This window comes from Macaca mulatta, chromosome 5, assembly GCF_049350105.2.
Source record: "Macaca mulatta isolate MMU2019108-1 chromosome 5, T2T-MMU8v2.0, whole genome shotgun sequence".
Classification (NCBI taxonomy): Eukaryota; Metazoa; Chordata; class Mammalia; order Primates; family Cercopithecidae; genus Macaca; species Macaca mulatta.
In genome coordinates, this window is record NC_133410.1 from 155,989,935 (window position 1) to 156,134,113 (window position 144,179).

General features: G+C 39.2%; 1 protein-coding gene and 1 pseudogene across 1 annotated transcript; both read left to right on the plus strand.

Annotated features, from left to right (window-relative positions):
- Positions 1-55,602: 55,602 nt before the first annotated feature.
- On the plus strand, positions 55,603-119,244 carry EDNRA (endothelin receptor type A). Its single transcript, NM_001261492.1, is given in 8 exon segments — positions 55,603-56,043; positions 60,346-60,836; positions 94,580-94,707; positions 106,887-107,085; positions 110,315-110,467; positions 114,211-114,344; positions 114,770-114,878; positions 116,877-119,244. Coding segments are annotated over 7 exon segments (1,284 nt in total). The 5' UTR covers positions 55,603-56,043; positions 60,346-60,416; the 3' UTR covers positions 117,018-119,244.
- LOC144341037 (general transcription factor IIF subunit 2 pseudogene) lies at positions 69,157-81,495 on the plus strand (annotated as a pseudogene).
- Positions 119,245-144,179: the final 24,935 nt, after the last annotated feature.

The following is a 144,179-nucleotide window of genomic DNA, read 5'->3' on the forward strand; positions in this document are numbered from 1 at the left end:
GTATTCAGTCCAGAACATGGACTAAGACAGATTACTTTTTAAATGAGCAGAAATAAATTTTTTAGGAAAAAGCCTCTGAGATGAGAGGGGCCATATTAATAAAGATGATACAACCATTCTCCTAAGACACTGACTTGTAGCCCCTATAAGAAAGATCCAAGCACTGGGACTATTTGAAATAAAATACATGTTTCAGAAGGAGATGCATTTATTAAACAGATTTTAACTCCTGTCTGAGGCCAATCTAGGAACAAACATCTAAGTGTCGATGGCTCACTTATCACAATTTTACATAGGTAGGAGAGCAGCACCTGGCTGACTCCAGAATCTGTCAATAATTTAGTTTTCTCAAATGCAGCAAGATATAAAGTGCAAAGGTGCAAGCACTGCCTTTGGAACTGAAGAAGCATGGTTTACCTTTTCTTCACCCACTAACTGCCAGCTTCTTAGAATCTCAGGATTTGCTGTGTGTGTGTGTGTGTGTGTGTGTGTGTGTGTGTTTTAATTTGTGATATAACAATAACTCTTACTTCACATAGGGCAAGTGAAGATTACAGCTGATCTTCATCTTTCATGAATTCCATATTTATGGATTTGCCTACTTGCTAAAATGTATTTGTAACCCCTCAAATCAATAATCCCTGTACTTTCATGGTCATTCAGAAAAATGTGTGAGGCCCCACCTCCACATTCCCAGCTAAGGTTGAACAAGGCAACCCTCTGACTTCTCATGTCAGCTCTCATACTGTAAACAAGTGTCCTTTCACCATCTATTTAGTGCCATATTTTTCATATTTTTATACTCCTTGTTGGTGTTTTGCTATGTGAAATGGCCCCCTTCCTAGTGCTGAAGTTCCGTCTAGTGTTCCTCTGTCCAAGAAGGCTGTGAGGTGGCTTACAGAGAATATCCGTGTGTCAGATAAGCTTCACTTAGGCACAAATTATAGTGTTATTGGCCATTAATTCAATGTTAATAAATTAACAATAATAGACAGATATACACATAAAACAAGGTTATGCATTAATTGATGGATGAAAATGCTGTGACCAGAGGCTCACAGGAACCTAACTTTGTACTTCCCCTAAGAGCAATGGTTCACTATTCAATAATTCACTCCTCTCAGCAACTTTATAGACCAAAAGTACCATGACTAATGAGAATTAACTGTATGTACAATTCATTCATTCTTTTCACAAATCCAATCATGTGTGACATATCAATGTTTTAGTCAACAGTGGACTGCATATACAATTGTAGTCCTATAAGATTATGATAGAGCTGAAAAATTCCTATTGCCTAGTGATGTTGTAGCCATAATCATACTGTAGTGCAACGAATTACTCATGTGTTTGTGGTGATGCTGGGGTAAACAAACCTACCATGCTGCCAGTCAGATGAAAGTATAGCACATACATTTATGTACAGTGCATAATACTTCATAATAAACAACTATGTTACTGGTTTCTGTATTTGCTAAACTACACTTTTTACCATCATTTTAGGGTGTACTCCTTCTACTTATTATCACAGGAGATGACAGCTCCATGCCTGGCCTATGGTAATTTTTTTTACTTTCTAAACTTTTTAATGTTCTAAAACATTTTGACTCTTTTGTAATAATAGTTTAAAACACAAACACATTTTGCAGCTGTACAAAAATATTTTCATTCTTTATATCCTTATTCTGTATTTGTTTTCTATTTCAAAAATTCTTTAGTTTTTTTTTTTTTTTTTACTTTTTAATTCTTTCTTTTTACTTTTTAATCTTTTTTGTTAAAAGCTATGACATAAACACACTCATTGGCCTCCGTTTACACAGGGTCAGGATCATCAATATCACTGTCTTTCACTGCCACATCTTGTCTCAGGGGAAGGTCTTCAGGGCGATAACACACATGGAGCTGTCATCTCCTTAACCTTGTACTCTAGCATAAATGCTAGAGTTTCTGTGGGTTTATACAGAGGCATGCAATTCCTTAGTCAAAGGATATGCACTTCTACAACTTATTAGATAACACCAAGTAGTTCTGCAAAATTGTTACACGAATTTACATTCCCACTAACAGATTTTTTTAACTTTTAAGTTCAGTGGTATATGTGGAGCTTTGTTACATGGGTAAACATGTGTCATGGGGGTTTATTGTACAGATTATTTTATCACTCATGTATTAAGCCTAGTACCCATTAGTTATTTTTCCTGATCCTCTCTCTCCTCCTACCCTCTACCCTCCAAGAGACCCCAGTGTGTGTGCTTCCCCTCTACGTCTCCGTATGTTCTCATCATTTAGCTCCCACTTATAAGTGAGAACATGCAGTATTCAGTTTTCTGTCCTATGTTAGTTTGCTAAGGATAATGGCTTCTAGTTCCACCCATGTCCCTGCAAAGGACATAATCTCATGATCTCATTCTTTTTTATGGCTGTATAGTATTCCATGGTGTATATGTACCATATTTTCTTTATCTAGTCTATCATTGATGGACATTTAGGTTGATTGCACGTCTTTGCTATTGTGAATAGTACTGCAATGAACATTTGCATGCAAGTGTCTTTATAATAGAATAATTTATATTCCTTTGGGTATATACCTAGTAATGGGATTGCTGTGTCAAATGGTATGTCTGTCTTTAGGTTTCTGAGGAATTGCCATACTGTCTCCTACAATAGTTAAAGTAATTTACACTTCCACCAACAGTGCAAAAGCATTCCTTTTTCTCCACAACCTCACTAGCATCTGTTATTTTTTCACTTTTTAATAATCGCCATTCTGACTGGTGTAAGATGGTATCTCATTGTGGTTTGGATTTGCTTCTCTAGTGATCAGTGACACTGAGCTTTACATCTTTTAAAATATAAACGTGATCATGTCACACCTCTGCTCAGAATTCTCCAATGGCTTTCTATCATACTCAGAGTAAAGGCCAAATATCTTACCATGACCTGTAAGGTTCTGTGTGATCCATCCCCTCACAACCTCTGTTGTCATCTTTCATTACTGCCTCCTTTATTTATCCTGCTGCAGCTGCGCTGGCCTCCTTGCTGTTCCCACAGTACAGCCAGTGTGCAATCACCTCAGGGTCTTTGCTCTTCCTGTTTTCTCTGCCTAGATGCTCTACCCTCAGCTATCTGCATGGCTTGTTTCCTCTCTTCATTCAGGTGTCTGCCCAAATGTCACCTCCTCCAAGAAGCTTTCCCCGGCTGGCCTAGGATAGTCCTCCCTTCATTCTCTCTCTAACACGTACATTGCTTTATTTTTCTTCATGGGTCTTCCACTATGACATGTTATTTTTTTCTCTTCTCTATTTGTTAATTGACTGATCGCCTTCTTTAGAATATAAACCCCATGAAGATGGGATTTTGTTGTATTCAGTGCAGTATCTCCAACATATTGAACAATGCCAGAGACAAAGTAAGCACATACTAAATATTTGCTGATTAGAAGAAACATTTGACACATATAAGACAGGCCAAAGGTTAATACTGTATCTCTAATAGAAAGAGATGTTCCAATAAATAAGAACAGTATTTCTTTTGTTGTTGTTTTGAGACAGGGTCTTACTCCATTGCCCAGGCTGGAGTGAAGTGGCATGATTACTGCTCACTGCAGCCTCCATGTGCCAGACTCAAGTGATCCTCCCACTTCAACCTCTTGAGTAGCTGAGACTACAGATATGCACCACCACACTCATGTAATTTTTAATTGTTTTTTGAGATGTGGGGTCTCACTGTGTTGTCCAGGCTGGTCTCAAACTCCTGATCTCAAGCAATCCTCCTACCTCAGTCTCCCAAAGTGCTGGGACTACAGGCGTGAGCCACCTCATTTGGCCAAGAATACTATTTCATTCCCATAGAAAAAACTGGCACACCTAGTGCCCATATCTTGGCTTTTCAATGTCACTCTCCGGTAAAAGGAACCAGAGTTGCTTGGAGAAATGGCTGATTCCAGGGCTGGGGAACAAAAAAAAAAAAAAAAAAAAAAAAAGATGAACCTGGATCATCTCATAGCACCATAAAATAAGAAAGTCCTCAAAAAACTAAAGGATGGAAACATTTCAAAGAGGCATAAGCCATTCTAAAAGAATTCCCAATGGCCAAGCTGGAAGAATTTGACCAACTAAGTTATTGACATGATATTAGATATAATCCAAAGTATACAATAAACATGATTCCATACTGATGTAAATAATGGTTGAATATAAAAATAAATGGCAGGAAAGAGACAAATCTTCTGTGCAGAAAAATTTCAAATAATATATATAGATACTCTCTCTGTTAATGAGTTGAATTGTGTCTGCTGAAAATTCATATGCTGAAGCTGTAACCCCCAATACTTCAAAATGTATCTGTATTTGGAAATAGTACCTTTAAAGAGGTATTTAAATTAAAATTGAGTTGTTAAGATGGACCCTAATCCAATCTGACCAGTGTTCTTATAAACACAGACAGAAAATGACACCAGACAGGTACACACCAGAGAGAGAGGCCTCAGATGAAACCAACCCTGCTGACACTTTGATCTCAGACTTCCAGCCTCCAGAACTGTAGGAAAATAAATTCCTGTTGCTTAAGTCTCCTAGTCTGTGATATTTTATTATGGCAGCCTTCACAAACTAATACATTTCTCTTTGCAGAGGTGGAGCTTAAACTCCCAGACTCCCATCTTGAGTGTGGGCTAAACTTAGTGACTTGCTTTCAAAGAATAATTCCAAAGGATAAAGTATAGAAAGTGAAACATAATGGCTTTACAGTGGAAAAAAACTGACAACCACTACCAAAACAAAGTGACCAAGTATAATTCCACCAGTGACAAGTCATGTTGACAGCATGTGACTGCTGATATGACGTGATAAAAGGGGCATTTCACCTTTGTGGTATTCTTCCCAAAGACTCATAATCCCAGTCAAATCATGAGAAAACATTAGACAAACTTATATTGAGGGACATTCTATAGAATATCTGACCAGTACTCTTCAAAATTATCACCATCACGAAAAGCAAAGAAAGACTGAAAAAACTGTCACACACCACAGGAGACTAAGGAATTGTAAAATTAAATGCAATGTGGTACCCTGGATCAGACCCTGGCACAGAAAAAGTATATTTGTGAAAATACTAGTAAAATCTAAAGTGCAGAGTTTAGTTAACAGTAATGCACCAATGTTGGTTTTTCAGCGATGACAAATGTACCATGGCAACATAAGATGTTATAGGGGATATAAAGGAACTTTCTGTATTATCTTTGCAATTTTTCTGTAAATCTAAAACTATTCAAAAATTAAAAGCTTTTTTAAGAAATGGGCAAAAAGCATGAATAGGCAGTTCACTAAAGCAATGCATATAGTCATAAATCCATCGAAATTGTGTACAAAGACATGAGTAATCAAAAAATATATAAATTATAATGAGTTGTTTTTATTCATCCATGTGACAATAATTTTCAAAAGTGATAATACCCAATGTTTTTAAAAAGATGTGTGAAAATATGTAATTTGCCAATGGTATCTAATGCCTTTATCAAGTACATATCTCAATACATTTCCCAAGAGTATAATCAAGCCAGTACTCAATATAACTAAGTTTTATTGAACCCTTACTATGTTCCAAGCACTGTGAGAAACAGTACACATACATTGGGTCATTTAATTTTATGAAGTAGATAATTCTATGAAGTAGATACTGTCATTATCATCTCTATTTTAATTACAATTTTTATACTGACTAGAATATATTATTACATAATGATCTCCTCCAATGAAACATGCCTCCTTGTATCTACGCCCTTGCTTAGTTCCCTCCCACATTGACTCTGGGTTTTCCCATGTCACTTGTTTTGGTCAACAAGATGCAAGTAAATGTCACAAATAGAGGATTTCCTCTTCTCTTTCTACTTTTGAAATCTTGCCACCATGTTAAGAAACCCTAGCTAGCCTACTGAAGACTCATGGTCAGTCGACAACCAGCACCAAGCACCAGACATGTGAGGGAGGCCAATTCAGACAACCCAGCTACTGTTGCATGCCTAGATGATTGCAGCCCCATGAGTGATCCCAGGTGAGAGAAGCAGAAGAATCACCGAGCTGAGCCTTGCCCAAAATGGTGGCTCACAGAATCATGAGCAAATAAAATGATTTTAACGATTAAGTTTTGTTTTACAACAACAGATAATAAACAGCCTTATGAGAATTTTCTTATATCTAATTTATACATGAGAAATATAAGACTTAGTTAAGTACTTTGTCTAGTAAGTGGCAGAGCCAGAATTCATAGGGACATAGCTAGTAATTTTAACAGCCAGCATTCTGAAACTCTGAACTACCTTACTCATCATCCATCTTAGGAAAATCTAAAACTGAGAAATTACAAACAACTGAAAATTACCAACCTCAAAGGGGGATTGTTTCAGTAAATTCTAATACAAGCAAATACAAACTCTATGATACAACAGAATACCCCTAATGACAAAATAAAATACAATTATACTCCCAGCAATATATATCTATTATCAATATGAGAAGATAATAAAAGTTCACTTTTATGGAGTGTTACTATCTGCCAGGCACTGTTCTGGGTGTTTTACAAGCTTTACTTCTTTTGCTGTTCACAACTCTGTGAATAGATTATAAATCATTCCCATTTATTATTATTCCCAATTTTCCCCATTCCTCTGTATTACAAATTAGAAACAAGAGTCCATAGTAAGTAAACAACTTTCTCAAGGTCACATAGATAATAAGTGGTAAAGCTTAGATGCCAACCTAGGGAGTTCAACTTCCAAGACCATGTTCCTAACTAAAATATTACACTGCTTTTCCCACAATATATTTTTAGTTTAGAAAGATTAGGTTACAAAAACAATATGTGATTCCATTCTGGTACCAGGAAAGAACATATGAATAGTTGTATGACATGTGCTATGTAGCCACAGAAAATACTAACGGACTGCTACACACACAAGTGTCAAGAGCAGTGACTTTTGAGTGATAGAATCATAAGTGACATTTATTTTCTTCTCTATATGTTTCTGCATTTTCTGAATTTTTGGCAATGAAAATTTACTACTTTGATCATCAAAAATATTAGGACTGTTCTGGGGGAAAAAACTTCAACACTCCAATATTTTTTAAATGATAAAATAAATTTTACAGAATAAATGTAAAGTTTCACATGACCACAAACACACTGAAACAACTCATTAAAATAATTAATTAGTTAAAACAATTAGTTGATCTCATCAAATGGGCATCATTTAAATGTTAATTCTCAGAGCTTGCTGGGATCCTAAGAGACACATCCTAAGAGCAGTAGTTACTGCTACTGGGAACATAAGTGACACAGACTCTCTGGAATTGAATTTAGCAATATGTTTCAAGAAAGAATTCACACCATATGAAACAGTAGCAATGAAGTGCTCTTTATAACGTCAACAAATTTTTAAAACCCAAAGTCAAACAATAAGAGAATGGTTAAATAGATAACACAACACCCACGTAACAGAAAAGAATATCACCGTTAAACATCAAGTTCTTGGAAAATATTTAATAATATGAATTTTCCCCCATGACATGTGATTTCTTATATTGTTTAGGTTTTGTTTGTTTTTTTAGAAATGAGGTCTCACTCTGTCACTAAGGCTGGAGTGCAGTGGCATCATGATCACGACCCATTGCAGCCTCAACCTCCCAGGCTCAAACAAGTCTCCCACCTCAGACTGTTAAGAAGCTGAGATCACAGGTGCGTGCCACCATGCCTAATTAAAAAAAAAAAAAATTGTAGAGATAAGGACTCACTATGTTGTCTAGGTTGGTCTCAAATTCCTGGGTTCGAGCAATCCTTCTGCCTCAGCCTCTCAAAGTGCTGGGATTACAGGCATATGCCACAGCACCTGGCTTGATTTTTCATATTGTTTAAAGAGCAGAATATGAAATGGTTAGAACCAATCTAATTCATGTGCAAGTAAATATGTATATATGTACATGTAAATGTTCCCTCATTTAAAAAAAAAAACCCTGAAATTAAATACATAAAAATCTAAACTATTATTGCTGCGTAGTGGCATTTCAGATAACTTCAATTTTCTGCTGAATATTTTCAAGCACCTGGGACAATTCCCACTGAAATCAGGTGATGCTAAGAGCCATCAAGGGATAGCAGGAGTTCAAAGTCAGGATCTCTGGACCAATTCTTGATCTGCGCAGCCACTGTGCATTTGCATCATAGCACACTGAAGGCCAATGGAGATACAGCTGCCGAGGGAAGTTTTGCTAAGTATGATCAGAACCACAGTAGAGCGGAAGGACTTGTACCCCTAAAATTCTCTAGAAAAGGATCTCATGAAGGTGTAGAGACTTCAGGGAAGTCAGATACACACTGAGTCCCCAGTCAGAGCACATGGAAGTCTTTTTCAGCTTCTTCGGCATGTAGGCTCTTTTGGAATTGGACCTATTAAAGAACATCAACCACAGCATCTGCAACCAATATGTGTTTATATAAAACATCTGGGGTCAGCTCTCCCCAAAATCATAACACCACACCTTGAATGTGGCTTCAGTAATAAAAATTTTATATTCCAGATACTTCTAATCTGCCAAGGCCATCTCCTGAAAAGAGCATAGAAAACCTCAGTTGCTTTCTGAGAGAGTTAGAGCTACATCTGGGGTAAGTATTGTTATCGCCTCTATACGAATAAGTGAACCAGCCGGGACTTAAATCCATCAAACCAAAAACCCAGGCTAAATTTTAAACTGTAATCTGTGACCTCTGAATGTGAAGAATTCTGCCTTCTCCCTCTCTACTCCCTGTTGAGAATATGAAGGAAAACATTGTACTAATATTTGTATATAATGTGTGTTTAACTAAGTATCGGAATGGATGGACCTTGGAGCTTAGATCTGATAGCAATTCCTAATTTTGATTGAAACTGAGTAAATTCTTTTTGATTTTTTTTTTTTTTTTTTTTTTTTTTGAGACAGGGTCCCTGTCACCCAGGCTGGAGCACAGTGATGCAATCATAGCTCACTGTAACCTCAAATTCCTGAACTCACAGAATCCTCCTGTCTCAGTCTCCCAAGTGTCTGGGACTACCGGTATGTGCCACCATGCCCAGCTAATTTTTTTGTTTGTTTGTTTATAGAGACGGAGTCCGGTGATGTGGCCCAGGCTGATCTCAAACTCCTGGGCTCAAGCAATCCTTCTGCCTCGGGCTCCCAAAGAGCTGAGATTACAGGAATGAGCCACTGCACTTGGCCTAAATCCATATTTTTGGTGCAAACTATTATTTTTAAATGTATAGCCCCACTTCATTACCACAAAGTATCCTGTATAAAGTGTAGCAACAAAATGTGAACTAGACGTAGTTCAAAAAGAAAAGTGGACCAGGCACAGTGGCTCATGCCAGTAATCCCAGCACACTGTGAGGCTAAGGCAGGAGGATTACTGAAGGCCAAGAATTCAAAACATGCCTGGGCAACATAGTGGGACCCCATCTCTACCAAACAAATATAAAAAAAGTTAGCTAGGCACGGTGGTGTGCACCTGTAGTCCTAGCTACTTGGAAGGCTGCGACAGGATTGCTTAAGTCAGAGAGTTCAACGTTGTAGTGAGCTATGATTGAGCCACTGTACTGCAGCCTGGGTGACAGAGGAAGACAAGAAAGAAAGAAAGAAAAGAAAGAAAGAAAGAAAGAAAGAAAGAAAGAAAGAAAGAAAGAAAGAAAGAAAGAAAGAAAGAAAGAAAGAAAGAAAGAAAGAAAGAAAGAAAGAAAGAAAGAAAGGAGAAAGAAAGAGAAAGGAAGGAAAGGAGGGAAGGAAAGAAAGGAAAGAAAGGAGTGAACAGAATGGTAGAGACACAAAAAGGTGCTAGGATAGAGGCTAACACAAAATTACATACCATGACATCCTTCTACGCACTTTCTATTCATTCTTTTACCGATTTCCATAGCATTTCAGAGTTGTTTCAATAAAACTGCAAGTGAATATGATCTACTGCCTATTATGTGGTTATGCCCTAAAAGGCTAGGATGACTTTGCTATAAGTTGATTTATATGACGCCCACCATAGTGTCAGAAAAATTTAGAAGTTCAGAAATGATTTTGGAAACTAATGAATGTGTCTGTAGATTGTGGACTAGTAAGCCACCTCCAGTCTCTATTACACACTGCAGTGTTCACTCCCCAAAATAATGACAGAACAGTGTCAGGTATGTGGGAGTCACAAATATATATAACACTGAACATTGATTATATTTAATGTTATCAATAAGTTAGAATTGATTTGATAATAAATAGAAAACCAGTGAAGATGTTCATGTGTACTCTGGAAAATGATTTTATAAATGAACCACATCACATATATCACACAGCACAACTGGCTGCTTATTCAGGAGCAGTGATTTTTCACTGTAAGAAATCCTAAGATTCAAACATTCTGCCCTATTTTTTTTAACAAGAAAAAAATATCACAAGTTTGTGAACAGATGCAACATTTTGAAAAACCAAAAGCATGCATAGAGAGATTCTAACACTTGCCCTAAAAAGGTCATGCCAGGACCAGGGTTGTACCCCTTTGCCCATATACGGGGGCTACACAGAAGAAGCCATGCAAACAATTCAGAAAAAATCCTCACTGCTTTTCCCCCACCTCTGTGTGTCAACTAAGAGTCTTTGTATGGATGGTTTATATCAGTAATTCTCAGACTTTAATGAGCACATAAACCAAGGATCTTGTTAAAATGCAAATTCTGATTCAGTAGGTTTAGAGTAGTACCTGAGATTCTACATGTGTAAGAAACTCATAGAGGTGGTTGATGGGGCTGGTCCAAGGACCTCATTTATGAGTAGTCAAGATTTACATTTTTTAGCATTAAGTCACTGTATGAAAAGAGACTTGCTTTTACTTCTTAAAAATAAACTGGAGCAGGGCGTGGTGGCTTATGCCTGTAATCCAAGCATTTTGGGAGGCCGAGGGGAGTGGATAACCTGAGGTCAGGAGTTCAAGGCCAGCCTGGTCAACAGGGTGAAACCCCATCTCTACTAAAATTACAAAAAAATTAGCCGGGCATGGTGGCACATGCCTGTAATCCCAGCTACTTGGGAGACTGAGGTAGGAGAATCACTTGAACCCAGGAGGCAGAGGTTGCAGTGAGCTGAGATGGCGCCACTGCCCTCCAGCCTGGGCAACAAGAGCGAAACTCCATCTTAAATAAATAAACAAACAAACAAAAGCTGGAAACTGATGTTTGGAGACTCACTTGGATTTGTGCTGTGCAACATAACTTCTAGCCTTATGTGGCTATTTAAATTTAAATGACTTAAAATCAAATAAAATTTAAAATTCAGTTGCTCAGTTACATTAGCCACATTTTAAGAGCTCGATAGCCACATGTGCCTAGCACATGAGACAGCATGGAAGAACATTTTCATTATCATAGAAGGTTCTATTGAACAGTGCTAAACTGAAGATGATTTGGTTATCAAACAAAACTTTAAAGAATATAAGGTTTATTCCACTTTGAAACAAATCAAAAAGTAAAAACTTGAACCAGCATCTGTAAAATTCTAGCCATTTTTCCTCAGAAAGAAAAAAAAAAGCAAGGAAAGGTCAGGACAACATGAAACCCATTAATAAAAGCAGCTTACATTCCTTCTTCCCAGCAAAGTGCAGCACAGCTCAACCTCAAATGAAACGTGACATTAATAGGCTAAAAGGAAAGATGGGGAACAGAGAGTCCCTGAAGCTAAACAGAACCAGCACCGTGCTCTGCACACTTCATGCCAAAGCCATTTCATTTCCCTTTACTCTTATCAGTCAGTCTGTTGACCTGATGCAGATAGGAACACCGATGAGAAAAAAGTACAGGCAACATGGTGCACACTTGGGTTCTCCAAAGAAACAGAATCAATAGAATATATCTATACAAAGAACAATATTTATTTTAAGGAACTGACTCACATGATTGTGGGGGCTGGCAAGTCTGAATGCCCAGGACAGGCCAGCAGGATGGTGACTCAGGGAAGAGTTGATATTGTAGTCTTGAGTCTGAAGGTAATACAGAGGTAAAATTCTTTCACTCTCAGAGGTCCTCCATCTTTTTTTTTTTCTCTTAAGGCCTTTAACTGATTGGATGAGGCCCACTCACATTATGGAGGGTAATCTGCTTTACTCAAAGTCTACTGATTTAAATGTTAACCATAACTAAAAATTACTTTCACAGCAACATCTAGAGTGCTGTCTCAACAAACAACTGGGTGCCATACCCTAGTTAAGTGAACACATGTAATTAACCATTGCAGAGGGATAAAGGTTCCAGGCCCCTAGTATTTGGGGCCTCCCTTCCAGTTCCCTTTCTTGCTACTGTCCTTAAACCTCAGTAGCAACACCAGTGGAGACTAATGGTAGTGATGGCTGTAATCATAGCAAATTTAGTCCGAGTGGCTGCCTGCCACCTGTCACATTTAGAAGTTTGTTGATAGTCACGCAGTCTCCATGAGCTTTCAGAATTGGATGCCTGATGTCAACACTAAGATTGTTCTGGGACAAGGGGACAGTAGAGAACATTGGTCTCTCTGTTTTCCCCAAACTCCCTCTCCCAAAGCCTGCCGAAGACACTGCAAACTAGAAATGCTTCTTACCGATCCTGTGACCACTTAGAAAATTTGGAAAAGTAAATGAGATCTTTGTTAAGTACCTAAGCATCTCAAAAAAAAAAAAAAAAAAAGTGCCACTGGTGCAGGGAGGGTATTCATTAAAATAGTCCTTCTAGGCTTTTAAAACCAATTAGAATTTTATCTGGGTTCATTATACAGAAGGAGAAGGAAATGTGTTCACCTTCTAGAAAAATAATTCTTTCAGACTCTTGTCTTTATGGTTTATGAAAGAGACATTTTTTCCAGCTTTATTGAGGCATAATTGGCAAATAAAAATATACATATTTAATGTATGCATTGTGATTTTTTGATGCACATTGCAAAATAATTGCCACAATCAAGTTAATTAACACATCTAGAATTTCATGTAGTTACCATTTTCTGTGTGTCTTTGCGGTGAGAATGCTTAGGATCTATTTTCAGAGAACCAACTTTCAGTTAACAAAACAAATAAATCCTGAGGATCTAATGTACAGCATGGTGACTATAGCTCATAATACTGTATTGTATACTTGAAATTTCCTGAAAGATAGAAGTTTATACTTGCACTAGAAAGTTCCTTCTGCCTTTAGTTGTTCCTAATTAGACATTCAAAACTGATTAATATATAGCTTACAGTGGCACCATCTGAGCAAGAAGAAATCAGGTTATTTATCCTTCCTCTGAAGTCTCCACAATTATATTAAATTTTCAGGTAGCAGGTTTCTGGATTGATTTTCTTCTCTCACCACTTATTTCAAAGTCTAACTATAAACTTTATGACTCAGGCACTAATATCTCACTTGCAATCCAACTGCAGTTTTTCCTTCACCTCAACATAGTCCTTGGGGCACTTTTTAAAAGCCTTTAGTCTGAGACATAGGCCCATTTGTAAGAGTATATACCACATTATCTGTATCTGTTCATTTCACAAGGTAAATTTGATGATCACCAGCTATTCTTAGCTCTTGACAATATAGGAAAAAGATAATCAAAAGTGCAATTATTTAAATTCATAAAGGAATTGATTTCTTTTCACTTGATGCAGATGTCAAAAGATTCCATGGATCAAATATCATCATAACCAGATATAACATGAAGCATAAGAATTATATATAATTGAAGTAGTTTAATTTCCAATACTCAGTATAAATTCAGGAAATAAAACTAGTAAATTCATTCACATGGGCTGAAGAAAACAGAATGCAATATGCCCTTTCTACAGTTGGGCCCCTCTCTACTGTTCTACACTCTAGATTTCTCTCCTGCCACCCTCACCTACCCTGTCTTGCATTCTACCTTCTCAAATTTGCCCCTCCCCTTCAATTAATCTCATCCATTCCTATTTAAAGGGATACCTCATTTTATTGTGCTTTGCATTTTTGTGCTTCACAGAGAATGCCTTTTTTTTTTTTTAAACAAATTGAAGGTTTGTGGCAACCCTGTACCAAGCAAGTCCATATGCACCATTTTTCCAACAGCATGTTTGCTTCATGTTTCTGTGCCACATTTTGGAAATTTTCACAATATCTTTTAAATTTTTCTTTTTTAAGGCAATTTTTATAACTTTTTTGGATGTATTTGATGATCAGCAATTAGTTCTCATCCACATTGACTGTCTGCAGATTTTTGAAAGTGGTAACAGGTACATAAGTAACCAAAGGATAGAGCTTATTTGGTGAATCTTTATCCTCATTGCGTTTTCTGGACAAGCACACGTGGATATGATATGGGACATTCCTTATTCCTTTGGCCCAGACAGCTTTGTTGAGCCTGGTATCAATGCACATATCTGGAGTTCCCATCTCCTTCATGGAAAATTTCTGAATCTCTTTGAGTGCCTGAGGGGCACGCTTCTTGAAGCCAACTCATGGATGCACTTGTGAATGTTGATGTATTCTTGGGTCACCACCTCGTTGATAGCAGAATGGCCCTTTTTCTTCTCACCACCTTAAATTTTGCTTATTATTATCCCTGTTAGGGTGATTTGTGATCAGTGATCTTTAGCGTTACTCTTTTCATTGTTTGGGGGAACCACAAACTGTGCCCATAGAAGACAGTAAACGTAATTGATAAATACTATGTGTTCTGACTGCTTCACCAACCTGCTGTTCTTCCATCTCTCTCCCTCTCCTTGGGCCTCCCTATTCCCTGAGGCACATCAACACTTAAATTAGGCCAATTAATTACCTTACAATGGCCTCTAAGTGTTTCAGTGAAAGAAGAGTCACACTTCTGTCACTTTAAATCAAAAGCAGAAATGATTGAGCTTAGTGAGAAAGACATTTCAAAGGCTGAGATAGACCAAAACTTTAGGCCTCCTGTGCCAAACGGTTGGCCAAGCTGTAAATGCAAAGGAGAAGTTCTTGAAGGAAATTAAAAGTGCTACTCCAGTGAACACATGAATGAGAAGAAAGCAATACAGCCTTATTGCTGATATAGAGAAAGTTTGAGTGGTCTGGATAGAAGATCAAACCAACCATAATAGTTCCTTAAGCCAAAGCCTAAGCCAGAGCAAGACCCTAACTCTCTTCAATTCTATGAAGGCTGAGAGAGGTAAGGAAGCTTCAGAAGAAAAGTTTGAAGCTAGCAGAGGTTGGTTCTTGAGGTTAAAGGAAAGAACACATCTGCATAACATAAAAGTATGAGGTAAAGCAGCAACTACTAAGAGAAAAGCTTCAAGTACCCAGAAGATTAGTGAAGACCATTAATGAAGGTGGCTACAGTAAACAACAGATTTTCAATGTGGACAAAACAGTCTTCTATTGGAAGAAGATGCCATCTAGGAATTTTATAGAGAGAAGTCAATGCCTGGTTTCAAAGTTTCAAAGGACAGGCTGACCCTTTTATTAGGGGCAAATGCCTCTAGTGACCTTAAGTTGAAGCCAGGTGCTCATTTACCATTCTGAAAATCCTAGGGCCCCTAAGAATTATGTTATATCTACTCTGCCTGTGCTCTATAAACAAAACAACAAAGTGTGGATGACAGCCACATCTGTTTATAGCATGGTTTATTGAATATTTTAATCCCACCATTGAGACCTACTGCATAGAAAGAAAAAGATATCTTTCAAAATATTCTTGCTCATTAACAGCGCACCTAGTCACTCAAGAGCTTTGGTGGAGATGTACAAGGAGACCTGTGTTGTTTTCATGCCTGTTAACACCCGTTCTTCAACTTATGGATCAAGGAGTAATTTTTACTCTCAAGTCTTATTATTTAAGAAATACATTTTGTAAGGCTATAGCTGCCATAGTTGGTGATTCCTCTAATGGATCTGGGCAAAGTAAATTGAAAACTTTCTGGAAAGGATTCACCATTCTAAATATCATTAAGAACAATTGTGATTCATGGGAGGAGGTCAAAATAGCAACATTAGTAGGAGTTAGGAAAAAGTTGAATCTAATCCTTATTAATGACTTTGAGGGGTTTAAGGTGTCAGTGGAGGAAGTAACTGCAAATGTGGTGAAAATAGCAAGAGAACTAGAATTAGAAGTGGAGCCTAAAGATGTGACTGAATTGCTACAACTTCATGATAAAACTTAGACAAGGAGTTACTTCCCATGGATGACCAAAGAAAGTGCTTTCTTAAGATGGATCTACTGCTGGGGAAGGTGCTCTGACCACTGTTGAAATGACAGCCAAGGCTTTAAAACATTACAAAAGTTGATAAAGCAGTAGCAGAGTTTGAGAGGATCTATCCCAATTTTGAAGAATTTTGAAAGAAGTTATCCTCTGGGTAAAATGCTATCAAACAGCATCTGATGCCACAGAGAAATCTTTCGTGAAAGCAAGAGTCAATCAATGCAGCAAACCTCATTTTTGTATTATATTAAGAAAATGCCACAGCACCTGAACCACCACCACCCTGCTCAGTCAGCAGCCGTCAACATTGACAGAAGAGTCTCCACCGGCAAAAAGATTATGACTCACTGAAAGTTCGGATGATCCTTAGCATTTTTTAGCAATAAAGTATTTTTTAATGAAGGTATATATACTTTTTTACATATAATGCTATTGCACACAATATACTACAGTACAGCGTAAACATAACTTCTAAAAGCACTGGGAAACCAAATCATTTGTATGACTCACTTTATTGCAATATTTGCTTTATTACAATGGTGTGTAACTAAACCCACAATAGCATCAAGGTATGCCTGTATAGATACAACTAAAGCCCTAGCTGCTAGGTATTTACAACTCAAATCCCATATATTCCAAAGCCTTTCTAGAGTTAACCACTAAGAATTAATCTCTCCTCTTTTGCACCTTCAAAATGAATTGTCCATACCACAATTAGAGGTTTTATCACATTATCAGGGTGTGGTTAGTTATATATCATTCTCATTATTTGTGACTCTGATCCAAAAATTTACTGTCATTTTTCTTTCTCTCCTAGCACCTAACATACCACATGCCCAAATAAATGTTCAAAATGAGATGGGACGTAGCTTCCAAGAGGGGCAGTTCTACAGGCCCAGGTTAAACTATTAATAACACAGCTTTTCCAAAGGCTAGTGTCCTATCCACAACATAGTACAATGTCTCAAGCCCACAGAACCCCAAAAATGGGGAGAAACTGTCCCTAGAGAAATGAAATAGAGGAGTAGAAAAGGATGTGGGATCCAGTTAAGGGACACTTTAGCAAGAACAAGGAAGTACTCACTCTCCCAGAATTCCCTCAAATACCCCATTCTTGAGTAAAGAATCTACAACTCTGCCACTGTAGCTGCCCTAGTTGAATGTAAAGTGGTAAACCATGATTATCCCCCACCACATATACTATAATAAAAGTGTAAGTCATGTTCAAAGCTCTTCCATATATATTACCACATTTCATTCTTAGGTACACTGTTAGGCACGGTAGGGTTTTGTTTTGTTTTTTTAATTTTATAGATGGAGAAAGACAGTCACAGAGATTAATTTTCCTAAGGCCACATAGGCTTATAGTTTATGGCAAAGCTGAAACTGTAATTCAGGTCTCTTTAACTCCTATTTCAAAATTGGAGGTGTCGACTACACTGCCACTGTGGTAGGAGTGAGACTTCCAAGCCATGTCTACCATTTACCATTTACTGGAGTAGTACCATTATTCCTACTCCAGTTTGGGCTGGGATGGGGAGGGCAGCAAGGAGCTCCTGATGTGGAAGCAGGGAAAGTTCAGGTGAGGCAAGGAGAGGGAGGAGGCAGCAAAGGGACGAGCCCTGGGTGTTGGATTTATTGTGACTAGCAAATTCATATTCCCGTAGAAGCACAGACTCTTTTCCTCTAGAAGCAGAAACTTTGCTCTTTTAAGACAAACCTTCAAAGATCACCAATAATGAGAACTAGTCAAGTCAAGTAAAAGCGAAGGAGTCTATGCTGGAGTGCAGGAATGAGAGAGCTCCTGGAACCCATTCAGAGGTCACTGTTTCAGTGAGGGTGGAGAAGAACTGTCCATTTCTCAGAAAGAAAGAAAGTCAGGGTCCTTTGAGGTCTCAAAATATGTAACCTCCAGACATTTATCCTTGAGAGAAAGTGCTATCTCTTGACTAAAATCCAGGATGTCCAGCCACAGACAGCAACGACTTTTTATGAACAAGGCTTGCTGACAAGTATGCTTAATTCAATGTTGTGACACGTTATGGGAATTGCCCAACTCCTGTGGTGATATTATGGTAGGCTGGATAAGAAGGATGTTCCAAAATAGAAGGCCAGGCTGCTCATAAAAACTTTTTGACTCTTTGGCATTTGGTATGAAAAGGCAGGTGTAGTGGGAGGAGTATGTATACTAGGCCAACATGTAACAGATGTAAATAATACATTTGAAAATGAGAGAGAAAATACTGATTTGTACATAAAATTTACTAAATGCTAAATAAGTCATCAAAGTGAGCAGGTAAAGAAAAAGTCAAAAACTAAAAAAACTCAAAGAAGAGTCAAAGAAATCTATAGTTTGAGGGAAAAATTAAAAAGTAAAACAAAATGATGTCAAGAGATGAATGAATATTGAGAGGGGAGGAAAAACAACAAGGCTCTGCTAATAAATACCTGCTCATCATAGAAATATCTTTACTGTTTAACCTTAGTTGTAAGAGTACTGCTATGGTCTAAATGCATCCCCCACCAAATTCATGTTAAAACATAATCTGAAATATAGTGATTTAAAAGGTGGGGTTTGGGGGAGATGATGATGTATCCGGAATTGGTGGGTTCTTGGTCTGGCTGACTTCAAGAATGAAGCCGCGTACCCTCGCAGTGAGTGTTACAGTTCTTAAAGATGGTGTGTCCGGAGTTTTTCCCTTCTGGTGTTCGGATGTGTTCTGAGTTTCTTCCTTCTGGTGTGTTTGTGGTCTCGCTGGCTTCAGGAGTGAAGCTGCAGACCTTCACCGTGGGTGTTACAGTTCTTAAGGCGGTATGTCTGGAGTTGTTCATTCCTCCCTATAGGTTCGTGGTCTCGCTGGCCTCAGGAGTGAAGCTACGGGCCTTCGCAGTGAGTATTACAGCTCATACACATGGCATAGACGCAAAGAGTGTGCAGCAGTGAAAGAACAAAGCTTCCACAGCTGGAAGAGAACCCAAGCAGGTTGTCACTGGCTGGCTCTGGCAGCCTGCTTTTATTCCTTTATCTGGCCCCACCCACATCCTGCCAATTGGTCCATTTTACAGAGAACTGATTGGTCCATTTTACAAAGAGCTGATTAGTCCTTTTTTTTTTTTTTTTTTTTTTTTTGAGACAGAGTGTCACTCTGTCGCCCAGGCTGGAGTGCAGTGGCCCTTTCTCAGCTCACTGCAAGCTCCGCCTCCCAGGTTCACGCCATTCTCCTGCCTCAGCCTCCCAGTAGCTGGAGCTGCAGGCACCCGCCACCTTGCCCGGCTAGTTTTTTTTGTATTTTTTAGTAGAGACGGGGTTTCATCGTGTTAGCCAGGATGGTCTCGATCTCCTGACCTCCTGATCCACCCATCTCGGCCTCCCAAAGTGCTGGGATTACAGGCTTGAGCCACTGCGCCTGGCCGGGTCCATTTTACAGGGTGCTGATTGGTGCATTTTCAATCCCTGAGCTAGACACAGAGTGCTAGACAGAAAAGTTCTCCAATTCCCCACTAGGTTAGCTAGATACAGAGTACGGATTGGTGTATTTACATACCTTGAGCTAGACAGAGTGCTGATTGGTGCCTTTACAATCCCTTAGCTAAACACAAAGATTCTCCAAGTCCCCACTAGCCTCAGGAGCCCAGCTGGCTTCACCTAGTGGATCCCGCACCAGGGCTGCAGGCAGAGCTGCCCAGAGCTACCTGCCAGTCCTGAGCCGCACCTTCACTCCTCAGCCCTTGTGCGGTCGATGGGACCAGGCGCCACGGAACAGAGGGTGGCGCCCGTTGGGGAGGCTCCAGCTGCACTGGAGCCCACCGCCGAGGGCGGGGCTCCGACATGGCGGGCTGCAGGTCGGGAGCCCCGCCCCACGGGCGGCTGAGGCCCAGCGAGAATTTGAGCGCAGTGCATGTGGGCAGGCAGTGCTGGGGGGCCCAGCGCAACCTCCGCAGCTGCTGGCCCCGGTGCTAAGCCCCTCACTGCTCTGGGCCGGCATGCCGCTCACTCCCAGTGCGGGGACCGCGGAGCCCGTGCCCGCTGGAACTCGCGGGGTCCTGTGAGCGCTGCGCCCAGCCCCGGTTCCACCTGCGCCTCTCCCTCCACACCTCCCGGCAGGCAGAGGGAGCCGGCTCCGGCCTCGTCCAGCCCAGGGAGGGGCTCCCACAGTGTAGTGGCGGGCTGAAGGGCTCCTCAAGCGCCGCCAGAGTGGACGTCGAGGCCGAGGAGGCGCCGAGAGTGAGGGCTGCTAGCACATTGTCGCCTCTCAATGAGATCATAAGGGCTCCACCTTCATAGACAGAATCAGTGCCCTTATAAAAGCAGCCTGAAGAAGCTTGTTCATCCCTTCTACCCTGTGAGGACACATAGAAGGTGCTGTCTGTGAGGAATGGGTCCTCACCAGACACCAAATCTCCTGGCACTTTGATCTTGGTCTTCCCAGCCCCTAGGATCATCAGCAACAAATTTCTGTTTTTTTATAAATTACCTAGTGTAAAGTATTTTGTTTGTTAATAGCAACCGGAACTAATGAAGACAAATACCATTTCATAATTTTAACTATTATTCCCTTTTGCTTCGGTGGGTTTAAAATGCAGGCCGAGTGCAGATGCTCACACCTGTAATCCCAACACTTTGGGAGGCTAAGGTAGGAGGATTGCTTGAGCCCAGGAGTTCAAGATCAGCCTAGGCAACATAGTGAGACCTCATCTCTACAAAAAATAAAAAATTAGGCATGGTAACACATACCTGTAGTCCCAGCTCCTCAGGATTGTGGGAGCCTGGGGAGGCTGCAGTGAGCCATGATCATGCCACTGCACTCAGAGTGGGCAACAAAATGAGACTCTGTATCAAAAAAAAAAAAAAAAGTACAAAAAAGTATGGCTTTTGCAATAGGAAATCTTAATAAAATATGTAATTTATTGGAATGTTGGGACTATAGATAATTTTTAAGATTAAATTGTTCTAATATTGTTTGGGATATTTGTGTGTGAATATATTTACCTGTGTGTGTCTATATATATTTATGTAATACACATATATTTATATGTAAGTATATATAATATACATTTTACTATTTAATTGTATTGTGTATATTTAAGGTATACAACATGATGTTATGAGATACATAGAGTAAAATGCGTACTATAGCAAAACAAATTCGCATATTTATCTTCTCAAATAGTTACCCATTCTCCCCCACTGTGGCAAGAGCACCAATATTCTACTCATTTAGAAAAAATCCTGACTACAATACACTATTAGTAACTGTAATGCTCATGTTGTGCTTTAGACGTCATACCTGTTCATCCTATATATCTGCTCCTATGTATCCTTTGACCTACATTTTCCCATTTGCTCTTCCCAACCCCAACCCTGGTAACCACTGTTTTATTCTGTATCTGTATATTTGACCTTTTTTGTTTTAGATTCCACATTGAAGTAAGATCATGCAATATTTTTCTTTTTGCATCTGGTTTATTTCCCTTAGCATAATGTCCTTCAGGTCCATCTATGTTGTGGCAAATGGAAAAATCTCCTTCTTTTTTTAGGCTGAATAATATTCCATTGCATATACATACCACAGTTTCTTTATTCATCTGTTCATTAATGGACACCTAGGTTTTTTCCATAGATTGGGTATTGTGAATAATGCTGCAATGAAGATGAAACTGCACATATCTTTATGAGGTGCTGATTTCATTTCCTTTGGATACATACCCAGAAAAGGAATTACTAAGTCATATGGTCATTCTATATTTAATTTACTTAGGAACCTCCATACTGTTTTCCATAATGACTGCACCAGTCTGCATTCCCACCAACAGTGTACAAGGGTTCCCTTTTCTCCACACCCTCACCAACATTTGTCTCTTGTCCTTTTTATAATAGCTATTGTCATGGGTTTGAGGCAGTATCTCACAGTGGTTTGCATTTGCATTTCTCTCATAATTAATGATATTTAGAACCTTTTCATATACCTGCTTACCATTTTTGTGTTGTCTTTTGGAGAAATATCTATTCAATATATAACAGGTTATATGTTTTATCTACATAAACAGGTTATATATTTTCTTGCTATTGGGTTGTGTGAGTCCTTTTTTTTTTTCAATATTAACCCCTTATCAGAGATACGGTTTTCAAATATTTTTCTCCAATCCATAGGTTGCCTTTTCACTTTGTCAATTGTTTCCTTGGCTGGGCAGAAGCTTTTTAGTTTAATGTAGTCCCAATTTTTTATTTTTGCTTTTGTGGACTGGGCTTTCAGTTTGATACCCAATAAATCATTGCCAAGGCCAGTGTCAAGGATCTTTTCCCCTATATTTTCTTCTAGAAGTTTTATGGCTTCAAATCTTGAATGTAGGTCTTTTACCTATATTGAGTTTATTTTTGTGTAAGATAAGGGTCCAATTTCATTCTTTTGCAGGTGGAAATCCAGTTTTCCTAGCATTATTTATTGAAGATACTATCTTTTCCCCATTGTGGACACTTTCTTCTTGTCAATACATAAATATATTCACACATACATGTTATTAAAAATATTACAACTGTTGAATCTTAAAAATTATAGTCCCACCATTTCAATAAATTACAAATATTAATACTTCCTATTTCAAAACTTAGTTGATCACATGTGTTCAGATTTACTTTTGGGTTCTTTTTTCTGTTCCACTGATGTATGTGTCTATTTTTATGCCAGTACCATACTGTTCTGATTACTATAGCTTTGTAATATAATTTCGTCAGGAAATGTGATGCCTCCAACTTTGTTTTTATTTCTTAGAATTACTTTGACTGATTGTTTGAGGTATTTTGTGGTTTTATAAGAATTTTAAAGCCAGGTATGGTAGCACATGCCTGTAGTCCCAGCTACTCGGGAGGCTGGAGTAGAAAGATCGATCACCTGAGCACAGGAGTTAAAGGTTGCAGTGAGCTATAATCATGCCACTGCACTTCCAGCCTGGGTGACAGAGCAAGACCCTATCTCTATTAATAATAATAATAATAATAATAATAATAAAGAAAAAAGAATGTTAGGATTATTTTTTCTATTTCTGTGAAGAATGCCAGTGGAATTTTCATAGGGATGGATTGAATTTGTATATTGCTTTGGGTAATGTGAACATTTTAACAATATTAATTATTCCAATCCATGAACATAGAATATCTTTCCATTTATTTGTATCCTCTTCAATTTCTTTGATCAATGTTTGATAGTATTCAGTGCACAGGTCTTTCACCTCATGGGCAAAATTTATTTCCAAGGTTTTTTTTACATATCCTAAATGGGATTATTTTCTTGATTTCTTCTTCAGGTAGGTTATAATTTATGTAGAAATGCCATGAATTTTTATATGTTGATTCTGTATCCTGTAGCTTTACTGAATGCGTTTATTAGTTCTAACAGGTTTGTTTGGTGAAGTTTTTGAGGTTTTCTATATATAGGATCATTTCATCTGCAAATTGAGATAGTTTTACTTCTTCCTTTCCAATCTGGATACCTTTTATTTCTCTTTCTTGTCTGGTTGCTCCTGATAGTAATTCCACCACCATGTTGAATAGAAGTGGTAAGGGTAGGCAGCCTTGCCTTTTACCAAATCACAAAGGAAAATCCCATTAATTATTATTTCAGCTGTGGATTTTTCATAAATGGCCTTTATATATAATTATATTCATATATTATGTATAATGTAATTATAATATGTGTAAAAGTATATACACATATACTTTTCTTTAAGAGTACTGGCAGAGACCTAGAGATCTTAAATTAAGCAGGTTGTGAACTTTAGGTTCACTAAGCTAAACAGAATAATAATTTAGCTAAAGAAATAAATTGTTGGGAAGGATAATTGACTGGGTCACTGTAAGGATTATCTCCTGACTGGTCAAAAAAAACAGATGCAGGGAACTATTAAAAGTGGCACCTTGTCTTCACCCACCCCCATCCCTGCCACCCTCAGATGTTAGTCATTGGGAAGTAAAGTAAGAAGGAGCCAAGCCAAGCCCTTCAATTCTGAAGAGGAGCATTTGGAAAGTCACAGGCCATAACTAATTAAAACAACCCAATAGAAAAACCACCACCTCCTTTCTGATAAAGGGGAAGAAATTAAAGACTTACATACAGGGTCTATTATGTATTGAGTATGTGTGCACATGTATGTGTTTTAATGCAAAGTTAAATTAAGTTCTAAGCCAGACAAGTAGAACCTAGAAGCAAATTTGTGACCGAAAAGAAGTCAAAATGAATTGTATTTTATCCAGAGAAGTAAATCTATTTTTATTTATTATTACTTCTTGACTCTTTAAAAAAGAAAAAAAAATTGTTATAGCTTTCTGTTAAAATCAGGCATAAAATAATAATGTTGAAATAGAAATTAAAACCAGAAAAGAAGAAAGAAACAAATATTCTGACCACAAAGGATAATTGAGTTACCGTGATTGAGCTCTACGCATGGCCCCAAGCTTCTTGGCAGTCAAGAGCAAAAGGAAAACACAGCAAGTTATATAATATCAGTGAAAGAAAGCACACAAATTCTTCAAAGGAGAAAACCTTTGTTTCTGGTAATAAATTTTCCAAAAAGCATTGACTGCCAAACTAAACAATAACTGATAACAGTTGAGGTCTTATGGAAGGAGTTGCTTGTATTTGTATTTCTTAAAGATTACTATATTTTATCTTGACTGAAATTTATTATTCAGCTCTAACTTATGAGAGGCCAATATGTATGCTAGTAATGGTATAATTGTATTGCTGTGGAAAAATGTATAAGAACATGGACAATATGTTTAAGTCTTACTTTCTCCCAGTTATTTATAAGCAAACTTTACATTTTAATTGAAGTCAGATGCCAGTCCTTGGTGGCATCCAATAAAATTGTTTTTCACCTTCAAACCTACCAAGGAATATAAGGAACTGCTACTATCTTCATAAGTAAGTGAGCATTCAAAAAGAATCATCGTGACAATGGGATTTTAATGTAGCTTTGATATTTTACTATAGTCCAAAGCCATGGGAGGGTATTGTTTCCATTTTAATGCCAAATGTAGGGGAATGGGTTTATTCTTGTTTCATAGAATGATAGAGAGAAATGTCTCTGCAAAAGTGAACATTGGTACATGGGGAAAGATTATAGAAAAGATTAAGGAGTGAAAGATAAAGGCTTTTACCAAAAGACAAAACAAGAACATGCAGATATCAACAAAAGGCTGCCAACAGACACTTAGGAAGGATGCAGGAAAGAGGTAACAGCAGATTTTCAAGGAAAAGATGAATTTTAGAAAGAAATGATGAAAATTGCTGAAAATCCTGCTTTAAAAGCAGTACTAAAGAACAAACAGGAAAACAACTTACAGAGACTACAGGAATTCTGGGAGAGTCAAGGGGTTACTTAGGGCTTAAGGAAAGGTGCATAATGGTAGAATATATATCATGTTTATATTATGTGAGAACAGGAGTAGTTACATCCACATGAGGAAGCCTTGTGAGTATTGCTGCCACAGTCAAATAAAGTAGGAACAAAAGGAATCCTGTAGGTAATTCAGTACAGGAATAAGGAAAGATAAGACAGAGATGGTGAAAAACAGCACCATGGATAGAATGAGCATGAATTTGGAGTTAGACTCACTTGGATGTGAATCCCTTTTTTGCCACTCACTAGTTCTGTAATAGGAGACAAGTTATAAGACTTCCAGCCTCAGTTTCCAGAATTATGAGGAAAGTGAAAAGGAACAGTGTGAAAAATACCTAACAGTGCATTCCATAAGAAAGATTACTGATGCATTTATAGAGCACTGAAGGCAGGGTGGGAGAGAGAGGAAGCAAGAGAAGAAAAGGAAAAGGATCCCTGGAATCTCTACTTAGGGAGCCTATAAAGAAATATAGAGCCCGGGAGGCCCAGCCTGCAGTAAGCCATGATAGCACCACTGCACTCAGCCTGAGCAATAGCGTGAGACCCTGTTTGAACAAAATAAGAATAAGAAAAAGAAAAAGTATAGACAGCCAAATGAGATAGAGGAGAAAGCCCATGCTCTTATATACCATTAGAAGTCTTAGAGTGGAAATGACCCTAAGAGATTATTGAATTCAATTCCCATTTTGAAGATAATTAAACTGAAGCTCGAAGTGGCACTAGCTCAAGTTCACACTGCAAGTTTTCAGTAGATCTCTTCTCTGGAAAAAACCTATCATCATTATTTTAGCAAACAAAATTAGTATTAGGCAAGGTTGGGTGGTTTATCTGTGGCCATAGATAAGGGATGAGTGTTAGCCCTGGATGGTCTAAATTTTCAAAACTTGTTATCTGAATTTTTTACCTTCTTTTGGCCTAGTCACTTAAAGACTATCTCCTAAATTTAATGGATAGTTTCATATTCTAATTAAATGTAAATACAAATCTGAAGGATCTATTGAACATTTTGTTCATTGTAAGACTCCCAAGACTGGGCATGTAGCTCTTTGGAGTAAGTGATTATTACCCCCTTTGTTATTTTAGCCGCTGCCTCTGAAAACAATTTAGCCCAGACTTGTCAATTAATACCGGAATCATTAGTTCTTGGCAGCTATGGCTTCTTGATACCTTTTCCTCTATTCTAGCCAAATCCTAGCAGCTATAATCACAGAGATTCTTTTCAATGTTCTGTAACTGGGTTGTCATTTTTAAATTGTAGCCAGAAAGAGTATTTCTCAAAGGAAAAAATAAAAGCTTTTTTTTAATGAGGAAAATAAATCATGTTCCAGCCAATGAGACATATTGTTGAATGTGTTTCTTTGTAGAGAGTGTAAGAATTTGTTTCAGTTCTTTCTTTTATTGTTGCAAACTTCAAATCACTAAAAAAAAAAAAAGTACTTGGAATGTGATTTTAGTTTTTGTTTATTTTTTCATCAGCATATGCAACTGATATACTCAGGTTGATTTCATCTTAGGATAATGTCAAAGGTACTTGGTTTTACTTTTTAACCACATTTCTCACTAACTAGATGTTTTTAGTCCCTTTCCATCTTTGCAGAGAAGTGTCAGATTCCCCTAGCTTCACCAGGAAGTTCAACATCTAAAGAAGGAGATAATACTTAAATAGTTTGAGGTAATTACTAACACAAGAAAAGGTATCATTCCGTCTTATTTAATGAGTAAATTATTAAGAAATTTAGTCAGTAAATGCTGAAATAAGAAGAGGGATGTAAGATGATAAAGGAAGACTTACACCACCACCATCAGCAGCAGCAGCAGCAGCCCCAGCATGACCATCACCTTCACAGGCTACCTTAAACACTTCACATACAGTAACTCATTTAATTTTTACAACAACCTGTGAGATAGGTCATATTATCCTCACCTACAGATTAGGCAATTAGAGCTCAGAAAGGTTAAGTGACTTGTCCAGGGTCACACAACTAGTAAATGGCAAATTAGAGATTTGAATCGAGACATAGCTTCAGAGTCTAAATCCAAAGGAGGCTCAAGAAAAACAAGTTTGATCTGAGTCTTAAAGGATGAATAAGATTTCACTAAATGCAAAGGAGATTGGTGGCAAAAGGTATGAAGCAAAAATAAAAAGGTAAAGAGTCTACTCCAGTCTGCCTGGAGTAGAAAAAATATAAGATTGGAAAGATAAGCTGGTACCTCTTACTGGTAACCAAAACAAACAAACAAAAAAACACTGAAATTCTTCAGCAAAAAATAGACAAGTCAAAATGACATTTTTTCTGTTCTATGCTGTTTATTTGTAAATATCAGTTTTTGTTATAAAGTTAACACCTGCTCATTTAAAATATCCCAACAATATAGAAGAACATATGATAGAAAACAAAGTTTTAAAAAGATGAATCTGGCAAGAATGTGCAAGATAGATCAAATGACTAGAGGACTAGGCAGCAGATCTTCATGATAAGCCAGATTTGTAGATATAAAGGCTTGAACAAGTGGTAATGAGAAGAAAATGATAAATGGGAAATAGTAAAAGAGAAGTGTCAGATCTCGTCCATTGAATGAACCTGAGGGATCAGAAAAAAGAAGATTTACATATGGCTTTGAATTAAACCTGGAAAGATTGGAATATGATGTTACTCTTGCCAGAAATTGGAAAGCTGATTCTGCAAAGACAATGTTAAATTTAGTTAATCATTTCCCTGAAGTCATTGGTTCTCCTACACAAATGACTCTTCGTTGTATAACGTCAGTCTCCAACAATCCAAGTTGGTGTTTCTCAAAGCTTAGTCCTTGACCCTCTTTTCTTTTCTAACCTTTACCCTGCAGACAATGGATCATTCTTGTAGCTTCAATGTTCACTTCTGTGTTCATAATTCCTTAATTCTATAGCTATATCCAACCTTAGCCTATCTTCATAGTCATTATCTACTCTGGTGTGCTAAGGCTGCCACTTGAAGACACATCCGCCATTTTATATTAACATATTCTCAAATAAGTGAAGTAATGGCACACCAAGTGAGGAAGACTACAAGGCACTTTACTGCTAACCCATATGCTCAGTAGATCTTGATCATAGCAATACATTAGAAAAAACTATAAGGCATTTAAAATTCACGCATGCCCAGCCATACTCCAGAATCTCTAGCAGAAGGTTATGAATGTATATGTTTAAAAACCTTCGTGAGTCTTTCTATTGTAAAATGAGGGTTGAAAATCACTGACCTGTGATGAGATGATCAATAGAGCTACAGCTCAAAGTCAGGAAAAACCAAATAGAACAATCAGAAGTTGGAGTGAGGTTGCAGAACAGAGCTCAGCTCTTGGATGAATCAACCTCAGGAAATATGTAAAGGAAACAAAAGATTAGATATGGGTTGCCCAGTCAAATGCAGGGATTTTGGACAATCATAAGAAATATAGGAGGTGTTATAGCTTAGAACAACAGTTTTGCAAGTGCGATCCCTAAACTAGCAGTTTCAGCATCACCTGGAAATTTAGAAATGTAAAAGTCCTGGACCGTACCTGGCCTATGAATCCAAAACTCTGGTGGTGAGGCCCAGCAATATGTGTTTTAACAAGTGTTCCAGGTGGTGGTGATGCATGCTAATATTAAAGAACCATTGGCCTAGAATCCCTGAGCATGGACAGAAGGAAAGGACCTAAGTAGAGAGTAGGAGATCTGAAGAGCTGAAGTTGTTTCCAGGATTACAGGGAATTCTTTTTTTTTTTTTTTTTTTTTTTGACAAGGAGTCTCGCTCTGTTGCCCAGGCTGGAGTGCGGTGGCATGATCTCGGCTCACTGAAAGCTCCACCTCCCGGGTTCATGCCATTCTCCTGCCTCAGCCTCCCAAGTAGCTGGGACTACAGGCACTCACCACCATGCCTGGCTAATTTTTTTGTATTTTTAGTAGAGACGGGGTTTCACCGTGTTAGCCAGGATGGTCTCAATCTCCTGACCTCATGATCCACCCACCTCAGCCTCCCAAAGTGATCACAGAGAATTCTTACCAATTAACCATGTTCTATGCCTCAAAGGAACTTTCATCTAACACTAAAGAATTGATATCATACAGATGCTATTCCTGACAGCAATGCAATGAAGTTAGAAATCAATAACAAAAATATGTAAAAAATAAAATTAGAAACTAAAAATCATGATTTTAAATAATTCATCAAGGAGATAAAAATCATACTAGAAATTATAAAATACTTAGAACTGAATGTTGACAAAAATACTACATATCACATTTGCACAACATAAAAAAATGATGCTTAAAGGGGCAATTATAATCTTAAATATGTACATTAGAAAGGATCAGAAAATGAATGGATTAAGATTGCAAACACAGATGAAATCTGCCGTTTTCTAAATCTATAAAAATTAACTCAAGAAGAAATACTAAACCTGAATTGATGTATAAATATAGTTCTGAAAGATGGATCCAGACCAGAGACAGTAATACCTGGGAACTTGTTAGAAATGCACCTTCTCAGAGCCCACCCATACCTTCTAAACTAGAAACTTGGGGTGGCATCCAGCAACCTGTGTTTTAACAAGTCCTCCAGGTAATTCTGGTGCAGTTAAAACTATAAAGTCCACACTACAAAGGAAGCTACTAAAATCATTTCATCTCAATTTTCATCTCTGATTAACACCAGAGATCTTGCTTATAATCATTATGCATGTTTGAATGGGTTTTCATAGATGATGTTAGTGATAGTCATGATAATGTATATTGGCCAAAATATTTTGCCCCCACTTTGCATGAAGATGCTGTAAAACTCTGGCATGCCCTGTAGCCTGCACACTTCACAGTGGCACCCCAGCACCTCGAATTGCTCCTGTGTCCAGCTTTGAATTCAAGGACTGTGCCTCTAAAATATTGTCATGTTAGCCTTAGTGACATTTTCAAACAAGTTATGGCCAGAACACCTAAAACACAAAGATTTGAGATTTTTATAACTTTTTGGTGCCTGCTTTCTGTAAATAAAAGTTGTATATATTTAAGAATTTGCTCTGAAACTTGCTTTTATTATAACCTGGTAGTGAGGTGGTCAACGAATGGCAAGCCTCCATGTGCTTCTCTTCACGGCTTAGAACCTAAGAGTCATACATGACCAAGTTCACATTAAGTGGATTGGAAGAGAGAATGGGGAAAGAAAAATTGGACACAATGAGAACAGACAATTCTTTTAAGGGATTCTATAAAGGAGACCAGAGAAATAGGGCTTTAGCTGAAGGGGAAAACAAAGTCAAGAAAGATTATTGCACTCTTTCCAAGTACTCGATAAGTAATCCTCCTATCTTTTTTCTTTTTAAATAAATATTCAGCCAGCCATGGTGGCTCACGCCTATAATCCCAGCTTTGGGAAGTCAAGGTGGGAAGATCTCTCGAGCCAGCCCAGGAGTTCAAGACCAGCCTAGGCAATATAGGGAGACCTCATCTTTACAAAAAATGTAAAAATTAGCCAAGAGTGGTATGCACACCTGTAGTCTCAGCTACTCAGGAGGCTGACACAGGACAGGAGGGTTGCTTGAGCCTGGGAGGTTGAGTACTGCAGTGAGCTGTTATCACCACTGCACTCCAGCCTGGGCACCAGAGCAAGACTCTGTCTCAAAAAAAAAATTAAAAATAAAAAAAAATTTTTTTAAAAAGCTCTCCCCAGTACATTGCAAGTACAGTCATCCTCCAGTAACTGCGGAGGATTGGTTCTAGGACCTCTATTTGGATACAAAAATCCATGCTTATTCAAGTCCCAAAGTCAGTTTTCACATCCTGTGTATTCTATTTTTAAGCTGCATTTGGTTGCAAATGTGGAACCTGCAGATAGGGAGGGCCTACTGTACTGACCATATTTATTGAAAAAATCCCTGCCTAACTGGACCAGCATGCTTCAACTGTATTACCAAAAAAAAAAAGAAAGAGGGAAAGAGAGAGCTTATGATGCTCAAAAACATTAGGATGTTTTAAATTAATTCACATTCTTATTCTGCTATGTTCTACATTTGAATGTGCACATATGCAATCTATTTATCATCCAAACGGTTTGGTAAATTAGGAAGTATATTTAGACCAATATAATCAGTTTTTAAATGTCTAGAGTTTTAGCCACTGGAAAACAGGGCCATCTTAGGCATTCTATTCCCATCTGTTATTCTGTTCCACTTCTACGGAATGTGATTCCCCTTCAACCACCACAAACAAACTTTCAACAGGTTTTGTTCTGCCGAGTATTCTGTTTCCACAACTTCAGGTCACAAGAAGGTTGGATAGGAGAGAGGGATTGTTTTGATAATGAGTCCTTCTCTTTTCCCAAAGACTTAATCCTGATTAGAATGCTTAATTTTCTTCTGCAATAAATATGCCCCAAGGTTATTTTCCCTGGCAAATTAACCAGGCACAATTTTTTTCATGGTCTGACTTCAAAAATTTTTCTTTTACAATTCCCTGCCTGGCAGAATTCTCAAGTTGAAGACTGACTTGCACACTCAAATCAGACTTCCTGATTTGGCATTCTGATGAAAAAAAGCTAGTCTCTTCAGGTAATACTAGTTATAAGGAACTAACCAAGGGAAGGTGACTACTAAATATCTAGAATTCTAGGGGAAAAGGCTTACCAAGTCAAAATAAATTAAGTATACTTAGACAAACACATTCTAAGCATTTCTAACCCACCATCGAGATGTTTCTGTGAAAACATCTCCAAATTATTTCCTTTTGGGAACCATAATTTTGAAACATTAATGCAAACAAACTCTACTTTTCATCAGATTTAATGAATTGCTCTACTTCATTAAACAAATAACCTCTTATTCTGCATTTGTCATTTCCCATACATTAAAGCCTCATTTTTAACAATAAAAACAATAAATATTTGAATCCAAGGAGTCATTTCCAAGGAGGTCAAAAATTCTATTGATTTTAAAAATATGGATCTTTGTTGGAAGATAATCATTGATAAGGCATGAGAATACTTAATACTAACTTACATTTACCTAACTTTTGTTTCTTAAAGGCCCTTCACGTTCATTATGATATCTGATTGTCACAAGAAATGTAGGAGACAGGGAAAGGCAGGTATAATCATTACCATTTTGCAGATGAAGAAACTGAGTTCAGAAATTTAAAGGACTTGCTCAAGTTCCTGAAGCCAATGAGTGCCCAAGGCAAAACCCAATTACTGGACTCCAAACTCCAAACCCAATGGTCCTTTCATGACACCACTTAATGTCCCATTTGAGTAAGCAGAAGACAGTAGATCTCCCAATACTGTCCCTTTCTGAGGGTTTACATACCAATCCTTTGCCGATTGATTTAGTGACTGAATTCCAGACTGGCCTTACTGAGTGGGCTATCATAACGACCACAGCTTTTTTCTTTTTCTTTTTTCTTTTTTTTCTTTTTTTTCTTTTTTTTTGAGACAGAGTTTCGCTCTTGTCAACCAGGCTGGAGTGCAATGGAGCAATCTCAGCTCACTACAACCTCTGCCTGCTGGGTTCAAGCAATTCTCCTGCCTCAGCCTCCTGAGTAGCTGGGATTACAGGTGCCCACCACCATGCCCAGCTAATTTTTGTATTTTTAGCAGAGATGGGGTTTCACCATCTTGGCCAGGCTAAGTTAATGGTTCTAACGTAATAAAGACTCAAAAGATTTACCAGTGATTAAAAGAAATATTTCTAGTCAATACCACAATGTTAAAAATTTTTTTTAATCTCTAATATTAATTCATCAACAATAGAAAAAAAAAAAGCATATGTTTGGTAGGAAAGAGACCATGCAAGAGTCTAATAAAATAATAGCATTTGCTATACAGAGCTTACAAAGCTTTCAGTCTAAGGTGACAGACTAAACACACATGTTTACTTCTTATTCCTTCCCAAACCCCATTTGAAAATATGAAACGATATGTCTTAAAGAATAAATCTCTAACAGCACTGGAAACAAGGAAAAGTATAACCAGTAGACCAGAAATCTTGAGGAAATAAAAAGCAGATGGTATCAAACTGATGGAAAATTCAAGGCAGAGAAAACTACAACACACAATAGGTGTGGGAATGACGTCTATGAATGAGACTCAGCTAGAGAGAAACTGCAAACTCTAAATACACAAATATGGGCAGGGCAAAGTGGATGATGAAATAATCAGAAAAACAAAGAAATACCTATAGAACAATCAAGCCAGCTGTGTCCCTGTCTATGGATATCTTTTGGCTAGACTATTCACTCTAGAGACTCTAGCTGGGCGGGACTGCTAAAATAAGGGAAGAAACAGAAGCACAGCAGACTCTGAGGTAACTCCAGACATCCACAATTGGCACATGCACACACACACACACTTTGTCTCTCTCTTTCTCTCCGTCACACACAAACACCCTGTCTCTCTCTCACACACACACACAAACACACACACAAGGAGCAGAGTTCTAGTAGAAGATACTCAATTTACAATTATTAGAGCTAATGAGAGAGTGTCCTAAGGGGTCAAGATCCAAGGTAAGTATACCAAAATAATGCCATTACTATAAAACAACAATAACCCATTAAATGTCATAAAATTGCGTATTTATAATAACAATTAAAATTTATATATAATGTATTTAAGAATAATCAAATGAGAGATGTAAGAAAATTATTAAATATTTTTGAAAACTTTTTGTTAAAAAATCCTAATAAACATCAAAATACATTATTCCTTTGAGTATAGGAAGATTCCATTGGTAAAGATATTGATTGACCAAATTGATATCTATAAATTCAATGCAATTCAGATGAAAATCCAAACCATTTTCAAAGGAACTTGAAAAGTTGATTCTAAAGTTTACTTGCAATAGTAAATCTGACCCCCAAAAGAAGTGCTTAAAAATAAAAACAAATGAGAAATTTGCCCTAACAAATATTAAAACAAACTCTAATGCCATGCTAATTAAAACACAGAATCCATGTTAAAATATAGCTATATAGATGTAAACATGGATATAGATACAGATATACATACACACAAACACACACGCCCCTCCAGGATATGTCCAGTGTCAGCAATGGTGAAGGAAATCTATGAAACAGGACATAAATAAAGCCTTCTTTACCCTTGCACCTCAGTGCATCAGGATCAGCCAGAGTAATCCCTAGAGCCTGGAAGCTGATGAGACTGTGCAATTTAAGAACAATTTTAAATACACTGTGGAGAATCCATAAAGATCAAATGCCTGTAACCTCTGAGTAATATTACGTGCAAATCTAATAGTAACAATGTGGTTAAGGGTGAACATCTAGTTATTTCTAATGAGGTGACACACTGTGCTTTCTTCAGGCACACATGAATTTTGACCTCGTATCAGGACCTAAGAAAACACTTGCCTTAACACTACTGAACTTGAGAGCATCTAATTTTTAGTTGTGTGAGATTGCCCTGTGCATTGTGGGATGGTTAGCAACATCCCTGGCCTCGTTTTTATAAACAAATCAGATTACCTCTTTCTCTTATTCGAAACTCTTCAATGATAGCTTCTCGGCCTTTCGGCTAAGATCAAGCATAGTATCAAAACCCTTCAATGACTTTCTGTGAATTTACAATAAATCTAAACTCTCTACTGGTGCTGTGGCTGCCACCCAAATCTTCAACTCCTAATATGAGTAGAACTGCCCTCCCCACTTCATAGCTGTGACAACCAAAATGTCCCCTTGGCATAAAATTGCCTGCAGTTGGGAACCACTGCTATGAAAGATAAAGTACATTCAACGGTGCACATTGCCACATTGCAATATTGGTAACACAAATCTGAGATGGGCCCTCTATATTGCCTGACATGCTTACTTTATACACTAGTCAATCTCTCCTGGAGTCTAGGACTAGTGATAATTATTTCACCCCTTCTTTTTCTCAAACTTCCATCAATTCCTCCTCAATCCTCATTTTCAACTAGTGACTTTCCCTCCTATTTCACTATGAAAACAGAAGTGATCTGAAAATAACTTCCTCATTGTTCTACCACATAATCCACCAGCATTTGTGCCAGTACGTCTACATTCAACTTTTCCTCCTGTTACAATGACCAATCCCTCCCTATTCCTATGTAAGGCCAGATCATTCACTGGGGCTATGAATTCAGCCCTTTTCCAGAAGCCGGCTGAAAGGTTAGTTCCTGCAAGTATAGCCCCTTGCTCTGCATCTTCAATTTCTGTCTCTCTCTCCTCTGAATCATTCCCATCAAAATACAAACATGCTGTGATACAACTCCCTTCTCTGCTCCCTTTATTGCAGTTCCTTCCAGAGGACTCTCTCCATTCACTGTCTGCATTTGATCAATACCCATCCTCTGAGCCATCTGCTTTTTTTCCTGCTAATGAACCCACTCGCGTCAAAGTCATCAAGACCCTCATCTTGCCTAACTGCCGAGAGTCCCCACCAATTTCTCAGCAGCATATGCCAAAATTGGTCATTTTTTTCATTAAACACTATCTTCCCATGTTTTCTGGGACACTACATCCTCCAGTTCTCTCACATCAGTAGCTATTTCTTTGATGTTTCCTTTCCCATCTCTTCCTCTTTTAGACCTCTTTCTGACCTCCAAGAGCTAGTGGCCCAGGCTCTGTCCTCACCTTCCTGTCCTCACTACCACACTCTTTCTAGATGACCTCATTCAGTTTCATGGCTTTAAATAACACAGATGATCTCCCTTCCACCAAAAAAAAAAAAAAGATATCTCTATCCAGGACAATTCCTCTGCTATTCAGAACCCATATGTCCAATTACCAACCACATATCTCCATTTAGATGTCTGAATTTGAAATCAGTATTTCAAACTTAGCATACATAAAGCTGAACCCTTGATGTAGCTCCTCCCTCCCCTAGTGCTCTACGTCTCAGTGAGTGAGAATATATACCTACTTGCTCCATCTCAAGACTTAGAAGCCATCCCTAACTCTTCACTACCTACATTCAATCCATTGGCGGCTCCTTAGCTCTCCCTCTAAATTCATCCATGATCTTACCACATCTCATAATCTCTGTTGCTACTCTCCTAGTCAGAGTGCTTATCTTTCCATTTGAAGTCCTGCAATGAGTCAGAGTGACATTTTTATACATATTAGATTATAGTTTCCTCTTATTCAAAACTCTCCAATGCTTCCCTCCAATTTAGAATAAATTCCAAATTCTTTACCACACTGTGGCTGCCACAGAACACACCGACTACAGGGAGCATGATTGACCAAAGGTCCCTGCCTCTCAGGACATTCTGATTCATTACTGTGTTTGCACCAAAGCCACATTTTCCACCAACTGCTCCCAGCCAGTGAATAATACTAAATCAAACTAATTCCTGGGAATCACAATACTCTTCTGATGGCCAACCAGAACTCAAGGAAGCATCAATGATCTTGCAGCACCTTCCTCACACTGCTCGGCAGTCCACACACTTCCACCCAATCTTCCTCTCTCCTCTGCCCAGGGCAGACTTACATTCCAGTATCACAGTCTCATGGCTCTCTTAGCCTTCACTAGATTCTCCCTATTTTCTGTCACCCACGTATTCACTTCATAAAATCCTACCACCGTTTTTTTTTGTTGTTGTTGTTGTTTTTGACGGAGTCTCGCTCTGTTGCCAGGCTGGAGTGCAGTGGTGCAATCTTGAATCACTGTAACCTCTGCCTCCCAGGTTCAAGCGATTCTCCTGCCTCATCCTCCTGCATAGCTTCCACTTTTAATCTCATCTTCACAGCTGATGTTTGGATAGCCGAGACCAACATGCACATCCACAAGGCTCTGTTTGATCTTCTTCCTGACCGCCTTGTCCATCTTGCCTTTATTTCTCTCTTCCTTACAAATACTATTCTATCGGCACTGCCCTTCATTTATCCCTTGCCAAGTGGTTTTGCCCAGGCCTTTTGTGCATGCTGATTTCTCTCCTGGATTGCTCTACTCTCAACCTTCGAATGGTTTACTCCCTCTTTCAGTCAGTTATCTGCTCCAATGCCACACTCCAGCAAGACATTTCTAGATCATTCTTTTAAAAGAGCCCCCATCCCATCAGAATCTTTACCTACCCCGATTTACATTTCTTATTACATTTATCACTAAAATTTTGTTTCATATGTATATTTTGTCCAGTTGTCAATCATCTGACTCCTACTCTAGAATATAAGCTCCATAAAGGCAAATATACTCTTCTTGCCTGTAGGCCACTGCTGGCCTATAGAAGTTCAATAAAATAAAATTAAGCTTGTGAAATCAGTGATTTTGATGCTATATTCATGCAATTATAATTAACACATGGATGAAGCTGGAAACCATCATTCTCAGCAAACTAACACAGGAACAGAAAACCAAACACTGCATGTTCTCACTCATAAGTGGGAGTTGAACACTGAGAACATATGGACCCAGGGAGGGGAAGGTCAAACACTGGGGTCTGTTGGGGGTGGGGACAAGGGGAGGGAGAGCATTAGGACAAATACTTAATCACACCATGCTTAAAACCTAGATGATGGGTCGATAGGTGCAGCAAACCACCATGGCACATGTATACCCATGCAACAAACCTGCACGTTCTGCACATGTATCCCAGACCTTAAAGTAAAATTTTAAAAAATAAAATAAATAATTTTTTAAAGTCTATATTCTTTTTTTTAGTGCAGGAAAGGGCTGTAACTTTATTTGTATTTCCTCTTACACAAAACCATCAAAACAAGAACAGAGAAGGGCTGAAAATCTGTTCAAACCCCATGTTCTCAGGGATATTCCAGGGAGCTCTTGAGGCTGAGTTATTCCAGGGAGCTCTTGAGGTTCAGTGTGTAGCTTCAAATCCAGCACTAGTTCCTCAACCCCGGGCCTGAGGTCTTCACAGATTGGTGGCTTGAGCCCTGCAATTAATTCTAATCCCTTGCCCACCTTGATATAAGGCAGGAAAGCAGATTGAAATGCTCCTGTGTGATGGGCAAGGGGAATCACAGCCCATAGATGTACTGCATCTTCTGTGCTACAGGAGCAGAACCTGAAGCTGCTTCTAAGGCTCTAGACACTTGCACACAGGGCTAGAGGCCAATGGTATATAAGCGGCCTGTGGGGTTGTGAATAGCAGAACAGACTGGTGCTGTCACAGCCCATGGATACCACACCTTCTTGGAATTGCTGCATCACCAGAAATGCACACAGATATCTGGCCTTCACGCACCATTATGGGCTGCTTAATAGGGAAGAGGATGGGAAACCATGAGAACATCCCAGGAGAGTGAGTCTCTGGACAGATACTCAGAGTGATGTCCTGATAAAGCACAGTCTCAACATAGCCTGCAAAGCCATGCAGCACTGTATTCACCTCCATGGGAAACTCCAAGGTCCAGTAGCAGTTCTTGTCAATCGTAGGATCTCTGTTGGGATGGCTGAAGGTGAAACAGGGCTGGGATGCAGACAGCTGGTGGAAGTTGTGCAGTCGTACCATGTAAGGCACCTCAAACTGGGACTCGGGGTCATGATCCTTCTCCCTACAGGCTCAGACCTCATTGTACAGCTTGGAGGAGGAGATGGGAGCCAGGAAAGAAGCGTACTCCCCCGGGGATGCACACACCTTTATGTTTCAGTAGGTGCTGGGCTCCATCCAGGCACTCGGGGACAATTCACTGTCAGCAAACAAGCGAATAAAGTCTATAGTCTTAAATTAAGACAGTACCTTATTCCAATTGTAGCACTATTATAATAATGTTTCATTTTAAAGCTCTGGTCTTATACTCTAGTAATGCAACTTATAGTTTATCATTGAGTGTGAGGAATTCTGATATCTGGTATCTGTCAACAAAGTGTCTGGAGGTCCAGTATCTTTGAAGGATGGGAATCTTCCATCTGTCTACTATTAAGCAACTACATTTGTAACTCCGAATGAATTGAGCATGCTGGAGAGGATAAAGGTAACACTCTGGGTTGGTCCTTTATTTTAAAGAACACAGTCAGTGAGAAGAAGTATGTGAAAGCATTTTGTAAGGTTTGTCATTGGGCACCTACTATGTTGTTTTAGAATAGCTCTAAGGTAAGCGGGAGCTTTTCCTAAAGTACATAGCCCTCAAATTTAACATTGGCCCTTTGGGGAAAGTAGGATCTCCTTACAATGATTCACCTTATGATGCACTTTTCAGAGAAACTGGTAAGGAAATGAGATATGCCTATACCTGTCCTACCTTTCTCACAGAAATAGTATGAAACTTTAAAAGTGTTGGCTATAATTGCATTTTGAAAAAATTAAGTGAACTAGATGCAAACTGCTATCAAAAAATTCAGTTCATATCCTGGAATATTCCATCCTAAGGTGGCCAGCATGCTATACATGGCTTTTAAAATTTGTGGGACCAAAGATTATACCTACAATATATGTTTCCATTATAAAATCCAAATAAGGAAAACAAAAAAGAACATAATTTAACAATCATTTCAGTAATCTAGCAGAGAGAGAATGGATATAGTCTAACCCCTAGACAGATGAGGTTAAGTGGACTCAGCTGGCCAAATCTGAAGATAGCCCACTAGTGAGGTGAGTCAGGTTGTGATAAAAGAATGAGAGTGTTTCTTAAACGGAATTGGGAGGGTATTCTGGTCAGAGCTAGTGGAATACGTGAAGGCTTGGAGGGAAGAGAGGGTGAAACTTGCATGAAAGTTATCAAATATATTTTTCTGACTCAACTCAAAGAGCATGCAGGCTCAAGGATAAGACTTACCTATGTCAACTAATAAATACAAACAAGTAGAATTTTACTTTGCAATGCTGATGGAGAGATGAGACCACCAGAAGTTTTAGTTTAATGTAGTTCAGGGTAGAAGAAAGTTAATGTCCTTGCAGGGTTCTGGAATGGAGATGTAGATACAAGCCATTACAGCTGAATGTTGGTGTTTCCCCAGAATTCATATGTTGAAATTCTAACCCCAAGGTAATGGTATTAGGAGTGGCAGGGGGGCCTTTTGGGAGGTGATTAGGTCATGAGATGGACTGCTCACGAATGGGATTAGCACCCTTATAAAAGAGACCTGAGGGAGCTTGGCTCTCCCTTCCACCATGTGAGGACACAGAGAGAAGGTGCCATCTGTGAACCAGGAACCAAACACCTCACCAGACACCAAATCTGCCAGTGCCTTCATCATGAACTTCCCAGCCTCTAGAACTATGAAAAATAAATTTCTGTTTTTACAAGCCACGCAGTTTACCGTACTTTGTGAGAGCAACCCAAATGGACTAAGAAGCTAACAACATAACGGCTCTATGAATCCTGGAACTGGCTTTGAATAAAGATAGAAAGAGGGAATGGGAATGGAGTCTTTCATATGAACTCTCAAGTTAATTCCTATGAGGTATTAAGGCTAAAGAAAATATTCTTGAGAACACTACCACAGCCAAAAAAAAAAAAAAATCTCCAATGAATAAAGCAGGTTTGGGTTTCAAATAAAAGAGTTTAGAATTTTGTTTAAAACAATGTGTAAAACTTTAGTATCTTCAAGAATTTGCTTTAAACAACGTCTAACACTTTAGTATTTTCAAGATATGATACTTCTTTAGTATCTCCAAGGCATGATTTTTTTAAGTCTCATGCAGACAGAAATTACAAACTGTAGCATGAGTAAACCTTGCCTGTAGTGACTAACATCAACATAGTATCACTAAAATGATGAGTAATAAAGCATAACCACATCCTCAAGACTCACCTATATCAGCATTTCCTAATGTGATTTAACTACAGAATGCTTTAGGAATTATAAAATGTTGATAAAACACCAACTAGAAGATATTTTGCACACTTTATTAAGAAAGAGCAAAAAATAAATGCTTCAAGAAAATATCAAAATCGAATCCATAGGTTTGAGAAGAAATAAACATTGAATAGATTCACAAATAAATTAAGTAGGAAAATGTTCTTATATTTTAGAGATACATAATGAAGTACTTGGGGTGAATGTCATGATGTCTATAATTTTCACAGTACTTCCACAGAAATATATACCTTTATGAAGCATATAAAGCAAACTGTGAACATTTTTTAATTCTTTCAAGCCCAAAGAGCAATTCATGAGGCAGTAAGTTGGAACAAAGCTACAGGGTCCAGAGTACAGCGGTATGTACAAAAATGTCTGCAAAATGTCATTTCAAGCCATAGAGAGCAAGTGTAGATGTTATTAAGGGCTGACTTATATCCCCCAAAATTTATATATTATATTCCTAACCCCCAGGACCTCAGAATGTGACAATACTTGGAAATAGGGCCTTTAAAGAGGTAACTGAGGTAAAATGAGTCTGTAAGCAGGCCCCATCCAGTAGGACTGGTGTCCTTCAAAGAAGAGGAGGTTAGGACACAGACACTCACAGGATAGATATGCATGCTTACAGAAAAAAGACCATATGAGGACACAGGAAGAAGATAACCATCTCCTAGGCACAGAGCAAGATCTCAGAAAAAACAAACTTGCTGACACCTTGGTCTCGGACTTCCAGCCTTCAGAACTGTGAGACAAGCAATTTCTGTTGTTTAAGCCATCCAGTCTTTGGTATTTTGTTACAGCAGCCTTTGCATACTAACACAGACACCCTCCTAAATATATTCAGTCAGAAAGCTGTAGACAAACATCCTTGGAATACCATCTAATCTATCCATCATCCTCTACCTCTTAGTCTTCCAACTGAAGGACAAAAAGAATGCCTGAGAAGAATACTGGATATCCATGGAAGATGGCTGAGTTGCTGGAGATGGTACAATAAGAACACAATTCTGAAATCTTGATTCAAAATTCTCTACAGCACAAAACCCATCTATTTCAGAACTGTAGTCTTAAAGCCTTGGTTGACAATTAATGATGAAAAACATTGTAAGTCTTTGCTACAGAACACACTCTGCATTAGACATTATTTAAACTTATTTACTGAAAATTACATTAAGAGCTGAAAGTCTCAATTATTGCCTTTCTAAAAGGTTTTTTAAAATTTTTATTTTTTGAGACAGGGTCTTGCTCTGTTACCCAGGCTTGAGTGCTGTAGTGCAGTCATGGCTCACCACAGCCCCGCACTCCTAAGCTTAAACAATCCTCCCTCCTCAGCCTCCCAAGTAGCTGGGACCACAGGTGCACGCCACCACACCCAGCTAATTTTTTAAATTTTTTATAGAGATAGGGTCTCCTTATGTTTGCCAGGCTAGTCTCCAACTCCTGGGCTCAAGAGATTCTCCCACCTTGGCCTCTCAAAGACCTCTCACGTCTGGAATTCCAGGCGTGAGCCACCAGGCTTGCCAATTATTGCTTTTTAAACTCAGAATTCAGCTAAGGTAATGAAGAATATCTTCAAATTTTAAAAATATAAATTAGAAATTAGAAAAAAAAACAGCACTGCTTCAAGCTTTATCTCACAACTTTACTGCTTTCTTTTTCACCTCCATATAAAAATATAATTAGAATTGCTTCCTAAGACAATTTCTTTTCCAGAAGTTACCAAAAAGTCTTGAAAAAGCCTAATGTAGCACATGCTAACAATAGATGGTGTTGATTTTTCTTCCACAAATAGAAAAACTAAAAATAGAATTACCGTATGACCCAGCAATCCCTACTTCTGAGTATTTACCCAAAGATTTGAAATCAGTTCGTCAGAGAGATGTCTGCATTCCCATGTTTATTGCAGCACTATTCATAATAGCCAAGAAATGGAACCAACTGAAGTGTCCATCAACACATAAATAAATAAAAGAAGATGTGGTATATAAACATAAAGAAATATTATTCAGCTTTTACAAAGAAAATAGTCAGGCACAGTGGCTTACATCTGTAATCCCAGCACTTTGGGAGGCTGAGACAGGCAGATCGCTCGAGGTCACGAGTTCAAGACCAGCCTGGCCAACATGGTGAAACCCCATCTCTACTAAAAATTACAAAAATTAGCCAGGGATGGTGGTGGGCACCTGCAATCCCAGCTACTTGGGAGGCTGAGGCACAAGAATCACTTGAATCTGGGAGGCGGAGGTTGTAATGAGCTGAGATCATCCCACTGCACTCCAGCCTTGGCGACAGAGCAAGACTCTGTCAAACAAAAAAAAAAAAAAAAAAAAAAAGAAAGGAAGGAAGGAAGGAAGGAAGAAATTTTATCACTTGCAACAAAATGGATGGAATGAGAACATTATGCTAAGTAAAATAAGCCAAGCACAGAAAGACAACTACCTAACATTGTTACTTATATGTAGAATCTAAAACAATCAAAGCAGAGAGTAGAATGGTGGTTACATAGGCTAGGGCCTGGTGGGGAATGGAATGATGATAGTCAATGTGTACAAAGTCTCAGGTAAACAGGACGAATATGGAGATTTTTTTTTTTTAGTTCTATTGAACAGCATAGTGAATATAGTTAATAATAGAGTATTGTATATTTCAAAATTGCTAAGAGACTACATTTCAAATGATCTCATCATAAAAATGGTAAGTACTTGAGGTGATAGATATACTAACTGGCTTGATTTAATTCTTTCACATTGCATTCATAAATGATAATATCACCTCGTATCCCATAAATTTATACAACTATAAATTGTCCATTTATTATACAATAAGTAAAAAATTTTAGCAAAAAGAGTTATTCTCACTGCTAAGCAATATTTCTGTATGTCTTTTGCACTGTTTCTAATTACTAAGTTGTCTTCAATGCATGTCAGGAAGAAGAATTTTCCTAAAGGCAAGGCTTGACACCCTTAGAACAATACCCCTCATCATCCCTCCATGGCCTGTCCTCACTCTTCGTGACCTCTGCCCTCTCCTGGCCACCCATTCATTCCTGAGACTCTCCTCTTTATTAGTGCTGCAGACACTGCCCTTCCCTGACTCTCTCCCTGACGTTTCTCTCTCTTTTTGATAAGCTTCTAGTCAGTGCTTATCCTAACTGCATGCCTTGTATGAGATTTGTCCTGGTCTCTTTGACCTTTTCTTTTTCAGATTCTGTCTCTAAATCAAATGCACCCAACTCTTGGCTGCAGTTACTAATTACTACACTCTCATATTTCAAACCTGAAGTCCTCACCTAGACCAAGGCCTACAGCGCCATATGCCATCAGATATCAGCGATCTCCACTGGAATGTTTTCAAGCTGCTTCAAAATTGAATTGCTCTCCTTCCCACATAAACTCCTTTTGCAGTCCTTCCAAATCTGGCTTCCTTTCAAACTTTCTTTGCTGTCCATTTCTCTTACCCAACCACTTTTTTACATATTGTCTATGGCTCCTTTTGTGCTATAACACCAGAGTACAGTGGTTTTGACAAAGACTGGATGATGTACAAAGACAAAAATGTTTACTAGACAGTCCTTTACAGAAAGTATTTTCTCACCTCCTATCTAGCAGACAACTCTATGCTAACAGTTAGTAATTTGTTTTTAAGCAGTTCACACATCTTTTCCCCATTAGACTCTACGCTTCTTTAGAATAGGGTCAAGTCTTACTCTTTTTTTTTTTTATTTCTATACCTAGCACAGCACCTGGTACACAGTATTTACTCAAGGAATTTTGAACTATTTTGAACTCCCTGTAGGAAATTTTAGAATCATCTTTTGACTCTTCTCACTATATCCTCTAGATTCAATCTGCCCCCCTAAAAAAATTATTTGTTGCATTAGATCATTTGCAAAAATGGCTGTCCTAATTCCGTCTCTTTCCATGTCCTTGGTTAGTGCCCTCCAGTACTGTCTTTGGACTTGAACATGCTGCTTGCTTTGGTCAATGGAGTAATGGCACATATGATGCAATCAGACATTTGAAGGGTATGCGAACACTGGAACTTGACCTCTCTTGCTGCATGTGGAACTCTGATGCCACCAGGTGAAAGAGCCAAGCTAGCGTGCTGGATGATGAAAGATACACGGCCCAGTTACTCCCTACTCCAGCCAAGAGCCAGAGAGATGAGTGAAGCCATCAAATGCTAGCTGATTGCAGGTACATAAGGAAACCTCACTGCATGAATGAGCCCAGCCAAGACCAGCAAAAAAACACCTAGCTGAACCTAGCCCAAATCATTCACCCATAAAATCATGAGCTAATAAACCATTGCGGTTTTAAGCCAATATTTGCAGGTGGGGAGGGGTAGGGGGTTGTTATACAGCATAAGCTAGCCACTACATTGATCTTCTTCATTATAAACATCTTTAGGATTTGTGCCTTAAACTTTACCCCAAACCAACAGAGCAGTATGCATCATCACATTATCCTCAACCCCTCATGCTCCATACTAGAATAACTCACCAACTTGTCTTTTTACCTCTAATTTCTATTCATGCATATAAAACACTTCTGCCAAATTAATCTTCCTAAAACTTTTCTTTCACCACATCCTGATCAATGATAAGTAATGGCATTTTATTTTCTAAATATAAAGTCATTTTTTATCCTAAATGCCTATTTTTATATTCAAAACATTTACTTTGATCTTAAAACAATTATAAGAGAACTTCCATGAGAAATAAACTGTAAAATTACAAATCATGAAAATGCTTTTAGTTCATTTAATCTTACAACTTCCCCTTACATGTGATGAAACTGAGACTCAAAAAGTCAAAGGAACTTGCCAGAGATTATACAGGTACTTAACATTAGGAGTGAACTAGAATTTTAATTCCCCAATTTTCATTCTAGTTCTCTTTTAATTGTGATATGCTATAAAAACTTATAAAAAATCTTTTTCTTATTGAATGAATTCCTACATTAGAAGACCAGATTCTCCATTACTTTAAAAGTTATAGTTTGCTAAGAATGGTGGTTTCCAGCTGCATCCATGTCCCTACAAAGGACGCAAACTCATCCTTTTTGATGGCTGCATAGTATTCCATGGTGTATATGTGCCACATTTTCTTAATCCAATCTGTCAGAACAGAAAACCAAACACCGCATGTTCTCACTCATAGGTGGGAACTGAACAATGAGATCACTTGGACTCAGGAAGGGGAACATCACACACAGGGGCCTATCATGGGGAGGGGGGAGGGGGAGGGATTGCATTGGGAGTTATACCTGATGTAAATGATGAGTTGATGGGTGCAGCACACCAACATGGCACAAGTATACATATGTAACAAACCTGCACATTATGCACATGTACCCTACAACTTAAAGTATAATAATAATAAATAAATTAAAAAAAAAAAAAAAGTTATAGCCACAGACAGTGTTCATTTGGAATAGGGGCTTCTCACCATGATGGTGGGAAGTTTTATGCTCAGTCTCACCTCCGAATCCTGTCAGCTGTCACCTCATATTTAGAGCTTACCATTTTCTAAGGTGAATCAATCATTCCTTCTTTGATGACAGCAACTGCCACTCAAAACCACCAATCCTAGAGGAATAACCTACACATAATATAAAACATACCGCTGTATATTCTTTCACAGTAGAAAATATACAGAGTTGTTCATTACAACCCTGTTTATCAAAGGAAAATATTGTAAAGAACCTAAACATTCATGAGCAGGGCACAGATTAAACAAATTATGGTACATCTATAATATGAAGTACTGTTTAATAGAATTATGTATCTGTGAAATAAAAAAATTGCTAAGATATATAGTTATATAGAAAAGCAATTCACATACTGCATTACATAAGATATAATATTATCCCATTTATGTAAAATAAGCAAACAAAAAAGTGAAAAAGTATATGTGTACATGTGTGTAGATGTAAAGATGTATGCATGTATGTTTCTAAATTAGCAGAAGAAGGATTGGAAGAATAAGCACTAAATGGTTAAAAGCGACAACCTGAAGAGAGGGAAGTGAAATCAAAGAATATGATGGGGGAGTCCTTTTATGTTTTACTTTATATATTTCTGTATTTTTTAGGCTTTTTAAGAGACAATATCTTTATATACTTCTGTATTGTTTGAAGTGACAATATATCTGTGCACTACCTGTATAATTTTTTTGGTGAGACAAGAATTCACTACTGCTACCACCACCACCATCACCCAAGAGGAAGCATAAAGAACATTATAAATGGCTTTTTGTTTTTCTTAGTGATGGTCATCTATCTGCAAGCTAGCCTACTAATATTTGATCCTCTCTATTAGGGGTTGTCAAACTACAGTACATGAATCACACTCAGCCAGTCATCTGTTTTTTATAAATAAAGTGTTATTGAAACACAGCATGGTCATTTGTTTACATATTTTCTATTGCTGCTTTTGAGTTACAAAGGCAACGTTGGATCATTGCAACTGAGACCATATGACCCTCAAAGTCAAAAATACTTAACATCCAGTCCTTTACAAAAAAAGTTGGCAATCTCACTCCAGAACAATGACAAGGACAAGTTCAATAGGCTCTCCAGGGCTCAGACTCATGAATGACCCCACTCTGGTCATGCTCTAATCAATTTAACTGCCACAGACACTATCAATAACAGCAAAATACACATCAAAGAATTGGATTTTTTTTTTTTGCCTGGAGACTTCTTTCCCTTCACTTACATTTATTTTTTGTGTCAACATAATTTTCTTAATGTACAGTGTTTTAGTTGGATTTCATTTTCTCTGTGTCTAGACAAAACCTCTCTTATCTTTTCTATTAATTGAAATGAAGCAATTAATTTTATAATAAAGCCTTTCTGCCAGCCACAGATACTGCTTTATGGTTTGTTTCCAAAGAAAAAGAATGTAGGTTGTCTGTAGATTTTTAAGTTGCTTGCTGCTCAAAGATTTACTGCCATCATAGCAGGAAGATTTTGAAGCTTCAAAAGAGCATTGAATTACTATATATGCCTACAAAATGAAGGAATATGAGATTCCCACTCTTTGGTTAACATGGAGTAATGCAGTTGGAATTAACAGATGAAGTTTCCTGGGAGCATAGTAAAAGATGGCAAAGAGGCAGCAGTAAGTGCCATGGTAAAAGAGACTAATGGCAAATGTAGATAGGAGTCAATTAAACATGATACGATGGAAAATTTACTGCAACTGGAGGCAAAACAATAACTTTCCATGATGTTTTGTTAATGTACTATTAGAGTACTTGCCAGATATTAGCAACCATAATTACTAAGCAACCATTGCCACCACTGGGAAACTTAATCCATTTACACTCTGTCCCTCTCCATAAAATGAGGGAGTAGATATAGATGATTGCTAAGGTTCATTCCAGCCCCAAAAAAATCATTTCCACCTGTCTGCTACTTATTAAATGTCTTAGTCTATGTGCCTGCTATAACAAAATATGTGAGACTAGATAATTCATAAAGAACTGAAATTTACTTCTCACAGTTCTGGAGGCTGAGAAATCCAAGACCAAGGGACCAGCAGGTTCCATGTCAGGGGAGGGTTTGCTCTCTGTGTCCAAGACGACGCCTTGTTGCTGCATCTTCCTGGAGGAGAAGAATGCTCTGTCCTCACATGGCAGAAGGGATGGAGGGGCTAAAAGGGGTTGTGGCTAGTTCACTCTGACCTCTTTTAGAAGAATACTAATCCATTCATTAAAGTAGAGCCCTCATGACCAAATCACTTCCCAAAATACCTCACCTTTTAATACCATCATAATGGGGATTAAGTTTCAACATGAATTTTGGAGGGGACACATTCAAACCACAGCTCTAAGTTTATAACCTTGGGCAAGTCAATTAACCTTTTTAGCCTTCAGTTCTCTTTTTTGTAAACTAGGAGTCAAAACAGTAATTTGTAGTGCTGTTGTAGTAATTACATGAGATCACACATACAAAGCACTCAACACCATGTTTGCATGTGGTAAATGGAAAAACAGTGTTCGTTATTATTATTTTAAAGGGATCATTCTACTGCCATTGTTATATTTTGGCAAATATCCAGATTAGGAAAAGCCACTCTAACTAAAGGTAATACTATCTGTAGAAGAAATACAGCCAAGGGCCAGGAGCAGTGGCTCACGCCTGTAATCCCAGCACTTTGGGAGGCCGAGGCAGGTGGATCACCTGAGGTCAGGAGTTCGAGACCGGCCTGACCAACATGGAGAAACCTCATCTCTACTAAAAATACAAAATTAGCCAGGCGTGGTGGCACATGCCTGTAATCCCAGCTGCTCGGGAGGCGGAGGCAGGAGAATCGCTTGAACCTGGGAGGCAGAGGTTGCTGTGAGCCGAGATCACACCATTGCACTCCAGCCTGGGCAACAAGAGTGAAACTCCATCTCAAAAAAAAAAAAAAAAAATTGAAAAGAAAAAAAAGAAATATGACCATGGGGAACATTCCCACTAAAAGTTCAAAAGAAAATTCAATAAACCCACATGCATATAAGCAATCAGAAACATTGAAATAAATTTACGAATAGCAAAATTAGCGTCTTAGTCAGTTGCCATAACAATATACCTTATACCGGGCAATTTAAACAACAGAAGTTTATTTTCTCACAATTCTGGAGTCTGGAGGCCCAAGATCAAGGTGCCAGCAAGGTCTGGTTCTGTTCAGGCCTCTCTTCCTGATTTGCAGATAGCTACCTTCTCACTGGATCCTCACATAGCAGAGAAAGAGAAAGCAAGCTTTCTGGTGTCTCTTCCAATGAGGGCACTAATCCCACCATGATGGCACCACTCTCACGCCCTCATCCAATGCTAATTACCTTCAAAAGGCTCTATTTCCAAACAGCATCACAATGGAGGTTAGGGCTTCAACATATGAATTTGGGAGGATACAAAAAATAACATTCTGCCCCTGGCCCCTCACAATTCATGTCCTCCTCACCTGCAAAATGCATTCATTCCACCCCAACGGCCCCAAAGTTTTAACTCATTTCAGCATCAACTCTACAGTGGAAGGTCCAAAGTCATTTAAAAATCATCTGAATCACATATGGGTGAGATTCAAGGTATAATTCATGCTGAAGCAAAATTTCTCTCTCGCTGTGTGCCTATGAAACCACACAATTACCTACTTCCAAAATACAATGGTGGACAGGCTGAGGATAGACATTCTCATTCCAAAAGGGAGAAACCAGATGATAGGAAGGAGTGATAGCTCCCAAGCAAATTCAAAACCTAGCAGGGACTATCCCACCAGATCTTAAGGCTGGAGAATAAGCCTCTTTAGTTCCATACTCTGCCCTTCAGGCATGTTGGGGTGAAAGTGTCACCCTGTTGCTCTGTGGGGCGACCCTGCCCCTGAGGCACTGGGAGGTGCCATCCTGGCTTGCTGAAACTAAGAGGCAATCCCACTCTTTGAAAGTGAGAATGGAAACAGCCTTGATCCCGGGCCCATGGCTGGAGTGGCAGCTCCAATGATCTCTGAATCACCTTTGGGGCCATTCTTCCCTTTCCTTGAAGAATAACCCATGCATGTTTGCAGCTGAATAGCTCTATGGTCCTGCCTATGTCTCCCTTTGGAGTGAGAATGTCTGTTTTATGCCTGCCCACCACTGTATTTCATTGTACTTTTCAGGTTTTTTTAACTCATGTCACTTTTGTTTGTGTCTTGGTAGTTAAAAGTAAGTTATATCTCCCCCTAAAAGAATCTCTAAAATATAAGACCATTCTTCTATATATCCAAAATAATATTTTCACATTTAATACAATTAATAAATCCTTAATAGCATCCAGTACATAGTCTAAATGCAAATATTCTCAGCTGCCCCCCTCAAAAAACTGAGCTTTATAGTTGTTTTAGCCAAACCAGGATCCAATCCAGAACAGCGCAACTGAATGTTGTGTTCCTTTAAATCTCTTTTAATCTAGAAAAAGATAATCATCTTTTCATTGCTTGACTTGTTGGAGAGACAGGCTACTTGCCCTGTAAAATGTTGTAACTTCCAGATTTGTTTACTTGCATCCTCATGGTATTTGTTTACCTTGTTCATCTATTCCCTATCTTTGTTGGTAACTGGAAGTCACAGCTGAAGACCTGATTATATTCAACTGAAACATTTTTAAATGAATGGAATACATGATCAGTGGACACTTAATATCTGGTTACCCTATCATTAGTAATACTAAGATTGATTGATTTCTCAGCTCTCCAATGGGGCCACCAGCAATTAAAAAAAACTTTGGGCTACATGATATATTAAACATATTTTAATGGAATAACCTAGTCTAAACCACCATGTGCAATATTGTTGCAATTCGTAAACACTTTAGAATCTCCAGCAGCTCATCTACAGACTAATTTTAGAGTACAGTCATGTGTCTTAATGATGGGGATATGTTTTGAGAAATGTGGTTTCATTGTTGTGTGAATATAATAGAGTGTACTTATACAAACCTAGATGATAGAGCCTGCTACACATCTAAACTATATGGTACAGCCTATTACTTATAGGCTATAAACCTGTACAGCAAGTTACTGTACTAAATACTGTAGGCAGTTGTAACACAATGGTACTTGTGTATCCAAACATATCTAAACATAGAAAAGGTATGGTAAAAAAAAAAAATGCAGTATTATAATCTTGTTTTCTTCTTTTTTTAAAAGCATATTTCTCAAATCTCTTGTAAATTAGGTATTATAATCCTATGGGACCACGTGTGTTCTACCATTGACCAAAATGTAATGTGGCACATGACTGTGCTTATTTCAAAAACAAATTGCCTGTAGTCAGTTTTAATTAAAAATGGATCTTCAACTAATAGGGCTTGTCTTTTCATCTCCAGGCAGGTGTTGTTTGCTGCCAATAGTCTTGGCCACAGCACTAACCAATGAGAGCGCTGTAGTGACAGTTTCAGATCTCTGACATACATTTCCCCAATTTCTCTGCCTTTACTCTCACAACCAGTCTTTGTCGTTCTTCTGTGAAACCTTCATGTTTCATTTCTTCCAGAGAGCTTAACCATGATGAACACAACATCTCTAGCAAACACCGTAAGACTCAAAACCACTACTGCATTTCAAGTTTGAGAATCTTGGGAGTTAGCAACTATAAAATGGATTTGTAAATTTAAATCAAGAAACTTAAATTCAGAAGAACATTTGCCCCAAGGACACATGAAAAAAAATGGTTTTTTAAGTGCTATATTGAGTACTTCTTAATCTTCAGCAATTTTTGTTCATGAAATCAATACAATACTAACATGATGCCAAGATAACTTCATTACAGTAATCATCCACTTAGTGAGCTGCTCGAACCAGAAGTCAAGTGTGAATAGGATAGTTTCCCCAAAACCCAGAAAACCTGCAAATCTGCATCCAACTCACTTTCCAAGGGAAAGAAATAACCTTTGGAAGTCAAGTTAAAAAGCTTAGTCAAATATATTAGTTATATGTTCTTTGAAAGTACAAAGCATGGAATATAGATTGGGGCAAGTATATAGAGTATTATCTATGGGGTGAAGGGTAACTGGAGGTAAAGTTAACTTGACTAAAAACTGGTTCGAGTCCCCTGAAGTCATTTTCCCCAAATAAAGCTGAGAAAATGAGGATATAAATCTCCAACAGCTAAAGAACATTCATGTTGTTCTCATCTAGAATGAGGCAATCCTATTCTCTTACAAAGGCAGGTCTGTGCTGATGATTCACATAAGTACACTTATTTATATTTAAAGATCTTAAAAGAGACGGTAAACTCATTTTATGAATTTAGAGGGCAGATCAACAGGTAATGTATAGAGGCAGATTTCGTTTTGATGTCAGGAAGAATTTATTTTGGTAAAAGATACAGAACATAAATTTACCATTTTAACCATTTCAAAGTGTACAGTTCATTCGTGTTAAGTACATTCACATTGTTGTGCAATCATCGTCACCATCCATCACTGGAACTCTTTCATCATCCCAAACTAAATATCTGAACCATGTGAAACAGGAAGTTCCCATTCTCCCCTCAGCACTTCCAGGCCCCTGGTAATCACTATTCTACCTTCTGTATCTATGGATTTAACTATTCTAGGTACCTCATCTAAGTGGGATCATAAAATATCTATCTTTCCTTTTGTGTCTGGCTTATTTCACTTAACATAGTATCTTCAACATTCATCCATGTGGTAGCATGTATCATTCTTTTTTAAAGCTGAATAATGTTCTGTGTTATGTACATGCATTTATATACATATACATACATGTATATACCACATTTTGTTTATCCATTCTTCCACTGATGGATATTTGGATTGTTTCCATCTTTTGGTTAGTTTTTACCTTTTGACTTTTGTGAATAATGCCACTGTGAACGTGGGTGTACAAATATCTGTTTGAGTCTCTGTTTTCAATTCTTTAGGTAAATACCAAAAAGTGGAATTGCTGGATCATAGGGTAATTTTAAGTTTAATTTTTGGAGAGTCACCATGCTGTTTTCCCACAGCTGCTACACTGTATTTTACATTCAGACTGGCAATGCACAAGGGTTCCAATTTCTCAACATTCTTGCCAACACTTGTTCTTTGCTGTTTTTGCTTTTGTTTTACTATAATGGCTATCCTAATAGGTGTGAAGGAAGAATTTTTAATAACTAGTCCTACACCACAGTAAGATCAGCTGTCCCAAGAGGTAGGGCCTGATGGGTGTGTTCTAGCAAACACTGGACAGATTGACACATTCAGATATGCAGGTGATGCACTGTCCAAGTGTGTCTGGCCACAGAGTGAATAAGGGCTGAAATCCAGCACATGTTTCACAGGCCAAGATGTGAACTGCCTCTTCTGGGACAAAGCAGTAACTTTTCCTTTCCCGAAAATACTGTGAGCTTGCCAAGCCACATGCCCAAAGGGTCACCTTTTTTTAATGTAAACGATGGCACTTATGAAAGCTATTAGTTATTCTGATTGGCCAATTCTCCCTCATAAAGAAGCTGTAAGATTAATGCACAGGGTAATACCTAGTCTAACCCTACTAGATGACTATTAAGGCCTTTTTCAGTGGTAGTGTTCTGTAGATCTCTTTGATGGTTTTACAAAATGGTCCCTAAATTATTTGACACTCCTCACATTGAGGGTTGGGCTCTATAGATCCTCACCTTCAATCTGGGATCTGCGACTGCTCGACTAATAGAATGGAGCAGAAATGACACAGTGCCAATTTCTGGGCCCAGCCCTTAAGAAACTGGCAGCTTCCACTTTCTGTCTCTGGGGACATTCACTCTTGGATCCCCGCCACCATGCTGTGAGGAAGCCCAAACCACAAGTCTCCACAAGTCTCTGTGGAGAGACGCACGTGGAGAAAAACTAACACTCAACACCAAGCAAGTGAACTATCTTGGAAGTAGATCCTCTAGCCCCTGTTACATGGAGCAAAAACGAGCCGTCCCAGACAGGCTCTGCCCAAACTGCAGACTGATAAACAGAGTAAATGAGTGTTGTTGTTTTAAGCCACTACATTTTATAGTGATTTGTTTAGCTGCAACAGATAACCGGAACAGCATGGGATACAACGTGACCAGTGCTCCAACCTCACATTTCTACAATGTGCTGACTCTAGCAGTGCACTGAAGGACTCCAAGGCAGACCTTCCCTGAGGAGCCCCCAGTTTTTACTCACATGTCACAGGCAGTGGCCTTTGTCCCTCATCTCCTCTCCCACCCCCAATTTAGGATAAAGTCTCTGCCATGATAAAGATATTGAGACCCACTTTCTGTAAGGTCTGCTTCCTCATTGTGTGAATTTCTTGAGGTTTCACGGAGCCACACACTGGAACCTTCGTTCGTCTCTCCTGAGGCTCCTTCTTCGCCCTGGGTTGGAGGTCTGTAGCCGTGGGATGCCGGCTACAAGGGACAAGATAGAAGCAAACCACCTGATCCAGTAAACTGCTGTCCACTTCGGCTCCTCAACGGCTTCCAAGCCTAAAAGGGAGCACACAAGCCAAGCAAAGAGGGCAGGGAAGACGGAGAAGAAACCACCCGCGGGCCCTGGCTCTGGGTCCAGTTGTTCCATCACAAATCAAATCAGCCTGCACTAAGTGGATAGGTTCCTCTGCAAGGCCTTTCGGAATTCTGAGTCCTGTCCGTCAAACTCTACCCTCTCTCCTCCACATCCCCCACCTCTTCTTTCAGGAAGGAAATAGTTAAAAAAGACTCCTGCCCTTCGGGGCCTGGAAGGGGGCGGCAGCTTTGTGCTTTTTAGTGGTGGCTGTGTCCCAGGATAGCTGGAAGGTTAGGACGCTCTTGCGGTCCCAGAGTGGAGTGGAAGTTCTGGAGCTTTGGGAGGAGACGGGGAGGACAGACTGGAGGCGTGTTCCTCCGGAGTTTTCTTTTCCGTGCGAGCCCTCGCGCGCGCGTACAGTCATCCCGCTGGTCTGACGATTGTGGAGAGGAGGTGGAGAGGCTTCATCCATCCCACCCGGTCGTCGCGGGGAATTGGGGTCCCAGCGAGACCTCCCCCGGAGAAGCAGTGCCCAGGAAGTTTTCTGAAGCCGGGGTAGCTGTGCAGCCGGAGCCGCCGCCGCGCCGGAGCCCGGGACACCGGCCACCCTCCGCGCCACCCACCCTTGCCGGCTCCGGCTTCCTCTGGCCCAGGCGCCTCGCGGACCCGGCAGCTGTCTGCGCCCGCCGAGCTCCACGGTTGGTTGCAAGTCCTTCTTATCGGGACTAGGACTGGGGCGGGTGCGGGGATGGCGGATACACTGCGTGGGCCCCTGGGTCGGGGGAAGACGAGAACTGGGAACGTTCTGGCCCGAACTCCCTGCAGCTTGGGCGACCCGTCGCAGCAGGGGCTGGCACCCACCTGCCCCAGGGCGCGTGGGGAGGCGGGCGCCTTCTGTGAGGGGTGCGGTCCGGGAACGTGTAGGGTTCGGGGAACTTCACCTCCCCACGTGTAGGATTTAGGATTCGGAGTTTTAGGAAGAGGAAGCCCAATGGTTTTCCCTGGGTGAACCCTTTTCCCCAGGCATGCAAGAACTTTGAGGAACACCGAGCTCTGTGGCTTGCTCCAGCGCCTACTTGTGAAGTTGGTTCCACAGCCTTTCCTTACTCGCTTGCTTTTCCTCCCCCACATCTGGGTCTGGGTATGCCAAGGGTAGCCAAGGGCACTCGGTGTGAGGGACTGAGGTGTTTGGGAAAACCCCCAGTGTAGCTAGTTTTGGAAATCTGCCTATGAAGGTCTGGGTGTTTTGTTCTGTGCTCGCCTTTAAAGGACACTTGTTGCTTCGCACGTGCAGAAAACAAGAGCTGCTTCTAGATAATCACCCTCTGTTTACATCATCCTAATGGCTTTCCCCTGATAGAGTTGGGGGTGGGAGGCACGTTAAAGTCAGGCGTTGTCTCTAAGGAGAGTTGCTCATTTCTTAACCGGAGAGCAAACCCACAGAAAACTTGTAAAAAGTGCCTAGTTTCCTTGTTTTTTCCCCCACCTGTAGTTGTCTATGTGTTCGCTGATTGAGAAACACCTTGGCAGTCATTTCTGTAAATTGAATGCTCTAAACTCATGCCATTTTGATAGGGTCTGAATTTCCAAATTACCAATTACAGGTGAACTTTGATCCTGAAAGTCTCATATGTTAAATGGTTAAAATGTAAGCGTAAGGATTCAGTCCTCTTCCTTAATAATAGTTTTTGCACTCCCCAAACTCTCAGACCCCAAACAGGAAGAATGCTGAATCTGTAGACCATGCCCTTCAGGTCTGAACCTGAGATGCTTCACTAGCGCTGTGACTGATTATGACTGATGATTCAAAGCACAGCCTGACTCAGATTCCTGGAAATGAACTACGAGCCCACCTTGGAAGAACCTGCAGTTGATGGGCTTCTTTCATTTGATTTTGTACTTTCACCCAATGATAATATGACATCCACATGCCTTTGCCAAGTATCCCTTCGTTTTGCAGCTTACCATGTGTGGAGAGCTGACAGAGAAGTCATCAGAAATGATTTCTGTGGTGGTGTCATTGTTGGAGGAGGAAGGAAGGGGGTTTTAATGATAGCTGGCTCGTGCCTTAAGAACCCACAGCGTTGGCCTTACTTCCTGCCATAATCTAACCAAGCAGACCAGCATGCTAAGGTTCAAAGCACCACGGGACCTCTGATGAGTAGAGCAGTACCCACCGTAGCCAGGTCTTCACAGGTCAGTTCCCAGCCGACTGGAACTGGCAGAAAGCCATTCCATTTCTGGAAAAGGCCTTCTCTCTCTCATTTTTAAGAAAGCTGTTATTGAAGGTTCTGTTTCACTTGGGAAGCTGGAAGACATTAGTCACTAAACAGCACAAGATATGAAAGTATTTCTTCTCCCCCTGTCTCTGTGATCCAAAGAGGAGGATGACAAGAAGCTTTTCTCTTGGAGTCCTGGTCTTCCCTTTGGAATAGAAATGGTGTCATTTCATAGGTCTGTCAATTTTTGGCCAGATACTCACTCCAGATTATAAGAAGCAGGAAAAAACTGCAAACTGTTTATAATTAAGTCTAATCAGAGCTGAAAATTACATGGCCTGCCTCTAACCTTGAAAAATTGATATTTTTCCCATTTAATCAGAGTGAGTCAAGTCCTATAAGCAAAATTACGTGTCCTGCCATTTCTTGGCTTTGAAACCTTGACCTAAATACTTCTTCAAGACTCCGGTTTCCTTATAAGTAAAATGGAGATATTGCTCCTGCCTACCTAGAGTCGTAAAGCTCAAAGCAGATAACAGATACATGTATAATAAGTTACTATATGTAAATACTATTATTATTTCAGAGTTCGGGGGGGAAATCTCTGGGGAAGGCAAAAGTATCCAATACTTGCACTTTATATATACCCTATACAACTTGAATAAACCTTATTTTATCCACGTATTGGCCAAACCTAAGCTTTGCTGATTTCCCAAGATAATTGTCAAAATTCCTAAAAGTGGTTAATACCAACCTTGAATAGATTCAGAAAAAGGATTCAATTTTTTTTACATTTTATTTAATTTTTTTTTTTTTTTTTTTTTTGGAGACAGGATCTTACTCTGCTGCTCAGGATGGAGTGCAGTGACTCGGTCATAGCTCACTGCAGCTTTAACTTCCTGGGCTCAGGTGATTCTCCCACCTCAGCCTCCCAAGTAGCTGAGACTACGGGCACACGCCACCACGCCTGTCTAATCTTTTTTATGTTTTTTAAAGAAAGGGTCTCACTAAGTTGCCCAGGCTAGTTTCAAACTCCTGGGCTCAAGCGATCCTCCTGCTTTGGACTCCCAAAGTGCTGGGATTTTAGACATGAGCCACCATACCCAGCCAGGACTCAATGTTTTTAAGATTAAATTATGACCTGGGATTAAATTATGACCTTATTTAATTAAATTAAGATTAAATTAAGATTAAATTATAACCTTAATCTTTAATTAAGATTAAATTATATGACCTGAAAATATATACTTTACAGACACATACAAACACCATTGCATAAATCAGATTATGTCTTCATTTGAAGATTCATAAAAGCCTACAGAAAAGGAAATATATAAAATATTGAAATAGGATAAGCTATTTTTAATTATCTTTGATTATTCCTCATTAAAGTCTCCTAGACTTCCTGGACAGGAAGGACCACTTGCTCTCTGCAAGTGACTTAAAAATAAATAAATAAATAAACAAACAAACCACACCAGATGGTCTTTGAAAATGTCTAACCACCCTCCTGAGTCTATTGCTTCATCTAAACTCTGGAGACTTCTTTAAAATATTTTACGTACAAATAAAGCATGAGAATGAGACAGAGGATAGTTTAGTGGTTAACAGCTCCAGCTCAGAGTTGGACTGACCTGCCTTAGAATCGCAGCATTGCCACCCATCACCCATGGCCTTGACAAGCTGCTTCACCTTCCTGGGTCTCTGTTTCCCTATCTTCAAAATTGAACCATGGATCTACCCCCATAGGACCACTGTATGGATTATAGGGCATCATGCACATATAGTACTGGGTACAGTGACTGGCATAAAACAAATGTAGCTATATAGGATGGTAAAAAGATAGTATGGGGACAGATGTCCCTTGGAAAACCAATGCTATGACTAACCTGGGAAAGTTCATTACTCTCATTTCATTCATCAACAAATACCGTATTATGATGATAATTTCTGAGAAATGAAAAAGCAAAAAAAGTATGTAGAAAACTTAGATTTTATATATTAATCATCAAGGTTTTCAAAACAAATGTTTTGTTTTTATCAATTATTTCATTTTTAATTGAAACTAAAATGTGTTAATGGTGTTAACCGGAGTTCTGATTAACATTTCATAACACTTTAGATGGCTACCTGTGCTGCACTTCATTCCTATGTTCATTATTTACCATATGCAAGACAGCACACATTTTAGAACACTGAATTTTTACATTTGATAATTTTATTTTATGCCTCAATACTCTGTACCCTTTACTCAGCATATAATGCCTTTTCTTTTTCATTAAAAAATATGTTTGTATCTCAACTGTTGAAGATTTTTGTAATTCAGGTTCTTATCAACCTGAATGTAGAGAAATGAGTAACTACTACTTGAAGGAAAAACTGCCATAGCCTCATCCATATTATGATGTAGATATAAGTATAGCTATGTATAGAGATGAGTGAGAGAGACAAAGCAAGAGAGATAGGGAGATGGAGATAGAGCTAGAGATGGAGATAGAGACAGAGATAGCGATAGAGATGGAAATGGAGACAGAGATGGAGATGACGGAGATGACGGAGATGATGGAGATGGAGTTGGAGACTGACATAGAGGAGCTAGATCTTGCCCTAATAGAGGTTTGGTTTTTTTCTGGTTTTACTCTGCCATAGGGTAACCTGATATATATCTTATCTAATCACCAAATATATCCTGCATTTTAATTTAATCAATAAATGATCATTGACTCTGATCTTTTTGGCAACTGGGTTTTGTAACAAAAATTATTTTTCCTTTTGTTTCAGGTGAAAAAAATAGTGAAGGTGTAAAAGCAGCACAAGTGCAATAAGAGATATTTCCTCAAATTTGCCTCAAGATGGAAACCGTTTGCCTCAGGGCATCCTTTTGGCTGGCACTGGTTGGATGTGTAATCAGTGATAATGCTGAGAGATACAGCACAAATCTAAGCAATCATGTGGATGATTTCACCACTTTTCATGGCACAGAGCTCAGCCTCCTGGTTACCACTCATCAACCCACTAACTTGGTCCTACCCAGCAATGGCTCAATGCACAACTATTGCCCACAGCAGACTAAAATTACTTCAGCTTTTAAATACATTAACACTGTGATATCTTGTACTATTTTCATCGTGGGAATGGTGGGGAATGCAACTCTGCTCAGGATCATTTACCAGAACAAATGTATGAGGAATGGCCCCAACGCGCTGATAGCCAGCCTTGCCCTTGGAGACCTTATCTATGTGGTCATTGATCTCCCTATCAATGTATTTAAGGTAGGAAGTAACCACAAATGTATTTGCAGATTTAAACCCGTGCTCTGATTCCACATGGAGAGTTGCTGCAGACTTTTCTGACCTTTGGAATTTTATCTGTGTTTTTACTGAGAGCTATTTCTGCTATCTTCTAACTACTAGTTTTAAGATTTAAAAATTTTATTATCTGTCTTATGTTACACTTAGTTTCTACCTTGATTGTAACAAAATAGTATTTCAGAGATGATAGTTCAAAATCATGGTGTTTCATGACTTGGATTCTCATGCCAGCCCTGAGCTTGCTGGTTAGACAGGCAGTCTTGGCAAGATCCCTGGATTTTTATGAAATGCAATTTCCAGAGTGAGAGCTACTGAGCCCAGAAAATACTTGAAACAAACATATCCTTGAGTTTAGTTACCTGTTGAATATGATGCTGTTCAGAAGCCAGATATCTACAGTCCAACTTGAAATGAATGGTATTTATTTTATTTTGACTGTCTAGATTAATGATTAAAGCCAAAGGGCATCCTGGTTTTTCTCAGTGATTTGGGTGACTTAAGAGATAATGGGGTCCATATGATAGCAGGCCAGTGTTGACCTTGCTGAGCAGCATTACTAATACCACGTAAAACTGGCCTGCTTTACTGTGGTCTCCTTCATTTCTTCAGTCTTAATTTATCTAGCACCCACTGTGTGCCCACCCCTGAGCCAGGCAGTAAGGAACCAAAGAGAAACACAACAAAGCCAGTGCCTCAGTGTGAGAGGAAGATAACTAACCTGTCTGTGATCACCTTGCTTACAGACTGTATTAGGCCATTTTACATTGCTATTAAAAAAAAAAAAAAAAAAAAAAAAAAAAAAAAAAAAACGGCTGGGTAGTTTATAAAGAAAAGAGATTTGATTGGCTGATGGCTCTGCAGGCTATACATGCATGGCTCCAGCATTTGCTTCTGGTGAGGGCCTCAGGAAGCTTCCAATTATGGCAGAAGGGGAAGGGGTGCAGGCACGTAACATGGCGAGAGCAGGAGTAAGAGAGAAGGGGGCAAGGCACCACTCTTGCAAACAACCATATGTCTCAAGAATCACTCACTAACTCAAGGACAGCACCAAGCCATTCATGGGAGATCTGCCCCCATGAGCCAGACACCTCCCACCAGTTCCTACCTCCAACATTGGGGATTACATTTCAACATGGGATTTGGAGGGGACAAACATCCAAACTATATCAGAGACTACTTAGTCCCAAAACAAACTAAAGCCGAAGGAATTAGATATTCCATATTTGGTCTAGTTGTTGTGAGGGAAAAATTGCTGCAAGAATTCAAATGTACTAAAATTCAAATGAAATGGCTTGATCTATGCCAGATTTTGTGAAATGTGTTTATTCTAAACCCAGGAAGAGTATTTTCCTCACCCTTGTTTTTTCCTTCTATGTATTACACATAAAAAGCAACTATTCTAAGAGGTAATATTCTGAAATATTACTTTAAATGGCAAGTTTTGTCAATTGAAGATATAACACATTTTAAGTAAAACAGTAATCTCTCAGTTTCCAATAAGTACACTTAAGCTGTGATTACATTATATTACCCTAGCAGAAATATCAGTGGTCTGACAATACAGATGAAAACAATGGTTACAATTTTGACATTACAAATAAAAACTTCCCAAAATTACACCAATACACTGTTTCCAAAATTGAAGAGATTAGAGAACAAATAATCAAAAAATTATCATCTCTTTCCACAGGATAGTGTAAATACATGTGTTTTCTGTTAGAGCTTAAAATAGGAATTGAGAACTAAACTATGATGCAAAATTGAAAACGCGTAATTGATTTTAAATGTTTAGCATACGCTACATAACTGTAAGTTTTTCTTTTAAAAAGTTTTCTCTTTATGAAATACTATGTGCATGCAACCACTTGACTTTTTCCTGACATTTCTCCTTAATGATAAATTGGAAAATTCAAATTTTGACTCTTCAGCCATCAGAGTGTGGAGTATCAAACATTGATTATTCATACTTATGAACTAGTGAACCAACCCATCATGGCTCAAGAAAATAATTAACTATCTCTGCATTAATAACTCCCTGCTGCTGTTCACCCTGAAGCACACTATGTAGATTTGACCATGTGCAAAGCAGCTTCTTAGCCAATCAATATCCACAACTGCTGGGAAGGATACCTGCTTATCTCTTTGAGGTGATACTGCCAATCACCAGACTAAACATCATTTCTATTCCATGGCAACGTTTTAAGTCAGATCATCTGGAATGTCTCTGGATTTGGTAAAAATGCAAATAGAACTTTGCTTTACATTCACTTAGCAATGAATAAAAATTAACACATTTTTATTTGACCATATTGTTCTCCCCTCCTTGGAATCCAATACTTTGTATACCTTACTGTAGTTCTAAATAATGCGGACAGTTTGACTGGTACTTTTACATCATAGGAGTACATTTAACCATCATTAATTTTAGAAAGTAAACCTTTAGGCTAAAAAGAAATATACTCTTTAGTTATTTCAATCTTTTTCCAGAGGGAAAGAGAAAAAAGCACTGGAGTGTGCTAAAGAGCCTCACAGTATTTAGGAGTGATCTCCACATTTTTCTGTCATCCTCCTCTCTAGGTCATGAGATCATACATGTTGCTATTCTTATGACTTCTAACCAGGATACTCAAGAGATCCTTCCAAGCAATGTGAGTCACAGGCCCCCATCCCTTTCCCCCATAGCTGCCTCCCACAGTAAAATTCTGGTGCTTTGGAGTCTGTCACATATTAAACCTATAGATTCCTCTAACCATATCAAGTTCACTACCTCTGTATTGCAGGGCAAGGTAGCAGCTGTCCATCTCACTTTACTATTACATTTATGTAGCTGTGAAAATAATGCATGCAATTGGAGAATATTCAGTTAAAGGGATGCATGAGCCTTCTTTATTTCCCTCACTATTAGAAGGATTAGGTTGAAAGAAGAATAAATAGTTGAAAGTATCTAATATGCTCTTCAAAGAAAGATGAGTTTTGAACCACACCTATTTTTGTGTTTAACAATTACATTAATTGTTTTTCTTTTTTAATTTGTATAAATTTATGGGGTGCAAGTGTAGTTTTGTTATATGCATCTATTGCATAGTGGTGAAGTCAAAGCTTTTAGGGTATCCATCACCAGAATAACATACATTGTACCCACTATGAAATTTCTCATCATCCACTCTCAGTTGCTTTTATGCTGAGTTCTAAGGTGTCTCCAGACAGACAACATTGCTTTGAGTCATATCAGAGTCAGCATAAGTGGAAGTAGACTATTTAAAGATTGTATTAATATCTGAAGCAAGCTAGAATTGCTGATAAGACTGTAATAATGTTACAAGAAAAAGAAGGCACGATAAATTATTCTTCCTATTAACGTTTTATTCCCTTTCTCTCACTTTGAAAAAGATTGTACTGAAACGGTTTCATAGATCAATGTGATATAAAACACAACTGAAAAGTAATGCAGCAGGTATCAAACAGCTGGGCTATTTCAGATGTCATTAACCCGTGTAGCTGTTGCTTGGTGGCTCTGGATGGCCTGTGGCATGGAAGGTGGGGTGGGCTCATTCCACACCTAAATTTTCAGAAATTTCTTAATTGATCTCCATATCTTCAGAGCTTCTTCCCCATAATATATCCAGGACTTTGCTTTCATCTGTCAAGTGCCACTGCTTCTACAAAAGCACCCAGGAGCTCCCACCTGTCCTCCTTGTCCCCCATGCTTAGTAATCAAGGCCCTCCACACTTAGGCCATACTTCACCTCCTTCCAAGTAATTCCCAACACACATGGCTCAGGTCTGTCGAAATGCTATCACTATCCCCAAGGAACATCCTTTGCCCTAAATAACATTCTCAGAGAGACTGAATATAGTCACTGAATTGCTGCTACTGAAGCATTTACAGATCCTAGTTTGAAAAATGAGTTAGGCCTAGAATTATATACATTGCATCAAACAGAAATAACCCAAAAGATGAAAAGAAGTTCCTATAGCCCTTGCTTACATACACTCACACACACACACACACACACACACACACACACACACACAACCTGATGATAAAAGAAAGTCAGCAATCTAAGAAAGTAAAATGCAAGGCAGAAGGAACCAAGGCAAGCCAATGAATGCCAGTTGCCTTCTTGGTTTTCAAACACAATGGCCTTGCAAATGCTAATGTTAAAGAAAAACTGTTTCTAAGATTATCAAAGGATAACTGATTTTTAGTTATTCAAAAAAAGGATAATATTACTAATTGCACTAGAAGATTGACAAAAGCAGGAAGGAGGAAGGGAAAGGAGTTAGCAGATTTCTTCATATACCCAAGCTTATAACCCATACTGCTGGTGGATTCAATTTGTCAATAAATTACATTATCTGATATCTGAAATTTTCAAGAAGAACAAAAACTTAGCTAAGTAAATTAATCTGTATATAGGATATTTACATTTGTTAGAATGGCAAAATAGTTAAAACATTGTCTCCATGTTGGGAGACCAAAAATAACCCCTGATTACTAGATGACAAAATAGATGAAAAGCATAGAATTTAATAATTATTTAATGATTCATGAAATATATGCCATAGAGTGTTGTCCATAGGGAGATGGGTTATAATTTTGAACAGAGTGGAAGCCCTAAAAGTGATATTTGTGCATGAGCCAAGGCTTGGCACCGTGTAGCTTCAGGATAACAGCTCTGCCATATGTATACACAGACATTTCCATATACCACTGTATCTCATCTCTTAAGCAGAAACAAGAATGCAGGGACGTGTATGTATGAGAGAGATGGAGTAAAGAGGATTAGAATGGTGGCCATGGAAAGAAGCAAGAGGTACAGTCCAATGGCTTGCCATAGACGCTTTTGACATGCATAGCAGAGAATTGATACCATGGATAATATGCCACGTAAATCACGTCTCCACTTAGCATGTGGCACAAAGCAGATCTGTGAGAACAACAGTGATAGAATCCAGTAACTGTTGATTACTAATTTTGTCTACCCTAAGCAACCACCCCTTATTGAGGACAACAATGAATAATAAACACATCTTATTTCTGCATGAAATTACCACGAATATTTTGCAATGAAAAGTCAAGACTCTCAATATGTTGCTCTGGCAGAGGATCTGAACAATGTGGAAATGAGAGACATTCACATAGAGCCAGTTTTCTCCGTGTTCACACAGCCTTTGACATCTTGTGCAACTGGAATCCATCCTTCTGGGGCAGCTTTACAAAAGTCACTTCTTGACATATCAAATCACCACAGCAATTTGTGCCTTAAAAATAAATTGTCACAACTTACAGATTAGATGCCTCAAGCATAGCAGATGTTCAGTAATGCTTGTTGTTATGATTTGATTTGATAAGGGCCTTCACTCTTAACTTCAAATCAGATTAATCTGAGATATTCAAATTAAAATGATGATGATGGTGGGGGTGGTGGTGACGATGATGATGATTTGTCAAAGGGATTCTTCATTTATAGACAAGGCAGAAGACATTATCTGTGGTATGTACATACTATTCCCCAACTTAGTCAAATTACCCACCAAATTCTGTACATGATAAGCATATTTCCCTTTTACTGCATCATCAAGCAAATAAAAACACACTTTCTCATGTACTCTAAGAATCATGCTACAATAAAATTAGCTATAGAAACTGTACTCTCTAAATTTTAAGAGAGAAAATGTGTTCCTTGACGAAGATCCCTGTTCCTCACTGGTGCACTGTATTCCAGCTAGATGTTTTCCCATAGGGTAGCTCTGATGCCGCCTCCTCTGCAAGCTCCTCTCTTTCCACACTTTTCCGCTACCTCTCTCTACTCCAGCTAACCTGGTCTATCTATCTGAGTCCTTCTTCCTGGAATATGGTCCTTCTACCTGGAATATTTTTTCCTCAGGCCTTCTCTGGCTTATTCCACTTTATTCCTTGGATCTCAGCTTAATCATCTCTTTGGCAAGTATCCGTGATCCAAACTGGGTTAGTGGCACTCCCAAGACCCCCTTTATTAACCCTGTACTAGCACTTAACACATAATCTATTGTATTTACCAGCTCCTTGGCCTGTCTGCAAGTTTCTTGAGGCGTGCTGCCATCATTCTCATTTATCACTGTATCTCCAGTGCCCAGCCTTAAAAATATTTGATAAATGAGTGAAAAAAGAAAATGCACTGTAGGTGCCTCTATTAGAATGTTTTTCTCCCTTGCAATTACAGATCTACAACCAGATCTGCTTATTGAGTTTATTGAATTTCTACCTTTTTTTCTGAAAAGCAAAATGTCTCAGGGTCCATAAATCTGTGAGAAGCTCGTGGGAAGCAGAGCAGCACATAACAGCAAAATGATTTTCCCCTTCCCTTTGTCTCTAGGGGTCGAGAGTTCTTGTCTCATGGTTCAGGCATTGTGTTAACTATTTCTGTGCAATATCCATTCTTTAAGTATAGCTGTAACTGTAGTTTTGATTGAAATATTAACCTATAAGTGATTTGGAATATCAAAATAAACATTCATATCACAGAAGGTTTTTTTTTGTTCTTGAGAGAATAGGAAATAGGTTGATTTTTCTGGCGTTACTAAGATATATGTACATTGCAAAACATTATGCTAATAGCTTAAGAATATATGTACATATGAAATGACAGAGTGATAAATTTATTAGCCAATTTGCTGTTTGTTATAAGGAAGTTGCTGTCTGGAAAGGCTTCAGAACCCTGTCCAGCTCTACCTCCCCTTCTGACTTTTCGTTTCCTGTGTCTGGGAACCTCATTGCCTTCTCTCATGGTCATGTTAAGTAATTATTCTCATGTGAGGTTACTCTGCTAACCCTCAGCATTTGGCTCACAGCACAGTTATTCCCGTGTCAGTGATGGGGGATGGAAACCGTCCATCACTGCAAGACTGTTCCCATGGCTGAGGAGGGAGAGATGGTTTCAGTCGTGTTCTTGTTAGTAAGGTGTTGAGATGTAGATTCATGGCTGATGATATTGCCCCATCAAAGAGTTCATTTAGCTCATTGGAAGAGTTTGCTGTATTCTAAATTTAACATAAAATAATGATGCAGGAAAGTTTTAGGTTTTAGAAAAGAATTTTCACATGATACACTGTATATGCATGTGTGTGTTTGTGTGTGTGTGTGTAAATGTTGCTCTGGTTTCAGCGTTCTGATCAATAAAAGCAGAAGTTCAGGCCATTTTATCCTGAAATATTTCTATAGGGTAGTCTTATAAGTTGCTTGATTATTATACAAAGTATATACAGTTAGTATAAAGAGTGTGCGAACTAAAATGAAGGGGGCTGGGGAATCAAATTTGCTGTCTCTGAAGTTGAGTTTGAGACTGGAGTGGTTAAATAAAGGCTGTTCTAAGAAATTCCATCAAAATAAATTTGATATACTGCCAGAAATTCTACAACTGCCTTCTGGATCTACCACATTCTCTTGGGAGTTAGAACTACTGCTTTCTATAGCTACAATTTTATTTTTAACTAGGTCTAGTTTTTGTTGAAAAAACTGTCCTAAGATTAAAAGTTAATAGTTGAAATTAAATTTAATAATAAAACTGAATGTGTCATTCAGTTTTAATTTTTGGTAGCCTTATGTTTAAATTTGAACATCAAATATTATACAAAACTCTGCTCTGAAGCATCTATTTAAATTTGGTATGTTTTTGCAGAAGAGCAACCTGGAAAATAAAATAAAATAAATAAATTTGGAAGGTTTGAAGCCCTCAGTGTTCTTGGGTTCTGGAACCTAAAATCAAATGTGCCCTCAGAAAGACTTAATATTATTTTTGGTTGTGCACATTTAGAGGTCGCTTCTCAGAACTTAAACACCTCTAGGAGTTTCATTGACATTCTAACTTTTAAAACAACTTCCTTGGAGACTAGTACCAAGAAAGGAAGCAAGTCAAATCTTGCATCTCATACTTGCCCTAAACATGAGACTCCTGTTATTTTAGATCAGATTTATACTAGAAGGCAATAAAGATGGCAAGTCATTCACCACTTGTTTACTCAGTAATATAAGGTCTTTATTCTCTAACTGCTCTTCATTTATTCAATAAAGACATTGGGTAAATAGCAGCAAACAAAACAGACAGACATCCTTGCCCTTGTGGATTCTGGTAGAAGAGCAAGACAAAAAGGGAAATAAATAAGTAAATACATAGTATGTAAGATAAGTACTAAGTAGATAAGTACAATGGGGAAAGGGAGTGGAAAGAAGACAGATATTGAGTGGGTGACCTCAATACAAGGTGACAGTTGAGTAAAAGAAAGGATGAAGGAGCAAACAATGCCGCTATTTAAGGTAAGAGCATTCCGGTTAGAGGAAACAGCAGGTGCAAAGGCCCTGTGGCAGGAATGTGCCTGGAGGGTTAAAGGAAGAGCAAGGAGGCCATGGTGGTTGAGTGAGAGAGAGAGAGTCATGGCAAATGAGATCACAAGGATATGAGGGTAGAGCAAGAGTAGGGGAGAGGTAGAGCACATAGGGCCTGATAGTATCATCTATTGTCCAAACAGGACAATTTTGAGAGTGAAGGGAGACACTATTATGTCAGGACAATAGGCATAAACCTATTGTCCTGGGTAAACAAGGAAAACCTATACACCTTTAAAAGTCTTTGGCTTTTTCTCTGAATGAGATAGGAAGTTTTGAAAAGTTATGTCCAGATGAGTGACATGAACATGTTACATTTTAACAGGAACATTCTGGCCAGGCACGGTGGCTCATGCCTGTAATCCCAACACCTAGGGAGGCAGAGGTGGGAGGCCAGCTTGAGCCCAGGAGTTGGCTACTATGTTGAAAAGTATTTCCTAAATCAATGAAGGGAAAACATACAATCTTAAAATATGTTGTATATACTAATATATAACATGAGAATATTACCTAAAGTGTAGTGTTTACTCTATGCCAAGCTAAGTCGTATGAGCCTCCCAACAAATCTATGACATGCTACTGTTGCTTGAATGTGAATATGAAAAAAACGAGGCCCAGAGTGTTAAGTAACTTTCTCAAAGTCACACAGCTAGAAATGGCAGGTCCAGGATTTGGATCCAGCCTGACCCCAGAGGCTGTGCTGTTAGCCAGCCTGCCATACTCTTCTTCCACACACCTCGTAAGACAAACCTTATAATTACCAAAATGTCATCCCTAACACAAATAGATTTTCAAAGACTGTTCAAAGAAGAAAATCATTCCCTTTTATCTCTCCACTAAATCCAACAGCTTCATTAGTTCCTTCTTTAAGACAGAAGTAACACATTGTAAAGAAAATGTGTATAATAGATTGCACTCCAAAATAGCATCTATGTTGTAAGTCTTGCAGATGGCCTTGGGACATCTGGTGAACAGGATTTGTGTAGCCTATATTCATTGTCATGTCAGTGAGGTCGACTGACAGAAGGAGAGCCAGAAAATAAAAAATAAATAAACTGAGAGGAAAGATTGAGTTTCTGATGGACTAATTGCCTCGACACATCTGCTCAGAGAAATGCGTTTCGCCAAACGAATGGCTCATCTAGTTATCACTTGAAAGGCGAGGCAATTTGTCTGTGGACAGGATACAGAAGAATGAATGTCTATGGCTAGCCCATAGTTTCAGTTGGGTTAGAAACATCAGGCTTGACTGATAAAGTTAGAGGTTGCTTTTCTAGACCTTCCTCCTTTGGGGTTTACCAGATGCGCAGGAGTTAAAAGGAGGATGTGGAAGCATAACAGATGACATTTGTGGATATGTATAAACTGATCATTAAAAAGAAGCCAGCAATCCTCAATTTTTAAAGATTTGCATATAAAACTTACCTTTTGTGAAACCTTTCCATGAAATCTAATGCATAAAGAACTTCATTATTAATTCCTAATTTTAAAGGCAACAAATAAAGGAAACATTATTGAACATTTTTTCAATGTCCAAAATATTGTTTATCAAAATATGAAAGGTAACGGATACATATTTCTTTTTTTTTTTTTTTTTTTTGAGGCGGAGTCTCGCTCTGTCGCCCAGGCTGGAGTGCTGTGGCCCGATCTCAGCTCACTGCAAGCTCCGCCTCCCGGGTTCCCGCCATTCTCCTGCCTCAGCCTCCCCAGTAGCTGGGACTACAGGCGCCCGCCACCTCGCCCAGCTAGTTTTTTGTATTTTTTAGTAGAGACGGGGTTTCACCGTGTTAGCCAGGATGGTCTCGATCTCCTGACCTCGTGATCCGCCCGTCTCGGCCTCCCAAAGTGCTGGGATTACAGGCTTGAGCCACCGCGCCCGGCCGGATACATATTTCTTAACAAAATATTGAATAACACATTACACCTCATCCCACATAAGGTTTATGTCACATAAAGTAATTTTGCAGAATGTCTGTACAAAAAAAAAAACTCTAACCACTGTGAACTTTTAGTTTGAAAGAAGATTTAAATCTCAGTTTTCACCAGATAGAAATATCTAGAATACAGCAGAGTTTCTCTTTTAAAATGGTGTCATTGATGTCATAAGTATGGTATTTCTCTGCATATTTTCATTGTTTCCACAAATTTTACTTGCTTAAAGAAGCTAAATCTATGAAAATTAGGTTTATATCATTTAAGAATCTTAATACTTTTTAAACTTTTAAACATGTTATTGAAACGTAGCATACACATAGAATAATATGCCTAAGCATCGGCTCTGTTAATTTTCACAAAATGAACACATGTATAACCAGGATCAACAAACAGAGCATTACCAGCACCCTGAAGTCTCCTAGTCACTATCCTAACCCCTAAGCCACTCACTTTCCTGACTTCTAACAGCATGAATTTGCTTTCCTGTTTTTGTGTTTCCAGCATATGGAATCCTGCGATGTCTGTACGTATTGTTTTGTGTCTGACTTCTCTTACTCAATATTATGTTTGTGAGAGTCATCTATATTGTTGCATTCAGTTGTAGTTCAGTCATTCTCATTATTGTATAGCTCTTAACTGTGTGAATATCACACTTTATGAATTCTACTAAAGATGGGCATTATTAAGTAGTTTCTAGTTTTGAGCTATTTTTAATAGTGCAGCTGTGGACATTCTCTTATGCATCTTTTTGGTGCATATATATGTTGAATATCTATGTAAGTATATAGATATAAAAACCTATAGCTGTATATATAATGATATCGGTAATATTTATGTAGCAACATATATAGCTACATACTAAATATATCTAACTATATACTTCTCATATAATTTTTCTTGATCACAACCCTTTTATATTTTACAATTCAGTAATGTTGGAGAATTACACGAGGGTAAGGTACAGAATTAAGAGCTAGACAATAGAATTCTTCTTTTTTGTTTTGTTTTGTTTTGTTTTTTTAGAGATAGGTTCTTGCTTTGTTGCCCAGGCTGGTTTCAAACTGCTGGCTTCAAGTAATCCTCTCATCTCAGCCTCCCAAATTGCTGGGATTACAAGCATGAGCCACCATGCCTGGCCCAGAATTCTTTTCTAATTCTAAAAGCTTTAAGACCTGTGTGGCCTGTATATGAACTTGGTCCATGATAATTATTTGCCTTTCAAGAAAATCTATTATCTGCCTTCATAATGGATAATTCCCAGATCAACTCACACATTGACTACGCACCTGTAGAAAACACACAGGAATCTAGGCTTCAAGTTGCTCACGTTCTATTTGAGGATACAAGCAAATAGTCAACAAAGTTAGACTGGATACCAGCAGAGTTTTTATACTCAAGTTTTATACTCAAGTATTCTCTCGGACTTTTTTTTTTTTTTTTTTTTGAGACAGAGTCTCGCTCTGTCGCCCAGGCTGGAGTGCAGTGGCGCTATCTCGCCTCACTGCAAGCTCCGCCTCCCGGGTTCACACCATTCTCCTGCCTCAGCCTCCCGAGTGGCTGGGACTACAGGCGCCCGCCACCATGCTCAGCTAATTTTTTGTGTTTTTAGTAGAGACAGGGTTTCATCGTGTTAGCTAGGATGGTCTCGATCTCCTGACCTCGTGATCCACCAGCCTTGGCCTCCCAAAGTGCTGGGATTACAGGCGTGAGCCACCACTCCCGGCCTCTCTTGGACTTTTTGAAACCAAAGAACAAAGTGTATGCAGTGACTTCAGAATCATCTCCAGCTCCTGTACTGTCATAAAGGAAGTCAAGCCAGAGGGAGTGGTATTCACTAAGGTGATATTCCAGAACCCAATTTCAAGCACTGCTGCTTTCTCCTGCTTGATTTGCTCACCCAGGGCCCGGCAAACTACAGCCAGTGAGCCAAATCTGGCCCACCGCCTGTTTTTGTAAATGAAGTTTTATTGCAACACAGCCATACCTATTGCTTATGTATTTTCTTTTTTTTTTTTTTTTTTTTTTTTTTTTTGACGCGGAGTCTTGCTCTGTGTCCCAGGCTGGAGTGCAGTGGCGCGATCTCGGCTCACTGCAAGCTCCGCTCCCCCGGGTTCACGCCATTCTCCTGCCTCAGCCTCCCGAGTAGCTGGGACTACAGGCGCCCGCCACCTCGCCCGGCTAATTTTCTTGTATTTTTAGTAGAGACGGGGTTTCACCGTGTTAGCCAGGATGGTCTCGATCTCCTGACCTCATGATCCGCCCGTCTCGGCCTCCCAAAGTGCTGGGATTACAGGCTTGAGCCACCGCGCCCGGCCTGCTTATGTATTTTCTATGGCAGCTTTTGAGAGTAGTTTCAACAGACATAATATGGCCCAGAAAGCCTAAAATATTTACTATCTGGCCATTTATGGAAAAAGTTTGTCAACCCTGGTGGCATCTCACCAACTGCCCTGCCCCTGCCTTTCATCCCTGCCTCTTATCTGCCTCCACTTGGACCCACAGGCAGTCAAAGCTCAAGATCTGAACTTCAGAAATGTGAATAAGGCTTCATAACCTTTTTCTCTTTTCAATAGAGACAGGATTTCACTATGTTTCCCAGGCTGATCTTGAACTCCTAAACTCAAGGAATTCTCTTACCTCAACTTCCCAAAACACTGGGATTGCAGGCATGAGCCACTGCACCCAGACACTTCATAACCTTTGATATTTTTAAGTGCTTCATGCCTTAACCCCAAGAAGTAAATGGGCATAATCTCAAGAAATCAAAATATGTTTTATTTTTTAAAATGGTTTGTCACTGATCTTGAATAAATCACTTGACCTCTCACATCATTCTTTTTCTTTTTCTTCTTTTTTTGAGAAAGGGCCTCACTCTACCACCCAGGCTGGAGTTCAGCGGCATAACCACAGCTCCCTGCTGCCTCAAGCTCCTGAGCCCAAGCAATCCTCCCACCTAAGCCTCCCAAGTGGCTGGGACTACAGGCACGTGCCACCATGCCCAACTGATTTTTTGAATTTTTTGTAAAGATGGGGTCTCACTGTGTTGTCCAGGCTGATCTCAAATTTTTGGATTCAAGTGATCCTCCCACCTCAGCCTCACAAAGTGCTGACATTATAGGCGTGAGCCACCACGCCCGGCCTCAAGTCATTATTTTTATTTGAAAAAAATAAATAATGAAGGGACCATTTCATGGCATCCCACTAGGTATAATGACACAAAGTAGGCTTATTCCTAAGCTGACAGCCAACACCAGTTACAACAACCAAGGGCTATTGTCTCTTCGTTGTCTCAATTTATGTTAGTAAACATCAGAACTTTGGTCTCATGAGAGGTCTTGGCAACCACAATTCACGTGTTTTCTAATGAAAATTAAACACTTTCTAAACTCTTTGTCACACACTTAGAAATATTCAATACATTGTCCTTTGGGTAGTTAAAAGCAGCACTAAGCCAGATGGCTAGATTTTTGGGTAGCCATTTATGTTTCAGTTAAGTAAAAGAAAAAGGAAAAGGAGATGATGAAGATTTTTCATTTATTTTAGAGAAATTTCATATGAAAATAGAGTTACTCTCTAAAAGTCTTTTTTTTTTTTTTGAGATGGACTCTGTCACCCAGGCTGGAGTGCGGTGATGCAATCTCGGCTCACTGCAACCTTTGCCTCCCGGGTTCAAGCGATTCTCCTGCCTCAGCCTCCGGAGTAGGCGGGATTACAGGTGCCCATCACCATGCCCAGCTAATTTTTGTATTTTTAGTAGAGACGGGGTTTCACCATGTTAGTCAGACTGGTCTCAAACTCCTGATCTCAGGTGGTCTGCCCACCTCAGCCTCCCAAAGTGCTGGGATTACAAGTGTGAGCCACCACGCCCAGCCTCTAAAAGTCTTAAAGATAAAGCTTTACATACTTGAAGTTACTTAGTCAGAAAATCACAACACTTTATATTTCTTTGGGTGGACCAATTGAATTACATGATCATAACTAAAAACATGAATTTTCTTACCTCTATGCTGTGAAAATCAGGGACTATTTCTTTAATAATGGACAGAAAGACCATGTCTTAGACAAAGGGGAAAGTAGGGGATAAGAAAAGAAATATCTCATGTTCCATTTTTTTATCACTAGGCGTATGTATGTATGCATACATGTTATTTTTGGTGACACAGATATTCTCTGTTTACATTAGATTTTTCCAAACTGTTGGCGGTCAGGCGTAATCCCAGCACATTGGGAGGCCAAGGCCAGAGGCTCATTTGAGCCCAGAAGTTCGAGACTAGCCAGAGTAACATGATGAAACCCCATTGCTACAAAAAAAAAATACAAAAATTGGCTGAGTATAGTGGCATGTGCCTGCAGTCCCAGCTACTGGGAGGCTGAGGTGGGGGAATCACTTGAACCCAGGTCGAGGCTTCTGAACCATGATTGGTCCCACTGCGCTCCAGCTTGGAAGGAAAAAAAAAATGTTGGGAGGAAAGGACACGGGAGCTACAGGGGATGGAGGAAAAAAAGCAGAGTTGGGTAGTGGAGACCCATCCTTAGGACTCAACCACGTCATTCTGCCAGCACCCAGGTGACATTTCATATATTTGAGGAAGAAAGGGAGGAAGCATGTACTCTCAAAATGTGAGGAGTCAACATCCGTAATTCCAACTATGTGAAAGCAGCTTGAAGAACCAGAGCATTGACCTATTCATGATTTTTGCAGAGGCACTCATTCGGATTGGCCCTCCAAGCAGGCTGGTGTAAGAGCCTCTCAGTATCTACACCAAAGCCCATCTGTCTTGTGGTTTTGAAATTCTTTACTTGTTTGCAGTAGCTCCAATGAACCCTCATGAAGCGATAAACATTTAGTTTATTTGTGGAAATGGCCCAGAAGAAAAAAGCTGGTATTAGAACTGAAGATGTCTAATGAAGTATATTTTTCTTAGCCAGAAATTTTGGATAAATGAATGAGTGGAGAAAAGTAAGTGCCTTAGGTAGGGCTCAATATTTGTCCTTCAATTACTTTTTAGGTTATGATCCTTCGTACACACCATATTCTGTTCAGACTACCTCTTCTCTGCTAAAAATATGCCTGTGCAGGGGCAGTTCCCACACTAGTAGCAGGTACTCTCTCACACATTTATGCCTTTGTATAAATTAGAGAAAATCCTAATTTTTCATGTTTTAAATAGGGAATATATTCGAATAGATCAAAAATCAAGAAAATAGAAAAAGATACACATTGAGAAGTCTTCCTCTTAGACCAGTCCTGATCACCAAATTTTCCCACTCCCACCCTCTATAGCGAATCACCTTTAAAAGATTCTTCTGTATCTTTCTAGTGTTTCTTCATGCAGATATAAGAAAATCCAAATATATATTTATATTCTTTCCCCTGTTTATTATACAATGTTCTGTACATTGCTTTTTTCAATTGACAGTATATCCTGGAGATCTCTGAATATCAATATATGAAAAGCTGCCTCATTTTTTAAATAGTTTCATAGTATCCCATTGTGGGAGAGTGCCATAGGTTATATAATCAATTGTTCCAATCTTTTAGTCTACAATTGCAGACTATGGTACAATTGTAACCATGTGCATGTCATGTTTATATCTGTGGGTACAGCTATATGACAAATTCCCACACATAGGATTCCTGTGCCATAGGTCAAGTATCTGTATTACTTTGATATAAATTGCCAAATTATGCCCCATAATAATTGTGCTGTCTTGCACTCCCATTAGCAATGTAGGAGTCCCTATTTCCCCATTGCCTAACCATATTCTTAGTTTATTTATCTTTCCTTTGGATTATCTTAAATAGAAAATGTCAGCGAGGAAGTCTTTTTTTGCTCCTATACACTAAGATTGCTTATAAAAAATGGTGAAAAAATAGGAAACTAATTTTGGAAAATGTATTGGGTCACTGAATCAAATGCCCAATGATAATTTTATGTGTCATTTACTTTTGCAAAAGTATACATTTTTACCCATAATGAAGAGGATACTAATTCAAGAAAGTATCATAGAAAATTAGATATTTTTTCTACTCTGAAGCAGTCACTGATTGTCAGTGGATTCTATACACTAAATTATTTCAGAATTCATATACTTGAAAATTGTCAAATATATAAACTCTAATTATTAGAGTATTGATATTTAGAAAAAGGATCTGTAAAGTGTTTGTGTCCATTTTTCCCAGTCATTTACATATCAAAAAAGTACTCATCATGGAACCAAATTATTTTCATCTCCAACTTGAACGGCTTTTTGATATTTCAGGTTGAAACCAAGATAAGCCTGTGCATTGAGTCTGAAGAATTGTACTTTTTCCAAATATAACAGTTTTGAAAACTAATTTATGAATTGTAGTAACTAAGTTCCATCCAGTTTCGACTCCCATTTTTTGACACAGATCAGAATGAAAAACCCAGAAGCCAATATCCAAGCTTTACCGCAGAAGTTTCCACTGTTCAGGCAGTAGTTGAGGACTGAGACAGACGTTCTGAATGACAACTTTACCATGACAACTGAGCGTTAATGTCATCTGATAACATGTCGGTAGCTTTTTTGGAAATAATCTAGGATGATAGAATGCGAGGTATCTCTTCAAAAATAAGTATTTAGCCTAATTGCTGAAATACTTTATATTTTAAGGACTGGTATGACTGCTTTTTTTCATTTATCTAGTTTATAACTTCATGTAGTGTGAATTCAGCCTGAAATTGACATTTAAATTTTGTACCTAAATTCATAGGTTTAGTGTTTTGAAGAAAACAATGACTTTCCAGTAAATAAAATAATCTTTTTACATTTTCTTTTGTTCAGCCTTGAGTTTGTTTTGAGAGCTTTAGTTTTCATAACAAAGAGAAATGTAATTTTAAAATTTGGGAGAATTGTAAAACACCATTATATTTTTTCAGATGTGTTTTAAAATTTATTTTGTACAATATGTTTATAGATATGAGGCTTCATTTTGTTGAATTCATCCTACACACACACTTCTTTTTAGCTGAAATTAATAGAAAGCCAATTCTAAATTAATGTAGGTAATACATAATTTAATCAACTGGATGAATACCTTGGTTGCAAGTCTTGTTCTGACCGGGCTAAGTGACAAGAATCTCAATCTACTGACCTTCCAGCATCTAGGTGGAGCTCCCGGGACAAGCAGGCAACAGGAAGCAGGAAATAGCAGGAAAAGGTCCTTTAGTTCCCATGTGTAGAACGTCTCTGCATTCATGGAAGCAAATGCTCAGCTGCCTCTGTATTGAACCATACTGATGCCTGCCACCATATTGTTCATTGTAGATACAAATCATTATGTTAAAAGTTACAGTAGGTTAGAAATTGCAACCACCTCTTTCAAAAGAGTGATTACCACAATTTTGAAAGGAAGAGAAATACAGATTGTAACTTTTTGCTATACCAGCAAAGAAAATTAAATATTTAAAATATTATGAAGATGCTTTTGACTAGCTATGTGTGACCTTCAGAGTTTCATTTTCAAAACAAAGTATTAATCTATATCAGTGTTTCTCTAAATTTTTGTTCTCAACACCCTTTTATACTCTTAAAAATCATTGAGGACACCAAATTTTTCTTCATGTATGTTATATTGATTGATATTTATGATGTTACAAGTTAAAACTAGTCATTTTATAAAAAATATTTATTAATTTTCATGAACCCCATTAAATGTTAACATAAATGATATATTTTTGTGAAAAAAGTTATATTTTCCAAAACAAAAAAATTATTTAGTGAGAAAAATGGCATTGTTTTACATTTTTACAAATCTCTTTATTTAATGTCTGGTTTAATAGAAGACAGCTAAAACTCATATCAGCTTCTGCATTCAATCTGTTGTACTATGTTGTTTTGGTTGAAGCATATTTAAAAACTCTAGCCTCACAAAAAAATGTAGTTTAAAAAAGGATGAGAATGTTAATCGTCTTTTCAGATAATTGCAAATATTCTTTGATACTACATCAAAACTCTCCCATTGGCAGTTTTGTAAAGATTAGTTACAATGTGGAATCTGAAACCATGTTAATGAACTTTTCAGACATCTTACATTAAAATATGTTGTCTCTCTTGTACTTTGCATAGATGTTTTACATATGCACGGTTTTGTAACATCAGACATTGGCCATTAGGAATTACTAGTTTACCAATTACAAGAATCTTCTCAATGTTACCTTATTTAATTATATAATATCAAAAAACTACATTCATTAATATCACCACCAGTCTTTTGTCACATGGAATATTAAAAAGACATGTACCTAAGCTCAAGATATATTCAAAATTTATAATTTCTCTGCTGCTTCAACAGGGATATCTTAAGGGAAACTCATGAAGCATGATCCATAAAAGAAAAAAAAAATGTTGGGCCTTATTAAAATTAAAAACTTTTTCTCTGCAAAGGACCCTGTTAAAAGGATGAAAAGACAACAGCCGGGTGCAGTGGTTCACGCCTGTAATCCCAGCACTTTGGGAGTCCAAGGCAGGCAGATCACTTTCAGCTCAGGAGTTAAGGACCAGCCTGGGCAAGATGGCAAAACTCCATCTCTACAAAAAAATATATATATACACAAAAATTAGCCAGGCATGGTGACATGCACCTGTGGTCCCAGCTACTCTGCAGGCTGAGGCTGTAGAATCACTTAAACCTGGGAGGCAGAGGTTGCAGTGAGCCAAGATTGCACCACTGCATACCAGCCTGGGCAACAAAGTGAGACCCTATCTCAAAAAAAAAAAAAAAAAAAAAAGGATTCGTATCTAGAATATATAGAGAATTCTCAAAACTCAATGGTAAAAAAAAAATCAATAATCCAAATAGAAAATGGACAAAAGACAGAGACAGAAATTTTACTGAAGGGTATATGCAGATGACAGATAGGCACATGGAAAGGTGTTCAATATCATTAGCCACTAGGGAAATGCAAGTCAAACCACAGTGAGATGTCACTAAACCCTATCTGAATGGCTAAAATGTTTAAACAAAAAAAAAGAGAGAGAGAGACAACACCTAATTCTGTCAAGGATGAAGAGAAACTGCTGGTAGAAACGGAATGTAGAACCACTCTAAAAGAGAGTTTGGCTGTTTCTTTTTTCTTTCTTTTTTCTTTTGAGACTGAGTTTCACTCTTGTTGCCCAGGCTGGAGTGCAATGGCACGATCTAAGCCACTGCAACCTCCGCCTCCCAGGTTCAAGCGAGTCTCTCCTGCCTCAGCCTCCTGAGTAACTAGGATTGCAGGTGTGCACCACCAGACAGGGTTTCACCATGTTGGTTAGGCTGGTCTCGAACCCCTGACCTCAGGCGATCCACCCACCTCGGCCTCCGATAGTGCTGTGATTACAGGCGTGAGCCACCCTGCCTGGCCAACAGTTTCTTATAAAACTAAATATGCAATTTCCGTAAGGCCTAGCAGTTGCACTCTTGAGCATGTATCCCAGAGAAGTGAAAATTATGTTCATGCAAAAACCTGTACATTGCTCTTTCCCGGGGTCCCAGTATCCTGGCAGCTTCCTGAATATTTGGCACAGCAATGAGCTAAAGCCCCTGAAAGAGGTGAACTTGGGAAACTGTGGATTGCCAAGACTCAAGGAAGGACTGAGGTGTCATTTACTTTGAATGAAGATCTTGCAAATATGACATTGGCGGAAAAGCAGCTTCAGTCAGTGCTCATAAAGAACATCCATTTGTCTTGCAAAGTGTTGGAGGACATATATGAACAATATTTACTGAGAGCTCATCAGATAAGCTGTCTTTGGAAGGAATAGTGGTGAAAAGAGCTGAATGCCAACAGACTGCCAGTGAAAAGTACATGATTAAAAAGATTGCAAATAGAAGAATCTTCCAAATCTGTAAGGCTATCACAACAACTGGACAAAGTTGTAACAGCCAGTTTCGAACCTGTTGCTAATCATCAGTACGATACTGAATATGAAAGGAAAGAGAAAGCAGATGGAAAACAAGCTCCAGCTAATAAACAACATGTTTCAGATATACTATTTTCAGCCTTTAGAAACAACAATATTATCATCTTAAGGACTTGGTGGATGTCACAAAACAACCTGTGGTATACCTGAGGGAACTCTTAAAAGAAATTGGTGTTCAGGATGTAAAAGAGATCCACAAAAACACGTGGGAGCTGAAGCCAGAGTACAGACATCATCAAGGAGAAGAAATGAGTGATTAAGACGGCTCCTGGCCAGCATGTTGGTGAAACAACAGTGACGCTAAGCAAAACGCGTTGATACTGGAAGGCTTGAACACTGTACGTTAATAGGGGCTAAGTGGCAATACTTTCCTTTCTCTTGGTAAATTTTCTAAACCTGTAACTATTGTAAAGTGTCTTCAGTGTTTTTTGAGGAGAAAGAACAAATTTATTTATAGACTTAACTTGTATTAAACCAGGTTATTCACAATGGGAATAAGGGTTGGAGGATGAAGAGGATTTCTCTTAAATATTAGCTTTCAGCATGTAAAATTAGGAAACGGTTTTTAAATGAGGACTCTCTGCCCTTGCTGTATCTCTGAGGGGCTGAGGTAGTACAGAATCAGAGAGAATAGTATAGCAAGAAAAAAACAGTCAACTACAGAAACTCTTAAAAGGAATAAAAAGCCAAAGTTCCTTATTTTGAGGAAAAAAATTCTAAAAACTCTGTACATTAACACTCACAGTAGTTTCACCTGTAATAGCCAAACCCCGGAGACCACTCAGATGTTCTTCAATATGAGTGGTCAAACCAACCATGGTACATCCATACCAGAGACTACTACTCAGCAATGAAAGGAAAGAAGTCATTGATACACACAACCATCTGGGTGAATCTCCAGAGAACCGTGCTGAGTGAAAAAAACCAATCTCAAAAGATTGCATACTATTATTACTCCATTTATATAACATCCTTGAAATGATAGAGTTGTAGAGATGGATAACAGATTAATGGTTGCTAGGGGTTAGGAATGGGAAGGGGAGAGAAGGGAAATATGGGTAGAAGAGGACATCAAAAGGGATCCTTATGGTGATAAACCTGTTCTGTATCTTGACTGGTGATAAATACACAAACCTACACATGTTACTCAATTGCACAGAGCTAAACGCACACAAATTAGTATATGTGAAACTGGGGAAATAAAATAATATTGGTAGATTATATCAACATCAAAAAAATTGTGCCATTTCATATTCCCACCAGCTTTATATGAGGATTTTAATTTCTTCACATCCTCACCCCAACACTTATTATTGTCAGTCTTTTTCATTACAGTCATTTTAATAGTGTATAGTGGTATGCCATGGTGGTTTTAACTAGCATTTCCCTAGTGGCTAAGGATGTTGAGCATTTTCTATGTCTTTACCTACTTATATATCTACTTTGGCAAAATGTTTATTTAAATCCTTTGCACATTTTTAATTAAGTTATTTGTATTTATTTTATTTTAGTTGTAGTTCTTTATAGATTCTAGACAGAAGTCCTTCATCAGATGTATGATTTGCAAATATGTTTCCCATTTAGTGGATTTGTTTTTTGTTTTCTTCATGTCTTTGGAAGAGCAAAAATTATTTATTTTATTTATTTATTTATTTATTTGAGACGGAGTCTCACTCTGTCACCCAGGCTGAAGTGCAGTGGGGCGATCTCCACTCACTGCAACCTCCGCCTCCTGGGTTCAAGCGATTCTTGTGCCTCATCCTCCAGAGTAGCTGGGATTACAGGCATGCACCACCATGCCCGGCTAATTTTTGTATTTTTAGTAGAGACAGGGTTTCACCATGTTGGCCAGGCTGGTCTCGAACTCCTGACCTCAGGCAATCCACCCACCTCGGCCTCCCAAAGCACTGGGATTACAGGCATGAGCCACCACACCCAGCCTGAAGAGCAAAAATTCTTATTTTGATCAAATCCGGTTTATCAAATTTTTCATCTATGGATCATGCCCTAGTGTCCTATCTGTGAAATCTTTGCCTAACCCAAGATCACAGAGAATTTCTCCTCTGTTTTCTTCTAACAGTTTTAGAGGCTTAGCTCTTACATTCACGTCTGCAATCTTTTCTGGCTAAATTTTTGTGTATGATATGAGGCAGGCATCTAAGTTGATTTTTTCTGCATATGGATACTCAGTTTTTCAACACTATTTTTTGAAGACTATTCTCATTGAATTGCCTTGGACCTTTATTAAAACTCAATTGGCAATAAATATAAGGGCTTGTATCTGGATTTTCTTTCTGCTCCAGGACCTGTGTTCTATTGTTTTGCCAATACCATCCTGTCTTAATTACTGGAGCTTTATATTAAGTTTTTTTTTTTTAATTTAAAGAACTGTTTTTTATACTTTATAAAGGATTATAAATAGTAAGTTTTTAAATAAGTACTGTAAGTTATCCTACTCTGCTTTTTGTCAAAATTGTTTTGGCTGTTCTAGATCCCTTATATTTTTATGTAAATTTTAAGATGAAGTTTTTAGTTTCCTTGGATTTAGATAGGAATTGCATTGACCCTTTAGGTGAATGTGGGGAGAATTGGCATCTTAATAATCTTAATTCTTCTTTTGTTAAATATATTCTCAACTATTTTATTCTTTTTTGGTACAGTTTTGAATGCAATTGTTTTTTTAATTTTTTTAGATTTTTCATGGCTAGTATGCAGAAATGCAGTTGTTTTCTGCATATTGATCTTGTATCCTATGACTTTGTTCAAGTTCTCTTTATTTTGCACCATCAGCTTTCTTCCTGCGAATGTGTGATGGTGAAGAGTACAACGACCTTTAGGTAGTTTAGTACCACTGTCATGATTCATGTGAAGGCACCAGCAGTTTACCCACCATTGCTTTTGCACTAACAGTGCAAATGTCAACCAGTGAAAAACGGCAATAATCTCTGAGTGTTATCTTGATTTTGCAGACCTCACGGAAGGTTCCCAGGGTTCCCCAGTGGTCTGCAGACAACACTGAGAGAACCAGGGATCTAGATCAGAGGTCCCCAACCCCCAAGGCTACGGACTAGTACCAGTTCATGGCCTGTTAGGAACCGGCCACACAGCAGGAGGTGAGTGGCAGGCAAGCAAGTGAAGCTTCTTCTATATTTACAGCTGCTCCCCATTACTCGCATTACCTCCTGAGCTTTGCCTCCTGTCAGATCAGCAGCAGCATCAGATTCTCATAGAAGTACGAACCCTATTGTGCACTGCACACCCAAGGGATCTAGATTGTGCATTCCTTATGAGAATCTAATGCCTAATGATCTGTCACTGTCTCCCATTAACCCTAGATGGGACCATCTAGTTGCAGGAAAACAAGCTGAGGGCTCCCACTGATTTTACATTATGGTGAGGTGTATAATTATTTTATTATATATTCCAATGTAATCATAATAGAAATAAAGTGCACAATAAATGTAATATGCTTGAATCATCCCAAAACCATCCTGCCCCCCTCACCCCCCGCGAGGTCCATGTAAAAATTGTCTTTCACAAAACGGGTCCCTGGCACCAAAAAGGTTGGGGACTGCTGATCTAGATGGTCTCTAAGCTCCCATCCAAGTGTAAAATGCTATAATTTTTAAAACCTAAGATGAACAGTGTTGACCAGATTTGTCTTTACAAAATTTACTTAAATGGCTGCTTTTCTTGGCAGTCAATATTCCTTAGGCAATTGCTGCATGTGGAACAATGTATCTAGTCCTTTGAGAGAGATGGAAAGGAAATAGAACACTGGTCCTAGTCTCAAGAAAATGGCAAAAGAAGGCTCTCTAGGTGTGCAGGTGTCTAGGAAAGGAACCCAGGGTCACTGTAGGCTGATTGTATTAGACCTCAAATTTGTGTATTTTTTGTTCTACTAAAACAAAATGCTTATAGTGGAGATACAATATATATCAAAGCTCAAGGCTAGAAGTAAAACTAGGTAAAAATCTATAATTCTAGACTAGTACAACCTAATGTTAACTCATTTCCAAAGGTAAAAATCTATCATTCTAGACTAGTACAACCTAATGTTAACTCATTTCCAAATGACCATAAGATGTAAAGTAACATCAAACTAATTTTTACAACTTTTTCAAAAAGCTTTACATTATTGTTTATAACAGACCCCTGGTTGGAAGTTTAAAATCACCACTTAACTGATATTTTTTCTACATTTTATATGTAATTCAAATTGTGTATACAATATGATGCTTACAGCTCACTAGGCAAATTTACTATAGATTTTGACTTTTCATTTGAGAGTAATGAAATATTGTTCATATATTCAAGGTAAATAGTCTCAAGGCTTCAATCTGGGATTCCCCAAGTTCTGAAATCCTTAATCTTTTTAGTTAGAAAAAAAAAGGGACTAAAACACTCTTTCATGGGAAGAATGAAAAGAAACTGAGAAAGTAAAATTAATCATATACAGTACATGGAAGGGTACAGATTAATTTAGGGATAAATGGAGTTAATAACAGTTTCAGATAAACTAGTTACAGACTAGAGTTCTGACATGAAAATAATCATACAATTTCAGAGCTGGCAGAGAATTCAGAGTATCTAGTTCTAGCCTAACATTTCTTCTTTGGCAGAGGAGGGAGCTAAATCTTCAAGATTTTTGACAGAGCTAGACTAGAAACCAGCATTTCTAACTTCTCCTTCAGTATGTTCCATCCTTCCATCTCTGCATTCAATAGAACTTTTGTGGTTTTAATACTCTCGACACCACAAATTGCATTTCCCTAGAAGACAGCCTGGCTTCTAAAACTTCAGTGAGTGAATTATTAAAATGTATGCCATTCTTATCTGGGGTTTCATAATATGATTAGTAACCCAGCCATCCTGACTTTGCCTTTCTATTTTGCTTTATGCCTCAACTATGAGTAATTGTGAAGTTTTATTTTCTAATGAATTTCTGTTATTAAATATTAAAATCACCTCAACTATATTTACTAATAAGTCAGTGAGAGCATCAACTTTATTCTACTTTATTCTTTTTTTCCCAAAACACACATATGGTATTACTTTGCTCATGCTGCATACCATATCTTTGTTGGCTCATTGTTTCCATCTACACTCGGTATAATTGTGACCACATGACAAACTTTACAATAAAGAACTCAAGTTTCTTTAGAACTTATAGATTAGATCATTAGATCAGCTGCATGCTTTCAAATATGCCATTTGTTTTTTCCTTTTTCCTATTCATCATCACCTACATCACTGATAGGATTTTGAGATCACTACCTAAATCTATATGTGGGGATCTCTGCTATTCCATTTTATCTTGTGTTGTTCTGCTTTGGTTTTGCCTGCCTGTTTATTTTAAATAGGCACTAGCATGTCTGACCATAGAGACTGATGATTAAAATCAACTATAAAACGTTTCCATTCGGTTTTGGGACTTATTGTCTGTCCAGGTCCGAGCACCCCATTTCTATGGTGGGAGCTCTGACCCAGACACAAATAAGGCCCAAAACTGTGCTTGTACGTTGTTATGACAAAACGTAGGGCTCCACTCACAACACATGGAAAATCTTTTCTCCATTCCAGGAAAGCCAGGGTTCTTTCTTTCTAGCATGAGTCTTCTCTGCATTATGAATTAAACCTTAAAGTATTGACACATACAATCAGCACAAACCTTGCAGTTTCAATATTGAGGCTATCTAATTTTTCTTCCTTAAAGTCCTATTTTTCTCTATGCAATGATCCTTTGGTTGTATGCTTACAAAATAAGTAGAAGCTTCAAGTCCCTCACATTTGAATTGGTGCTCTTACAGCAAAGAGAGTTGTTAAAAAGAGATGTTCCTCTTGACTCCCAGCCTTCAGGTGACTGAGACTCTCAGGGGTGATAAGCCTATATCTTGGGTGAACAATCTGTCCTCAAAGGAAAAAATCTTCATGGCTCTGGAACTCTGGCTTTAAAAAGTTCTTTTTTCTCCTTGTTTCCTCTCATCTACCTTGTTGTTATTAACATCTATGTATTTCAGATTCTAAAAAGTGAAGACCTCAGCAGAGACTGAAACACTGAATATTCAATAGTGAAAGATGTGGTTAGCCAGTATCAACAATTCCATCTCTTTCCATCTAAATGCGGTTTAGCAAGAAGCAGTTCCTCAGAATCCATCTCCTACGGAAACTAATGTTTATTATTTGCTCTAGATCAGGCCCTGCTCTAGGTGCTTTTCATGTATGAACCCATTTAATACATCAGCCATATGCATGGGCACTCTCTTTATCTGCAGTTTTCTGTAAGGAACAGTTAACATGTCTAAGTCACACCAGGGGACAAAGCCGCTGAGCCTGTTCTCTTTACTGTTAAGTCATACCATCCTCTTCTGTGGAGTGCCCAGGGAAGATTGCTTAGAGCTTCTTGAGAAGTCATTATTTCTGCTTATCTTCTAGGAATGAGTTCCTAGAGAGTGGGGTCTTTTGTTCTTGTGTGGCCTGCCACCACCCTGCACCTGCTGACCTGGACCATGGGTGACCATAACCATGAACCATCAATAGTTTTTGCTCACCCTTCCATATTCTGACTTCTGCTAAGCCCTTCCTCTGGACTCTCTCTTCTCTGGCCCACAGTAATCCTCTGCAGTAGCTACCAGAATGATCTTCATTTTATAGAAGATAAAACTAACAGGCACAGAGGTTAACAAACACGTCAATGTCACAAGATCAAGAAGACAGCAGAGCTTGGGGTCAGTCTGCCCCAAGGAGTCCAGCTTCAGGGCCCATGCTCTGAGCTACTATGCCAAGCCAGCTGTCTTGATTAAAAGGAGGGCTTTTCCATCCCCCCAGCTCATGGAGGGCTCCCAAGGCCAGAGTCAAAACCATTTATGGAATTTCTGTTCTACTCTGCATTTGTCATACATCCTGAATTCTTGGACTGGTCAGGAGGCAAGAAGAGCCTGTTCAAAGAAAAAGTGTATGGATAGGGGATAGGGAGACGCCATAGCTTTTATGACATTTGTATGAACGTTCTTTCTCAATCCTGAAGCAATTAATGCATAACAGAAGAACAAAATCTATTATTGGTCACACGCAGTGACTTATTTTGTAGTATCTGATTTGAGATCTGCAGTGGTCAGAGAGCATGTTCTTATAAATGGCCTGTCCTGGGCATCACAAGCTTTATAATCATCTCAGTCTGTGCTGTTGGAAGATGTTTTTATTTGCTACTGAGTCAACTATGTACCAACTTTTACATCCCAGTCCCTCCCCAAGGAAGAAAGAAAAATCTCAGAACCTCAGTTTTTAAAGCCTGATAACTGGTCAGTCACGTCCAATTCTAAGTGACCCTATAATAATTCATATTGAAGGGAAAAGAAGATTTTCTTTGCTTTGAGGTTTGCAGCTATTACAGACCATACTTGTAAATCCCTCATTTCTGTCTAGGACGGGCAGGAGATGAAGGAGAGGAAAAAAATCCCTTGGCCTCACAGGATGGGATGAGAGGAAAATTAGCACAAAGTTTTTCTTTGTACCATTTGTACCATTTTAAGATGCCATGACAATAACAAAAATAACATACAAGTAATAGGATTAAGTAGCAGGAGATATTAACATCTGGAATGGATAAAGAAGCATAAGTTCATTATATTTTCATGGTTGTGTATAACTGGTCCGTTTCAGTTTGTGATTACAAATTGTAGCAATTCAAAATAACATTTGTGTGGTGTATGTTCAGTTTGCAGGATTCTTTTATATACATTACCCCATTTGAGCCCCCCAAATGAGCATCATAGCCTTGTAACAGGTATGAGGTTTGTAAATTTAACAAATACACAAACACAGACTTAAAACAGGGAACTGGCTTACCCAAGATCACAGTTAGCAACAGGTCAATCTTGTACTTGAACCTATGTCTTATAGGTTCACAACCCATCTTGAATATAGGGGAGAACGGCCTTATTTTGTAGTGCTAAGCTGGTGAGGCCTGGGGCAGTAGAACATCTGTTATTGTACTGTGACTTTATGTGCTGATGTCTTTAGGGACTGATGTCTTTGGGTGAGAGTGTAAGGGGATGCAGGCTACATGGCCCCAAACATTACGGATTTTTATTTTTTTATTTTTTTATATATATATTTTTTTTGAGATGGAATTTCACTCTTGTTGCCCAGGCTGGAGTACAATGGCATGATCTCGGCTCACTGCAACTTTTGCCTCCCAGGTTCAAGTGATTCTCCTGCCTCAGCCTCCTGAGTAGCTGGGATTACAGGTGCATGCCACCACACCTGGCTAATTTTTGTATTTTTAGTAGAGACAGGGTTTCACCACGTTGGCCAGGCTGGTCTCGAACTCCTGGCCTCAAGTGATTGATCTACCTCGGCCTCCCAAGGTGCTGGGATTACAGGTGTGAGCCCCCACACCTAGTCCAAGATTTTTTATTTCTTATGACTATATTTTATACCTATTTCTGCTCCTCCTGTTCCATCTGACTGTCAGCTGTCATTTTTGCTGACCATGGTGCCTCTAGAGCAGTGATCCTCAAAGTATGGTTGGTGAAGCAGCAGCATCAGCATCACCTGAGAACTTGCTAGAAATGCAAATTCTCAGGCCCTGCCCCAGACCTACTGAATCAGAAACTCTGGGGATGAGGCCCAGCCATCTGTGTTTCAATCAGCCCTCCAGGTGATTCTGCAGCTGCTAAGTCTTGGGAGCTGCTGCTGCACAGCAACGATTCCCAACCTTGGCTGTCCTTGGGAATCCCCCGAGGAGCCTCAAAGACTACTAATGCTTATGTCCCAACTCCAAAGATTCTAATTTCATTGGTCTAGGACACAGTTTTTTAACCTCAGCACCAGTGGTATTTTGGGCGGGGTGATTATTTGTTGGGGAGGGCGGGTCTGTCCTGTACATTGCAAAATGTTTAGCAGCATCCCAAGCCTCTACCCCTAGATGCCAGTAGCACACCCACCCCCAGCTGTAATAACTAAAAATATCTAAGACATTGCCAAGTGTCCCCTGTGGTGGTGGGGGGAAGGAGGATGGCAAAATTGCCCCCTGGTTGATAAGCACTGGCCTAGGGTGATGGCCAAGGCACTGGGATATGTAAGAGCTCCCAAAATCATTCTAATATACAGGCAACACTGAGAACTATGCCTCTGGAGAGTCTCTATTAATGAACAGCTCTGGATGTGCAATGGCCTAGAGCACAATAAGAGCTAAACTTCACACCACTGGTGTAAAGTGAGAATCAATCCCCCTGTGGTGAAGACTCAGGCAATTTGCTGAGGACTAAAGCACATGAGCTTTAGGGCATAAATTTCACAACTATTTGGCTCCTTACTTTCTGGTTGTCAGGTATGTTCCAGAAAACTAATGTAAACAAGTATGTTCCCCATACTTAAGAGGTCCCAGCCAAGTGAGATCTTGCATTGCACTAAATATAGTGGTGAATGTACATCCTGCATTTGGCTCTATCCATTCTACAAACAGGGTGCATCTCAGTGTATCATACGGTACAAGTTCTTACCTAAACCTGTTTTTGACAGGTTAAAAAGTGCAGCCTGTCAATTTTATGATGTTGATTTTGATACGGTCCAAATCAACCACACAAATGCAAAATTTCTATATTAATCTATGCCGTTTAGAAGCGCTTTCATTTTCAGGTGGGGATCAGGGGCTTTAACTATATTTCAACTACAGAAAACTCCCCTGAGTTAGAACAAAGGCATGCAAAATCCTGGCTCAGCAGATTGCCTTCTGTGTCTCCATGATTCTTTCTGTGTCTCCATGATTCTTTCTGTGATATGCTTGAGAAGAGGAGAACATGATGTACATTTAGACCACAGGATGTGCCTCACCTCCAACGGCCTGCCCTGCAGCTCTTAGGAAGGTGGGCAGACTCATCACAGCCCAGAGTGAGATGTCTCCAAGCAGAGAGTGAATGGCAGCCTCTCTTCAGCCTAGACTCTTAAATAGCACAGCATTCTCCCACTTCCTCAAACAACTCCATGGCAGGTTTCTTTAAACATAAAGAGTGTTTATGTTTAAACTACTCACTACTTTGAGACACTGATAAACAACTTTAAAATAGAAAATAAATTTCAAGGTGAATGTGTTTTCAGGTTAAAATTAGTACTGTCTCATTTCAAACTATGAAAATACGATCTGATTTAAAGAGTTGGAGTCATCGATTCATCCAACACCTACTTGTGCTAGGTACTGTGTAATGTCCTTGGAAATTATAAATATGAGGGTGGCAAATAATAAATATTAGGGTACATAGACTCTTTTGTAGCAAAAATAAGCTATGACTGATCTGAGGTGCCTGATTAACCCTTTGAACCAATACTACTCGTCAGGTTGTCAGACTCTTTTGCTTTTTTTTTTTTAATTGAATTGACAGTAGCTTAACATTAATGAAATCAGTGAGTTCTTTACCATGGTCTAGGATGTATTTTCTTAAACAGTTACGTATTTATTCCTCTCCTAGTCTATTTCATTAGCATGCTTTTAAAAATCAAAACTTTTTGATTAAGCAATAGAATTGCTCTCCAGAAAATTACTCCAGGAAAAAAAGATCATAATACATTACTAAAACATATTATTTCCATATGTTCCCACTTGTTTTCTTTTTGCAAAAAAAAAGAAAAAGAAAAAAAAAAGCATATGTTTCTATGTACGTAGGATGTTTTCTCAAAGAAAACACACTTAGCAATTAACAGTGGTTGCCTTTGGGCAGGGAGTTTGGGGGCCTTGATTGGAAGGGAGACTTAACTTTTCATTATATAAGCTTTTATACAGCTTAATTTTTGCCATCTTATGTATTATATTTTTAAGTGCTAGTAAATAACAGGATGCATTCCCAGTAGTCCTTCAGAAGCTCCAAGTGTTTCTGCTAAATATGAGAAAATCAGTGAGCCCCACTGTTTGCCTCCATGAGGACTCCTGATTCTGCTCCAGCAAAGCAAGCTGGAAGGAGACTTTGAATGTAGGACTGCTCCAACAATGGTTCCGTGGAAGAGATTAACAAGCAGGTTCTACTTGAGGTTAGATAGTTAATGAGGGCCTCTTTGAGGAAGCCACATGGAACCAGAGAGGAAAAGGAAAAGAGGGGGACGTTGCCTATAGGCAGGGACCTAATTTCCTCCTAGCAGCATTGGACACTTCCATCCTTTCAAAATGAAGGAGATACAAGTTAGGGAAGTCTACACAGTGATTTCACCTAATAATTTTCTCCAAGGATTTCTTTCCTTCCCCTTTATCTATAATTCCCAGGAAGAATCAGTGCTCACTCCTAGGAAAAGGAAAAAGAACACCACCACCACCAACACCCGTTTGTCTCAAAGAAAGACAATTCCATGACCTTCTTGCTTCCCACCGATTCCATGATGTCTTTCCTCTCTGTCCTTCTTTATGCCTAACCCTAACCTAATCCTAGTTAAAAGTTTAAGGAAGCATGTAAAAGGAAAAGATATCATTGAGATTGGAAGAATCTGACAGAATCCATGTTCAGTTGTGGTTTTTCTGGATCATTTTCTTAGCACTTGCCACTGAGACCTTCACAGGATTTCAAAGTCTCCCTTATTAAGCAAGAACATCTTTTTCTTTTCTCTCATTGTTAGATGTGTGAATTGGGAAATCCATACATGTGGATTATCAGGGTCCTCTTAATCTCCGGAAATGAACAAACAATTCAACTGTTCCAGAGCATATCCCATCACCGTGCCTACACTGTTTTAATTACATAGCTGTGGTCTTTGAAGAATTATAATTCTAGGCCAGAATTCTAAATTCTTACTCTATAAAAAGTAGTTTTCAGGTTTTCTTGTTTTTATAGGGTGATTCATCCCAGAAATAGTGTTTTACGTCTTTACTTGCACCAAGCATTAATAACCAGCAGTCAGCAATGGCATAATTATTTGTCAGCTTCATGAAAACCATAAGAAATGAAGGCAGTGTTTGTGCAAAGAGTTTTGTGGTTGTCCTTGGACAAAAGTTTATGAGGAAATTTTGAGAAGACACCAATCGAGACTGTTTATAGTGAGATGAAGAAGAAACCAGAAGCACAATTGGATTGAAGAAAAAGGTTCTTTTCAAAAACTATTTAGAAGAAAGGGAAGTAAGCTTGAAAACTAAAGAGAGAAAACTTCTGTAATGAAGTTGTATAGGGTCTTAGCCAAAAATCACAGAATGAGAGACTTCCCTGTGTAACCAAGTTCTCATTCTTTATCTACGGGGTACTGGTTTCCTAATCTCTTTCAATAGACTGGTGTTGTGGATCACACTGACCATGAAATTAAACCTCACATCATCTTTTGGAAATAGTAGAAAAGAAATTCAAAGCCTAGCTTAGAGTTACTATGGCAAAAAGAACTTTTCAAAAAAAGAGAAAAGGGAGTGTTTGTCAGGTTAGTAGAATACTGTTTCCTAGTGAGTTAAGTTTAAATTGAGTCACTAAGCAAAAAATTAGAAAGGAAATCAATACCATTTTCACACTTGAAAAGGCATCATATATTCAGCAGGAACTTCCTTCCCCCTTTTAGGTAGCTGAGCTATTATTTAAGCCCATGCTCTTAGTACAATACCTAATTAGACAAATACAGAGTACTGGTAGCTATTGTTATGTGTCTGCTACCCAGCACAGCCACCAGAGGGTGTCCACTCTTGCCTTGCAAACAAGATTGGAAATTGTCAACATGAAAGAACAGATTTTTCTGCAAATGATACCAACAGAGCAAGGTAATCACATTTTTCTGTATAGTATGGGGAAGTTTGAGCCTGAATAGAGAAAAACCACTTACATCAAATCTACTGAAGCAGTCAGCCCCTTAAGCACAGAGGAAAAGGTAAGTGGCTTTAGGTGTTAGCTACCTGCCAAAATTAGTAGCTTCTACACCACTTTGTTTTTTTCCAGTATTCTCCCTAACCTTTCATAGTTTTGGCTGCTTGTCAGGAGATAATATAATCTGCCAATTTCAGTAGTTGAAATTATTTGCTTTACCCATGGTTTAGTAAGCACAGATAAAAAACCACTGTCTGCTTCTCAGCTGAGCTGTCTCCCAAAATCCCAAACTTTTGCTACTGTTTGAAAAGTAGGCAGCGTGACTAGTTGATGTAAGATAAAGGCACATCTCTTGTGTTATTAAATTGTGTTATATAACTGTAATATATTTAATAAATAAGTATGTATTATAGTATTAATACACTATATTAAGTATGTATTATATATTAAATATATATCACAATAGATTCGTATGTTACTATATATTAATAATTATAATATATTATATTCTCTATATCTTTCCAGACTAAAAATTGCTGAGGCTTTAAAATATGAAAGAAAAAAATAACAATAGTAATACTCTTTTGCTACAGTGCTAACTGAAAAGCACTGTGAATAAAATTTAGAAGCTGGGACGCATAACTAGAAATGTAAGTGCCCACATGCTCCGTGCCAGCTCTACCACTTCTTACCACTGTGTCTCCTTCTTTCAGCTGCTGGCTGGGCGCTGGCCTTTTGATCACAATGACTTTGGCGTATTTCTTTGCAAGCTGTTCCCCTTTTTGCAGAAGTCCTCAGTGGGGATCACCGTCCTCAACCTCTGCGCTCTTAGTGTTGACAGGTAACGTGGTTCTTTCCCTTTGCTCTTTTGCTGGGCTTAGAAAAGCATTTTTCTCAAAAAGAAAAGAAGTCAAGAGAATTGGTGCCCAGGACAGTTGTTGATATAGCTTCAAGTGAATTAAAGCATTAACCACCTTGCCTTTGCTGTTTAGAATTACCTTCCACATTTGCTGATTATTAGCCATCTTTGGCTCAGACAATTATGTACATAGAGCATTTTATCAATAATACCCATTTGACACCCTTTTGACAACAAAGGGAAAATTAACATATTAGATGGAATAAACTTTGTGAAAAGGAGATTCCGGGATATGCAAATCCTATATTTGACTTGGTAAATTTATCATTAAAAAATGATGATACTGTTCAATTATATCCGTAATGTTTAATTAATTGAGAGGTAAGTGCGCCATATTGCTATGTTCTTCTCCCTGCCTTTTTGAAAGGCTGAAATGTTTCATAAGTTTTAAAAAGAAGGCAACACCAGAAGCATCCCTTTTTCCAATTCTGAAAACTCCATCAAATGTCCCTTAGTCTTTCCAGAATCCGCACACGATTGTTAAGAGTTCTCTAAAGAAGCCCTTCTGAATTCTGTGAACTTCTAGATGGTATTTTCTTTACCTTCTGGTTTTCATAGCAGCAATGATAAAGAATGAAATTAGGAACTTTATAACACATTCTGTGGTACTCTTTTATATTTACTATAATCTCACACAAGTGGTGTATAATGGCCTATTTAATTAGCCTACATACAATTTAAAAGAGGTTTTCATTCTAACTTATTCCCTGACACTTTATGAGGGAACCTGAGTCTCATCATTATAGAAATAAAAAGCCCACTCCCCTAAAGAACATTAAAGTGTTTACAGATAGGCCGGGCGCGGTGGCTCACGCCTGTAATCCCAGCACTTTGGGAGGCCGAGATGGGCGGATCACGAGGTCAGGAGATCGAGACCATCCTGACTAACACGGTGAAACCCCGTCTCTACTAAAAATACAAAAAATTTAGCTGGGCGCGGTGGCGGGCGCCTGTAGTCCCAGCTACACAGGAGGCTGAGGCAGGAGAACGGTGTGAACCCGGGAGGCGGAGCTTGCAGTGAGCTGAGATCCGGCCACTGCACCCCAGCCTGGGCGACTGAGCGAGACTCCGTCTAAAAAAAAAAAAAAAGTGTTTACAGATATTCTGTTATTTTACATTTATAATTATTGTTAGGACAAAAATTGTTACTGTTAAAACATAAAAATGTGCATTCAGTCAGTAATTAGAAAATTAGAATGGTATCCTTGTTATAAATTTATGTCAGCTGGGCACGGTGGCTCACACCTGTAATCCTAGCACTTTAGGAGGCCAAGGTGGGCTGATTGCTTGAGCCCAAGAGTTTGAAACTAGCCTGGGTAATATAGTAAAACCCTATCTCTACCAAAAATACAAAAAATTAGCTGGGCATGGTGGTGCATGCCTGTAGTCCCAGCTATTCAGGAGGCTAAGGTGGGAGAATCACCTGAGTCCAGGAATGAATAAATAAATAAATGACTTTAACTGTGAAACACAAAATAAAAATCGTTAGTATTATTAAAAATAAAACACAAAAAATAATTTCATTAGTAATTTAAAATGCAATCATACCATTGACAAAAATGTTCCCATTGCAATGATAAACCCAAAGATTAGAAATAATTTTATCATCTATTAATAAGACCCTTCACTGATTTGCAGGAAAGCCTAGGGTCTCTTTGGGTTATGTCTACATTATATTAGATGTTAAAGGCTGCTGCATAAAAACACTTGCCTACCATAAGTGGCAACTGTATAAACTCTACTTGACTAAATAGATTCTGGTACCTCAGACCATAAAAAGCTGAATAAACACTTACGATGTGGATTTGATTCACTAATAAATTCTCACTCTGATGTTCCCACTCCCAGCATCCCAACATCATTTCTTCTTTCATTCAACGTGTTCTATTATCTAAAAATTAAAGGCATTAAATCGCCTCTTTTACATTGCTAATACAAGTAAAATTTTTCCTGTATTCATCAAGCTGCATATCATCAAGTTACATTTCTTTCAGAGATGTAACTGTGTATTTTCATTATAATATCTAATTAAATTTTTTAGTTGTAACTCTAAAATTCATGTAGAGAAAAGAAATGGGAAAATAATCATGACATTTTGAAAAAAGATCAATATGTCCCACACACATGTTCTTCCTATATGATTTTTCTTTTTATTAAAATACAGGGTCTTGCTCTGTCACCCAGACTAGAATGCAGTGGCCTATGTGGTCATTTTAAGTGCTATAAAGCTACAGTGTTTTAAACAATATAATGCAAACCCATGAGCACACTGACAAATCAGTGGGAAAACTCGACTCGGGCTGGAATACACAAGAATGTATTAATAATACAGGCTGAAATCACTTTGAATATAATCAGGGAAGGAAAGTTTTATCAACAAATAATGCTATTTAGCCATCTGAGGGAAAAAGCATGTTAAAGTCTTCTGCTACATATCAATAATAATATTTATAATTATTACCATTTATTGAGTATTACTAAGTGTTAGGCCCTGTTGAAAATACTTTACAAAAATTAGTTTAGGGCTGGGTGAGGTGGCTCATGCCTGTAATCCTAGCACTTTGTGAGGCCAAGGTGGGCGGATCGCTTGAAGCCAGGAGTTCAAGACCAGGCTGCCCAACAGGTTAAACCCCATCTCTACAAACAATACAAAAATTAGCTGGGCATGGTGGCAGGCACCTGTAGTCCCAGCTACTTGGGAGGCTAAGGCACAAGAATCGCTTGAACCCGGGAGGCGGAAGTTGCAGTGAGCCGAGATTAGACAACTGCACTCCAGGCTGGGTGATGGAGTGAGACTGTCTCAAAAAAAAAAAAAAAAAAAAAATTAGTTTATGTAACTGTGATAGTTGGTGTGTTATCTCCACTTTACAGATAGGGAAGCTGAGGTTGAAAGAGATTAACCAAGTCAGCATGGCTACTAAGTGCTGGAGCCAGTAATCAAATGTTGGTAGTCTGCATTCTTAACCACTATACTCAAGCACGTAAAAACTCAAACCATTGTTGACAAAGAAAGTCAAACTCTGAAAAACAGTTGAAGAGATGTATTCTGAACCAAATGTGAAGATCATGACCTGTGACACAGCCTCAGGACGTCCCAAGAACCTGTGCCCAAGGTTGTTGAGTTACAGTTTAATTTTATACATTTGCGGGAGACAGAAGTTATGGGCAAAAACATAAATCCATACATGTAAGGTTTACAGTGGTTTGGCCTGGAAATGTGGGACATCTTGAAGTGGAGGGTGGGCGAGGAGGGCAGGGCGGTACCTCCAGGTCATAGGTGGATTAAAATATTTCCTGACTGGCATTTAGTTGAAAGAGTTAAGTTTTGCCTAAAGATTTGAAGTCAGCAAATGCTGACAAGAAGTGCTTGGGATTAGGATAAGGAGATTGTGGAAGCCAAGGTTCTATGTAGATGAAACCTCCAGGTAGTCTGAGAATAGATGGTTAATGCCTCTTATCAGATCTTAAAAGGTGCCAGACTCTTAGTTAAATCTCTCCTGGATCAGGAAAAGACCTGGAAATGGAAGGGAATTATCTACAGAACATAAATTTTCCCCACAAGAGATGGCTATACAGGGTCATTTCAAAATAGGTCAAATAAATATATTTCGGAGTGAAATACTTCTATTTCTTTCAGGGCCTTCTCTCTGTCATGTGATGCTATACTAGAGTATGGTTGGGATTTGGTATCTAACTGCTACAGAGAGTCTGTTTTGTTGTCTTAAGATCTATTTTAATGTTAATGCTGGCCTGTTGTGCCTGAATTCCAAAGAGAGGAAAGTATGAAGAGGCAGGTCCGACATCCCCTTCCCATCATGGCCTGAACTCGTTTTTTAGGTTTCTTTGAAATCCCCTTGGCCAAGAGAAGGGGTCCATTCAGTTATTTGAGGGGCTTAGAATTTTATTTTTTGTTTATACCATAAAGCAGTAGAAGAAAATAGACTATCTTTTTGATCTCTGGAAAGGGAAGGAAGACCCTTCTGAACTTAAAAAGAATGGTAGAAATTCTGGATAAAATTATAAATATATTTTATGATATAGTACTTTAAAACTTTCAGATTAAACATTCATAAAACTTAAAAAACAAAAAAAAAACAAGTAATAAGCTGGGGAAAATATTTGTCACTCCTCTCACAGGCCCAGGGGGCAGAGCTGGTTCCTCCTCACGTTTTTGTTCTGCCTCCTCTTTCTTCTTTGAGGGGATCTCGAAGCATCATACCCAGCTTCAATCATGCCGTGTTGAGTCGGGGAGATGGGGGAAGGTTAGGTCATAGATTCCTATGTCTAGTGTTGGGTCACCTCACCCATACCACCTCCTCTCTTCATCTCATGCATGAAGAACAAGAAATAAGATGTTCCATCACGATAAATAGTTGTGTATCAAATGAAATGTGAGTCATTCTTAGTTAAAAAGAAAGGATGGACTGAAGGAGGAAAGCGAAGGAAAAGAAAGATAAGAAACAAGGAGAAAAGAAAGAAAGAAAACATAATGCCAAGAATCTATCTCATTAAGATTTGATCTGAGTTGTAGATCAAGGAGATGAACTATTTTAAAATTCCACTCTCACAAAAAAATCAGCCTTAATCCAAAAGGTTTTTCCTTGAAAATAAACTAATCATTCTTTGTTCCCTAGACACACACTTTACTATTTTACATTTCATTTGGTATTGACTATAAGCTCCAGGACTTGTATGTAGGGAATCTATTTGACATTTCTATTTCAAAAGCTTTCACACGAGAGAATGAATCATTCACACTTAATTCCTGAAGATAAGATTCCATTTGCTTTAACTCTTCATTTGGTTGCATTATATTCTACTATAAAAAAAAAATTAAAAAAAATTAAAAAAAAACTTTTTCAAATAAAACAGGGAATAAAAAGAGAGTTTGGAACCTGTTGCAGTTTGTGAATCCCTGCTTTCATTTTATGAGCTGAATAAATTATGGCCCAGGACAAAGAGTTCCCATGAAGTTTTTACACAGTATTTTTAAAATATAATTATTATCTCACATTTCAGAGTTGTTTGAAAGAAAATGAGAGAACCCGTACATCCAAGTTCTATAGGATTTCTTTATTACTTCATTAATGAATGATTACAGAATGATGTAAGATCAAAGAAAAGATCTAGCTTTCTCACTATCAGCTTTTAATCTGAATAAGGGAAACAGGACTGAGAGAAAGCATGAGATTTCTGCCAGAATGGATAGGTTTTCGTTGCTAATTTCAACTATGGACTTGTCTCAGTTTAACCTTTTGAATAATTCTCCACGACTCTAGCTTCACATCCTTGATCACTTGAGAAAAAGATAAATCAGGAACTGAAGAAATTCAAAAACAAATTTTGACCCCAATCCAGCTTTCTTGGTGAAATACCTTTTAAATTCTAAGGCAGTATACTTCTATAATGAATAAACTCTTCCCAACAAAAATGAATAACCAGCCATTACCAGCTATTAAAATAGGTATTTTTACATGCTGAAAGTGACATGTTTTATATATTACTTTGAGTTTGTTTGGAGGCAAAAAAAAAAAAAAAAAGCAGCAGCAGGAGGGGGATAGGAGGGATCACTGTTGCTCTTTGCTAAGTCGTGTTAAAGTGGAAGATGATGATGATGGAGTCAGACCAGTAAAAAGGTCTGGGTACAGATCCAACTTGTTAAAAGTTGCCTGGGGAAGAAGGCTGTAAAAAGATAAAACTCTTTTAACAACTATTCCAGAGTGATGTGTTATTAGATACTTGGAAAAGTTGCAAAGATCCATTAATAAGGCAGCTTTGTTTTATATGGCTGAAAACCTGATGTCAGTTCTTGAACCTATCATTTCAAATAATTGCTCAGTGGTCTCTGTGATATTCTCAAAGACATATCCTAACTCAAGAAACATGAAGGTGGTTTTCAGAAAAACTTCTTTGTTAGAGTTGGACTTGGTTTCTCCTTATTTTCTTGGTGTTATGGTTTTCTATTGCATCATGACAATAGTGAAGACACAGAGGAAGGGTCTGAGCCAGAAGACATGAGCGAGGAACTGGACAAAGTCCAAGGCTGGCTAAGGCAATAGGATCTTATTTGGGGGTCTGTTCACTATTGCACTGAGTTATTTGTTCTTTTTTCTTATTCTATTGTCAAGATAAAGCAATTGGTTAATTTTGCTACCCCATTTCTCTTGGATAACTACCCCAAAACTTAGCAATTCAGAACAGCAACCATTTTATCATATCTCGCCATGTTGAAGGTCAGGAATTTGGGCAATTCTTCTGCTCCTTGTCACTTCAGCTGGGGTTGGTGGACTTCAACTGACTCTGAGCTTGTTTCAGAGGTCCAACACACACATGCCTGGCACCTTAGCAAGGACAGCTGGAAGTCTGAGCTCAGCAGAGCCCATCTCCCCCTCATGTAGTCTCAGGGTCCTCGCAACGTTTTTGCTCCAGCAGGCTCAAGGCTCCTGTCAGAAGCCAGACCTGGACCTGCAAAACATCATTCTAGCCACACTCAATTGATCAAAGTAGTCACAGGTCAGCTCAATTTAAGAACTCAGCTGAAGAAGTGGTAAAGCATTTGCGGCTCTCTTTTAATTCACCATACCTGATTCTCTTCTAAATTGGAATTGGCCAAGCAGTTGCAGTGGCTCAGCCTTAGAAGGCCAAAGCAAGAGGATGGCTTGAAGTCAGGAATTCGAGACTAGCCTGGACAACATAGCGAGATCCCTGTCTCTACAAAAAATATTTTTAAAAATTAGCCTGGCATGGTGGTGGGCACCCATACTCCTAGCTACTGAGGAGCCTGAGGTAGGAGGATCCCTTAATGGAGCACAGGTGTTTGAGGCCGCAGCTATGACTGTGCGCTGCACTTCAGCCTGGATGACAGAGTAAGACCCTGTCTCTAAAGAAGAATTCTTCCTGCTAGTATTTAGCTTCCAAACCTCCCTATGGTGTGAGAGATATAAATCATTAACAACCATTACAAATGATCAAGTTTGCTGTTAATTAAAGATGTGCAGAGGTCAAGATAGGGGTGGCACTGCACCTTATGGAAGTGGCAAATAAGAATAAATAATAAATGCTAACACAGGCAAGCATTCATTGACAGGCACTTGGTAGAAACTTCTTTTTTAAGGCACTTCAGCCACCTATTTATTCCCTGATCCAGTAATCCTACTCAAGATAATTAATCCAGAAAAATCATTCAGAAAGAAAAAAATTACATGTACAAACAAGCTTATAGCGATCTTATTGACAGCTGTGAAACACTAGAAATGATGTGAACATAGAAAAAAGATTCAGGTAAATTATATCAAAATCTTGTTATACTGTGTAGCCATTAAATTGATAAGTGCCACGCCTATGTAGAAACATATGAGAGTATTTTTAATGTAAATTAAGCTAAAATTTAAAAATTGTGAGTCATAGGATTATAGTCTATTCAAACTATGCCTATGAGAATAAAAACAAGAAAAGAGTTAAAAAAAAAAAAAAGATTTTGTTGAAGTGATCTTTTTAAGTTTTATTTTATAATGTTTTAAAGTTCTTTCAAGAATAAACATTTTTAAACTTAATGACTGTCCCAGACCACACCTTCAAGATTCAATAAACATGCATTAAATGCCTCTGGCCTTGATAACATGTAAAACTCTATTTATAGATACAGGCACTAACAAACATCTTTACATGAATAAAATATATATGTTATACTTTTATTTTGGCCTATCACATGACAGGGTACAAGGTGATATAATGGGAAAAGGCTCTACCAGGAGTTGGCAGCGCTGAGCCGTGGTCCAGACGCCCCAGGTTCACTGGAGACCAGGCAGAGGATGTGGCAAGATGCCAGTTCTCAGGTTCCCAACTGGAACATATGGGGCAGAAAGATCAGCCCATAAATCCCTCCTTTAAATTATTGAATCTAGACCTCTAAAAGTATTTGCTTTTAATCTGTGGCCTAATTCATGGCTAGCTTGAAAAATAGGAAAATGATCAGAATGTAGTGTGTTATTAGCTTTAGCCAATTAAGGTAAGGTAAGTTTACACAGTACATCTGTGTAAACACAACTCTTAGAATTATGCTGACTGATTCGTCACCGGAATTCCCTAGAGATTAAGAATTCCCTAGCCAATTAAGGTAAGGTACATGCATGGTAACATACATGAAAACGCCAACAAAAAGACACTTCATTCAACAGGTACTTATTCGGCATTTGTGGTTCTAGGTATTGTGACCAACATACAAAATGTCAGTCCTTATGAAGCTTACATGCTTTTTTTCACTTTTTTTCTTTTCTTTCTTTTTTTTTTTTTTTTTTTCCAGACAGGATCTTACTCTGTCGCCCAGGCTGGAGTGCAGTGCCATGATCACAGATCACTGCAGCCTCAACCTCCCTGGGCTCAGCGGATCCTCCCACCCCAGCCTCCCAAGTAGCTGGAACTATAGGCACGCACCACCATGCCTGGCTAATTTTTGTATTTTTGTAGAGATGGAATTTCACCATGTTGCCCAGGGTGTCAAGCGATCACCCCCTTCAGCCTCCCAAAGTGCTGGGATTGCAGGCATGAGGCAACGCACCCAGCTGAGAACTTATATTCTAAAGGAGAGGGGAGAGCATAGATGATAAACCAAATAAATAAATAGAGCATAGTAGTGCTTTGGGGGAAAATGAATCAGGGTAAGAGAAACAATTGTGGAGGGGGAGTTGGCAAACTTTAGGGTTTCCGGGGAAGGCTTCCGTGAAAAACTCCAAGTGAGTAAAAACCTGAAGGAAGTGAGGAAGCAGCTGTGAGGACACCTGTGGGCATTCTCACAGGGGTGGGAAGCCACTGGGGGGTTTGGAGCAGAGGGTGCTATGGTCTGACATAACAGCCTCACTCCAGTTGCTATGTTCAGAGTAGGCTGTGGCAAAGCAAGGTGGACATAGGGAGATCAGTTAGGAAGCTATGGCCATCATCAAGGCACTGCGATAACAGGTACGATGGTGAAAAGTGGTTGCCTTTGGATATATCTTGAAGGAAGTTGTTGCAAGATTTGCTGAAGGATTGGATGTGTGGTGGAAGAGGAGTAAAATCTAACCCAGTGTTTGGGGCCAGAGATGGGAAAAACTGCAGAAAGGTTTAGTGGCAAGGAAAACAAGGGCTGATTTGGGAGTGTTAGATGCTTATTAGGTGTCCTAGTGGAGCTCGCAAGTAAGCAGTTGGAGATACAAGTCTAGAGTTAAAGGTGAGGCACCAGGCTAGAGGTATAAATTTAGGAATTACCAGTAGACGGATAGTTAAAATGATACTAAAGCCATGAGACTAGATGAGATCACCAAAGGAGAGCGCATAGATAGAAACAACATCTGAGCACTAAGCCCTCAGACAAATCCAGTGCTAAGAATTTGTGGAGAAAACAGGGTCCAGCCAGGTAAATGAGAAGGAGTGGCCAGTAAGTCAGAAGGAAAACTGGGAGACTGTGGTGAAAACCAAGTGAAGAAAGCATTTCAGAGAGGAGGGATTCTTTCTGGAACAGCAGTTGTCAGTGGTGGAATCTACACTTGCAGATTTTCCATGACAACTGAAGATGTCATAGATATACAGAGAGAGATGTATATACATACTGACTAGATAGAAGGCTGTTTATAATCGCATCTCATAAGAAAAGCATATTTGTGTGTCAGTGTGTTGTGCCATTATATTCCAAATAGAAATCAGTTTTGAAACATCCAGTGTTTCATGGTTTCCATACCTTTCCCCACCTTCATGATCACAAATGATTGTTTCTAATTGCTCTTATGGTCGTTTTCCCCTTATCTCATGGAGATGTTATCAAGATATGGAGATGTTATCCACTTATAAGTGGAAAATATTCTAATTCTCAGCGAGTGGGTTAATGAAGGAGCAGACTGATCGTGAATTATTTGCTAAACTAGACTCTAAAAATGACTTCTACTTATTTGTGAATGTTGCATTTACATTGGATTATGGATGTGTAATATTCTGGGAACTCATGGCACTTTATAAAAATGAAGCTGGTCTGTGAATATGTTCACCATAAGAACATGTTGACCACATTTTATTCCTTAAGCCACTTTCACCCCAAATCCTGGCAGGGAAATCAGGCTTTCGTACTCTCTATTGAAATAGGGTGTTTTATTTAAATCACCTTCCCTGGTAAACAACCTGAGAGAAGGGAAGAAAAAATAGATGTAACTCCGTTGACAGCCTTGGGATATAGACATCCCGTCTCCATTCCTCTTAGCTTTTACTGGGTATCAGGCTGCCAGTTTAATAAGGGAACAAAGAAAAATAAACAACGATTTTTATCCCACTGGACAATTTATGGAAATAACCATAAATTTTAAAATTCAGTCTTGGTTAGATCATAAAAGGATTTTCTTGGTCTGTTTGCATAGCTGTATTTTATCCCATTTTGAAATAATCTGGACTTTTTTGAGATTTTTATTGTACACAAATCTTATTTACCCTAAAAATCTTTTATAAAACATTTCTCCAGCAAATTGTGCTATACAGTATGCCATGTGGCATCATCATAAAATACACAAATCTGTACATGCTCATCTCTAGGCAATTCTGGTGAAGAATCAAGTCAGCATAATTCTAAGAGTTGTGTTTTCACGCATGTACTGTGTAACTGTACTGAGACAGTACACTAAATGTAACTGATGGGGCTCGTCTTGGTGGATATGGGTAGCTTGTATATTGCCTTGGCTTTATTGATTAATCTTCTACATTACTTTGTATGTGCTGCAAAACCCATGAGCACCTGTCTCCAATGCATTTGGTCTGTTTCACAGCCTTCTTCTGGCACTATCTAATGAAAACTATAAAAAGAAAATGTTTCTTTTCCACTACGGCAGCAACAAAAATTTCAGGAATGAGGCCACAAAAATACCATACCATGTCACAGGCCTCTTCTTAATAGTAAGTCTAAAAGCAGTTAGCATCAGACCATCATATCAGGTCGAAGAGCACAGAATTTCTAAACCAAACCTTCCTTAGACATAACATTTAAATGTGATTATTATCATTAAAATAGTGAAGTAAAAAATAAGGTGAGCATAATTTCTTATTGCCAGATAGTTTTTTGACTGACATAATTGTTCAGTCACATTTATGTTGTATACTCTGTATGAACCATTCTTTTCTGTTAGATTGTAAACCCTAAAGGTTAGGAACCAAAGTATTTTTAAGTAAGTTTTATCTACTCTAGCACAGGGCTATAATGGGAGTGATATAGTCCCTCTTTAACATTTACCACAAATAGGTATTTACTAAAACTGCCACCTGGTACAAGCCCACTGTGCTCACATTTTGGGGGTGAAAGAAGGGAGGAAACAATGGAATATCTGTGGTTATTATTCACTCAAGGACATCTAGGCCCACTTCATAAATAATGCTTTAAGGTTTCTTTTTTTATTTTATAAAGAGGAATAAGATATGACTATAACAAGTATGAGCAGCTTTCATGATCCCTCCCATCCATCCAATTTCTCCCCCAGCTTAAAAGACATAGGCACAACTGTCTGTTACTGCCACATTCTAAACTCTCTTAAGATTTCACTAGACCAAATGAAGACCTCAGACTCAGGCCTTCCAGGCAATTGATTTCCAAATGGGTGGAACTCTTAAAAGCCCCATTTGTGGCCAGGTGTGGTGGCTCATGCCTGTAAACCCAACACTTTGGGAGGCTGAGGCGGGCAGATCACAAGGTTAGGAGATCGAGACCATCCTAGCTGACACGGTGAAAGCCCATCTCGACTAAAAATACAAAAAAAAAGTTAGCCGGGTGTGGTGGCAGGTGCCTGTAGTCCCAGCTACTCGGGAGGCCGAGGGGGCAGAATGGCATGAACCTGGGAGGCGGAGCTTGCAGTGAGCTGAGATCCCACCACTGAACTCCAGCCTGGCAGCCTGGGCGACAGAGCGAGACTCCGTCTCAAAAAAAAAAAAAAAAAAAAAAGCCCCACTTGGTTTTCATGTCAAGACTCAGAAAATTCCTAAAAAGCCAATTACTGGTATTGGCAATGGGGAGGAGCTTCCCAGCACTTACAATTTTTGTTTAATTGAAATACATTTAAAAGTTCCTAACAACTTGGTTCCATTACCGTTTCTTTCAGGTACAGAGCAGTTGCCTCCTGGAGTCGTGTTCAGGGAATTGGGATTCCTTTGGTAACTGCCATTGAAATTGTCTCCATCTGGATCCTGTCCTTCATCCTGGCCATTCCTGAAGCGATTGGCTTCGTCATGGTACCCTTTGAATATAGGGGTGAACAGCATAAAACCTGTATGCTCAATGCTACGTCAAAATTCATGGAGGTACTAAACGTTTAAAATGAATTAACTGGGGAAGGGAGGAGGTCCTCCGTTAGACTTCACCATCTTGAGACTTGATGACATCACCACAATGCCAAGTGTGGTTTATTCTGTCAAATATTCCTCAGTTGCCTGAAAAGTAGTTAAACCTGTGTCTAGATTCTTGAATAGAACAGTTATTTTGGCTTTCACTCTTGTATTATACCACAATGGTAGACACATCTGTTATTCTGCACCAAACCACTAAGAATACCAAAGCAAATTTACTAAGAAAGAGGGACTAGGGGTGTGTGTGTGTGTGTGTGTGTGTGTGTGTGTGTGTGTGTACATATGATATTTGTTTTTGTAATAATGAATACAACACAACAATTTCCATCTGGAAGACATACTGATGTTTATCTTATGTCACTTAGGGAGAAGCATATTTCTCACATTCTTTAAAGATGAATTTACTAATTCAAAGTAGAGAGTAGTACTTACATGTACTTATATTAGAATGGTTTCTATGTCTAATATGCAAATAATATAAAATTGTAGAACTTTTAAAAGAATATTTTGGTTTAACAAATTCGGTTTTTTTTTAATACACCTGACCATATTAATGTTTTTCTGAAAAGCTTAATCACATGACTGAGTGTTTTGGGAAACCTATTTAAAATGCATCTTTTCTTTGCAAAACTAGTTACATGTGGATGAGGAGGAAAACCAAAGGGATAACTATTTCTCTTTTTTTTTTTTTTTTTTTTTTTTTTTTTTTTTTTGAGACAGAGTCTGGCTCTGTCAACTATTTCTCTTAAATCAGCGTAATTTAGTGCTTTGATGTAAGTTTCATGTAGCTCACATTCCACATGTAATTATTTACAGACATCTCAAAGTATGCTTTCCCAACTTGGAAAATTCACAGAATTCGTGGTTTTACAGTTGACCAGTTATCCTGCTTGGAAATTCTTGTTTTAAAATTAAAAGTGCTCATGAAAACTGCCAAACCAACAACTTAAAATTGAAGTTTCTTATTGGGTCAGTCTTCAAAGTGAAAAACAAAGCAGACAGTAGGAGATTGTCAGAATTTGGGCAGTGTGAATAAGCAATCTAGATATTCCAGACGCAAACATTAGAGAAAAGAGGTTCACTATAAGAAGAAGCTTACTAATCCTTAGAGCCGGACAAAACGAAATGGGCTGTTTCTTAAAGACGGAGTCTCCTTTCTAGACATGTTCAAGTAAAGGGTAGCCACCCTTCAGGCATGGGTGGGCTAGACGGTTGTAGTAAAGGGTATGAGTTGAACAGATAGTTTTTTAGAGTTCATTCCAAGTCTGAAGTCCTGTTCTTTTTTCCTAAATTTATTTCCCCTCTTTTTTCTGTTCTTGCTCTTCAACTTTACCCTAGACTGATGAGAGGCCTCTCTCTACCCATGTGGATGACATCAGTTCCAAAGAGATGTATTACGCGCTTCTCTGTGGGCCTTTGCCATGGAGGGGGCAGGGGACTCCATTCAGCACTCTCAAGGGTCAGCCTCCAGACCCTCTGCAGCTGCTTCTGGGTCATTCATACCCAGTCAGCAAGTGCACCAGGAAAAAGAGGATACAAAAGAAGGGAGAACGGGTGCTCAAAGGAGTGTTCGTGTTGCACTTCAAAAAAAAAGAGAGAGAGAGAGTGCTTCTGACTTTTTATAAGTTCAGGACTGAAATCTTTCTACAGTGTGTTGGGAACAGGGAAATGTTTGTGTAAGCAGTTTAGAATAAACCAACTCCTTTGGGAGTTTGCATTTAACCTGAGGATAGAATTCAGGGATCTGTGAACTTGGTTGGAAAAGAAACAACATGTTTATTTTCACTAACTTCTAACTGAATTTATCATTTCCTTCCATTATGAATGTACCCAACAAATCACCATAGTGTTTAACAGTATCATGACTTTTTCAGTAATAAAAATAGCAGATATTTTCATACCATGTAACACTTGTGTAATCTCAAAATATTATTTATGCTCATCAGAACTTCAATACTTCAATAGTTCGGTAGTTATTAGAACCATCATTAGGTTTGTTATTTGTGAATAAACACAATATTACTATATCAAAATTTAATTTCTAATATTTTGATAGCTGTGCGTTAATGTAATTGGTTTCCATTGCAATCTTATGTATTTTATTTTATGCATGTAAAATTATTGTTCTCAGAAGGCATTATAGTCTTTACCAGACTTCCAAAAGGGTCTGTGGCATAAAAATAGTCAAGAACTCCTCCCCCAAATTTTTTGTCTTTGGGAACCATTTTTAGATTATTTTAATAGACATGTTATAAGTGCAGCCCACTTAGCCTCTTTCTATATTCAGAAACTGTCGCATTTTTTACAGAGCAGCATGATTTTTTTTTTTTTACTGTGGGAACTGCATTGTCCTTAGTAAATTAACAATCTGAAGAAGCATATAAGGAAAGAAAAAGCATTTCTTCCCAAGTTGGTGATTAATTTCATGGGAAGAAGAATTTAGATATCATTTTTCATTTTCCATTTTTATAGGGTATTAAGTTTTCTTCTTTAAGCAGACATAAAACTGAATAACCTTAGTATTTATAAATCCCACCCAGTTAGATAATACCAGATATGCCCCAGTTGAGATATGCTGCTTCAGTCGTTTCCAGGTGGTAAGTATTAAAGGAGGGAGAAGAGTATAGTTATTGATGTTCAAAGTGGCTGGCTTTGAGGTCACATAGCAGGCATACCAGGCAGAGGGTTAACCCCTATTAACCAAAGCTACACAGACAAGCCATTCATAACCTTCACTGTTTCAGGTTAAATACACTTTCACCACAATAGTCAAAAGTAAAGCAGGCGCTAACAAAATGTTGAGGTTCATCAAGAAATAAAGATAAATCTATATATTCTTTTGTCTCAAAATCATGTTTTATGAGCTTTAGAAGGACATTATTTTTATTGATTAGGGCTCTTCCATTGTGTAGTTGAAACCATCCATCTACGAAAATATCCTTGTCAAGATAATTTTTGTAAGTGCAGTTTCTTTATGTGTTGTTTAAAGCCAGGATAATTTCTGAAGTTTCCAATTTAATTGAGTTTTGAGGACCACTCCCAAACCCATTACTGCAACCAGAGAGCATGATTTTAAAGACATATCTGCAAGTTTAAAGACCTTAAAGCTACCAGAGGCACAGCACAGTTAATTTACATGACTCTGCTCCTCTTTTTCTCTTTTTTTTTTTTTTTCACTTTGAAGTTCTACCAAGATGTAAAGGACTGGTGGCTCTTTGGGTTCTATTTCTGTATGCCCTTGGTGTGCACTGCGATCTTCTACACCCTCATGACTTGTGAGATGTTGAACAGAAGGAATGGCAGCTTGAGAATTGCCCTCAGTGAACATCTTAAGCAGGTAAATCCCATAACATCATGAAAATCTGGCCAGGACTGGTTAGTCCTTGACAACAGCAGGCCTGCAAATACCATCTTTAGTAGAATTAGCCTGATTTCCTAAAATAAAAATACTATCTTGTAACTGTTTTCTTTATGGTAATAGTGTTAGAAATTTCTTTTGTAAAATGGGAAGCCTGCTTGTGAAACAAGTGGTCCTGAAGGCTGGGCCCAGAGAGAGAAGAACTATCCCTCTATTTTGCCAAGAGTATACTGAGCATGTGTGTATGTGAGTTCATGCATTGAATTGGGCTTGGAACTGTACCAGGACACAAAGAAGCATATGACTTTCTCCCCATGCAGATTTACAGTCTCGTTGTAGAAATAAAATACACATGCAAAACAACTTGAAAATAGAATCACAGGTGTGGTAAAAGTAGCCTGTGCTACGGAAAGCCAGGAAGGGTATGAGACAGAGTCATGGGGAAGCTGTTCATGAACCAGACCTTGGAGGCTAAATGGGATTTGATGGGGAAGAAGTTGACAGAAAGCATTTCAGGTGGAAGAACAGGAGTCTAGTTAGAATGTGGAATAGGAACCATGCATTTGGGGAATGGGAAAAAGGAGATGAACCTCTCCAGAGCAATGTCTAATGTGAGACTTATGCTAGGAAATAGGATCATGTACATTAGAAGAGGTAAAATGTTGGAAGACCCAAAGTTCTAGAAGGAATTTGAACATATCAACAGGAGGCTAACGTTGGTCCCTCCTGGGTGAAATTGGAACAGATAAGATAAAGCTGTGGGCTTTCAAGGGCAAAACTAGACTCATACTTGGCTCTCTGACCTTGGGCAAATTGCTTAATCTCTCTGAACATCTAGTTTCTCATAATATGTATGTAATAATACATCATGGGGATTACCTGAGACATGTAAGGTACCTAACAGTACCCAGCTCCTACTAGGTATTAAACATATGTTAATTTACATTAATTCTAAGAATAAACCTAGGACTTCAGGTAAGTTCTCTGTTGCAACAGAAAAGTATATAATGATGGTCAACTACACCAAAAGTTAATGTAAGTTGTTGATGGAGTCTGTAAATCTGTCCTATATAATTACCATGTGCAAGCATCGTTCCTCATCAGCAACTCTTTTCAACTACTATACTGATTTTTCTGAGCTTCAGCTTTTCATCTGTAAATTGAGCATAATATTTGAATCAATAGTATTATGAGAATCAAAAGGATGAATGTGTGTGCATGTACTTTATAAAATCTAACATGCCATACAAATGGTAGCTATTATCTTTCATTGACATTTAGCAGGAAGATTACATTGAGAAACCTTAGTATGACTTTGCTCAGGCATGAAAGTTTCAAATACTCCAGTTGCTTAATATGTTTACAATTATTTCCTCTCATCCTTGGAATGGAGGTAGTTAGAATGGGTTTGTGAAAAACAGTGTTTTAAAATACAGATTTTTACATTCGTGCCATGATTGAGACTGTTTAAGCTATGAGTGGTATTTGCTGTGGAAATAATTAAATAAGGTTTAGGAACAGTTGTCATATGCTGTTTCATGTTTACATAGCATTTTTTAAGTTTTTAAAGTGCATGTCCATTTCCATGTCTTTTTCGTATTTGATTCCTCCAAGCGCCCCGTGAGACTGGTAGGATATATATTCTTTATTATACAGGTGATTAAGAGGTTTGCTCAACTGAATGGAGATTAGAACCCAAGATTTTGCCCTCATGCAGTTAAAGTTCCTTTTGGTGCCCCTCAAAGCTGTAGCAAATCCTAAGAACAGAAGAGCAAGAGTAACTGGAGGTCCTGCAGATGGGACTGTGGGAGAACCAGCATAGAGCACAAAGCCTTGCCATCTTGACTAATACTCTGGGGGGCTCATAGTTTTGCTTCTTACTTGGTTGTCTCTAATTTCTCCTCATTGTAATGATGACAGTTTTATCAATCAGGGGTTGTGTTTAGATGCTGAGAACACAAAACCCAAAATAACAGTTGACCAAGAAGGAGTTTATCTTTCTCCCATAGCAAAAAGTTCAGACATCAAGATTTAGTGGTCAAGCCAACTTAGAAGCCAGGTATCTACTGTTTTGCTGATCTTTCCTTCAGTCTGAGAAGACAGTAGCAGCAGCTCTACTTTTATATCTGATTTCCAAGCAGCAAGAGGGGAAGAACAGAAAACAACACATCGTGGGTGTGCATCAAAGGAGTGTCCCTATATTTCTCGGTAGCTTTTCCAGAAACCCGTGCACTGGTTTCTATTTCATCTAATGGGTCAAAACTGTGCCAAGTGGGCATGTAGATAATTAGGCCAGGTTCCCCAGCTGCCTTAACAAATCAAGACCTGAGTGATGGTAAGGAAGACAGGAGACTGGATATTGGTTAAGCAAATATCAGACTATCATGGCAGTGTACTAATACTACTACCTTTTAAAAGCGTTATCCTCTTTGAATATGCACTCAAGAAAGGTAACCTCTCCCCTAATACACTGCTTTTCTATTTTTCTGGGCACACCGTCTTTCTGGACACACAAAATGACCCTTTAAAAAGAGCCCCCATTCCAGAAGATTTGAATATTTTATTTCTTCCCTCAATCATTACTCCGAAGCCATATCCCAGCTAGCCCAATGACTATGAGAGGTTAAAGAACTCCCAATTCTTTGAGCTAGATTAGCGAGTTATCAAAACTGCCCCAGAATATTTTTGAATGGCTCAGCCAATCATGTGAGTCTATTATAGGCTTCCCAGACTTAATGTTATATGTTTCAGGTTGAGCCAGCATTACCCTTCCAGGCGCTGTTTTTAATCAGTTTTATTTGGACATTAGCTGATCCCAGTTACAGACAAATTGCATTTTGTGTTCCTAGTCAGGAACACAAATGCATGAAATATAATACTCAAATAATGCACGCCAATGAATAGTTGCAGATAATTCCTAATTTATAGTTTTTCTGATCCTGAGCAGACTCAAAGGCATGCAAACCTTCCATGAAGTCAGTCCAAGGTCAGCATGTTCCAGATTTTCTAGTCCTCACTGCTGATAATCCTTTACCCTCATCCTTCTGCTTGCAAACAATATATAATATTTTTATATGTCATTAAGAAACTGCATGTCATTAGGAAAAGAATTTAAAGAGCAAAAAGTCCCAATAGTAACTGTGTTCAGGATCAGGAAAAGGAAAAAACATAGTGCTATGACTTTTCCTTTTCTGCTCCCCACTCCTATTTTGTTTTCCCAAGGTCTTTGTTGATTTGTCCATGCATGATCATGTGATGTTCAGTCTCCTTGCCTGCCGTGCCATCATTAATGCTAATTAGTTACCTGTTATTAAGAGCCATTAGCTAACCCTTTCCCCCATGCAGTCACACCCCACCCCCTTACACACACACACAGGCAGACTCAGCCACCTACACACACACAGCCGCAGACTCAGCTGGCTCCCCTCCAGCCGGTTTCCACCTCTCTCCTGGCATATAACCTCTGTCCTGGCCCTAATAACCAACCTGAGGTCCCCATCCTTCCTGGAAGCTGCCCAGAAGCATCATTAGCAATTCCTTGGTTAGAACGCTGACCTTAGAATCTTGAAGAGGTAGAGGCACTGTAAGCCAGGCTGTTCTCCTGGCTCTTCTTTGAATTATTCTTTTCCTGTTGTCTGCTACTTCCTGGTACTGTAGTTCTTGCATCTAGTATAAAAACACTAAATTTGTTGTCCTTTTTTTTTTTTCTCACTTTCCTTTAGCGTCGAGAAGTGGCAAAAACAGTTTTCTGCTTGGTCGTAATTTTTGCTCTGTGCTGGTTCCCTCTTCATTTAAGCCGTATATTGAAGAAAACCGTGTATAATGAGATGGACAAGAACCGATGTGAATTACTTAGGTACGAGCCTATGTACTCGCTAGAAAATTGGAGTTTCTCAGATTTTCATTTATAATACTTTTACAAAACCAGCTACTCTACATGCCCATTAGCCCTGCAAATTAAAAGTGCAAAGCTGATTTTTTTTCTTTAGCTGACATAGCCTATAACTGATCCCAAAATTTGTGCAAGCCACGTCTGTTATCTTGCCACTCCCCTCCTGAGGCTGTGCATAAGGGTTTGAGCTAACCAAGTAGTGATGTATCTGTAACTGTCCTGCAAAACTGAAACTGCCATTTAAACAGGCACTTTTTACAAAATTCTAACTGCCACCCACAAGAAATGGCTTCTGGGCAAGAAAAATGCTTATTCTAGGAATAAATGCTAGTTAGCAGATTTTAAAACAATATTTTCTAATTATTCTGCACCATTTTCTTTTGCTGTAGTTTCTTGCTGCTCATGGATTACATCGGTATTAACTTGGCAACCATGAATTCATGTATAAACCCCATAGCTCTGTATTTTGTGAGCAAGAAATTTAAAAATTGTTTCCAGGTAAGATGATTTTTCAAGTATTTTTTGAAGACAACAAAATGAGTATATTAAACAGTCAACAGACACAGCCAATTCCAACTGTACTGATCCACTTTGATCAGCTGTACTCCTTTTTAGCAGTGAAGTGAAAATCATGTTTTATTACCCAGAAAGAGAGTCAGATTGTCGGCATAACAGAAAAGCAGTTCCTATTTAGACAACCACAGACAAAGAGGTTAAAATCAAAAGGACTAAATCACATGCCAATTTAGAACCCTCCTTTTAGAGAGTAACGTTTCAATGTATGCTCCCGGCCACACAGAGTACATAAGACCTATTAGTACCTTATATTGTCTTAGACTTGAACCAAAGTCTCGACAAAATATAAACTCTATTGTTAAGAAAGCTCTCACTGATTAGACCATCCTGGCCAACATGGTGAAATCCTGCCTCTACTAAAAATACAAAAATTAGACAGGCGTGGTGGCAGGCACCTGTAGTCCCAGCTACTCGGGGGGCTGAGGCAGGAGAATGGCATGAACCCAGGAGGCAGAGCTTGCAGTGAACCGAGATCGTGCCACTGCACTCCAGCCTGGGCGACAGAGCAAGACTCCGTCTCAGAAAAAAAAAAAAAAGAAGAAAGCTCTCACTAAATGCTATTTAATTGTGTACTTAGTAATAGACTCTTCAAGGAAAGTAAATGCTTATTGCTGTGGGAATCTGAACAAATATAATTTTATTCAAAATCAATTTCCTTCTGCTTTCAAACCTCCAGCCAGCTCAGCCACCCAAGTCCTTCAGAAGCTCCAAGCCTGTCTTATTGATGTGTCATTTTCTGGTTCCTGAAATGATTTGAGCATAGGCTTAATCCTCACTGGATTTTGTTATCTTGGACCAGGCTGTTTAACTTTAGTTTACAGTACATATGAGGCAGAGTAGGGTAGAGGTCAAGAATGCAGGCTCTGGAAGCAAAGAGCCGCGATGGACATCACAGCCCTGCACTTGCTAACTGTCTACCCCAGGTCTGGTTAGTGCCTCTCCTGCTTTTTCAGTTTCCTCACCTATAAAATTGGATAATCACAGTATCTCTCTCATAAGAAGGGTAATATATGTAAAATGCTCGAAATAATAAGTGCTCAATATGAGTTGATTACTATTAGGGACAGAGTAGAGAGGAAAAACACAGTAACTGCCTGCATGGCACTCACAGTCTAAACAAAGCAGACATATATTAACCAAGGAATCACACAAACAGATGACACTCGGTATGGAAGCTTGGGGCCATATTTCTGAGGTCTTCTTGGAAATGTTTGCCCGTCACAAAACACTGTGCCCAAAATGGACTGACTAAACTTACAGGTTAAAACTAGTACATTATGTAAGCTGAAATTAATTATTACTTACTCATTAATTTACATATTCACTGGGGGAGGGAAAATCAAGGTAAAAATTATCAGAAATGAATCCCACTATTTGATGAATCTTCCTAAAAAGGCAGCATACCCAAGAGAAAGAGCCCAAATCTAGAGAGTCCTGGGTTCTAATTCCACTTCTGCCTCTCATTATCCTCTCTGGACCTCACTGTCCTCATTCATAAAATGGGGGAATAGCATAAAATGGGGGAACATCCAAGGTTGTTGTGAGGATCTGATGAGGCACCTGGTGCAGAGAGCCACACAGGTGGTGCACACTGAAGAAATACTAGGACACCCCGCCGACCCAGCCCTACCCATGCCTGCCTCAAGCTGTGGAGAGCCCTCCCTCTCACCAGCACTGCCTTCCCTTTCTCTTGCACTTGGTAATAAAATGAGAAACAAGGGTTCTATTTCTCTGCACCGGAATGGATAGTATAACTCCTGCCTGGTGATAACAGGCTCTCCACTCCAGGTTACTGTCAAGGTTCACGTCCCTCGAATGTGAATGGACATTTGCCCCTCCTTAGCGTGGCCCGAGGCCGCTGTGTTTGGCTGGGAATGGGCTGGTAGGCTTGCCTTACTTCGAGTCTGTTGCTTCCCCCAGTCATGCCTCTGCTGCTGCTGTTACCAGTCCAAAAGTCTGATGACCTCAGTCCCCATGAACGGAACAAGCATCCAGTGGAAGAACCACGAACAAAACAACCACAACACAGACCGGAGCAGCCACAAGGACAGCATGAACTGACCACCCTGCGAAGCACTCCTGGGTACTCCCATAATCCTCTGGGAGAAAAAAATCACAAGGCAACTGTGACTCCGGAAATCTCTTCTCTGATCCTTCTTCCTTAACTCACTCCCACACCCAAGAAGAAATGCTTTCCAAAACCGCAAGGGTAGACCGGTTTAGCCACCCACGACATCTACCAATCGTACTTCTTTAATTAATCTGATTTACATATTCCGCGTGTTGTATTCAGCACTAAAAAATGGTGGGAGCTGGGAGAGAATGAAGACTGTTCAATGAAACCAGAAGGATATTTACTACTTTTGCATGAAAATAGAGCTTTCAAGTACATGGGTAGCTTTTATGGCAGTTCTGGTGAATGTTCAGTGGGAACTGGTCACCATGAAACTTTAGAGATTATGACAAGATTTTCTACTTTTTTTAACTGATTTTTTGTCCTTCAGCCAAACACAATATGGGCTCAAGTTACTTTTATTTGAAATGTCATTTGGTGCCAGTATTTTTTAACTGCATAATAGCCTAACATGACTATTTGAACTTATTTACACATAGTTTGCAAAAAAAAAAAGACAAAAATAGTATTCAGGTGAGCAATTAGGTTAGTATTTTCTATGTCACTGTTTATTTTTTTAAAACACAAATTCTAAAGCTACAACAAATACTACAGGCCCTTAAAGCACAGTCTGATGATACATTTGGCAGTTTAATAGATGTTACTCAAAGAATTTTTTTTTAAACTGTATTTTCTTTTTTAAATGGTGTTTGATTACAAGAGATCTTGAGCATGTTTTGTATGTTAAATTCAAAAGTAATGCTTCAATCAGATAGTTCTTTTTCACAAGTTCAATCTGTTTTTCATGTAAATTTTGTATGAAACATCAATGTCAAGTACCAAAATTTTAATGTGTGTGTCATTAACTCTACCTGAGACTTTCAGTGCACTGTATATAGAAGTCTAAAGCACACCTAGGAGGAAAAGATTGAATTTTTCAGATGATTTGGAAATTTTCATTCCGGTATTTGTAATAGTGACATATATATGTATATACATATCACCTCCTATTCTCTTAATTTTTCTTAAAATGTTAACTGGCAGTAAGCCTTTTTTGGTCATTCCCTTTTCCATACAGGAAACATAATTTTGAAGTGGCCAGATGAGTTTATCGTGTCAGTGAAAAATAATTACCCCCAACTGCCACCAGAACTTAACGATTCTTCACTTCTCGGGGTTTTCAGTATGAACCTAAATCCCTACCCCAATGTCTCCCTCCCACACTGCCACCATTTCAAAGGGCCCACAGTGACTTTTGCCAGGCATTTTCCCAGATGTTTACAGACTGTGAAGTACAGCAGAAAATCTTTTACTCCTGTGTGTGTATATATATAAACAATTGTAAATTTCTTTTAGCCCATTTTTCTAGACTGTCTCTGTGGAATGTATTGTGTGTGTGATATATGTATGTGTGTGATGGTATGTATGGATTTAATCTAATCTAATAATTGTGCCCCGCAGTTGTGCCAAAGTGCATAGTCTGAGTAAAATCTAGGTGACTGTTCATCATGACAACCTGCCTCAGTCCATTTTAACCTGTAACAATCTTCTGCATTCATAAATCTTGTAACCATGTTACCATTACAAATGGGATAGAAGAGGCAGTGGGAAAGCAGATGAGCTGTGGACTAGCAATATAGGTTTTTGTTTGGTTGGTTGGTTTGATAAAGCAGTATTTGGGGTCGTATTGTTTCCCGTGCTGGAGCAAAAGTCATTACACTTTGAAGTATTATATTGTTCTTATCCTCAACTCAATGTGGTGATAAAATTGCCAGGTTGTCTGATGTCTCTTTGAGACTTCACCAGACAGATTGCTAACAATAGATTAGGTAAGATAATTTGTTGGGCCATATTTTAGGACAGGCATAGATAAAATAACATCAGGTTCCAGTTGCTTGAATTGCAAAGCTGAGAAGTACTGCCCCTTTGTGTGTTAGCAGTCAAATCTATTATTCCACTGGCACATCATATGCAGTGATATATGCCTATAATATAAGCCATAGGTTCACACCATTTTGTTTAGACAATTATCTTTCTTTCAAGATGCTTTGTTTCTTTCATATGAAAAAAAATGCATTTTATAAATTCAGAAAGTCATAGATTTCTGAAGGCTTCGATGTACATTTTATTTATGGACTGGTAAGTAACTGTGGTTTACTAGTAGGACTATTTCCAATTTCTACCTTTACGACATCTTTTCAACAAGTAACTTTGTAGAAATGAGCCAGAAGCCAAGGCCCTGAGTTGGCAGTGGCCCATAAGTATAAAAGTTTACAGAAACCTTGCAAGTGTCTCTTCATTTTTACATAGTTTTCCATAGAAAATGTTTGTTACATAATGCCTGTTGCAAACCTCTCCTTAGTAATATCCTGGAAAGCAATTCACTATCAATCAGGTACTTCCTACCTCTATTCTCAACGAACCTATTTTGTTGTACTGAGCATTTAACTCAGTCATTCATTCCTTCATTTACCTTTCCAGTAAGTTTAACTGGGCTTCTACTATGCACCAGGCATTCTTCCAGATATTGGGGACATAGTAAACAAAACAGGCAAAGTCCCTGATCCCAAGGAGCTTGCATTCTAGGTAATAAACAATTACAGTCAATAAGCAATATGTCAGGTAGATACCTGGAGGAAGAGATTCATATATATCCAACTGTTTATTTGACATCCACAGTTGGATGGCTAGTACACCATATATCCGAAATGAAGCTCCTGATATCTTCCAGCCTGCACTGCCTAATATTCCTTTGCTCAGTTATAGACAGTCACATTTTTTAGGAGTTGTTCAGGATAAAAACTTTGAAGTCATTGCTCATTCCTTTTCCTCACACCTTACAGCCAACATCTCCATAAGTCCTGAGAGCCCTGTCTTCAGAATATATCCAGAACCTGACCACTTCTCTGTCTCTGCCTCTACCTCCCTACTCTGAGCACCATCTTCTCTTGCCAGGATAACCACAATAGGCTCCTGACATGCCTACTCGTTTCCAGCCTTGTAAACAGCTGTATTCCAGTTGGAGCCAGTCTCTCCTCTCCCAGAAGTGATTAGGTTAGGCTAGGCTGACCAGCATCCTCTGGGAGTTTCTCAGTAAGAACTAAGTCAGAAAGAGCTATTTTCCTACTAAAGCAGGGCTGGGAGGTTGTGAGCCTGGGCGTGGCTGGACACTGTGGTTGAGCATTATTAAGAAAGTCAATCTAGAGTGTCATGAAGATGAAGAAGAGCATTAAAGTCCCCAGTTCTAGCTCTCCTTGATGCTTTCTCATGGCTTCAGTAAACAAACCAACACATTTACCTTTTCACCTACAGTAGTTAAATCTGGTTTTCTTTTGCTTGTAATACACACATTGTAAGACCATCTCATGTAAGTTATCTTGAGTCATCTTTTGTTGTTGTTAACTTAATAGACTTTATGTTTTTTAGAGCTGTTCTAGGTTTACAGAAAAATGGATCCAAAATTACAGAAAATTCCTACATGCCCTCCTTTCTCCCCCTTCTCCACGCAGTTTCCCCCTATTTTTTACACCTTGTATTAATGTGGCATATTTGTCACAGTAAATGAACCAATGCAATATTATTAACTAAAGATTATAGTTTACATTAAGGTTCACTCTGTGCTCGACATTCTATGGGTTTGAGCAAATGTATAATGTCACATATCCACCATTACAGTATCATTCAGAAGAGTCCCACTGCCCTAAAAATTCCTGTGCTGCATCATTTCATCCATCCCTCCATCCCCCTCTTGATTTATCTGTTCACTCAACACAGATACCATGAACAACCATCATATTACATTGTGCTAATAGCTGGGAACAGGAAATCAGATGAATAAATAAATACATGCAGTGACGAGCTTTGTGGTGACTCAACAGACGTCAGCATAGGGGCTGGTAAAGGCACAAAGGAAAGAGTAGTCAAAATTCTTTTAACTTCAGTTGGTGAACACCAGCAGACAAGTATGAGGGCCTTTGCTTCCACGACTCTCATTTTACTTTGCATGAATGTTATGTCACCTCTAGGAGAAAGGCACAAGAATAAGCAATATAGTATTGTCTCTACATTGTGAGTTTTTATAAAGTCGGTAAATACATATTATTTTCCATTCAAAAGTAATTTAAAATTATCGAAATAATGAAACACAATTCCTAGATATAATTAGGAAATACCTGAGACAAATGTCAGTCTTTGACTAGTCTATTACCTCTATTGTTGTTCTTATGAGTATTACTAGTCCATGAGATAACATGGAAAACCTTCTATGTGTAGAGTGAAGGAAACATACTGCCAGCCTTCCCAAACCACTCCAAGCTCATGATTCTGAGTCTTCTATTTCTTTATTTGTAAAATAATACAGTACAGCCCTGTATTTATTGATTTTACTCCATACTTCAAAGCAAAGTTAAATCAGAGCACAAGTTCACCACATGCAGTTGAATGTTTCTGAAATTCCAATGAGGTCTTCACAATGAAAACTCAGTGGTTTTTTTGTTTGTTTGTTTGTTTGTCTTTTAATAATCCTACATTTGAAAAAGTTTCTGCCATAGTTTTCTCTAAATAATAACAAAGACAAACCAGTGTCTATATTTGGTCAGCACAGATATACTTCGACTTTTTTGTTTCTAAAACTGAAAGGGGACAGACTTGGGTTCCTAGAATCAAGAAAGAATCAATGATTGAAAATAACATTGTAACTGCAAAACTGGGCTTTCCCGATGAGGCATGCTAGAATAGTTCACTTTTGATTTGATGAAGCCAGAACTCATTATATCTCCTAGTTTCCGAAGCTTTTAGCATCAATATTATTCTAGATTCTATCAGCTGTATTTCTTTGGGGGTGGTAATAAATTAGGAACAGCAATGCCAACCCTAGTTAGAATCAGAAGAGTCATGGAATCTTTCTAGAGGAATATAGAGAATTCCACAATTTTTTCTCTTTTAGTGCTAAACCGCAGGACTTTTATCTTCCATTTAGTTTATCTAAATGGAACTGGTCATCTTTTACTTGAATTTGATTCTATGAAGGTGGATGCAATTGTATACTTGATGTTGTGTGATAGATTTGTCCCAGGTGGGAGTAATGACCCTGCGCAGTCTGCATACTACCACATTGTCAGCCAAATCACAGGCCCAAGGCACCTCCAGAGCACAGCTCTGACTCACTCCTTTTTTTTTTTTTTTTTTTGTGGGGTGGGTGGTTTGTTTTGTTCTGTTTTGAGACAGTATCTCACTCTATTGCACAGGTTGGAGTGGAGTGGTGCAACCTCGGCTCACTGCAGCCTCGACCTCCTGGGCTCAAGCAATCCTCCCATCTCAGCTGCCCCAGTAGCTGGCACTACAGACACATGTCACCATACCTCGCTATTTTTTGTATTTTTAGTAGAGATGGGGTTTCACCATGTTTCCCAGGGAGGTTCAAACTCCTGGGCTCAAGAAATCCACCTGCCTCAGCCTCCCAAAGGGCTGGGATTACAGGCGTGAGCCAACCCACTCAGCCTCTTACTCACTCCATTTGTGCATGCTTTTTTCAGAATAATGCCATTTCTCCATGAACTATAGCTCTCTATTTCTCTCAGAGTATGACTTTTAGGGTTAACTTCAATTAAGTGCTTGTGCTTTTAAAATATCCTAAAATGAGAATATCTAAGTGTGAGCAGGTAAAGGGAATACATTTGTGCCTAATGAAAAATTAATGTCACAGGTCCAGCTTTTTCTCTGTGTTATGAAACCTGATAGGGTTAGGCCTGGATTGCTGTCCCTCACTCTTAGTCACAATTCCATTGGGACAAATGGAATTCTGCTGACCAACTTAGATCTAGCAAGCAGGGCCAACCCCTGGAGCTGGGGGTAGAAGGGTGACTTCCCAAAGAAAGGAGAGTTGGCCAGACGCAGTGGCTCATGCCTGTAATCCCAACATTTTGGGAAGCCAAGGTGGGTGGATCACCTGAGGTCAAGAGTTCAAGACCAGCCTGGCCAACATGGCTAAACCCCATCTCCACTAAAATTACAAAAGTTAGCCAAGCATGGTGGCAGGTGCCTGTAATCCCAGTTACTCAGGAGGCTGAGGGAGGAGAATTGGTTGAACCCAGGAGGTGGAGATTGCAGTGAGCCGAGATCACTGCACTGCACTCCATCCATCCTGGGTGACAGAGCAAGACTGTCTCAAAAAAAAAAAAAAAAAAAAAGAAAGGAGATTGTCTATATATCTTGCTACTCCTTATTTCAGCTCCTTTTTGACATATTTAGCTCAGTTCATTCATCAATTGTTATTAGTTTTTAAAAATAATTTTCCCTTTCAAATTATAAAAAGAATATATCAAATATGTCAATAATGTCTTTAAAACTCTTACAGAACAATAATTAATGAACAATCCATGTATATATGGAGGGAAACTCTATATATGGTGATATGGTTTGGCTCTGTGTCCTCACCCATATCTCATCTTGTAGCTCCTATAATTCCCACATGTTGTGGGAGAGACCCAGTGGGAGATGATTGAATCATGGGGGCAGGTCTTTCCCATGCTATTCTCATGACAGTGAATAAGTCTCATGAGATCTGATGGTTTTTAAAAGGGGAGTTTCCCTCCACAAGCTCTCTTCTCTTGTCTGCTGCCGTGTGAGACATGCCTTTCACCTTCTGCCATGATTGTGAGGCCCTCCCAGTCACATAAAACTGTAAGTCCAATAAACCTCTTTCTTTTGTAAATTGCCCAGTCTCAGGTATGTTTTTATCAGCAGCTTGAAAATGGACTGATACATATGGGGATATATATCTTACTTATCCAGTCCTTTGCTACCCTAAACAAGACTATGCTGTACATCATTGTCAAGTCTCCAGGGAGATTTGCATGATTTCTCTGGGAAATATAAGCAGGACTGCTGCTGGATCATAAGGTTTGTGCATAGTTAATATCACCAATTACAGCCAGGATGTCTCCAGAATGGCCACACTAGTCCTGGATTGATCCATCATTTAAGAGTTCAGCAGCTCCAGATGCCATGCAATTGCCCCACTTTACACTGGGACCATCACAATGCAGAAGCATACACCATTAGGGACACGTAAGCAGACACTGTCAAAGACCAGTCCAGACCCCCTTGCATCCATTTTACCAGCTCTCTTCACTCATCTCCTGCTCCAATGTTTTGGGAATTTTTTGTGGGATTTTGTTTGTGTCTCGCTCTTTTGTCCAGGCTGGAGTGCAGTGGTGTGATGACAGCTCAGTACAGCCTCGACCTCCTGGGCTCGAGAAATCCTCCCACCCCAGCCTCCTGAGTAGCTGGGACTACAGGTGTGTGCCACCAAACCTGACTTTTTTTTATTTTTTTACTTTTTGTTTTTAGTAGAGAGAGGGTCTCGCTATGTTACCCAGGCTGGTCTCGAACTCCTGGGCTCAAGTGATCCTTCTGCCTCTGTCCCACAAAGTACTAGGATTACAGGTATGAGCCACCATTTCCAGTCTCAGCTTCAGTGTTTCTACTGCTTAATATTTACACCTGCAACATTCGGTGGCTCGCCCTTGGACAGTGGAACCCGCCTAGACTGTAAGAAGAACTGCCTAGGAATTGTATGTCCTCCTCCACCCTCGCCATGACCTATAGCCAATGACTTACTGGTGTGGACTTACACCAGCTCTTGTATCTCAAGGTAAACACCTCGCACCCTGGAGATCAGGCTGAGTCTGGGACTTCACCTGACAGCTCAACTTTACTTAACTTCTCTCTTTCCTTCCCGCAGCCTACTTCTTCCACTCCCTTACTAATTTCCTTTGGAAGCTGTGCCTTAACAAACCACTTACACCCAAATCCTTGGTTCAAGGCCAGCTTCAGGAAGAATCTGAGCAAAGACATACATTTCTATTTCACTACTGAACATAAATGACAAATTCCAGACATTGATCATGTTAGATTCTTCAGCATACTAAATTTGGGCTCCTATTTAAAACTACTCTTTCACTTTCTTTACTGGGCCATCTTAGTATAATATACTAAAATCTCTCTCCTAATTGACAATCCAAGCTTCCTCCCCCACAGTTGCAGTCCCAGCTGCTGTCAAAGAGCATGGCTTTTCTGCGGGACAGTTACATCGACCCCTGTAGGAGTTCCATTTCAGACTCTCGGGGGAATGGCTGTTAGGCATTTCTGTGTCTCCAAATGTTACTCATGCCAGAAGCCAGCTGCAATTGCCCTTTAGAGAACATGCCCCTCTCAAGTAACCGTCGCATGAACATTTGAGTCATTTATGAAGCTGCAAACCAATAAGAGAGGTAACAAGATTAAGTCACGGTGGGCGGGAAAGTGCAGGCAGCAAGCATACGCTTGTGAGTGTGCAAGGAGTGTGACTGTGAGAACACTCGGGAACTCGGGCGGCAGCCGGAGGAAACAGCAGGGGTGAAGGAAAGGTGTATGTATATTCAAGAAAAAAACAACCTCAGCATTTTTAGGACAGAAGAATTGATGCCAGTGAAAGGAAAAAATTGTGTAGGGATGAAAAACAGATATTTGATGGATGAAGTTCCCAGAGAAGGTGAGATGGAGAGGAAATGGCAGCCTTGGAAAGGAAGAATGTTCTTCACTGATGATCAAAAGTGCCTGTGTCTCCTGGCATAGGATTTCCTATGAGTTCCATGTCCTCTGTCTGGCTTAAGGATAAAGGCCTATTTGTGCCATACATAGAAAAGTGCCTGTATTAGGCCATTCTCGCATTGCTATAAAGATACCTGAGACTGGGTAATTTATAAAGAAAAGAGGTTTAATTGCCTCCTGGTTCTGCAGGCTTTACAGGAGAGGACATGGTGCTGGCATCTGCTCAGCTTCTAGGGAGGCCTTGGGAGGGTGGAAGGTGGAGAGGGAGCAGGCATGTCACATGGCAAAAGCAGGGGCAAGGGAGAGAGAGTAGGGGGAAGGCGCCACACACTTTTAAACATTAAATCAGGTTATGAGAACTCACTATCAAGAAAACAGCACCAAGCCTTGAGGGATCTGTCTCCATGTACCAAACACCTCTCACCAGGTCTCACTTCCAACATCGGTGATATGGTTTGGCTGTCTCCCCACCCAAATCTCATCTTGAACTGTAGCTCCCATAATCCCCACTTGTCATGGGAGGGACCTGGTGGGAGGTAATTGAATCATGGGGGCAGGGTTTTCCCAGGCTATTCTCTTGATAGTGAATAAGTCTCACAAGATCTGATGGTTGTATAAAGGGCAGTTCCCCTGCACATGCCTTCATGCCTACCACCATGTAAGATGTGCCTCTGCTCCTCCTTTGCCTTCTGCCGTGATTATGAGGCCTCCTCAGCCATGTGGAACTCTGAATCCATTAAACCTCTTTTTCTTTATAAATTACCCAGTCTCAGGTTTTCTTCATAGCAGTATGAAAATTAACTAATACAATAAATTAGTACCAGTAGAGTGGGGTACTGCTATAAGAATACCCGAAAATGTGGAAGCGACTTTGGAGCCAGGTAACCGGCAGAGGCTGGAACAGTTTGGAGGGCTCAGAAGAAGACAGAAAAATGTGGGAAAGTTTGGAACTTCCTAGAGACTTGGAGGGCTCAGAAGACAAGAAGATGTGGGAAAGTTTGGAACTTCCTAGAGATTTGTTGAATGGCTTTGACCAAAATGCTGATAGTGATATGGACAATAAAGTCCTGGCTGAGTTGGTCTCAGATGGAGATGAGGAACTTATTGGGAACTGGAGCAAAGGTGACTCTTGCTATGTTTTGGCAAAGAGACTGGCAGCATTTTGCCCCTGCCCTAGGGATCTGTGGAACTTTGAACTTGAGAGAGACGATTTAGGGTATCTGGTGGAAGAAATTTCTAAGCAGCAAAATATTCAAGAGGTGACTTGGGTGCTACCAAATGCATTCAGTTTTATGTTTTCACAAAGATATGGTTTGGAATTGTAACTTGTGTTTAAAAGGGAAGCAGAGGATAAAAGTTTGGAAAATTTGCAGCCTAATGATGCGATAGAAAAGAAAAACCCATTTTCTGAGGAGAAATTCAAGCTGCAGAAATTTACATAAGTATCAAGCACCCAAATGTTAATCACCAGGACAAGGGGGAAAATGTCTCCAGGGCATGTCTGAGGTCTTCATGGCAGCCCCTCCCGATACAAGTAGGGAGGCCTAGGAGGAAAAAATAGTTTTGTGTGCGGAGCCTAGAGCCTTGCTGTTTTGTGCAGTCTTGGGACTTGATGCCCTGTGTGCCAGCTGTGGATAAAAGGGGCCAATGTACAGCTCAGGTCATTGCTTCAGAGGGTGCAAGCCCCAAACCTTGGCAGCTTACACAGGGTGTCAGGCCTGCAGATGAGCAGAAGTCAAGAATTGAGGTTTGAGAGCCTCCACCTAGATTTCAGAGGATGTATAGAACCCCTGGATGTTCAGGCAGAGGTGTGCTGCTGGGGCAGAGCCCTCATGGAGAACCTCTGCTAGGGCAGTGGGGAAGGGAAATGTGGGGTGGGAGCCCCCACACAGAGTCCTCACTGGAGTACTGCCTAGTGGAGCTGTGAGAAGAGGGCAACTAGCCTCCAGTCCCCAGAATGGTAGATCCACCAACAGTTTGCACTGTGCACCTGGAAAAGCTACAGACATTCAATACCAGCAGCCAGGAAGGGGCTGTACTCTGCAAAGTCACAGCAGCAGAGCTGCCCAACACCATGGGAATCCACCTCTTGCATCAGCATGACCTGGATGTGAGACATGAAGTCAAAGGATATCATTTTGGAGCTTTAAGATTTGACTGGCCCACCAGATTTCGGACTTAGCCCCTTTGTTTTGGCCAATTTCTCCTGTTTGGAATGAGTGTTTTTACCCAATGTCTGTACCCCACTATATCAAGGACGTAACTAACTTGCTTTTGATTTTACAGGCTCATAGGCAGAAGGGACTTGCCTTGTCTCAGATGAGACTCTGGACTGTGGACTTTTGAGTTAATGCTGAAATGAGTTAAGACTTTGGGGGACTGTTGAAAAGACATAATTGTTTTTAAAATTTGAGGACATGAGATTTTGGAGGGTCCCAGGGTGAAATGATATGGTTTGGGTCTGTCCCCACCAAAATCTCATCTTGAATTGTAGCTCCCATAATCCCCACATGTCGTGGGCAGGACCTGGTGGGAGGTAATTGAGTCATGGGGGCAGGTTTTTCCCTTGCTATTCTCGTGATAGTTCATAAGGCTCATGAGATCTGACGGTTTTGTAAAGCGCGGTTCCCCTACACATGCTCTCTTGCCTGCCACCATGTAAGATGTGCCTTTGCTCCTCCTTCGCCTTGGGCCATGATTGTGAGGCCTCCCCAACCATGTGGAACTGTGAGTCCGTTCAATCTCTTTTTCTCTATAAATTATCCAGTCTCAGGTATTTCTTCATAGCAGTATGAAAATGGACTAATACAATTAGGAATTACAATTTAACATGAGATTTGGGCACAGACAAATATCCAAACTATATCAGTGCCTTTTTAAATAGTGTCTTATAGGAGCATCCTGGAAAGATAACCATCCAATGCACCAGTATGAATACTTTACCTTGGCCACCATCTAGCCAGGGAACTAGGGGAAGACTCACCTAGGGCTGGAGTCAAAAGGCATCTCGGTCATGCTCAAGGCTATTTTTGGGTACCAGTGGGAACATAACTGTGCAGATTTTTTCTATAAGGAATATTCATTGCTCCGGTGGTCAAATACACACCACACACATAATTTATATTTATATATAATTTTTATGATAATGGAGTTTAAACTTCCTCAGTTTAACAGTTGACTATACACTATATACCCAAGTTAAATCAAAATATTTTCTTTATATATATATGTTTTCTTATAGAACCAGTCAGAGAAAATACATTTCCAAGAAGCTGAAGGTGTATACTATCTGCATAACTATCCCTTAATCTTTTATTTGACAGATATGTCCCAATCTCAAAGCTGTTCCACATTGAAGAGTCTTTCTAAGTGTTCCAAATCTATCAGTTAGGGTGGCTGCAGGAGATGAAGCCCCAGGGCAGTCTAACATGCCTATTTTCCACTCCTGTGTATGTCCATGGAAAATCTGTAAAATAGCAGATTGTCCCAGCCTGGGCAGCATGGCGAAACCCATCTCTACCAAAAAAATATAAAAATTAGCCAGGCGTGGTCACACATGCCTGTAGTCTCAGCTACTTAGGAGACTGAGGTTAGAGGACTGCTTGAACCCTGGAGGCAGAGGTTGCAGTGAGCCAAGATCATGCCACTGCACTCCAGCCTAGGTGACAGAGTGAGACCCTGTTTCAAAAAAAAAAAAAATAGTAGACTGTTTTCTAACTCCTTCCTTCCCCTCCCACACACCTCCACCAAGGGTTAGATTCCAAATATACTTGGGCACAATATTCACTAGGCAGAAGGGATTCTGAGTTCACTACTTTCTCCACATTGTCCCCCTATTTCTCAGATCCAGTGTCATTTTAAATATCCAACAATTACATTAAGAATCGTAAAACTCCTTGGACTTGGTTAGGTGGTACAGCCACCCATTTTTGTAATCAGCTCAGAATTTCAGGCCTTTTTCAATCAAAATATAGAAGGATCATGGGAGCTTAATATTCTACTGAAGCATGAATTGGTTGAGGCAAAATAATGGCATTACCTCTGATCATGCATGGAATTACTCATCATTTCATCAGGTTATTGCAGAATACTCCAAAGAATATTCTATAGTTATGCTCATGAACTCTCATCTAGAAATTATGCTACATGGTATACAATCCTACAAGATTTTGCCTCTGTTGATCACATAGTATGCAACAAGTTAAAGGTGGTTGTCCTGATTTCAGGTCTCTCCTTGGAGAGATCTTATTTGACCCTACAATCTAAACTAGTCACTGAGTCACCCTATCATATCACTCTGTTTAAATTCTTTGCATAGGCTGGGCGTGGTGGCTCACACCTGTAATCCCAGTACTTTGGGAGGTCAAGGTGGGTGGATCACGAGGTCAGGAGTTCAAGACCAGCCTAGCCAACATAGTGAAACCCCATCTCTACTAAAAATACAAAAAAAAAAAAAATAGCCTAGTGTGGTGACAGGCGCCTGTAGTCCCAGTTACTTGGGAGGCTGAGGCAGGAGAATCGCTTGAACCCAGGAGGTGGAGGTTGCAGTGAGCCAAGATTGCGCCACTGCACTCCAGCCTGGGTGACATGGTGAGACTCTGTCTCAAAATTCTCTGCATAGCACATGCTGCTAAACATTATTTTTCTTGCTCATTTAATTGTTTGCCTACTGCTTGTCTCCTTCCACTAGGTAAAGGACCTGCTCTATCTTATTTATTGTGATATTCCCAGTGCCTAGAATAATTCTGGATGCCATGTAGTAAGCCCCCAGTATGTATATGTTAAGTGAACTAAATCAAGGTGTTACAATAGGAAATGGCAAAGGTTGCCTAGAACTTCCATGAGGCTACATTTAATGGTCAGAGAAAGCCTCCCTGTGGAGGTGATTTTTTGGGGAAACCTAGATAATGACATTTAGGTAAGAGTACAAGGGTTTGATCATTATGTTGACCTGCAGATTTTAGTTTTCATATGAAACTGTTTTTTAAACAAAGGCCATTATAACTATTCTAAGAATGACCAGAAAAACTGTGAGACTGGCCAAGATTCCAACAGAACAGGTATAGGACCTAGACCTTCAGCGTGGGTTTAAAAGTGATAGTAAGAAAAATCATCTTAAATGCCTCTCTAAACATTTTTCTTTTCAGTAATCCAGGGTTTTTTTTAATCCCTAAAACCCTATCCACCATTAAGATATGAGAGGAGAAGACAGAGGAAACACCCAGAACAACAAAGTCATCAGTGGAGGATTTCAAAACCAATGATGAAAGAAGTATCTACCAGATTGAGGAGAGGGCACGCACCCGTCCCGAGCAGCAGGAGAGCTTAGCAGGGAGCAAAGTGCACACCCTGCCTGGATTCTTTAGGATCTCAATGGTCCCACTCTGGACCCCTAAGATTTAGCCAGTGGAGGGGTTGAATGTGGAGCCAGAAATGAGGCAGAGAAGAGAGATAAGGTAGAAACCTCAAAGTGGCGAGTTGTGCCCTGGGTGGAAAAAGGCCCTCAGACACCGCAATTCTTCTCTGGGACAGGGGGGCAGACCACCACATCACACACAGTGCCTGCTGGCCTAAACCAGCATGGGGGTTTGCAGCAGAGGAGAAAGAAGCAAGAGTTGTTAGAGGGGACTGTATTAGCCATCCTCAAGTTTCCTACACTTTCCCTTGCCCTATAGAAAAGAGCTAGAAGCTCCTACTTGTCCTAGAGAAAGTCACAGAAGCTAAACAAGAGTCAGGAATCTATGATCTCATCTTTTGGTCACTACAAAGAGAGGTAAGATGATACTGAAGGCCTCAGGTTACACAGGGTAGGCCAGAAAGCTAATGGAGAACAAAACTGACATTTTATCAGCAGACACAGTGAGGATAGAAGTCAAGTGAGGTGATCCTCAAGCTGATAAGCAACTTAAGCAAAGTCTCAGGATACAAAATCAATGTGCAAAAATCACAAGCATTCTTATACACCAATAAAAGACAAACAGAGAGCCAAACCATGAATGAACTCCCATTCACAATTGCTTCATAGAGAATAAAATACCTAGGAATCCAACTTACAAGGAATGTGAAGGACCTCTTCAAGGAGAACTACAAACCACTGCTCATTGAAATAAAAGAGGACACAAACAAATGGAAGAACATTCCATGCTCATGGATAGGAAGAATCAATATCATTAAAATGGCCATACTGCCCAAGGTAATTTATAAATTCAATGCCATCCCCATCAAGCTACCAATGAGTTTCTTCACAGAATTGGAAAAAACTACTTTAAAGTTCATATGGAACCAAAAAAGAGTCCACATTGCCAAGACAATCCTAAGTCAAAAGAACAAAGCTGGAGGCATCACACTACCTGACTTCAAACTATACTACAAGGCTACAGTAAACAAAACAGCATGGTACTGGTACCAAAACAGAGATATAGACCAATGGAACAGAAAAGAGCCCTTGGAAATAATACCACACATCTATAATCATTTGATCTTTGACAAACCTGAGAGAAACAAGAAATGGGGAAAGGATTCCCTATTTAATAAATGGTTCTGGGAATACTGGCCAGCCGTAAGTAGAAAGCTGAAACTGGATCCCTTCCTTACTCCTTATACAAAAATTAATTCCAGATGGATTAAAGACTTAAATGTTAGACCTAAAACCATAAAAACCCTAGAAGAAACTCTAGGCAGTACCATTCAGGACATAGGCATGGGCAAGGACTTCATGTCTAAAACACAAAAAGCAATGGCAACAAAAGTCAAAATTGACAAATGGGATCTAATTAAACTAAAGAGCTTCTGCACAGCAAAAGAAACGACCATCAGAGTTAACAGGCAACCTACAGAATGGGAGAAAATTTTTGCCATCTACTCATCTGACAAAGTGATAATATCCAGAACCTACAAAGAACTCAAACAAATTCACAAGAAAAAAACAAACAACCCCATCAAAAAGTGGGCAAAGGATATGAATAGACACTTCTCAAAAGAAGACATTTATATCTTGGCAGAGCAAGATGGCCGAATAGGAACAGCTCCAGTCTCCAACTCCCAGCACGAGTGACACAGAAGACCAGTGATTTCTGCATTTTCAACTGAGGTACTGGGTTCATCTCACTAGGGAGTGCCGGACAATTGGTGCTGGTCAGCTGCTGCAGCCCGACCAGCGAGAGCTGAAGCAGGGCGAGGCATCCCCTCACCTGGGAAGCGCAATGGGGAAGGGAATCCCTTTTCCCAGCCAGGGGAACTGAGACACACAACACCTGGAAAATCGGGTAACTCCCACCCCAATACTGCGCTTAAAGCAAACGGGCACACCAGGAGATTATATCCCACACCTGGCTGGGAGGGTCCCACGCCCACGGAACCTCCCTCATTGCTAGCACAGCAGTCTGTGATTTACCGGCAAGGCAGCAGCGAGACTTGGGGAGGGGCGCCCGCCATTGCTGAGGCTTAAGTAGGTAAACAAAGCCGCTGGGAAGCTCGAACTGGGTGGAGCTCACAGCAGCTCAAGGAAACCTGCCTGTCGCCGTAGACTCAACCTCTGGGGACAGGGCACAGTAAACAACAACAAAAGCAGCAGAAACCTCTGCAGACGCAAACGACACTGTCTGACAGCTTTGAAGAGAGCAGTGGATCTCCCAACACGGAGCTTGAGATCTGAGAACAGACAGACTGCCTGCTCGAGTGGGTCCCTGACCCCTGAGTAGCCTAACTGGGAGACATCCCCCACTAGGGGCAGTCTGACACCCCACATCTCACAGGGTGGAGTACACCCCTGAGAGAAAGCTTCCAAAGCAAGAATCAGACAGGTACACTCGCTGTTCAGCAATATTCTATCTTCTGCAGCCTCTGCTGCTGATACCCAGGCAAACAGGGTCTGGAGTGGACCTCAAGCAATCTCCAACAGACCTACAGCTGAGGGTCCTGACTGTTAGAAGGAAAACTATCAAACAGGAAGGACACCTACACCAAAACCCCAACAGTACGTCACCATCATCAAAGACCAGAGGCAGATAAAACCACAAAGATGGGGAAAAAGCAGGGCAGAAAAGCTGGAAATTCAAAAAATAAGAGCGCATCTCCCCCGGCAAAGGAGCGCAGCTCATCACCAGCAATGGATCAAAGCTGGACGGAGAATGACTTTGACGAGATGAGAGAAGAAGGATTCAGTCCATCAAACTTCTCAGAGCTAAAGGAAGAATTACATACCCAGCGCAAAGAAACTAAAAATCTTGAAAAAAAGTGGAAGAATTGATAGCTAGAGTAATTAATGCAGAGAAGGTCATAAACGAAATGAAAGAGATGAAAACCATGACACGAGAAATACGTGACAAATGCACAAGCTTCAGTAACCGACTCAATCAACTGGAAGAAAGAGTGTCAGCGATTGAGGATCAAATGAATGAAATGAAGTGAGAAGAGAAACCAAAAGAAAAAAGAAGAAAAAGAAATGAACAAAGCCTGCAAGAAGTATGGGATTATGTAAAAAGACCAAATATATGTCTGATTGGGGTGCCTGAAAGTGAGGGGGAAAATGGCACCAAGTTGGAAAACACTCTTCAGGATATCATCCAGGAGAACTTCCCCAACCTAGTAGGGCAGGCCAACATTCAAATCCAGGAAATACAGAGAACACCACAAAGATACTCCTCAACAAGAGCAACTCCAAGACACATAATTGCCCAGTTCACCAAAGTTGAAATGAAGGAAAAAATCTTAAGGGCAGCCAGAGAGAAAGGTCGGGTTACCCACAAAGGGAAGCCCATCAGACTAACAGCAGATCTCTCGGCAGAAACTCTACAAGCCAGAAGAGAGTGGGGGCCAATATTCAACATTCTTAAAAAAAAGAATTTTAAACCCAGAATTTCATATCCAGCCAAACCAAGTTTCATAAGTGAAGGAGAAATAAAATCCTTTACAGATAAGCAAATGCTTAGAGATTTTGTCACCACTAGGCCTGCCTTACAAGAGACCCTGAAGGAAGCACTAAACATGGAAAGGAACAACCGGTACCAGCCATTGCAAAAACATGCCAAAATGTAAAGACCATCGAGGCTAGGAAGAAACTGCATCAACTAACGAGCAAAATAACCAGTTAATATCATAATGGCAGGATCCAGTTCACACATAACAATATTAACCTTAAATGTAAATGGACTAAATGCTCCAATTAAAAGACACAGACTGGCAAACTGGATAAAGAGTCAAGACCCATCAGTCTGCTGTATTCAGGAGACCCATCTCACATGCAGAGACATACATAGGCTCAAAATAAAGGGATGGAGGAAGATCTACCAAGCAAATGGAGAACAAAAAAAAGCAGGGATTGCAATACTAGTCTCTGATAAAACAGACTTTAAACCATCAAAGATCAAAAGAGACAAAGAAGGCCATTACATAATGGTAAAGGGATCAATTCAACAGGAAGAGCTAACTATCCTAAATATATATGCACCCAATACAGGAGCACCCAGATTCATAAAGCAAGTCCTTAGAGACTTACAAAGAGACTTAGACTCCCATACAATAATAATGGGAGACTTCAACACTCCACTGTCAACATTAGACAGATCAACGAGACAGAAAGCTAACAAGGATATCCAGGAATTGAACTCATCTCTGCAGCAAGCAGACCTAATAGACATCTACCGAAATCTCCACCCCAAATCAACAGAATATACATTCTTCTCAGCACCACATTGCACTTACTCCAAAATTGACCACATAATTGGAAGTAAAGCACTCCTCAGCAAATGTACAAGAACAGAAATTATAACAAACTATCTCTCAGACCACAGTGCAATCAAACCAGAACTCAGGACTAAGAAACTCAATCAAAACCACTCAACTATATGGAAACTGAACAACCTGCTCCTAAATGACTTCTGGGTACATAACGAAATGAAGGCAGAAATAATGATGTTCTTTGAAACCAATGAGAACAAAGATACAACATACCAGAATCTCTGGGACACATTTAAAGCAGTGTGCAGAGGGAAATTTATAGCACTAAATGCCCACAAGAGAAAGCAGGAAAGATCTAAAATTGACACTCTAACATCGCAATTAAAAGAACTAGAGAAGCAAGAGCAAACACATTCGAAAGCTAGCAGAAGGCAAGAAATAACTAAGATCAGAGCAGAACTGAAGGAGATAGAGACACAAAAAACCCTCCAAAAAATCAATGAATCCAGGAGTTGGTTTTTTGAAAAGATCAACAAAATTGACAGACTGCTAGCAAGACTAATAAAGAAGAAAAGAGATAAGAATCAAATAGACGCAATAAAAAATGATAAAGGGGATATCACCACCGACCCCACAGAAATACAAACTACCATCAGAGAATACTATAAACACCTCTACGCAAATAAACTGGAAAATCTAGAAGAAATGGATAATTTCCTGGACACTTACACTCTTCCAAGACTAAACCAGGAAGAAGTTGAATCCCTGAATAGACCAATAGCAGACTCTGAAATTGAGGCAATAATTAATAGCCTACCAACAAAAAAAAGTCCAGGACCAGATGGATTCACAGCTGAATTCTACCAGAGGTACAAGGAGGAGCTGGTACCATTCCTTCTGAAACTATTCCAATCAATAGAAAAAGAGGGAATCCTCCCTAACTCATTTTATGAGGCCATCATCATCCTGATACCAAAGCCTGGCAGAGACACAACAAAAAAAGAGAATTTTAGACCAATATCCCTGATGAACATCGATGCAAAAATCCTCAATAAAATACTGGCAAACCGGATCCAGCAGCACATCAAAAAGCTTAGCCACCATGATCAAGTGGGCTTCATCCCTGGGATGCAAGGCTGGTTCAACATTCGCAAATCAATAAACATAATCCAGCATATAAACAGAACCAAAGACAAGAACCACATGATTATCTCAATAGATGCAGAAAAGGCTTTTGACAAAATTCAACAGCCCTTCATGCTAAAAACGCTCAATAAATTCGGTATTGATGGAACGTACCTCAAAATCCTAAGAGTTATTTATGACAAACCCACAGCCAATATCATACTGAATGGGCAAAAACTGGAAAAATTCCCTTTGAAAACTGGCACAAGACAGGGATGCCCTCTCTCACCATTCCTATTCAACATAGTGTTAGAAGTTCTGGCTAGGGCAATCAGGCAAGAGAAAGAAATCAAGGGTATTCAGTTAGGAAAAGAAGAAGTCAAATTGTCCCTCTTTGCAGATGACATGATTGTATATTTAGAAAACCCCATTGTCTCAGCCCAAAATCTCCTTAAGCTGATAAGCAACTTCAGCAAAGTCTCAGGATACAAAATTAATGTGCAAAAATCACAAGCATTCTTATACACCAGTAACAGACAAACAGAGAGCCAAATCATGAATGAACTTCTATTCACAATTGCTTCAAAGAGAATAAAATACCTAGGAATCCAACTGACAAGGGATGTAAAGGACCTCTTCAAGGAGAACTACAAACCACTGCTCAGTGAAATAAAAGAGGACACAAACAAATGGAAGAACATACCATGCTCATGGATAGGAAGAATCAATATCGTGAAAATGGCCATACTGCCCAAGGTAATTTATAGATTCAATGCCATCCCCATCAAGCTACCAATGAGTTTCTTCACAGAATTGGAAAAAACTACTTTAATGTTCATATGGAACCAAAAAAGAGCCCACATTGCCAAGACAATCCTAAGTCAAAAGAACAAAGCTGGAGGCATCACGCTACCTGACTTCAAACTATACTACAAGGCTACAGTAACCAAAATAGCATGGTACTGGTACCAAAACAGAGATATAGACCAATGGAACAGAACAGAGTCCTCAGAAATAATACCACACATCTACAGCCATCTGATCTTTGACAAACCTGAGAGAAACAAGAAATGGGGAAAGGATTCCCTATTTAATAAATGGTGTTGGGAAAATTGGCTAGCCATAAGTAGAAAGCTGAAACTGGATCCTTTCCTTACTCCTTATACGAAAATTAATTCAAGATGGATTAGAGACTTAAATGTTAGACCTAACACCATAAAAACCCTAGAGGAAAACCTAGGTAGTACCATTCAGGTCATAGGCATGGGCAAAGACTTCATGTCTAAAACACCAAAAGCAACGGCAACAAAAGCCAAAATTGATAAATGGGATCTAATTAAACTAAAGAGCTTCTGCACAGCAAAAGAAACTACCATCAGAGTGAACAGGCAACCTACAGAATTTGAGAAAATTTTTGCAATCTACTCATCTGACAAAGGGCTAATATCCAGAACCTACAAAGAACTCAAACAAATTTACAAAAAAAAAACAACCCCATCAAAAAGTGGGCAAAGGATATGAACAGACATTTCTCAAAAGAAGACATTCATACAGCCAACAGACACATGAAAAAATGCTCATCATCACTGGCCATCAGAGAAATGCAAATCAAAACCACAATGAGATACCATCTCACACCAGTTAGAATGGCGATCATTAAAAAGTCAGGAAACAACAGGTGCTGGAGAGGATGTGGAGAAATAGGAACACTTTCACACTGTTGGTGGGATTGTAAACTAGTTCAACCATTATGGAAAACAGTATGGCGATTCCTCAAGGATCTAGAACTAGATGTACCATATGACCCAGCCATCCCATTACTGGGGATATACCCAAAGGATTATAAATTATGCTGCTATAAAGACACATGCACACGTATGTTTATTGCGGCACTATTCACAATAGCAAAGACTTGGAATCAACCCAAATGTCCATCAGTGACAGACTGGATTAAGAAAATGTGGCACATATACACCATGGAATACTATGCAGCCATAAAAAAGGATGAGTTTGTCTCCTTTGTAGGGACATGGATGCAGCTGGAAACCATCATTCTTAGAAAACTATCACAGGAACATGAAACCAAACACCGCATGTTCTCACTCATAGGTGGGAACTGAACAATGAGATCACTTGGACTTGGGAAGGGGAACATCACACACCGGGGCCTATCATGGGGATGGGGAAGCGGGGAGGGATTGCACTGGGAGTTATACCTGATGTAAATGACGAGTTGATGGGTGCTGACTAGTTGATGGGTGCAGCACACCAACATGTCACAAGTATACATATGTAACAAACCTGCACGTTATGCACATGTACCCTAGAACTTAAAGTATAATAATAATAAAAAAAGAAGACATTTATGCAACCAACAGACACATGAAAAAATGCTCATCATCACTAGCCATCAGAGAAATGCAAATCAAAACCACAATGAGATACCATCTCACACCAGTTAGAATGGCAATCATTAAAAAGTCAGGAAACAACAGGTGCTGGAGAGGATGTGGAGAAATAGAAACACTTTTACACTGTTGATGGGACTGTAAACTAGTTCAACCATTGTGGAAGACAGTGTGGTGATTCCTCAAGGATCTAGAACTAGAAATACCATTTGACCCAGCCATCCCATTACTGGGTATATACCCAAAAGATTATAAATCATGCTGCTATAAAGACACATGCACACGTATGTTTATTGTGGCACTATTCACAATAGAAAAGACTTGGAACCAACCCAAATGTCCATCAATGACAGACTGGATTAAGAAAATGTGGCACATATACACCATGGAATACTGTGCAGCCATAAAAAGGATGAGTTCATGTCCTTTGTAGGGACATGGATGCAGCTGGAAACCATCATTTTCAGCAAACTATCGCAAGAATGGAAAACCAAACACCGCATGTTCTCACTCATAGGTGGGAATTGAACAATGAGATCACTTGGACACAGGAAGGAGAACATCACACACCGGGGCCTGTTGTGGGGTGGGGAGAGGGGGGAGGGATTGCATTAGGAGATATACCTAATGTAAATGACGAGTTAGTGGGTGCAGCACACCAACATGGCACATGTATACATATGTAACAAACCTGCACATTGTGCACATGTACCCTAGAACATAAATTATAATTAAAAAAATAAAATTAAAAAAGAATGGCCATAATAAAAAAATCAACAAATAATAAATGTTGGTGTGGATTCGATGAAAAGGGAACACTTCTATGCTGCTGGGGGGGAATGTAAATAGTACAACCACTATGAAAAACAGTGTGATGATTCCTTAAAGAACTAAAATTAGAACTACCATTTGATCCAGTAATCCCACTACTGGATATCTTCCCAGAGGAAAAGAAATCATTACATGAAAAAGATACTTGCATGCACGTGTTCATAGCAGCACAATTTGCAATTGCAAATATACAGAACCAGCCCAAATGCCCATCAATCAATGAGTGGATAAAGAAATTGTGCATATATCTATATGATGTACTACTACTCAGCCATAGAAAGGAATGAATTAATGGCATTCACAGCAACCCAGAAGGAACTGGAGACTATTATTCTAAGTGAAGTAGCTCAGGAATGGAAAATTAAACATCATATATTCTCACTCATAAGTGAGAGCTAAGCTATGAGGATACAAAAGCATTAGAATGATACAATGGACTTTGGGGACTCAGGAGAAACAGTGGGAGTGGAGTGGGGGATAAAAGACTACAAATTGCATTCAGTGCATACTGCTCAGGTGCTGGGTGCACCAAAATCTCAAAAATCACCACTAAAGAACTTATTCATATAACCAAATATCACCTGTTCCCCAAAAACCTACAGAAATAAAAGATTTTTCTTAATGTAAAAAAAAAAAAAACAAAAACAGAAGTCAAGTGAGGTGAGTACATATCTCAACTAGTGATCAACAGGGAAACGAGAGAACCACATCACTTGGGCAAGGAGCCCTTCCCCAAAGCCAGAAGGTAAATAAGCTCCCTTCTGCACCCAGACACCATCTTGGGCAGGAAGACCCTTCAGAAAACAAAACAGCTCCAAAAGGGAGTTTGGATTTTAAATTGCTTAAATATGACTATATATACAACCACAAAAATAAAGCAGTTAAATTGGAATAGGTTCATTTACCTTCAAATCACACACTTTAAAAAAAAATAGTTTTCCAAAATCATTGGAAATTTAAGTAGCTCCAGTGTTAGCTGAGGTCAGTCATAGAAATGCAGACGCTAGGCTTGTTGCAGACTCACTCCAGGTTAATTCAATTTGGGCCTTACTCTGTATAAAGTGCAAGTGTCCACTTCTAATGTTTCAGTTTGAAATGCTCAAGCTTGCTCAGTTCAACTCACCACCCTCCTGACTAGGTGTCCAAGGAGTCCTTTGGTCTTAGAGTTGTCCTGGAGACAGAGGTAGGTTACAAATCAGGGAGTAGCTTCCTCTGATTGCTGCAGAGTAAAGGAGAGAGGACTCAGCTGGGCACCCACAGTGGCTGTGATTCACCTGCAGGACGCTTAAGGCCAGCACTGAAGCTCCCAGTACAGACCAGGACCATCAGGGTGGGGCGTTGAACTTCTCTGGCAGTGACCTCCCTGCTAGCTCTTGTGTTCACCTCCACACATACACTTCTTCTCCCTTCCTCAGCCAATTTAACCTATTTCCCCTTTCTCCTGTTGCCACAGCAGAAAAATTCTATTTTCTCTTTTTCTGACACAGAAGCTATTAATGGCTAACAGGAATGATAATCCATTAAACCTGAACCCCAGAGTATTGATTCCTTTCCTCAAAGTCAGGAAGAGCTTTCTCAGAAACAGTATTTCCAGATCTCCCATTCCTGAAAGAGAAGGGAGAGGTTTGCTTTCCACGCTAAAGAAGGTTGCCCAAACATTCACTACTACCTTCCTCCCATGCCCAACAAGACAAATGACTTCCAGAGAAAAGGGAGAGAAGAAAGGAAGAGAAAGAGAAAGAAAGAAAGCTTGAAGGAAGGAGGAAGGCAGGAAGGAAGGAAAGAAGGAAAAGGAAGGAAGAAAAGAAGGGAAGACAGAGAGAGAAAGAGAAAGAAAGAAAAAGAAAGAAAGAAAGAAAGAAAGAAAGAAAGAAAGAAAGAAAGAAAGAAAGAAAGAAAGAAAGAGAGAGAGAGAGAGAGAGAGAGAGAAAGAAAGAAAGAAAGAAAGAAAGAAAGAAAGAAAGAAAGAAAGAAAGAAAGAAAGAAAGAAAGAAAGAAAGAGGGAGGAAGGAAGGAAAGAAGGAAGGAAGGAAGGAAGGAAGGAAGGAAGGAAGGAAGGAAGGAAGGAAGGAAGACAAATCCAAGATGAGTTTGGGGGCCAAAACAGATTATCTCTAGTAAAACAAGGTAGTTAACCAAAAAAGAGAAAATAAGGGATTCAGACAAATGGGGGCCCCAACCCAGGAAAAAGGCAAAGAGATGTCCCATAATAAGAACGTAGAGAAGGCCTGGCATGACAGCTGACAGCCACAGGCCTAGAGAAGCCAGTCTAGACTGCAGCGGGAGGGCAGAAAGCTCTGGAAGGGAGGTTTGGTCTCCAGGAGGAAACAGAATTAGTAGATTACCTAATATTGTCCAAATTATGACATTGCTGTATTTGTGGTAATCAGAGAAGGGAAAGCGTGTGTGTCTGTGCATGTGTGTCTCTCTGCGTGTGTCTACATGAGTGTGTGTGTGCGTGTGTGTGTGTGTGTGTGTGTAAGGGGGCAAGAAAGAGACACAGAGAGAGAGAAACTAGAGAGAAAGAGAAAGATTGAGGTAAGACCCCATCTACCCTGAAAAGAAGCCAATAAATAATGTCTGAAATTGATAAATCCAGGGAAATGGCAGCATAGCCATGTTGTTCAAAAACATGGCGTCAAACACCAGCATGAGCAATTAGACAGTTGAAAGTGGTTGCCTCAGGGGAGTGGGCATCAGGAGAAGTGAAGGTTGAGCAAGGGCTTCTGCTTTTCATTTAAGCTGTGGAGGATTAAAGATGGCCACAAGTGACACGCTTCACGTGGAGGGATGGGGCGCATCTTCCATCCCCAAGAATTTGGGCTGGCCTCTGCTACTTACCAATAACGTACCAGTGGACAGGACAGTTCCCCATGATCAGTCTTGCTTTTTAAGAGGATTAGAAGCTTCCACCATGGTCTCTTGAATCCCTGAATCATAATTCCAGAAGACCAAACACATTGCTCAAGAAAACACGTGGACAGGCCCTGAGACTGCAGAAAAAGAGAGAAAGAACTAGCTCAGCCCAAACTTCTGGCCACCCAGATCGATCAACCGGCATTCTAAACAAATAGCCCTCTGTGAGGTAAGGTGTTGTGGGAAACGGTAGCTGTGCCACTCTGGTTGCCCAGTAGCCAACCCTTAGCAAATAGTGACATCTCTAACACTTCTGTTTAGAATGTGGAGATATTTGGGCCTGGCGCAGTGGCTCACACCTGTAATCCCAGCACTTTGGCAGGCCGAGGTGGGTGGATCCACAGGGTGGAAGCGGGCATGAGCAAGTTGCTCAAGAGCCCAGTTACAGAATTTTGGGGGGTTTAAACACACTCTAGAAGTTTCCACCGGTTACTTGGTGTATGCTCTATGTAAATGAAGAGGCTAAACTGAAGTTAAAAAGTTATTTACTTGGTGTATGCCCTATGTAATGAAGAGGATATTTCCTGTCATAGCTAAAGTGTTTCTTTTGATTTAGTTCTAGGAAGTCTTTAGGTTCCCTGCCTCCAGGTCCTATTCTCCTGCCTCAGGATGACAGTATCACAATGGGAAAGCCTCATCTTCTGACCAAGATGGGACCCGGCAGAACTATCTAGAAACTGCAGTACAAACCAGAAGGGCAGCATGGGCCTCCCTTCATTTTATATTTGGACTATGTATGACATAAAGGTTTTTTTACCTTCTAATTGTCTTCCTTTTATTATTTTGCTGACTATAGAGAAATACACTTTCAAGATATTAAGATGCTCTGTGTGTTTAATTACACAAGCTGGGAATGGACACCATTTTTTAAAAGATGTTCTTTACAGAGCCTCTGTCTTCCTGTTCTATTATGTGCTATTATCGCATTCTGAGCTTTCAAGGAAAGCAGTTGCAGGATGACTCCTGGCCTCAAGCGATCTTCCTGCCTCTTTCTCCCAAAGTGCTGGGATTACAAGGCATGAATCCCAAATGTAGCTGCAGGATGGTTGCAACTGATTTCCACTGAACTCCTGGTTTTTGTTTCTAAATGCTGTATCTTTTTAAGTTCTTTATTTTTTTCTCTAGTAAACATCCCTGGGTAATTTTTTAATGGAAAAAAAATGACTATTTTGAAAATATTGGAAAATGTCTTTATATTTTCCCTGTACTGGATTGATAGTTTGGCTGGGTAACAAATTCTAGGTACAGAGTCATTTTCTTTCAAAAGTTTGAAGGTATTGCTTGTGTCCTCATTATCCATATTTGTTAATGAGACATTTAACAATCACATTTTTATTTAAAATGATATATTCTTTTATTCTCTCTTCACACACTTGTGATTTTTCTCTTTGTCCTTGGAACTTTGTGACTTATTTGTGCCCTCTGACAAGCTCCCTAATGTACTTTTATTTAGTTATTTTTTTTAGAGACAGGGTCTCACTCTGTTACCCAGACTGGAGTGCAGTGTCACAATCATAGTTCACTATAACCTTGGACTCCTGGGCTCAAGCAATCCTCCCA